This window comes from Bufo gargarizans, chromosome 3 (assembly GCF_014858855.1).
Source record: "Bufo gargarizans isolate SCDJY-AF-19 chromosome 3, ASM1485885v1, whole genome shotgun sequence".
Classification (NCBI taxonomy): Eukaryota; Metazoa; Chordata; class Amphibia; order Anura; family Bufonidae; genus Bufo; species Bufo gargarizans.
The window spans coordinates 209,404,151-209,529,764 of NC_058082.1; the positions used below are offsets into that span (position 1 = coordinate 209,404,151).

The 125,614-nt window shown below is 40.8% G+C and overlaps 1 protein-coding gene across 4 annotated transcripts; it reads left to right on the forward strand.

The window, feature by feature from the left end:
• The first annotated feature begins 3,076 nt into the window (after positions 1-3,076).
• EDAR (ectodysplasin A receptor) lies at positions 3,077-114,907 on the forward strand. Of its 4 annotated transcripts, none has more exons than XM_044284807.1 (13): positions 3,077-3,294; positions 69,474-69,547; positions 71,415-71,537; positions 74,006-74,187; positions 75,440-75,525; positions 95,594-95,680; positions 96,011-96,139; positions 96,655-96,726; positions 98,356-98,431; positions 99,950-100,109; positions 104,894-104,974; positions 110,807-110,867; positions 112,096-114,907. In XM_044284807.1, exons 2-13 carry the CDS (start codon positions 69,497-69,499, stop codon positions 112,428-112,430), a joined length of 1,443 nt encoding a protein of 480 aa, XP_044140742.1. In that variant the 5' UTR covers positions 3,077-3,294; positions 69,474-69,496; the 3' UTR covers positions 112,431-114,907. The 4 variants fall into 4 exon arrangements, with proteins under 4 accessions (XP_044140742.1, XP_044140739.1, XP_044140741.1 ...); XM_044284804.1 differs by lacking the exon at positions 3,077-3,294 and adding an exon at positions 64,083-64,237; XM_044284805.1 differs by lacking the exon at positions 3,077-3,294 and adding an exon at positions 64,623-64,741.
• The last annotated feature ends 10,707 nt before the right edge of the window (positions 114,908-125,614 follow it).

Below are 125,614 nucleotides of genomic sequence, written 5' to 3' on the forward strand. Positions count from 1 at the left end.
CTTCTTCCTCCTTGCGCTGCGATCACTGAAGACAGGGGCCTGCTGCCGGACACCGATGCGACTGCAGCAGCCCCGTTCCTCCCGTCGTCCTGCCCACGCTGGGGGGTCTCAGCCTCCGATCCTGGGCTGGAGACCCCCGCTCCTGGTCCCTCTCCCACGCCGTCCATCACAGCAGAACAAGGTGACCGGGCCCGGCCACCTCGCAGGCTCCGCCTACCAGCCAGATTCCTCCCACGCCGGGGAGTACTGGAGGAAGCGTTCCCCGCCGACCCCCGGCGTGGAGGGTCCCTTGAGGGGCTCCGTTTGCGGCGCTGAGCCTTGGAAGGGGGCTGGGCAGACTGAGAAGCCTGCGGGCTGTAGCGCGCCGGCGGCCTGGCCCGCCGCAGCTGGTTTAAAACTGGCTGAGGCCCGGCCGGGGCCTCAGCCACCCCCTGTAGCATCTGCTGCACCTGCGCCTGTATCCATTCGGCGCCGCAGACCTCCGCTGCCGCCCTCAACCGAGCGATGGTCTCTTCAAGCTGCTCCATTACAGTCACCAGCTCACAGCAAAGGTACCAGCTCTTTTCAGGATCTGACAAAATGGCCCCCGGTCTCCCCTCAGCTTCCCTATTTAACCCCTTAACCACACCCCTACGCTTAAACCACCCAATCACCCCTTATCACCAATTACTCCTCCCATCCCCTCTAAAACTCCACCTAACCTACTAACTGGGGTCTCCCTAAACCAAACCCCCGTCATGATGCCCTCCCCTAAGGCTACGCCCCTCAGTCCGGCCATAACTTTTACTGCTCTGTGGTGCAGTGATTTATTGTTAAGTCTTTTGTGACGTGTATTAGCAAAAAATTGAAAAAATGTATATGCCGCTCAGCGGTGTAGTTATTTTTTGTAAAGCCTTTTGTGACGTGTATTAGCGCAAAAAGAAAAAATACATATACCCCTCTGCGGTGCACTTACTGATGATTCAAGCGGACAGGAGTACTCCCCTGTGTAACTTCGATGTCAGCCAGTGGCAGCTCATGCATGACACCTGCCATTTGCTCAGACCTTTTGAGGATGCAATGTTACTTGTCAGTCGCCAGAACTACGGGATGAACAACATCATTCCACTGCTTCATGCTGTTACATATGGCTGGTCAATAGACTGGAGACGTGGCGCCTAGATCTCACGGCCACATGAGCCCTGTGGAGGCTGAATTGGAGGAGGAGGAGGACATTGGAGTACATGCAATGTGTAGTGAAATGGGTGGTTTTTCCACACAGGTGATAGGAGCGGAGGAGCAAGAGGGAGATGAGGAAGACGAGGCAGATTACCCAGGCAGTCAATGGGACCGCAAAAAAACGCAGAGGCACACAAGATTGTCATCCGCGTCTGTGCGTCCACGTCCGTTTTTCCCCTATCATTTGCATGGTAAACCTGACTTAGAGTTTTTTTTACTTTCCTTTATGTCTGGTGGTCCTCCAAAAATAAAGGAAGACACACGGAAACAAAAACGGAAACGGATCACGGAACAACGGAACCCCATTTTGCGGAACGGAACACAACAACGGTCGTGTGCATGAGGCCTTAGGGGGACATTTATCAAGTCTCTCACCACTTTTAAAGAAATGGAGTGAAAATGAGGTAAGGATTTCAGAGTAGTACACTTTTAAGTCTCATTTATGATATCTGAACTGTTTAAAAAGTTGCCTCTCCTTGCCTGGCAACCCCCTGTTGTACTTTGGCAGACGTAGGCTTGCACCACATTGCACTTGCACCAAATATATTATTACTGTTCGGCATTTCAAAAAATTTGTCTCAGTCTCACAAAGCAAAGACAGACTTAAAGAGGACCTGTCACCACTCCTGACATGCCTGTTTTAATAGCTTCATGTATCCCCCATGTAATAACAATTCTGGAACATCTATTCTTATGTCTGTATGTTGTGCTATTCCTTTATTATTTTCACTAGAAGTTATGAATGAATTGCTATTAGCCTTCAGTAAGGGTACAGAGGGGAGGTAACAAGTTGGGGGTGTGTACCTGCACAGTCTGAAAATGGCAGCACTGATTCGATACAGTGAGTTTGTGCAGGGACACACCCCCAACTTGTTACATCCCTCTGTACCCTTACTGCAGACTGCTAGCAATTCATTCATAACTTCTAGTAGAAATAATAAAGGACTGGAGCAACATAAAGACATAAGACTAAATGCTTCAGAACTGTTATTACATGGGGAACGCATGTAGCAATTAAAATGAGCATGTCAGGAGTGGTGAAAGGTCCTCTTTAAAATTAGCACCTAAACCAAAATGATGAACCATGGATGATGCATGGCATGCCTCTTCTGTTTGTGGTGACAATTTCTGTACAGCGCTGTGGACTATATTTGTGCTATATAAGCAACAGGAACAAAATATTATTGTCCAAAATATCTTACATCTATCAGGTGACTTTTGATGGTATAATTTTGATTTCTAGCCCCTATGTAGTCCTGGTCAATCCGTTCTATCATATAGACTCAATCAGCGTTGTTTGGTCTCACATCATACCTGACTACTTACAGGTTTTGCAGTCTTTTGCCATGAGATTGACTGCTCATTTAAAGGGAAGAAATTTAGTATCCGAAACCTCATACAATCCAAAGCACGTTTCCCGCATACTGCGTAAGACACCCACCTGTGTCCAGTCATTTCTGCACAAAACAGTTTTTATTCATGACAAAACTAGTGTTCATAGCTGATGGCGGCGCAGATGAATGCGTCCTCAAGGTGCTCTTCTTATGAATGTCATATGTTAATGTCTTTAGAAAGTGGGCATACTTAAAAGTAAAGCCGCATGATCACTTGTGGAAACCCCCTTCAGATTGTGCCAAAAGCTTCTTAACTCTCTAGGCTACAATTATACAGACAGCTATTAATGATACAGTACATCCCTCGAAGCAAACCGGTATTTCTTTTCTTTTTTTTTTTCTGAAAGTAAACTGGAAGACGAAGCATTAGGTATGCCTCTAGGTTGTGACAGAGAGTCAACATATATACATTAAAAGGGAGGGGGAGCACCCTGCGCTCACTGAGCTAACTAGAGTCTCTCCTCTACTTTCTCTAAAGCATGTGCTCTGCAGAGAGAGGGAGACAGCACTTACTAGGTTGCCGAAACATTTCACAGAGCTCTAAAGCTGGACTGTCACTGCCCCTCAGATGTCAAGGGTGTCACGAGGACTTGGAGTAAGCTTGGCTGCTGGCAAGAGGCATCCTCTAGGAAAACTCTGGATGCTCAAGACATTTTATGAGCTACACTGAAGAACACAACAGGTATGTCAATAGCCTGCACTGTGTACCTGCTATGGGACTAAGTAATGCATGGCAAAGGGTCACCTAAACATTATATTTGGCATCAGAATAATACGCCAATTTTACTGGTGGGACACAGAAGACCCTTCATGTTTGCATTGGAGGTCTCAGCACCTGGAATCCCACATGTGAATATTTTGTAGATTTATGTATCCGTTTTGGTGGAAATTATTGTCCAATTTCTTATCGGATTGTTATATTTGGAAATTGCACAGTTCATTATTAGCCAAGGTAAAGAAAGAGGACAGGTTACAGTATCAGTATAAATGAGGCTGTGTTCATGCTTAACATATACATATGATATATACTTTAAAAGGATGCCTCTGACGATGCCATACAGTAACGTCCATCACCATAAGATTCCATTAGAAAAAACTTTTTTATTTTTTGCATGAATCTGCAGGATGGAAATGCCTAGTGTACTTTTATATGCTTTTTTTCATCTCTGATGAATATCTTAAACGTAGGGCAAAAATCGTGATGTGAACAGCCCCTAAGCTATATGGTCTGCCAGTCAGTAGAGCATCACCTGTGGATTTCTTACCAATTAGTAGGATTATCATTTTACCAATTTTTGTATTAGTTTTTAATACTTTATAAGTTTAGAAACTTTTGTTTACTCTCAGTCGAATTGTTGTTTTCTTGAGAAAGAAGCCAGATCCACTTCACAGTTTAGTTTCCTATCCAGGTAAGGAAGTGCTGATCAGTACTTTGGCCGAGGTTGAATGAATGTGGGGAATTACAGCATGCAAATACAAGCCCTCAAGCAGTTGCTTCAATGATTTTGGAACTACTGTGTTTATAGACAGCTTATATATTCTGTGCATACAGATAAAGCCCTCGTGTAATCCTCTTTCATATACAAATACAGCTTAACTAAATAGATAGCACACGTCTCATCTTATATCTGTTGCCGTGTACGCTGTACGCTCTCAAAAAAACAAAAAGAGGACTGAAGGGTAAATCTTGATGCTGACATATGTATACCGATATATATAACATAAAGTAAGCAAGTCGAACAGGCGAGTGCAGATGTGAGGTAACTTTGTAAACATACGCACATGCCTCTTATATGTGCATTGGAGACTGAAGAAGGGTGTTATAAATAAAGTTGATTGAAATGAACAAATAAGTGCATATTCCTCGATGTGTTAGATGTAAATAAACCGCACTGGGCCGGTAGATGCGGCCTGTGAGAGTGGCATATACAATACCCTAGGAAGCCATTATCAGGCATTTTTGGCAGACAACATATACATTTAGTGAAGCCTAAGTCCATCTTGTTGTAAGGGACACTTTAACACCTTGTGTTGTCTTTGTGTAGAGTCATGTAGCCAGTTTTGTTTTTTAGCTTTTCCTCTTTGAGTCAGACACACATTCTTATCAAGGCTACCAGAGCCTTGTGCTAAAGGCGAGATAAACGGCAAGACAGCCAGAGGAGAAAGTCCATAATGACGTCATACTTTTTGGCAGGTCGCATCACTTGCCTCCTTCCACAACAGTGTGGCTAGGATAAGTCAGAGAAGAAAGCTGCAATCGCCATGCAAAAGCCTTGTTTCACATAAAATCTCATAAAAGTTCATAAATTTGTAATACTATATCTAAAACAGGTTTGGCAAAGTGACATCAAAGGAAAGCACTGACACATGATATGAGTTTATGCAGTGTGGAGATGTGAGGTCTAACTCGATTGTATTACTCCCTTTCATGTGTTATTGCTGTACCACAGAATTAACTTGGCTATACAGTTATTAGAGTCAATGGCAAATTGACCAGGCCAGCAGTAATATGGGCACAGATAGCTGGTCAATTGCGAATACGTTAGTATGGGCATGTTTATAAAAGTGTTATTTTCACCCCAATTTTGTGTCAGCAGGTGGACACCATATTATTTGTTTTAGTACCTAAACCTGAAAATACATTACAATATACAGATATTAAAACTTATTTTTACCCACTCCCCCCCCCCCCCCAAATAAAAAAACCCTCAAACTTAATATTCCTACCCCTCTGCCCCTCCATTAGTCATCATCATCAACAACATTTCTTCACAATATAATGTCGGCCCGGCTCTCCATATCTGTACAAAGGATGCTTGCTATTGCTTTCACTGTACTAAGCCCATTTATATTGTTACATTCAGTTTGTATAAGGCCTCCTGCACACGACCGTAGGTGTCCCGTTGCCGTATTGCGGACCGTATTTGCGGATCCGCAATACACGGGCACCGTTCCGTGTGCATTCCGCATCACGGATGCGGACTTATTCACTTCAATGGGTCCGCAAATCTGGAGATGCGGGGTGGTGCAGAACGGAAGCACGGAACGGAACCCTACGGAAGCACTACAGAGTGCTTCCGTGAGGTTTCGTCCCGTACTTCCGTTCCGCAAAAAGATAGAACGTGTACTATCTTTTTGCAGAACGGCCGGATCGCGGACCCATTAAAGTGAATAGGTCCACGATTCACTGCAGCCCCACGGTCAGTGTTTGTGCATTGTGGACCGCAGCACAGCCACAGGGCACACAAGTTCGTGTGCAGGAGGCCTTAGTCACAGTGTTGTGACAGGATTTGAACTCACAGCCCAGAACTTTAACCACTACACTATATAGCTGGTCACACAAAAAATAAATAAATATGAGACTTCTACTATATAGGAATACTTACTAGTAGTTTATTTATATTTTTTAAGTGAATGGATATGCAGCTATATAGTGTAGTGGTTAAAGTTCTGGGCTGTGATGCAGAAGCTGTGAGTTCAAATAATTTTTCAAAAATAGAGGTTAAATTAGATTTATATACCATATTTTTCGCCATATAAGACGCACCATAAGATGCACCTAGGTTTTTTAGGAGAAAAATAAGAAAACAAATATTTTAAACCAAAAGGTGTGCTTTTGGTGGGTTTTGAACTAATGGTGGTCTGTGGATGACACTATTATGGGGGATCTGTGGATGACGCACTGTTATGGAGGTCTGTGGCTGACACTGTTATGGGGGATCTGTGGATGACACTGTTATGGGGATCTGTGGATGACACTGTTATGGGGATCTGTGGATGGCACTGTTATGGGGGCATCTGTGGATGGCATGACACTGCTATGGGGGGATCTGTGGATAACACATATATAGCATCTTATGCTATGTGTCATCCACAGATCCCCCCCATAACAGTGTCCCTGTGTAGTGAATGACCCCCAATACAGTGGGTGAGGGTCGGCATCTAGTTTTGTAATGGCAGCGGGGGCCCGGTGCAGTCACTGTCAGGTGGCGGCAGCCTAACTCAATACATCACGTGTCTGCGCCGCCTGCTTCATTTATAACGTGGGAGGAGCAGGCACGTGATGTAGCGAGTAACGCTCCTGCCTGTCCGGCCTCCTGCCTTCTATGGAAGATTGTAGTAGGTACTACAGGCTGGATTGCACATGATTTCTATAGTTTAACATTGCCTACAGGTTAGATATGATTACTACAGTGAGCGGGGCCCAGTGTAATAGAATACAGTGACTGCACCGGGCCCCTGTTGCCATTACAAAACCAGATCCGGCCCCCAGCCCCTCCTCCCTCCTCGCTGATACACCTGCTTGCCGGCCGTACAGCATCGCTGCAGCGGTGTATCAGTGTTAATTGCAGCATTCGCCCCATAAGACGCATTGCCATTTTGCCCCCACTTTTGGGGAGAAAAAAATGCATCTTATAGGGTGAAAAATACGGTATTTCACCTTTCATTTTTCACAGCTCCTTTGGAAAATGAAAGGTGGAATCCGATTGGTTGCTATGGGCAACTAAGCCAGTTCTAATTTACACTAGTTTGATAAATTTCCCAATTTTCTTTCCCCTTGATTTATATGGAATCTGTGAGAGATGAAAAAGCTGTGAACTGTTCAGATGCCATATTATGGAGGCACGTAACCTATGCATTGGTGGCTATGGAGCCAGTGGCACTCTATGTCCCATAGTATGGTTCTCCAGATGACACCACTTTTCACAGAGATTTTGCCCCGGAGGCAATCATTATATGACAATACCAGGTGTTATCGCCAAAGTACTCAGTTGAAATAACCATGGGCTATCTGTAAGGTAGGGGTGAGTTTGGTCCTCCAGTTATAGCTGCCCTTTGTAGCCCTAGGTAATACAGGGGATTTCCAAGTTGGGAACTTTCCTCTACTACATTCCTATGTCCAAAAATATTTAAAGTGGCTCCTTAATGCATACAACCCATTTGATCTGTAGAATAAGAACATCCTAGACTAAAAGTTCCCTGGCACAAGTGTCCACCTAATTTAAAAACACAAAAATTCCCTTTTGCCATTTTTTAAGTGTAGTGCCACTGTTGTTTCGCCAATGACTGTCCATCGGAAAATCCACCATAAGCCTTGTAGATAAATGCCATACAGTTTTGGTGCAGTCGCTGAATTTGTTTTTCCCCTTAAAAAAAGAGAAATACAAGTTTTATCTTCATGTTATGCTTGTGTTTAGGATCTAAAATGCACGAAAATGCATAAAATGCACAAACTTCAGAAAGCGAAAAATGGCAGAAGACTTCATTCGCTTGCTGAGAAAACAACAGATGATAATGTCAGATACAGAAGGAAGGCGGCATAATGTAAATAAGCAGTGACAGCTGGCACAAAGAGGCCTTGTTTGAGTGGGCATAAGATGCTATAAAAGCAGCTACAAAACAACATTTTATAAAATGTGAGAAATGAACATAATGTAATTTTTGAAACAACAGAATGTATTTTTATTAAGTGGTTGTAAATTAGCTTGGCAGTTAAACGTCTAAGCCAAAATTAACTAATTCACATACTTTTTTTGTCATAGAACTAATTCTATCTTGTATCAATCAGATTTTATTTTAAAGGGGTTCTGCACTTTGTTTAAACTGATGATCTATTGTCTGAATAGATCATCAGATTCTGATCAGCGAGGTCTGACACCCGGGACCCCCGCCGATCAGCTGTTTGAGAAGGCAGCGGCACTCCAGCAGCACCGCGGCCTTCTCACTGTTTACCGTAGGCCCAGTGACGTCACGACTAGTATTACTGGCCTGTGCGGGGCTAAGCTCCATTCAAGTGAACAGAGCTTAGCCCCGCCCAGGCAAGTTGATACTAGTAGTGACGTCACTGGGCCTGCGGTTAACAGTGAGAAGGAAGCAGCGCTGCTGGAGGGTCCAGGGTGTCGGACCTCGCTAATCAGAAGCTGATGATCTATCCAGAGGATAAATCATCAGTTTAAACAAAGTGCAGAACCCCTTTAAACATTTTCAGGCTAGACATGTGATAAGGATTTCCTGTTATGTCTATGAGGCCATATGCACCCAAAGATTAATATGCATTGATGGAATCATTCTGGGGAGTTTCCATTCTCATCTACTGCGATGCCTTGTTATGAGACACTTGTCCGATGCTCAAAGATATCATGTACAGAGACTATGGTCACCAGGGGTGGACTGGGAACTTAAAGTAGCCATGAAAAAAAATACTAAAAGTGGCCTCATTTTGTAGTTGGGTCCAAACTGATGGAAGGCAGGGCCAGCAATACCATATTGTGGCATAATATACCACCCCAAGAGAAGCAAATACCACAGTCCATCACAAAACACAGGCAGCAGCACAAAATACATCCCCAAAATACATCCCCACTTGAGGGCCCAGGCAGCCACCTGGGCATCGGTCCACCGGGAATATTCCCAGTAAGGTCTATGGCCAATCCACCCCTGATGGTGGTATACAGAACATTATTAATAACTGTGGGGACAGAGGCATAACAATGTACATAACTAGGGTTTTGGGGTGTAATGCCAAGCAGCACAAATTTAGCTGTTATCTTATTATAGCAAAGATGAACTAGGCTTTAAAGGAATTATCTATCTATAGGCTCTGATTGTTAAATACCACACGAGTGCCAGTACCAATCTCTTTCCTGGACTGCAGGCTCTTTGCCCACCTATATTACATCATTTATGGTAGGAAATACTCTTCAGCTGGAAATTAGCAACCAAAGCTGTGTTTTGTATTTGAGTGCAGGCGCTCCTGCTGCCGACTTTCTCACTGCGCCTGCGCCGAAGGAAGGAAGCCAGTAGCAGGAGCGCGTCCTTCACTCACTGCGCCAGCGCCGAATACTAAACGGGATGGCGCAGGCGCGGGATTAATGGGACACTGAGGAGAACTCGGACGTCAATCAACTGTACATGCGCGTGCCAAAATGTGAGAAGACGGAGCCTCTAGGTTCTGCAGCAGCGCCATACTAGCACCTAGAGGCTCATTAGCATAAAAGTATTTATTTTATTAGAACGGCAGCAGGTGGGGAGTTATAAAGCATACTGTTATGTACTGCTGACATTAGCACATCGCTAATGTCAGTCAGCTACATAACGTAATATCTTGTAATATCTCCTTTAAAGGAAATCTGTCACCAGGATAATCGCTATTAAAGTAAATACATGGCCTAATAGCACCTAGTACCTCATTTCTAGATGTGCCTTTGTTTTAGCAATAGATGTTTTATATCTTCTGAAAATCCAGTTTATTTAGTATGCAAGTGAGCCGGTAAGGTGCCCAGAGCGGCGTCACTCTTGCAGAAAGGAGGCCAGGCACGCCTCCTGCTAGTGCCCAAGCCCGCCCTCATGCTGGGAGCAGGGAAAAGGGGGGCAGAGTTATGGCTTGAATGTGATGTAGGAGGGGTGGGTGGACACATTGGGTAAGGAGGCTTGCCTGGGCTCCTTCCTGCAAGAGTGACGCCCATCTGGGCACCTTACTGGCTCATGACAAAAATGGACGCATTCAATTATATGGGGGCAGTCTGTCAGTGACAAGATAGAACATGCTCTATTTTTGGACGTCCGTTTTTCAAAAAACTGCCTTGTGAATAACCCTATAGACTACCATTGGTCTTAAAGCAGTTATATGATTTCGTGTGCATGTAGCCTAACAGTTGTATGGTGACAAGAGTATATACACCATAGTAGCTTCATTTTTACAATATTCGGTATAATAATTAAATATAATTGTCTAAACTGCTACAATAATATTTTATTAGTATATTATTCTTACCGCACTGTGCTTTACAGCTTAAAGTGCTTCACCCTGGAAGAATGCCACAGACAATGAAACAAATACCACCTGGCATTTAAGGAACTATATGGCATCATTTATTATGTTACTCATTCATTAGACAGGTTCTTGCCTATATTTAGGAAGAAGCATTTGCTCAAAATTATAGTCTTCAATCAGGAAATTCTGCCTTCCAAAGGCTATAAAAAAAACTTAACTGTACAGAAATATTATGTCAAATATTCAAAGAAAGTACCAAAATACAGTTAGTACAACATAATAAAATATTATTGTAGCAGTTTAGAGAAGTTTGTTTAATTACTATGAAATATTGCAAAAATGAAGCTGCGTTTGTATATATACTTCTGCTCATTTAGCAAGGAATAAAACTAGTAGCTGACAAAAACAATTCCCAGACAGACCATCAATAGGAATTAATGGCAGTCTTAAAAGAGTTGTCCGAGATAATTAAAAATCAAACCTCATTTGAAATAAGTTACAATGTACCTTCAGCTTATCTAAGCTTCAGGAAACGTTGCTGCTTTATTCTAGCGTGGCCCACTCCTGGTTTTAGTAAGAATATTGAGACAAAACTGTGACCACATAAAGATGTATATTTCTAAACCATTATTATTGCTTTTTGAGTTTTTGATGGTTTCCAGACCATGGCAGTTCTCCCCCAACTAAATATCCGATTAGGTTAAAAACAGACAAACCTATGTTTCATAGGTCAATGTAAAATCTGAGCAGGAACAAAAGATTAGCCATGTGATGCATGTCTTTGAAACAGGAGATGGAATAGTTCATGAAAGATTTTTTATTGCATTGATAGGTAACAGTAATGTGATGCACTTCTCCAGAGTTGCTCTGGGTTTCCTGGGGTTGTAGTAGTAAAGATGCTGTAAAATTGAGAGATGCTGAACTTTTTTAAATGTTCTGTATACTCACAAACTTTATGAAACAAACCGTTTGGTGTCCATAAACGGTAGTATCTTAGCAGGATTTCCATAATGTTCAGTCTTCAAGGGGTTGTCTCACTTTATCAAATCACATTTATTATGTAGACAATGTTACACTTACTAATGTATTGCGATGGTCCATATTGTCTCCTTTGCTGGCTTGATTCATTTTCCCATTGCAGTATACACAGCTTGTATTCAGGGGTTTTGGCCACTGCTGCAGAGCAGCTACGAGGTGGCCGTATAGGTTCTGCTGTGCATGCTCGCCTATGCATACTCCCATGGTCCTAGCCACCAGAGAGACAGATGCTTTTTCCTATAGTGTGCAAGCACAACCACCACTGCTGGATTACGGGGTGGTTGTAACCATGGAAACAAGCAGTGTATAATGTAATGGAAAAATGAATCCAGACAGCAAAGGAGGCAATCACAATACATTAGTAAGTGCCTTGTCTACATGATTAATGCCATTTGCTGAAGTGACACAACTCAGGTACTTATATATTGATGACCTATTCTCAGGATGGGTCATCAATATCTGATCAGTGGGGGGTCTGCACTGATAAGCTTGTATGAAGAGACCACTGCTGTGCTAGTCCAGTGACGTCATATTTATCGGTCACATGGCCTGCCTGCAGCCCAGTCCCATTCAATAGGTCATTAATATATAAGTCCCGGAAAACCCCTGTAAAGGACTATAAGATTGATTGTCAATTTTTGGGATAGGCAGTTTGTGCCTAGCACCCCGACCAGGTACCTCCGTCAATAGATGCTCCTAGTGCTTCCCGAGGACTCCAAGCACTCCACTTGACACCGTAAGCGCCGCAGACCCCACGAACTGCCGAAGCTTGGTTGAGGTCTCACCGTCTCCTACCCCCCCCCCCCCCCCCGGACCTACGACAAGGCTCTAGGCTCCAGTGGGTGAACCTCTCCTAAATCCAGAGAGCAGGAACAGCTCTTACAAGAGCTAATAGTATAGCCCGGGGAGTATAGCAAATCTTCAGCGTATAGCAATCCCCAGTGTCGATCAGTTACCCAAACACCAGCCTCAACATGATGAAGGGTAAAAACAGGAACCTCTTTATTGAACACACAGCATTGACTTATATACATAAGTCAATGTCATATACTGTCATATACTGAGGACATGACAATGTCATATATATGTCATATACTGAGGACATGACATAGCAGCCAATCCTGTACAGTTTAAACACAAAACTAACCCTATTCAACAAACACAATGGCATTGTCTGTGAGGCAATTAACTAACACACTGGAATTGTCTTTGACGCAATCAACAAAATACAATTACCAACATAATGGGCTAACTTAATCACTCACAGACAGAAACCACACATTTTTCCCAAAACACAGAAAACACCTCAAAACCCTACATATCCCCATAATGTATACATCCATGGATAGCTCTGATCTGGGTGAACAACATATCCAAAAATCACCCAGATCCAAGCAGGGGTTCCCAAATTACATGGAAGTCACGGTCTGTCTTCTCCTTCAAAGTTAGTATGGGCCATAATCCTGGGGCAAGAGGCTGGTAGCCAGGCTTCTCCACCACCCACGGGCGAGGTTGGTTTTGTCACACAGTTAGTATCAGATTGGTGGGGGTTTCAACCCCCAGCACCCCTACGATCAGTTAACCCAAGGAGCTGTTGAACTCCAGAGAGCAATGCATGCCCTTCATTGTTTACCAAACACAGCTCAATGCACTTTATAGTGGTTGTTCTCGGTATAGCAGCTCAGTCCCATAGACTTGAATAGGAGCAAAGCTGCATTAAGCTGCATTTCCAAGCAAAGCCACTAGCGATTAAATTTCCTTTGGACACACTAAGAGCATGGAAGTTACATCAGTGTGCCCAGCAAAATGTTAATGGTCTTAGTTCTGGAAAACGAATTCGGAATCTGTATTATGAATAAGAAAAGTGATTTCGGAAATGATACAGCTACCATTACTGAAGGATTAATGGAGACTTAGGGTACTTTCATACTTGCGTTAGAGGAATCCGGCAGGCAGTTCTGTTGCCGGAACTGCCTGCCGGATCCGGAAATCCGTGTGGAATCGGATACCATTTGTTTCCGGATCCGGATCTTGACAAATGCATTAAAATACCGGATCCGTCAAGGTCTGCGCATGGTTTTTAGTAATCCATAGATGACTCCTGAACTCTGATAAGGAACCAGCGGCTGTGTGGTAGCAACATATAGGACTAGTACTCATTGTTTTAACAATACTTTAACAATCTACAAGGACTTCAATGCATGTGTTATAGATAATACTGGTGTCCTTCTGAGTGGCAGAGGGATTTTTGGGTCACCTTAAAGTCAAACCTATCTGCTATTTTCAGTTTCCATTTTGGTTTTGTGACTTTAAAAGGGTTTTCTAGGATTTGACATGATGACTGTCCTTAGGGTAAGGCCTCATGCACACAAAAGTTGTTTTTCTCGGCCTCCATTCCGTTTTTTTTTTTTTGCGGATAGGATGGGGACCCATTCATTTCAATGGGTCAGCAAAAAAATGCTGATAGTTCATCCGTTTGTGTTCCGCGTCCATTGTCCGCGTTTCCCTTCAGCAAAAGTTCATCCGTTTGTGTTCCGCGTCCGTTGTCCGGATCTGTGGAAAAAAACAGATCCTCCCAAAAAAACGGATGCCGCATTTTGCGGACCCAAAAAACAACTGTCGTGTGCATGAGGCCTTAGCCTAAGGACAGTCATCATGTCATATCCTAGAAAACCCATTTAAAGTCACAAAAGCAAAATGGAAACAAAAAATAGCAGATATCAGGGCTATAGCAGGGACCCCCACCGATCACAAGAACTGGGGCCCCCGTACTCTGAAATAAATGGAGTGGCAGGCTAAGCGTACTCTGTGCAGCTTCATTTATTTTCTATGGGACTGCCAGAAACAGCCGAGTGCTGTGGAGTGTAGAGTACTGAGTGCTATGGCACTTGTACGCTCACTCTGCCATTCCATTCATTTCGGGTTACAGTGTTCTCATTCTTGTGATCAGTGGTGGTCACAAAAGTAGGACTCTCGCCGATGTAATGGTTATCCCCTATTCTGTTAATAGGGTATAAACCCTTTAATTCCTTTATTAAATAATCAGTAATAATCCGCTCATAATTAAACCAGGTTCCCATAGCTTACAGAATGTCATCTAAATCACTGCCCGGTAGTCTCTGACTTCCAAAATGCATGTTCCATCATCGGTACTACTGTGACTGGGACCAGGGACTCTATTAGGCACATGTAGTACCCACCAATTTAACCCTTCATGGATGTTTCTCAGCTGCATTAACAATCCGCAGGTATTTTCCTAGCACAATGTGGTATTCCCAGATGGTCAAGTTTGAGGGAAGACGGATGAACATTGAAATGGAGACATTATATTACTAAGTTCGTATGCATGTTTTACCATTGGTTAAATAAACAAAACTGATATAATATGAGATTTTTTTTTTTTACTCAATAGTGAAATGGTTATGTAAACTTTAACATATAAAATTCTGTTTAAACACTCAATACATTCACATTTATTGTATTTTAATGTCAAAACAATATCTACATAAACAGTAGTGTTATATTGTCATACCCTTATAGGTTTCCTTTTTAAACATTTGCCTCAATAGAATGTACACAATTCAACTTCACAGCTACTGATTCAATGACTGTGAAAATTCTGGCAGGTTTATTCTTGAAAAAGAACAAAGACAAAGGCTGCAGGGACCTCCTTTGTCAAGCTTCCTTGCATTATTATATGTTTTATCCATCACCGTAAAAAAGTGATCCCTTGATTGAAGCTTAACCATGTCCTTTATGAACTGCATACAATTATTCGCTTAAATTCCAGTCTAAGTCTCTCCATGGGATGATACACTTGAATGCATTTCCTATAAATAAGCTAGCATGTAGGCACATGCTGTCCTACAATGTACAGTAAAACATCATTAATCGAGCAGGAAGAAATTAAGACCAACATCTTGGAAGCCAAGGTGCAGCAGGAAGGAACAGTAATGAGGCAAGGTGTTCAGCAAACATAATAGTGGGCCAGGATTAAATGGGTTCTCCAGCGCAAAAAAGAAATTGTTGGGAGAGGGCTCTGAGTAGCTCAAAAACATAAAATAACTGATACTCATCTCATGGGTAATACTGATTTCTTACGGGTGCCACTCCGATGCTGCCTGTATCCCCACCCGTGGCCTCCTGCTCCCGTCTTGACACCCAGGAAATCACTGACAGAGGCGGATGACTGCAGTAAGAAGATTGCAGCAGGGTTCTGGGCTGTGGCAGAACTGCAGTAATGGGTGATTGGTTTGGTGAGTATTGGTTCTTTTTTTTTTTTTTTACATTTTATTAGTTTTTTTGTATAACTTATAAAACCAAAGTAATATAACATCATAAAATATGACATTATCATTTATCATCCAGTGGCCAGAAACACAAACAACTGACAAGCTCTTGAAGTAACTTGCAATATCCTTAAGTGACGCAAATATACCATTCCCAAATTTTTCAGTGAAATCAAACTAAGACTTAGGGCTCATGCACGCGAACATATTTTCTTTCCATGTCCGCTCCATTTTTTTACAGACCATATGAGGAACTATTCATTTCAATGGGTCTGCAAATAATACTCAATGTGCCTTACGTTTCCGTATGTCCGTATTTCCGTTCCACAAAAAAATAGGACATGTCGGACAAGGATAGTACTGCTCTATTAGGGGCCAGCTGTTCCGTTCCGCAACATACGGAATGCACACGGACGTCATCCGTATTTTTTGTGGATCCGTTTTTTGCAGACCACAAAATACATACAGTCGTGTGCATGAGCCCTTAGACGTAAGACCTGAGGGGCCCAGGTATAGTCCCCGCCGACCTCTCCACCCATCCCCTACTAAATGCCAACTGTCCGAGGATTCACTTCAAGTTCTTTGTCACATACCATGATGTAAACTGAAACAAACTCATTAATCAATCAATCTCATCACTTGACAAATGTGAAACTATAAATGGTTTCCACCTATCAAAGAATTTCAGAGAATCGGATTACTTGTGCCTCTCAACCCCAATTCTCCCCAGGTTCATCAGCTTATATAAGTGGTCAACCAGTTCCTTAACAGATGTATCTGAGGGTCCAGCCAATGGAGAAACAGAAGCCACAGGGCGGTCAAAAGTATTGCATGAAACATTAAGGGGACAGGCCCTAATTCCAGGATTCTGTAAATTTTCTATCTTTTGTGAGTGAAAAAGCAAAAGAAATGGATCTTTATGTAGAGTAACATTCCAAAAGGAAGATATATATTATATGACCATGTCTAGTATCTATCAAACTTTGGGCATTGCCAAATCCCATGCCATAGTCTATCTGGGTTGGTTGGCAATGGAGGGAAATTAAAACATAAACCGCCCTGTGAATTAAATTAATTAAAATTTATTTCTCTCCAACTCTCTCCAATCACACTTTTCTTCACCTTTATCCTTCAACACAGTGGAGTATTTTACACCCCATCTCAGTTGGGATTATCAAGTATGCAACAAGGTGCAAAGGTCCCATGGTTACTCTAACTCCTGTTTTACTGAAAGAGTCGAATAGTGGGAGGAGGAATTTAGCCAATCAATACCATTGCGAAATGGGCAGACTATATTATAACCTCGGATATTTGTTGCATTTATCCCTCCTTCTGGCCTGCAGCGCTTTTGTTTTTCTAAAGCTATTTTGGGTTTTCCACCTGCCAATATGAAATTAGTTACTAACGTGTTCCACGTCCGTGTGTCTTTATGCTTAAGTAGTAACGATCGGGTCTGCAAAGGGTATAAGAGCTTAGGGAAGGTAATCATTTTGACTAAATTACATCTGCTCAAAAAAGATAAGGGGAGACGCCTCCATCTGGTCAAGTCCTTCAAAAGTTGTGCAAAAATAGGGAAATAGCTCCAGGTATACAAGCAATCTGATGACCTCCCAATTTTAATACCTAAGTAGGTCAGGGATGGCTTGGGAAAAAGTGTCTCCCCCAATCCCCTGAAGAAGGAAAACGGTTTGTACTGCCTATCTCCAGTACTTCACTTTTCGACACATTATTCCAATAACCTGAAAAGGTTCCAAATTGTTTTATGGCCTTGAAAACCTTGGTCAGATTAACCTGGCGTTCGTAAATAGCCCCACATAATGGACAAATAATGTTATTTTCATTTCCTAATCCCTGATTTTTATTCCCTTATAGAGTAAGGAATCCTCCAGGTATCGTGCCAGTGGCTCCAAAGCAACATTGAACAATAATTGTGATTCAAGGCATCCCTGCCTGGTGCCCTTGGCTGGTGTAAAAAGCTGTGACAGGAATCCCAATGTGTGACTACAGACTGAAGGCTTGCCATATAATACTGCCAATAATGTTCTAAAACGTTATTCCTATCTTGTCCAATACATCCCCACCCAGCCCCCCTTAACATTATCAAAGGCTTTCTCTGCATCTAAAGCCAGTAACACAGAAAACTCATCTCGGTGGGGATTGAATCGTATGTTTATTACTGCTGCGTATGTTTATTACTGCTGCCCTGCCATTTACAAAACTCAACTGTGAAGGGTCAATTATCCCTGGAAGCAACAATGCCAATCTGTTAGCCATAATCTTAGATAAAAAACTTTCTATCTACATCAATCAAGGATATTGATCGATATACCCCAGGGTCCCTCGGGTCCTCTGCCGGATTCAGCAGAAGTCTGATGTAAGAATTTTTTGGGCAGGCGCCGGAAGCAAGATCATACGGCACATGCGCAAAATCTCAGGATGTTATTGCACCTGAAAGAATTCAAAAGGCTATCAATCAAATGCAAAGGGGCAGGAAGGGGATGTGACAGCCGCTGCCCCCTTGACTTCAAGAACCTTATTGGCATATGACCTGTGGGGGAATAAAAGTTGTTTTGACAGCGATCATGTGCCTCGGACATCTTACACAAGAACAACATTAGAAAACTGATGTTAACAGCTGTAAGGTACTGCTGGCGGTTTATGGTCCATTTTGGTGCTGACAGGTTCCCTTTAACAATACAAAGTAACAACATATCCCAAACAAATACCCCCCCCCCCCCCCTTCCTGGTCCCATGCACTGGAAGCTACTAGTCCAACTGGTATTTAAGGATTATTCAAGTCAGATATAGGTATTCTACAATGAATAACCTCTAGTAAATACCCTGAAGTATGTTCTAGTGGGATTTCAGCTACAATTTTGTGTCTCTAAGTAAATGTGCAATTAACAAAGGTTATTGTACCTTAGATTATTCTTAGAAGTGATGAAAAATATTTGAGTTTGACTCCCCACATTGACTTGGGCCAAGATAGGTTTATTTGCCTACTTAGGCATCTGTAAATAAAGTTTATTATTAACCTTGCCCTAGTCTGGTCCTTTAGTTAAAGACTCCCCACATTTTGCACAACAGAAATATTCTTCCGGATATATTTTACTTTGTATAAATGGAATAATATAAGCCCTATGAAAAATTTACAAAGCCATATCAGAATAACTGCTAGCCTGGTTATGTTTTTGGATTTTCAAGGTAGCATAGGTATGGAAGTATAGGGGCCCGTACGTTCCGCATCCCAAGATCATGATGGTCTAAGAAAACATTAAATGTTACTTGTTGAGGTGGAGTGTGATCGTGCTTGTTTAAGAAAGACATTCGTAATTGTTCCTACTGACTCCCTGCCTACAATTAGTTTTGTGATGGAAAACCTTTTTAGACAAACATTAAAGGGGTTGTCCAGGATTTTACTATTGATGGCCTATCCTCAAAATAGCCCATCAATATCTGATCAGGACAGTCTGACACCCTGCACTCCTAGTGATCAACTGTTATCATGTAGCTCTGGCACTGGAAATCAGCACCAAAACTATGCAGCGCCATTCACTGTGCAGTGAATGGAGCTGGAAACTGAAGTGTTGCTACCATTCACTTCAGTGGGAGTACTGCTGCAGTTACCAGCTCCGTCCACTACACAATAGATGCCGGAGCTACAACCAAACAGCTGATTAGCAGGGCTGCAGGGTGGTGGACCCACTCGGTTTTAATATTAATAGCCTATCCCGAGGGTAGGTCATAAATATTAAAATCCTGGCCAACTCCTTTAATATATGGCTCACAGTGCCAGTACCTCAAATTCAACACTCATGCCCTTCCAAGAAGACCCAGTGCCACCTCTGTTACGCTCAGTTCCTTATAATGCCAGGGACCACAGAAATTGTTACGTTATTTTAAATATATATATAGGAAAGCCCAGGATTTGTTCTAACCTCAATCACAATATAAGGCCTCATGGACACAACCGTTGTTGTGTCCCGTGTCCGTTGTTCCGTTTTCTGTGATTTTCTGCGGACCCATTGACTTTCAATGGGTCCGTGGAAAACTTGGCTAATGCACAGTTTGTCATCCGCGTCCGTGATCCGTGTTTCCAGTCCGTGAAAAAAATAGGACCTGTCCTATTTTTTTCACGGACAACGTTTCGTGGACCGATTCAAGTCAATGGGTCCGTGAAAAAACACGGATGCACACAAGATTGTCATCCGCGTCCGCATCCGTTTTTTTCCTATCATTTGCATGGGAAACTAAACTTAGATTTTTTTTTTACTTTCCTTCATGTTTGGAGATCCTAAAAAATAAAGGAAGACACAAGGAAACAAAAACGGACACGGATCACGGAACAACGGAACCCCTTCTTGCGGACCGCAAAAATATACTGTCGTGTGCATGAGGTCTAACACTTACAAAGAAAGCCTGAATTAGGGGGAACAGTAGATAATTGAAGCTCACCAACAAAGTTTAGCAGCTAAACTGTTTGAATTCACACCAAAGTATGGGTGTGAATTGGGACCTAAACAGTAGTAGATGAGAATTTCTGTTCTCTGGGGAATTCCACTAATTAAACACAATTACTCACCAGGACTGATAATGAACTGTCTACACTACATTATCAGCTGCATGTCCTTCCAAAAGTAATATAGCCATTCCCATATTACTATTTCCTTACACCTCAGATTAGCAACAGCATACAGCTGAAAAGTTACAGAAATAGAAGAGATGCTTACTCTATTACAACTATTATATGTACTAAAAACTGTTGTGTAGTAATATTCATGTGAACTGGTAACACAGTATTGCAGTATCATATATTCGGTATCAGCTCACCTCACAAGGTGCACAAATCCTGACATCTCCTGAAACACAAGTTATAAAAATAAACGTAAAAAATAGGGCTCAGCTCTTTTTACCTATTTTTTCCACGTATATAACAGTAGTCTAAGGTTCCATATCAATGAATCATAATTTTTTTGCAATCAATTTTTACAACAAACTTTATATATTGTTGATCTTTTTATACATGTGGATTGGGAGATGACTGCAGAGAGTTCACTGAACCGTTACTGTATAAACAGGCTTATAGCAATATGGTTAAGAAGATTTACACCTAAAATCTTAAAATTGGCCAGTAGTTTTTTTTGCACTTACTAATAATGTGGGCAGCACCTAGGGCAACAACCTAGGGCAACATCTTGATGGAGTTTGGATGTTCTCCCCATGTTTGTATGGGTTTCCTCTCCCACTCCAAAACATAGTAATAGGATAATTTACATTGTGAGCCCCAATGGGGAGTGATGATAATATTTATATAGCCCTGTGCAATTTGCTATTGATAGATAAATGAGTGAAACTAACACTAGTAGTTAGTTTCATAGTTGTGGCTTTTTTACGTACATTTTGCTATTTTCTTGTAACCGCAACAGTGAGACTTCATGGAGTTCAGGCATATTGATTGTCACGTTTTAAAGGGTACCTAAATCTTGACCCACAATTGGGAGGTGCAGTGGCACATCTCAGAGCGATCTGCACCTTCTGCTTGCATCGACTCTGCGCTGCTTTTGGAGATTGCGGAGTATGGATTCATAGAAAGTAGATTGGATCCATACTCTGCATTCTTCAAATCAGAGCTGATAGAAGTGGAAGTATAGAAATGAGAAGCGCTGCTGCACCTTCCATGATCTGTGTGAAGGTTTAGGTCTCCTTTAAGTAGTATCTGAGAAACTGTTGGTTACTTAGTTATTGATGGAACATTTTGACAGAATGACAGAAGCTAATTCAAAGGTGACATATGACGGCACTTACTGTAACAAAACCAACGTTGGACTGGCCCACCTGAGGATCCTCTCATAGGACCTGGCTCTGATACCATAGTGAACCAGGTCCAGGAGAAAAAGAACGCTTGGAGATAATAAATTGCCACCTGGGTCTATTTATTTGAGTCAAACTCTAATAGACTTTATTGATGATATGGGGGCTGAGTTCAGAAAATTATTTCCTCTGGTGGGCCCAAAGAACCTCAGTCAAAGCCTGAACAGAACAGAAAAACATACATGGAGCATTACCTTCAAAATAAGTCTTCGTGCACCCACTGTGTCTCTTCAATGACAATAGGACCAACAGAAAATGACAGTTTGTCAAATTTTAGCTGCTACCTTCACTTCTGATTTAGGCAAAGTTAACATAGCAGTATTTTGGTGAATATTTGATTCACCAGGTTTGAAGACAAACCTAAAAATTGAATCCAAAATCCAGAAGAGGAGCAGATATTCACTTTAATTCCTAGTACCTGGTTTCTAGCTTAAAAATATTTACAGCTAATTTTAACTCTTCCCTCAAGCATGTTATTTCAGGAGAGATGCCTCTGCAACTGATTGTGGTTCAGATGAGCCAGTGACTCATAGCAGAGAATAAAATATATGTACCGGTATTCCCTCTACAAGATCCCAGTAAGATTTTGGGGTATGGGAAATAGTCCAAGATGGAGGGAATTCACCTTTATATAGAAAGATTCTTTGTATGTGAGCTCCTCTATATATTGTTCATTAAACATATTCCTTTTATTTTAAATGGCTATTCTTAAGAATATCAAAGCAGAGGAAGTTAATGCTAGTGGAAAAACTCCTGAACAATTGGAACTATTGATTGCCTTGGCAGACATCTTATAAGGCTCACTTGGATTACTAAACCATCGATATATAGCACTATCAATAGTCTGGAGAACTGCCAAGCATCTGTACACTTTGTGATTTCACTGATGCAGTCACATTTTATGAAACTTTTGCAATCACTGTAAAATATAGCTTTATTGCTTTCTGGAAAGTTGGTTATTAACAAAGTAGATTTATCCATTGCCCTAAAAAGGCCTTATAAAGATGACTTCATTGTGAACATCATTAAAATTGATTGTATGATTTATTTGATTCAAAAAATGTAAATCGAATGTTAGTTCTAGGCCAACTTTTAATCGTGCCAAAAATATTTCATTTTTTGGCAGATCATATAATATGACAGATTATATACTGATGAAATCCATTCTAGTGTGATATCAGGTGTACGCATGTAAAGTGAGTGTACAGAACACAAGTGAACTGACACTGAGACAGGTGTCGAAAAGAAGGCAATCTAAAACACTGGCAAGATGTATAATGCAATAAAGTTCACATACATGGTGTTCATGGAGAGAAAATGGTTACAAGATTTCCTTACGATTTGCTATCCATGCACATTTGCACTTACAAATGGGGTGCAATACATTTAAGGAGTTAGTTTCAAGTCAACCAACCCTTCCTCTAAAGCAACAAAGATATTGTAGGCTACAGGGTCTTTAGTAGGACTGACCACTACTTATTGGGTGCCTACGAAGCGGAATATTAGTGGCACATTTTGCAGCCTTCCAATTGTCCCTCACTGGGTGTCTTATTTCCACTCTATCTAGTGCACTGACCACAGCAATGTTTTGGAATATATAGAAAGATGAGATATTATAGGTAGATTAGTGTAACTAGGGGCCAGCAACGCGCGCTTCCTTCGCAGCACCGCCGGCACCCTGCACAAGGAGAGGGACAGGGACGTAGCCTGCGTCTTCATCTCCATGACAGCAGGCGAGCTGCAGGAGAGCCGAGCACCGATAATGATGATCGGTGCTCGGCTGAGTTGGGCTGCTGTGAGTCACGTGACACCGGCCACGTCATGTGACTCACCAGCCAGGATTATTTAAACAAGCAGCCTGGTGGCCACAGGTTCCTTGTGAATAAGGTTTTTTCCTTTACCAAGTTCTCTGTATTGGTTTGCATTGTACCTTGACCTCGGCTCTGTTCCCTTGACCCTGCTTCTGCTGTTTCCTCTGAATTGACGTGACCTCCTGGTACTGACCTCGTTTTGACCTTGCTTACTCTTTTATATGTATCTTTCGTCCTGTATTTTGACCGCTGCTTACATTTGCATTGTTTGTGTATTTACCCCTCCGTGCCTACCCGTCACTTTGTTTTATTATTTTATCCAGTTTCACTGTTCGCTTTAAGGCCCAGCACGTACTCAGTTTAGGGAACGTCGTCCAGGGCGGATCGTGCAAGTAGGCAGGGACAGAGGTGTGGGTTGAGCTCAGGGCTGTGCATAATCTCCCCTTCCATGACAGATAGATAGATAGACAGATAAGAGATAGATACATAGATACATAGATAGAAAAGATATTAGATAGATAGATAATATATTAGATGCTAGGTAGATAGATAATATATGAGATAGATAGAGAGATAGATAGATAGATAACATATGAGATAGATAGATAAGGTATAAGAGAGAGAGAGAGAGAGATAGATAGATAGAATATTAGATAAATAGATAATATATTTGATATATAGATAAATATTACATGATAAGAGAACTGGCTGATATAACTTGGTTTCCATGTGCATGTTTTCTACAACGATGACAATAAGATCATACCAGGGGAAACATTGAAGATCTTTAAATATAATAAGAATTATCTTTACAGCCCCCATCCCCTCCCATTTACATTGTGTTAGTTGAATATTCTGGAGTTGTAATGCATTGTAAAACTGAGAAGCAAGTTCTGCCATCTCTGTAGCATGCGGACGTCTGTAGCATCACGTTGAGCACACTAACCCCTGTAATATTCTGACTTTCATGCTGTTTCTTACTGGTCTTGAAAATAATATTCCTTTTTCTTACCATAAATTATTTTGACAATATAGAAAACCGGATAGTGCTTCTCCACAAGTCACTGGTGAATGTTTTGAATAGATACAATTTACAAGGTTAGGGCTCATGCACACAAATGTATTTTTTTTCTCCGCATCCAATCCACTTTTCTTTCAATGGGGCTGCAAAAGATGTGAACTGTACACAGTTTGCTGTCCAGATCCGTGTGTCTGTTACGTGGCTCCCGCACAAATATACATAGAACATGTCCTATTCTTATTCGCATTGCAGGACTGTTCTATTATGGGCCGGATGTTCCGTTTTGCAAAATGCAGAACACACACAGCCAGTATCCCTGTTTTCTGAATCCGCAATTTGCAGACCACAAAAACGGCTATGGCCGTGGGCATGGGCCCTTAATGGGGTTCTGGCCTGAATTACTTGTTTAAGTATTAAAATAGGCTCCACATTCTGCAAGCCTCATCCCAGAGATCCAAGTACATTGTTGAGAATATTGGTTTGCAATTATTAGTATAGAAAAATCTTTTATGAGCTATATAATGTCTACCATACACTGCACTTCAAGAAAACAGGAGATTCTGCTCTCTAACTCTCTCTCACTAAGTTACTCACTCACAAGAAGCAGCACCACCATATAGCACATTATAGAGATGTAAAAAACAGTATTGATGTAAATAAAATACTTTGGGCATTGGTGTAACTACCAGGGTAGTAGGCATTACAGCTACTATGAGGCCCAATAACTAAGAGGGCCCACCTCTACTCTGTGCAGTTAAGGATGTATATGGACAATGGAAGAGTGCATTTATTTTTGCATTATTTCTGTGTTGTGATATCACCGATTTATTTCTCTGCATTGCCATGTGTGTGAGCCTTATTACTGTACTGTGACATCACTTTGTGCATTATCCATATGCATTAGGGAAACTAACATAATCATAAGCTTCTCATGTTGGGAACTTTGCTTGAAGGTGGTTGTGGGGGAATGGGCCCCCTCCCTCATTCCAAGTTCTGCTATGGAGCCCCTTGAGTCCTTGTCACACCCCAGACCTGGGGTGAGCTGTAATACTCACTATTAGCTGCTGCAGCCTCTGTGTCTGCGTCTCTTACTGCAGCTCACTCCTCCCCCTCCCATCTCCATAGACTTCTATGGGCAGCTGCATTTGATCCTTCAGTGAGTTGGCAGTCTGTCCTTGGTCTCACAAGACTAATTCAGAGTGAAAGTTAGAAAAGAGAGGGAGCAGGAAGAGAGCTTAATGTTGCAGCATGCAGAACTATTCTTGCTATCAAAACCCCAGAACTCAGATGTACCATATTAAAGCTCAATGTTGTCCATCGGACGACGTTTGGATCTGTCATACAATGGTTTCAGCAGAGTATCATGACATCCACTATGGATGGAAGCCACAATGTAGATGTGAACAGAGCCTTACTTAAACTTTGGACACCACTGTACCTATAGTATATTATACTAATAATGAGTTATAAACTATATTATAGTCCAAGGCTGCATTTACTATTTTTCTGGTTGCCATTGGAAAGATTCAGCAAACCTGTTGAGACCCACACCCATACATACATAGCTGAGTTCCCATAAGGATATATTCACAAACAACATATTTGCTGCAGACCTTTTTGAGACTGTCCCATTCATTTTAATGGAGCTTGCAGTAATTCATATGCTTGCAGCCAAAACAACCCCTTTCACATGAATGGAACTGATTTTGAGTCACAGTGATTTGTGCAACAAATACATGTCTGGATGCACCATTATTCAGAGGGGGGGTTATTCCAACATCAAATGACTGTATAATTGCCAAAGATTAAGTTTTCATAAATGTTCATCACCAGAAAAAGCTCTCTACAGAATAAGCAACACATTCTAGGAGATTTCAGCTCTGAAGCTTGTAGAGTTTTAAATGCAGATAATATTTTAATGCAAGAAAAATAATGTATTTTCCGCATCATTTGTGGAATCAAAATGCAGACTGAAAATGATGTTCATAGGTGGACTTAGGCCTCTTTCACACTACCGTTTTTTGTTTCCGTTTTGCGGGCCGTTTTTTGCGTCCCGTATACGGTCTGTATATGGAACTATTCATTTCAATGGTTCCACCAAAAAAACGGAATGTACTCCGTATGCATTCCGTTTCCATTTTTCCGTTTTTCCGTTCCGTTGAAAGATAGAACATGTCCTATTATTGCCCGCAAATCATGTTCCGTGGCTTCATTCAAGTCAATAGGTTCGCAAAAAAAACGGAACACATACGATAATGCATCCGTATGTCTTCTGTATCCGTTCCGTTTTTTCTGAACCATCTATTAAAAAATGTTATGCCCAGCCCAATTTTTTCTATGTAATTACTGTATACTGTATATGCCATACGGAACAACAGAAGGGAAATGGAAACACAACGGAAACAAAAAAAGGAACAACGGATTTGTGAAAAACAGACCACAAAACACTGAAATAGCCATACGGTAGTGTGAAAGAGGCCTTACACTGAGGTTTCCAGCTGTGCCCTGGGGCATTCTCATTACCCCTTGTTATTATGTCTCATCCCTCACACTTGTTATTTCAGAGTGTTCTGATGGCCTAAATTACACAGACAATATTATATTGAGCTGTCTTATAAAATGTTATGCATGCTGAAACCTTAACAACTGTATAAGGCATGCCATTGTAAAGACCAGGCTGCACTAATGAAGCATGTCCATAGTTGTTCTACAAGTTCCCCGGTGGAATTTTCATTCCACAACTTTGATTTTCTTTCACAATGACATTCAGCAGGTGTTGTGTCCTAGGCTGCATTTATCCAGCCCTCTCCTTTCTAGATGATGACTTGTGATAAATTCATCTTATTCCTTGTTAACCCCTTCTGACATGAGCATCTGAAATGACTCCATTAATGATTTCCATTGAGGGTGTCATATATTATATGTTAAAAAATCATCACAAATATACTTATTAACAGTAGGTCGGCTTTGTTTGTATTTTGTTTTGTTTTCTTTTTTTTCTTTTTTTTCCCCCCACTAAATGGTGTGTTTTTAAGCCCATGAAAGTGTATTTACTTGTAAGACCTAAGAGCAGTGGCGTACATAGAAAAGTAAGGGCCCCATAGCAAGGATCAAACCAGGCCCCCCACACAGGACAGAAGGGTTTACGCCTAAACCCCTTTCAATGAATTTTTCCACTGCCTCGTTTGTTAAATGTTTCTTTAGAGGGTAGAGTCCTGACCAAGTTTTCACCCCCCAGTAGAAGAGGGGATCATCCCAACTGGGCCCTGGGTCCCATAGCAGTCACACGGTCTGCCACTATGGCAGTTATGCCCCTGCCTAAGGGGATAGATTTAAAGCTGTTGTAAGGCTTAGTTGCTCAAAGCAACCAATCAGATTCCACCGTTCATTTTTCAGAGCTCCTCTTGGAAATGAAAGGTGACATCTGACATCTGGTCTCTATGGGCAGCTAGGCCAGCTGTCCTTTACACCAAGTTGAAAAATCCCTGCCTAAATTCCCACATTTAGGGTGACATTTTGGTATATTTGTGTTTAGAAAATCTAGCATGCCATAGAATTACAGAATACATACAGTATGTCAATGAGAGAGTCAATGGCAGATGTAGACATCTGTATGAGCATACAGTAGCATACTTCTGGGGCACATGTAATACTCAAACATGATGAGAACCTGGCTTGTTGGCAGTTGGGATATCTCAGTGTGAAGTCTAAGATGCAGACATCATGAATGAGAATTCCTAATTGTTCACTGTGGTGTAACATCAGGCTGGCATTATTCCCTTCTTTTATGTATCTGTTACATTCAGATTCTACATAAGGAATCTTCTATGGCTCTGATATACTGTATCCTGCACTCTCTTAGCATTCCTTTTGATCAGCCAGCCAAACATCTTTCTAGACAACATTTGGAACAATCCCCACAGGCTATAATAAATTGTGCTCCACAGCAGTTTTATATATGCTTTGAGTGATAGAAATAAAAATACATAAATAAGCAGTTTTTTTCCTCAATGAAATAAGGGCCCATTCACGTGTAGTTTTTGGTGCTCATTTTGGCGCATTTTCTGAATCAAAATCAGCCCTAAAAAAAAACTTCCAAATCGCCTTTGAATCATTGCAGTGTCCACCTTTTCTGTGTTTTTGACCTGCACCTCCTGGTTTCGGCTCACTATTAGGGCTCATCCACACAATTGTGGGTCGCATATGCATTTTTTGCAGATCAGATGCAGACATTCATTTCAATGGGGCCGAACAAAAAGGTGCGGACAGCACACCGTGCACTCTCTGCATCCGTATTTGCGTTCTGCGGTCTCACATAAAAGATAGAACATGTCCTATTCTTGTCCAGGCAGTTCTAACAGAGGATAGGACGTACCATTCTTCAAAATGCGGAACGCACACAGCCGGTATCCGTGTTTTGCCGATCCACAATTTAGGCCCATTGCAGACGAGCGTGTCCGGATTGGGAAACGTATGTGTTGCGTCTGCGATTAGGGAAAATTGTGCGAGTAGGTACGCAGTTCCAGTCAGTTTTGATGGCGATTGCGTTCCGGTGTTCAGTTTTTATCGCGCGGGTGCACACGCGTGATAAATAACTGACTGCGGAAAATAATAAAGTAAATGGGGTCCCAGGTAACTCATCCCTCGTCTCCTTAGCAACAATGGATGAAAATCGCATTGCGTCCGCACTTGCTTGCGGATGCTTATGATTTTAACGCATCCCAATTCATTTTTTTATGGCCTGCGTTGCGTGAAAAACGCTGAATATAGAACATGCTGCGATTTTCACGCAACGCACAAGTGATGCGTGAAAATCACTGCTCATCTGAACAGCCCCATTTAAGTGAATGGGTCCAGATTCAGTGCGGGTGCAATGCGTTCACCTCACGCATTGTACCCGCACGGAATTCTCGCCCGTGTGAAAGGGGCCTAACTGATGGAAATCACTGATCAAACATTGTGTGAAAGCAGCCTAAAGCCACCTGCACAGGGGGGTGGATGAAGGCACGTTTATGTGCATTTCTGCAGCATATCCGAACCAAAATCTGCAATTTCTAACAAGGGTCTTTTGCACAGATTTGATGTGGTTTTGACGCAGATTTCACCCTTCCATTGAAAAGGGTGAAATCCGCAGCTAAAACCGCTAACATAATTGAGGTGCTGCAGCCTTTCTTGTGAGGCAGGAAGCAGATGGATGGCATTCCTAATTAATGATTGCATTCCCAGTCTGACTAAATCTTGTGGAGGAGAATTTGATGCAGTATTTAGGATTGTGTAAACAGGACATAGTGATCTTGAACTCTTGTACACAAGCTTATCAGGTCCATAATATAGTCGAGAAGTCCTTTTTCTAAATCCCACGCACGTCTCAACTCCATTAATAAGACAAATTCTAGTTGTATTAAGGGCCCTTTCACAAAGGCCAATGATCGGGAGAATACCACCATCCGAACGTTCAGTCACCCGATCATTGCCACATGGAAACATTCCACCGATCACCCCTTGTGAACGTGGACGTTCTGCTGAGGTATGAAAACTGTATGGGGGTGAATGGTTGTAGGTATGACACCAGTTGCAGTTCTGTGAAGGTTTACAGGCCCTCTTTAAATTATACTTACAAGATGGCTTCTGTTATTGTATGCTCGCTTTCAGCTGACAATATGCACTGTGAAAAGTAGAATAATACAGTATGTGCGCTAGGCCTGAGACTATTACATACGCACTCCAGATGATGCGGTTTGGGATGTCTTATCACCTACTCAGTCATAGTGAAAAAGTAATGTCTTTGTTTGTTACTAGGTGTCAAATAATGGAATAAGTTTATACATGTATGATATAAATATATATATATATATATTATTTTTATATATATATATATATATATATATATATATATATAGCAGAAAAAGAGATTTGGCGGCACCAGTCTGTTGGCTCAGGTGCTATGTCCAAAGGAATGAGCTTTTCACCTTCTTATATATGTAGAGAATCGGACAGCACTCCAAGACTTGAAAAAAGTAGAAATCTTTATTCACCCATGTGAAAAATAATTGCAACGTTTCAGCTCACAATCGAGCCTTTCTCAAGCCAAGGGTTTCAGAGTATCCTTGAACCTTACCTTACTTACTTACTATATACGGTATATATAGAAATACTATTTGTGGAAGGAGAACCCTTTGCGACTTCTATGGAGAGATCTCCGGATATGGTTCTAGAAAAGAAAATGTAAATATAGGGTACTTTCACACTGGCGTTGCTGGATTCCGGCAGGCAGTAGTGTTGAGAGTGAATATTCAATTAACGAATTTTAATCGCAAATATCGGCACTTCGAGAATTCACGATTATTTAGAATATAGTGCTATAATTTTTTATATTGAATGTTTATCATTTTTTCCATCTCAACACGATTCCTCTCTGCTTCTTGCTTGTGGGCCAATGACATCATTGGCCCACAAGCAAGAAGCAGGTAGGAATCATGTTTTCATGATGACTATTCTAAAAAACGAATATATAGCACTATATTGAATATAGTGCCATATATTCGTTTTTTAGAATATTCGTCATTTTTTTCCATGTGAAGTCATGATTCCTTACTGCTTAAGTTGCTTGTGGGCCAATGACCCATTGGCCCACCAGCAAGAAGCAGGGAGGAATAATGCGTTCAGATGGAAAAAATGCAGAATATTCATAAAAATTAATTTATAGAACTATATTCTATAGTGCTATATATTCGTTTTTGACCCACGCCTGTATTGAGCACGTAATATGCAGATTTTCGTGTAAAAAAAAAAGAATGTAGAATGTAACGAATATACGAATTCGCAAATATATGACGAATATTCTACAAAATATTCGCTAAATATCACGAATTTGAATATGACCGCTGCCGTTCATCACTAGCAGGCAGTTCCATCGCAATCTATATGCAAACGGATACAATTTGTAGACAGATGCGGATGCAGATCTGTCTCACAAAAGTATTGCAATATCGGATCCCTCTCTCCGGTTGTCATCCGAAAAAACAGATTTATCTTTTTCACATTTTTAAAGGTCTACGCACGCAAACGGCAAGTGTTCCAGAATTTTGGACAGAGAAAACTGTACAGTGACTGAACTGAAGACATCCTGATGCATACTGAATGGATTACTCTCCATTCAGAATGCATTAGGATAAAACTGATCAGTTTTTTTCTGGTATTGAGCCCCTAGGACGGAACTCAGCGCCGGAAAAGAATAACGCTAGTGTGAAAGTAGCCTGTTGTAGATGCTATATGAGCTTGCAAAAGGACAACTAGTTTTACCCTGGGTTCACACCTAAGCGTTCGCGATGGAGCGCTCTGTATGCGCGATTGTACGGGCGTTTGCAATCGCGCATACAGAGACAAGCGAACGCCCATTGTCGCGCGTTCCCACTGAAGTCTATGTACGGGAACGCGCGACAAGACGCCCCAAAGAAGCTCATGTACTTCTTGGGGCGTCGGGCGTTTTACAGCACGATCGTACGCGCTGTAAAGCGCTCAGGTGTGAACCATTCCCATAGGGAATCATTGGTTCTTGCCTGTTGAGCGCTTTACAGCGCGTAGGAACGCGCTCTAAAACGCTCAGGTGTGAACCCAGCCTTAGAGTCAGTACTAATCAACACACAGCAGCTGTAAAACTGATCCCATCATTGAGTTTTTATGCAGTTGCATAAAAAACTGATGCAAACTGAAGCAAAAGTAGCAGAAACATCTAATCAGATGTTCAACAAGTTCTGTATCACTTGTCTGAATGAAGGGTAACTGGGTTGTCTTGTTAGGTTATGTTCCTATCTACAGCAGAGGCTCAGTTAGAAGCAGCAATATTTTTTCCAACAAAACTAGAGACTTCTTGGCATAGACCTTTGGTCCACTGTATGGCAAATACGGCACTGCATCATGGTTTCCATTTATAGCGATGTGAACAGAGCAATTGCTTATTTGACGAAACTGATGGAATAGAGACATGTCCCCCCTTCCAGACCCCTCATCTGCCAGCTAGGTGAGTCTCTCGTCCTGGAGGACCCAGCATGTCCATGCAGAACACAGAGAGCGTAATTCATCATTTCTCCTGTGGTGGCACTGTAGGGATTTCTGCAGGATTTCTCTGCGGTTACAGCTCATTGCTTACTATATAGATACAACTGAAAATGGCACTATCCAAACTATTTAAATAAGCAAACCGTTACCTCTGTTTGACTTGTTTCAGGTAATAAATGTGATTAAATATATCATTTTTCAAATTTAGGGTGTCAGATGTAGGCCTCATGCACCAATTGTGCCCGTACTGTGGTCCAAAAACCACATATCCACAAAATATGTATACCTTTCATGTGAAGTCTGCATTTATCTCACTCCCATCTCTAGAATTCTGCAATAGGGACAAGAATAGGACATATTCTATCTCTACAGACCCATAGAAATGAATGGATCCGTGGGCAATCCACAAAAAATACGGGTCAGGCGCAAATGCAAAATGTGGTTGTGTGCATGAGCCCTTACTATTATTCAAGGAGCTCGTCTCAGCTTCTACCTCTGGATGTTAGCAAGCATGTCCTCATTCAGTGATAGCAAGCAGAGATCTTGAAAATAGCGAGGAAACACAAAGCATATTATACAGTTGTATTCTTATTATGCAGTAATTATGATTCATATACTGTGCATGCTGGAAAAACAGAGAGATGTTATAATCCTATATATTACCCAATTGATGTCAGTAGCAGATGTGCAGATAACCTTTACTGTCCGCCATTACGTTATATAATACTGCTGAAAGCTGGGTGGTGGAATTCAGTGGAAAGCTTGTGTCTTTTGGCGCTTAAACTAGAGACACAGTGAAATGGAGAGTGTGCTCACTAGAAGATTAGATAGTCCTTATGTAGTTATAAAGGGGGTCATGACTCCAGCGCTTCCCAGAGCTCCTTGAGTGTTCATCTGTCACTCATCAAACCCACACAGCCAAGCAAACAGGCAGATGGATAAGTAATTGCTGTAATTGCCATTTCACAGCTCGAACGCCCCAATACTGCGATATTTCCGGATGCTAACGTCCTTGTTTAATCGGAGCTGCCAGAATTCTAGGTTCACAAGTTTGGTATGTGTTCTCTGACAGGTTCTTATTTTAAGGCATTTTGCTTAAAACGGATGCAGCTCAGTAAAGTTTAATGAACTGTTGACCTGAGTCCTTGAACCTTACTTAATTGTTGCTCTGCAGTCATATCAGTTGTCGACAAGTTTAAGATTCCCTTTCCCCGTCTTCTATTGCATAATAGTTATTTTAGTTCTTTCATGGAGCTGACAGTGGAGCTCCCACTAGCCACAATGCAGATCATTGAGCTGTCACTGCCCGGGAAGCTAAGCGAGTGAGATTTCTGCACAACAAGACATAACTGGCACCGCTGACTCTTATAATTAAGATTAAGTCGATGTATACGGGAACATTATGGTAAAATGAGAAGAAGCTTTGAATTATCCAAGAGTTAGAAAGATATGGGAACTCTGTAATCCCCACAATTAAAGTGAGAGACATTTCTCCATTGGGTAAACAGATTAAATTTAACCTAATGCACTTAAATGTACTAAAATGTACTAGCAAGCCTTCTACACACTTCTGTATTCTGTCTCTGTGCTGTACAGAGTCGTAATAGCACCCCCAAAAAGGTGAATAAGAGGCATAACTGTGCTTCTGTATCCCCCTCCTAGGGGTGGATTTGCTGTAGACCTTACAGAGAAATTTCCCGGGGGCCGGTGCCCAGGGGGCCGTCTGGGCCCTCTTCATGGCCGGCCAGTGGAAGTTTTAGGGAATGTATTTTGTGTTGGTGGCAGTATTTTGTGATGGCATTTGGCTCTGTTGGGGTGGTATAATGTGACACAATATGTTATTTCTGGCCCTTTTAGTATTTTTTCCAGGGCCACTTTAAGTTTCCAGTCCGTCCCTGCCCCTTCCCCCCAAATTCACTGGGAGCCATATGAAAAAATTGTGGCATGCTCCATTGCATGTTGTATTTAGCAACTCTTCTTCGAGGGAGAATATCTCCAACATATGGAACCCAACGGTCCCTGGAGTCCCTACAGCTCTATACTCTGCTGTGTTCCTGAAGCCTTAGGCTGTTTACTACAATGTTGTGCATGATAGAAAGGTTTGTAAATCGTATTCCTCTAACCAAATATCTGTTTATTAATAATTGGATGGAAAAATGTAATATTCCTCCAATTGAGAGCACTCTAATAATATAACCCTTGACCAGGCATGCTCAACCTGCGGCCAGCTGTTGTAAAACTACAACTCCCAGCCTGCCCAAACAGCCTACAGCTATCAGCCTACAGCAGGGCATTGTGGGAGTTGTCGTTTTACAACAGCTGGAGGGCCGCAGGTTGAGCATGCCTGCCCTAGACCATACCTCCCAACTTGTTGGATGGTGAAAGAGGGACATTTATGGTTCATTGTGTGAAAGATCCATTTTTCCTGCATATCTATACACTTAAACAGTTTTCTCTTAAAAAATAGCGCCAAAATAATCTGAATATTGAAATTTCTAAAATCCCAACTGCATCAAATAATGAAATAATATATGAGATGGTGCTCAAATATACATGGAAGAACCAAACACTTTCTGGGTCAAAATTGTAAATGTAGCAATGCAAATCAATACTTCAGATCAAAAAGAGGGACATTTAAAGATCAAAGAGGGAAATAGAGACATTTTTGGAACATTTTTGTTTTTATTGAAGTTTTTTAAGGGTCAAAAAGGGGCATATAAAAGTATATATAGCAGTATAGATTTTCTCTACAATATACATGAAATAAAAAGTTTAATATACAAATAATTAATAATCATGCGTAAAGTACATAAAGCAAATCTAATACACAGTTGTGTTGTTAAATTGCAAAAGTAATGTGTCATCAAAAGGTCTTTATTACATAACTGAAAAAGACCGTTGTCTTTATTGACAAAATCAAAACTCTTTTATAAAGTAAATGTTAGGGGTAAAACATAAAAGCATTCTATACCTTAGCTCAGTGATGGTGAACCTTTTACAGACCGAGTGCCCAAAGTGCAACCGAAAACTCACTTATTTATCGCAAAGTGCCAACCTAGAAATTTACCCTGAATACCAATACAGTAGTATATCTTCCATGTACTTTATCATTTAACTATAATAGCCTGCCTATATCCAATGCCCTGCCTGTGCTGTTCATAGTGCGCTCTACTCTGATGAATGGCAGGAAAAGTCTAAGGCATATTGGTACACCATAGACTTTTTCCAGGGCGTCGGTGCCCACAGAGAGAGCTCTGAGTGCCGCCTCTGGCACCCGTGCCATAGGTTCGCCACCACTGCCTTAGCTCATTCTGCCCTAGACATTTTAGTGGCATTTCTATACTATATAGGAATATTATCATGTATATTTAGTATATTTGGATTGTGCCAAAAATCGATTTACCCTAAAAAGAATATAACTCTCTTAAATAATACTGTTCCTGAAATCTCTTAGGATGATGACAATGGACTAATCAGGAGAGCTCCATCTGAGGCAGTTCTTCTCAACTCCAGTCTTTAAACTCACCCAACAGGTCATGTTTTTAGGTTTCCCTCAGTATTACACATGTGGTTTATTACCAGTGCACCAAGGAATTGCCACAACATAGTAACATAGTTTGCAAGGTTGAAAAAAAGACATATGTTCATCCAATTCAGCCTTTAATCTTGCAAATTAGATACAGAGGAAGGCAAAATACCCTCATGAGGTAGAACCAATTCTCCTCATCCTAGGGGGGAAAAATCCTTCCTAAGTCCAAAGCTGGTAATGAGAATAACTCCTTGGATCAACATCTAATATGTATAACTTCTAATATTGTTACTCTCTAGAAATGCATCAGGCCCCTCTTGAATACTACTAGTTAGTTCACCATCACCACCTCCTCAGGCAGAGCGTTCCATAGTCTCACTGCTCTTACCGTAAAGAATCCTCTTCTATGGTTTGTGTACAAACCTTTTTTCCTCCAGACGCAGAGAATGTCCCCTCGTCACAGTCACAGTCCTGGGGATAAATAGATCATGAGAGAGATTACTCTGACCCCTGATATACTTATACATGGTTAAACTCAACAAACATAATTTTGATCATCTTTCTGGGTACTGTAACCACCTATTCTATTTATTACTTTTATAACCACCTATTCTATTTATTACTAGCGATTTTTTAAGGGAGTACTTAAAGGGTACCAAAAACATGGCTGAAACCACTAAAGTGCAGCAGTGCTTCTCCTTTGGGTTTCATCGGCTCTGCTAGGATTTTCCGGCATGTGGAGTACAGATCCCATGATGGCCAACCTGCGGCTCTCCAGCTGTTGCAAAACTACAACTCCCAGCATTCCCAGACTATCAGCCTACAGCAGGGCATGGTGGAAATTGTAGTTTTACAACATCTGGAGAGTTGTAGGTTGACCATCCCTGCCATATACTTTCTGTGGATCCTTAGTCCACATGGTGGAAGACCCAACCAGCGTTGATGAATCTTCAAGGTGCAGAGAAATGCTGCTGCATTTGTGGTTTCAGCAAGGGTTTAGGTCTCCTTTTAAGAAATGAAGTTAACAGGGTTTTCCAGACTCCTGATGTCAATGACCTGTCCTCAGGATAGGTCATTAATAGGTTGTTAATATCTGTTTGGTCAGGGTCTAACACCCCACACCGCTTTGATCAGTCGTTCCCTGCAGCTTCCATTGCTGGAACTGGCATGCCCACAGGAATCCTCACTATTATGTTTGCATGGCAGTCTGGACTATGTATTTCAGCTTTAAACATCGAAAGCGGGGGAACAGAAAAAAAAAAAGGTAATCTGGACTCTGTATCTGCAGTACTACTCAAGTAGTAGTGCAGATAAAAGTACAAGATTGTGGTGACATAGTCCCTTCAAAGGCCCTCTTCTCCCAAAGCAGTGTGCTCTAGAAATGCTAAATTAAACATTCCCCTCCCTGCAGACTGGTGTAGCCCGGCAATGGTATCCTCATGTGGATTACCGCTGATTGCCCGCCTGCACCTGTACTGCTCACAGTTTCAAACTGCAAATATAGGCGCTGCTCTCAGAAGTAATTTGCTTGTAAATCCACCGGGTACAGGCACCTTTATCGAGTTTATTGGCCTCATTAGCGTGTTGTTTTAACTCTTTCATTTCCAGAGCACACACAGCTTAGATGGAACCATACAAATACATTAAAATATTAGTCAGTCTAATGCAGGCCATGGCAACTCGCCTGCATGTTATACATTGACGGTACTTCATCTGGAAATTCAAATAACTGACTCAAATAAAAGCTCCTAGATAGAACATTGCTTTTCCTTTGTTCACGTCGGGAACTGGTTTCCTTTTCAGATTGGTATCTTACATATAAAGTTGTTTAATAAAGCAAGTGAGTGGAACATTTGCTTATAGGTTTTGAAGGAAGTTTAAGTTTTCACAGATGATGGCATCCCAAATAATAGCATACAAAAGTTTTGATTCACTCTTGCTGGCTGAACCCTGTTGTCTTTAGAAATACACTAGCCAGGTGTTCATATACCTACATGTACATTACAGGATCTAAAAAGTGTTAGCATTAGGGTCCATTCACACGTCCGTTGTTTGTTTCCTGATCTGTTCCGTTTTTTGCTGAACAGATCTGGACCAGATCTGGACCCATTCATTTTCAATGGGTCCTGAAAAAAAATCTGACATTGTGCTGTCCGTTTTTTTTCAGGACCCATTGAAAATGAATGGGTCCAGATCTGGTCCAGATCTGTTCAGCAAAAAACGGAACAGATCAGGAAACAAACAACGGACGTGTGAATGGACCCTTACAGTAAAGTCTAATTTTCAGTCCTTGAAGCTTCAGTTTACAGCCACTAATCGAATCATAACTTACCAAAGGGCATCATGATAGTCCCTGAGATAATTCAATTTACAGAGTACAGGCTGCTACATGTAAAAACCAAAATACTGCATTTGGCGAAGTAAGTTTAGAGCTTGTATATGAGCAGGTTATTGTCTGTGTGAATTAACTTTAAAAAAAATCCTCTTGAGGAGCTGGAGCAGAGGATGGGAGTGGTAGTGGCTCTGATTGTGTCACAGTGGTTGTTCACTAGGGCTGGTGCTATGATGGCCATTGCTCCTTAGTGCCAATGCAGTGAGATACGCGTGCACCCTTTTTTCCTTTAGGGCACTCGGAGTTGTAGTACATCCAACAATAATCTGTTCACAGTGCAAATCCTTTCTCCAGATAGCAAGGTATAGAAGCTGTCAAAGTGGCAAATAATGTTACTCTTTGTATGCTATCGTACTTAAGTCTCTCTCTCTAGAATCTCTGTTTAACAACTGTAATCTGGCAATTGTGTCCACTGCGGGATACAGATTTTTGAGGCACGTCTGGCCAGGTTGTGGCTAAGTGTGATGGGTGTGTTAACTGTAGTCCCTTACAAGCAGCAGAGTCTGTATAACTATAGTCACAAGTTACCTTGCTGACTCCTGTACTTTAGCCAGGCAGATTCTAAGTTCTAGTCTTTTCTTCTTTATTTTTCTTGCTGTAGCATAAGCAGTAAATCTCACAGAGATCTGTTAGTCTCTGGATTCTGAGGCCTAAGGAGTAGGAGCACATAGACTTGCTTCCTCCTTCCACCAGCCTCTCCCTCCTCTAGACAGTAATTCAAACCAACCACTTTTGCCAAGAGTGGACAAACAGTATGGTTAACCCTTTCCCTGCCAACCACACAAGGTCATGCTGGGTGTATATAACATTATAGTAGGAACAAAAACCATTTGCAGATACCCTTTGTACTAGGGTACTGCACATGTGACAGATGAACGTGATGTGACTGCCTAGGAAAAAGCTGCAGAGCTCACAAGAGCACTGAGGCCTCTTCAAACAGCTGATCGGGGTGGGGTGGAGATATTGGGATATTTATGGCATATCCTGAGGATGTCATCAATATTCTACTAATGGAAAAACACTTTAATTATTAAGTTAGTCAATTTCCTAGGGCTGGCAACTTTATATCGTCTGATTAGATTTGTTCTGTGCTCCAAAAAGAATGACTGGAGAGAAAAAGAGAGCTTTAGAGCTTGAATGAATTTTAACTTTGATTTTATAACTTGAAAAATATAGATCATAGGATAATAAGAAATTGCAATAACTTCAATATTATCAAGGAAAAATGTAGATGATGAAGGTCGTTATATACAGCCGCCTTAGGCATAAAGTCTGCGGTTAATGATAGGCGAGTCTCAACAGTGTAAAGTTGGTGACAGGTCTTTCTTGCCTTCAAACAGTCAGATGCATTCCAGAACTAAAAGATGAGGCTTTGTGTTAAGCTTCTTGTCTGTTTTTCCTTCTTTCAGTCTAGGTTTGGATAAAAGTGTCGGGGTGCACATGCCTCCATCAGATAAGGAGGAGGACTTCCAAGGTACTAATCACCGGCTCCCCCACTTCCTTTTTACTATGACATAGTGTTTACAGATACATCATGTATCTTCCATAAAACTGCGGGTGGGTTGTCATGTGTGTGAGACCCTCTTCATTCTCATGTAAACAGGAACTCACTGTAAAACTAAAGCAACACTGCTGGTAAAGGTGATTAAAACAAGAATGTTATGATTATGTAATTATATGTTCTGTCAGCAGACTGAGACAAACCTTATAGTGAAGTCTACACTCATCATTTCTATTTGAAGACTTAAAAGGTTTGTCTCACTTTAGACATTGGTAGTAAGCCATTTACAGGCACACTTATCTCCAGATCAGTACCCTCAAAGTGAGCAGATAGCAGCGCACACGCACAGCAGCCCTCCATTTATTTTTATGGGACTACCGAAAATAACAGAGCGCTGGAGCGGCTATCCCTTGTAGTCCCATAGAAGTGACTGGAGTGGTGGCTGTGCTCTCTTTTGGAACTCCCATAGAAATAAATGGAGAGCACACCGTGCATGAGTGTTGAGCTATCATTCACTTTTGGGTTCCTGTTCTGGAGATAGGCGCAGGTCTCAGAGGTGTGACACAACACTTTTAATTAATAGTGGGATTATTTCTCTTTATAAATGGATTTTCCCAGCGGTAATGTGCTTGGAGCAAAGAAAATCTAATTATTGGTCCCATGACTTTGATTGATTTCTTCTCACTGTAGTAGTCAGTGCACTCTGCATTCAGCATGTGATAGACCAGGAGGAGCTGAGCAGAAGACTTAAAGGTGGGAAGACAATGTAATAAAGCAGCACGAAATGCAAGCAGAATGCTTGGATGTATAGGGAGAGGTATAAGCAGTAGAAAGAGTGAAGTGCTTATGCCGCTGTACAGAACACTGGTGAGACCTCACTTGGAGTATTGTGCGCAGTACTGGAGGCCATATCTCCAGAAGGATATAGATACTCTAGAGAGAGTTCAGAGAAGAGCTACTAAACTGGTCCATGGATTGCAGGATAAAACTTACCAGGAAAGGTTAAAATACCTTAATATGTATAGCTTGGAAGAAAGAAGAGACCGAGGGGATATGATAGAAACTTTTAAATACATAAAGGGAATCAACTCGGTAAAGGAGGAGAGCATATTTAAAAGAAGAAAAACTACCACAAGAGGACACAGTTTTAAATTAGAGGGGCAAAGGTTTAAAAGTAATATAAGGAAGTATTACTTTACTGAGAGGGTAGTGGATGCATGGAATAGCCTTCCTGCAGAAGTGGTAGCTGCAAATACAGTGAAGGAGTTTAAGCATGCATGGGATAGGCATAAGGCCATCCTTCATATAAGATAGGGCCGGGGCTATTCATAGGATTCAGATATATTGGGCAGACTAGATGGGCCAAATGGTTCTTATCTGCCGACACATTCTATGTTTCTATGTTTCTAGATTGATATATAGGTTTGTAGGAAATGATTTAGTATAATTTGTCATTTACACATTTAAACCTCTGCTCTCTCTATGCTTAGGAGTCGTGTGGGCGGTGCCACTCAGTGATTGACATGCAACTCAACGTGGCTGCTCATAAAGAGAATACTGTCAATTAGTAAGTAGGACCACCTACATGACTCCTAAGCATACAAACCGCAGAAAGGAAAGGACAAAGCGACACAAAATATTCATAAACCTCTCCTGGATACCGGCCTCTATTCTAAGTTTTGTTATTGGGCCCAAGGACATAAGTACTGTAGAAGCAGACCATGTGACAGAGAGGGAGCCCAGGTCTGGTTTCTCCCTTTGCCATTTCAGTGGTGAAAAAAGTCACACACTCCAACTATAAAAAAGTTATGGGGGTCAGAAAATGGTGATGTAAAAAATACATTTTGACACTATTTAAACATAAAAAAACTATAAATATGGGTTATCATTGTAATCGTAATGAGCCAGAAAATATAGGGCATGGGTCAGTTTTTTCCGCAAACAGAAAGCAGTGGGAACAAAACCCGTAAAACGGTTGAGGAATTATGTTTTTTTTTCTAATTCCACCCCATTTTGATTTTTTTTTTTTGACCGCTTCCCACTACATTGTATGGCATAATTAATGGTGGCATTAGAAAGTACAACTTGTCCCGCACAAAAATAAGCCCTAATACAGCTATGTTAACGGAAAAATACAGTATGTAGCAATCTCCTACATGTTCTCTACAGGTGACTGCTACCAGCCAGAATTTTATCGAAGAGGACCTGACAAATGGAGGCTTAACACCCTGTTGTCAATTTATAACCAAAGCTCTAGGAGGAATAACTCCAGCATGTAATTTGGCAGGGGGGTTTGGTGTTATGTATCAGAAAAACACAAGTTTGACCCCTATAAAGATAGTTATGAAATTAACCAACAGAGAATTTTGAAGCTGTTTATATTAAAACCAATATGGTGATTGCAAATCTTGCCCTGTATGAAATGCAGATGGTTGCACGCATTTCATGTGCATGTGATTAGGACCTTGTGAGCTATATTTTCATGTCATGAATGTACTGTAAGTTAATGCTAACTATTGTTCTTCAAGATATGCATGTCTTGTTTAATGCAAAACATGTGTCCATTAATAAATCTTCTTGTAAATGTGGACACAGTCAGACTACTGACCTCAGTTATATTCACCATAAAAGGAAACAGACCCCGGCTGAGTAGGATGTTCTAGCTATGGTTTCCACCATGATAAGCTCCATCCTGAAGCTTACTAAGGGTACTTTCACAATAGCGTTTTTGTTTTCCATTATCGAGTTCCGTCACAGGAGCTCAATACCGGAAAAAAACTGATCAGTTTTATCCCAATGCATTCTGAATGGAGAGCAATCAGTTCAGGATGCATCAGTTCAGTCCCTGTTACGTTTTTTGGCCAGAGAAAACACCGCAGCATGCTGCAGTATTCTCTCCGGCCAAAAATCCTGAACACTTGCTGGAATTCTGGATCCAGCATTAATTTACATTGAAGTGTATTAGTGCCGGATCCGGCATTAAGTGTTTTGGCAAAACAGATCCGGCTTTCCGGTCTGCGCATGTTTAGACCTTTGAAAATGCAAAAAAAATTAATACCGGATCCGTTTTTCCGGATCCGTCTCACAAATGCCATCCGTTTTGCTTCCGGATTGCCAGATCCGGCAGGCAGTTCCGGTGACGGAACTGCCTGCCGGAATCCTCTGCCGCAAGTGTGAAAGTACCCTAACACAGTGATTTCACCTCCATTAATAGACATTACTACATAATCTGGTACAAGTATTTCAAATACATCTAAAAGGATTGTACAGGATTAGGAAATCGTGTCTGCTTCCTTCTAGAAACAGCGCTATACTGTACCTCTCCATTGCCTGTGTCTGATATTACAGCACAGCTTTATTGAAGTGAATTGAGAAAGAGATGCAGTACCACAGATAAACTATATGAACAGGTGTGGTGCTGTTTTAGGAGGTAAAAAAGTAGCAAAATATAGATATTCTTATTTCAAAGAATTGTGGACTTTGTGGAAATGCCTAAATGGATTGTCAGGCTTATAAAAAAAAATTGAAAAAGCTTGACTCACCTGCTAAATATCCCTCTATTCTAGACGGCTGTGGGTCTGGTCTCCGGGCAACATCCATTATTCACATGACTGCTCAGCCAATCACTAGCCTCAGCGGTCACGTGTGCATGAATGGCATGCACATCTATTTCACATCTATGTCACATGAGCAGGGCCGTCTTTAACGCAGGGCAAAAGGGGCAGCTGCTCTAGGCCCAGTTGCTCCTGGGGGGCCCAAGGCAGCTGCCTCTTGAGCCCCGCTGGTCGCTGGAGGACCTTTCATGGGTCTATACTTTATTAACTAAGTAACAGGACATGTAGGGCATACATGGTGGATGTCCCTGCACTTACTATTATTTCTGGGCGCCACTTCATTGCGCCGCTGTGGCCCCCGTTACATTCTCCCGCGCTGTATGCTAAGTAACAGCATCAGAACACCAGGGAGGAGACATCAGCTTTTCTCCTTGTACGTTCCTTCTCTTTGGCTGTAGCGCTGTCTAGGGAGAAGCTGAGTTTTTTTCTCCCTGGCTGTGATGTTCTGCGGAGAAGGAACGCCCACAGAGAAAAGCTGATGTCTCCTCCCTGGTGTTCCGATGCTGTTACTTAGCATACAGCGCGGCAGAATACAAAGGGGGCCACAGGGGCACAACGGAACGGCGCCCAGAAATAATAGTAAATGCAGGAAGATCCCTTATGTTTGTCCTACATGTCCTGCTACTTAGTTAAAGGGGTTATCTCATCTTAGACAATGGGGGCATATCGCTAGGCTATGCCCCCATTGTCTAATAGGTGCGGGTCCCACCTCTGGGACCCACACCTACAAGGAGAACGGAGCCAGGGAGAGTTGTGGCTGGAGGACCCCAGGTTTCCCGGGGTCCGTCCACCACCAGCCGCAGCTCTCCACCTCTCCCATTGAAGTTAATGGGAGTGCACCGCACATGCGCGGCCACCACTTCCATTCATTTCTATGGGGCTGACAGAAATAGCCCAACCAGCGGCTCCATTTTCGGCGGCTCCATAGAAATGAATGGAGGGCGTGCGCAGTGCACCCTCCTCAACTTTCTCAGCTCCGTTCTCCTTGTAGGTGCGGGTCCCAGAGGTAGGACCCGCACCTATCAGACAATGGGGGCATATCCTAGTGATATGCCCCCATTGTCTAAGATGGGATAACCCCTTTAATAAAGTATGGACCCATGAATGCGGCAGCGGCACTTGTGTTCTCCCTCTTGCCCAGGGTCCAATCAATATTAAAGACAGCCCTGGACATGACATGGAGAGCACACATCTGATAACCCTGAAATAGTTGCAGGAATAAAATGACAGATTTCTTAGTGGCTTTTCTAAGGGAGGGCTCACATCGTGTTTTATGTCTCCTTTTGACATATACTTTAGAGGGGAAAAAAAGATACAAAAATTCAGCAAACCACATTTTTGTATCCTGCAGAGTCCGGTAAAAAAAAAAAACATATACATAACCTTTGCGTAGCAATCTGCGACAAATATACACCAGAAAACTGTCGTATATCAATTAGTTAATGACCCCCAATATTCTTCACAGTGGTAATTGCTCTAGATTTTTACAAGTCAAGTAATGGATACAAAGTAAAATGTTACTACTGACAAGTTTGAGAAACTGTAAGTAATAAAACAGTTATATAGAGAAGTGCATATTTTCTTATTCATTTATTGTTAGATTTTTAATATGATTTTTATGCGTTACGTTAGATCAGCTGGCTCTAAGTATTGCTTCAGAGTTGTCTATATCTTTTGTCCTCTTCTTTGCAATATGACAAATGTTTATACAATCATAACTGTGACTAAACACCTCTTTTTCGGGCTTCCCTAATGTCTTCCTCAGCCATATTATTCCCTGTTTCAGCTGTACAGCTAGATGCATTTCTCTCACAAGCAGTGGGTATCTCCATTCTGTTGGCTCTGCCAGTACAGTATACAGTGGCCTCCCTTTCCTTACTTCCTGCTAAATTTATTTTCTTCTAGGGAGCTCAGAAAACTGATATGGAGGGAGAGATCAAACTTACAGACAGACAGGAGCTTCTCTGCTCTTCAAAAGCTGTGTAGGCAGTGCTTCTACAAAGTTCAGGAACTCATCTAGCTCTGACATGCCTGTGAACAGTCTCTGTTGCTAGAGATGGACCTAGCCTAGCAACAGGCAGGGGACGCCAATTTAGGTGGAAGTGAGACTCCTAGTGACCATGATACAGCTTTTTTCAGTTGGATGTTTTTTAAATGAAGTGATTTAGAAATTTACTAATTACATCATTCTCTATTAAATTTAATTGTGTGAAAGCACAGCGACTGTTTAAACTAAAGAGTTCTAGCAATCTATATTTAATTTTACACAAGTTAAAAAAGCACATCTGTGTTTCAAACCTCACACAACTCCTTTACTAAATGTGTGCTGGAAAAATCAAAACTGTTATTGAATTAGTTGTTCTAGGCAACTGCTTAAAGGTGGTACCTGGATCTGAAAACTTGGGTAATTACATGTAATTAAACATTTTGTATAGTCATAGTTATCCAATAAAATCTATATAGTAAAACCTGATGTTTATTCTTTTTCTTACTTCTCTGTCCACCTTGCTGAGGTGGTCGCACATGCTCAGTTGCATCCTTCAACTGCCACCAGCTATATCTACTGTTAGAATCTGTGGCACAAAAGAAACACCCCTGAGAAAGGACACATCCCTGAGCGGGCAGCCTGAAACAGATCAATTGGAGCAATGAAGGGAGAAAGCTCTGGATCCATGTGGGGTATAGGGCTGGTTCTAGCTTTGTTAGAGTTTGACATGTACTATATGATGTCTGATTTCCATTATGGTATAACCCCTTTTCCTCTTCGTTTTGAGTTGGTGGCATGTGTACATGCTAATCACCAAGAGCTTTGTAGTAGAGGAAATTATTTTATATTGTAGTGTTCACTGTAATGGCAGCAATTTGAACATATAGTATATCCAAAGGTATTTTTATGGTGTAATTGCAGTCTTTTTATTGAGAACATTTCGGCCATTTCACAAAAAGGAATATCTAATATTCTTGTGATGTAAAGTATTGTTTTATGGTTCACTGGTAACAATAAGTTTTGAGGATGTATTTATCAGAGGGCTCTACATGCTCTAATAAAAATAGCATTGCACTCTTGATTAATACATTTCCCATGACTTTCATGCACATAATTGAAGATACTTAAGCACTTTATACTAGTATACATATGTAAAAGATATAATTTTGGAAACTGTACACTATAAAATATAGGGTTTTTGAGTCTACACTGTTTTATTATGGAAATTGATCGGAAATTGTCCAAATGCCTATAATTGTGCTAATTTAGTTGTCTTTCCAATTCCATTGCGTTAATAGAGGATGTACATTTATATAGTAGTTAAAAGCAACCTGGCTTCTTCCATTTATCAAATACGACCCTTATAATTTGATGCAGTGACTTCACATACACAGGAGCAGAAGTATAAAAGCTATCTATTACAGGCAGATAATGTATGTACCCATAGTTTATTCTTAAGGGACTGTGGGAGAGTAATGAAACTGTCTAAAAGACCATAACAACTACCGTATTTTTCTCTTTATAAGACGCACTTTTCCCCCCGTCTTATAAAGCGAATACTAGTGAGCGCTTCCATATGGAAATGCTCACTAGTATCCATTAGGTGCTGGAAGCAGGGAACGAAGAGCCGCAAGCGCTTGTAATACTTAGACCCTGCTGGTCTTCATTCCTGGGGCCGGCACTTCACTGTCCTGATAGCGTACAGCAGGTGACAGAGCTGCACAGGCCAGGAAGACGAGGAGCGCGACTTCTGCCGGAGGTGGAAAGGAGCCATGGCGCAGGATAGGTAAGAGGAGTTTTTTATTTTAATCTGATTCAAAGTCTGATTGGGGTCTGACAAGGTGGACTGATCGGAGGTCTGAAGGGGTCTTACAAGGTGGGATAATCTGAGGTCTGAAGAGGGTCTGACAAGGTGGGCTAATCTGAGGTCTGATGGGGGTCTGGCAAGGTGGGCTAATCTGAGGTCTGATGGGGGTCTGACAAGGTGGGCTGATCTGAGGTCTGATGGGGGTCTGACAAGGTGGGCTGATCTGAGGTCTGATGGGGGTCTGACAAGATGGGCTGATGTGATGTCCTGATAAGAGTGTCAAATGCGATGTCCTGATATGGGGGCCTGATCTGATGTCCTGATATTTATGGGGGTCTGATCTGAGGATTTGATATGAGGTCTGATGAAAAATATTTTTTCTTATTTTCCTACTCTTAAACCTGGGGTGCGTCTTATCATGGGGTGTGTCTTATCATGGGGTGCGTCTTATAAAGCGAAAAATACGGTAATCACAGCACAGCTTTCATTTCAAATTCCGGTCTTGAAAAATGAAATCTGAGCTGTAGTTGAGAACAAAGACTTTTTTTGTTCTTTTAGACAGTTTTCCTAAATCTGCTCCTAACTCTAAACAATTGCAACACAGTTAGACTGGCCCCCGAGGATCCTACCTTATAGGCATTTTCTGGCCCATGAGGCCCCATCAATAGATCACTTTGGGGTGCATGACTTGGGTCCTCTCAGTCTGTTTTTTTAAGTCATGATCAGCCTAATAATCTTAATTGATAATATGGCCTGTGTTTGCTTCTATAAGCAGAATTTAGCATGTAATTAAAAATGTACATGTTCCACGTGCTGGAGGGTAGGCCCAGAACTATATCATCTACTGAACTCATGGTCAACAGTGAGCAGAATAGCGCTGTATTTGACTGAAAGGGGTTTTCCCATGATTAATTAAAAATGAAAATGAGAGACCTTTAAAGGAACAATTTAACAGTCCCTTGTTTCAGTACAGTCTCTTCATTGACAACATGGGGTCCCTTCCAAATAATGGTCAGACCCATTCATCAGTGTCCTCCATTGAATGACTCTGCACATGGTACTGTGTATACACTAGTCTCTAATGTTGTGTGCAGTGTTATTATCTGCAGTAAATTAAGAGACTGCACTGAAAAAAAAGAGTGGAACGTCAGGACATCACGAGAAATTCTACTGTATCATCATATGAGTAAATGACTTGTAGTGCTGTTTACAACACTTTTTAGAAAAATTCTAAGAAAGTGGCCAAACCCTTTAAGGTGTTAAGTGCATCCACTCTTACATCTTGCAAACCGTTTGAATCCACTTCCTACTATGTGCAGTACTGCCTTGTAGTATACTGTTGGGTCCATGCATGGCTAGGAGAAATAGACCTGGCAATACTCCCTGATAATACATGCAGCCCACGGTTTGTGATAAGCAATCACACATCTCTGTTACTTTCATTACAGCAAACTAATGAAGATTTGTATGCTTCATTTATCACTGAGCTCTGTTGGTAATTTACCCCCCTTTGCCAGTGCTTTGCCATTTAAGCAAAATAGCAGAAGATGCAGTGTGAACTATGGACACATGTATCCATACCTGCCTATGCACTAACACTGCCACCTAGTGGAGGAAACACATTCTCATCTTGTGTGGTAAGGCATTTTGTAACAAAGTAACAAGTTTAAATACATATATTAATTTGCAGCCTCCACTGCATTTCTCTTTCATTCACCTTTTGAGCAGGTCCACTTCCCATCCATTCTTCTAAAGTTAGTTTTGCATCATTAATGCAGTAGAAAAGAATTGTCTAGAGGAAATCTAGGAAAGGAAGCATATTTTCTACAAAACATAAAGACAACTATAAAGCAATACTTAGAGCCAGCTGATCTAATGTAAAGCATAAAAATCATATAAAAAATCTAACAATAAATGAATAAGAAAATATGCACTTCTCTATATAACTGTCTTATTACTTATCTCAAACTTGTCAGTAGTAACATTTTACCTTGTATCCATTACTTGACTTGTAAAAATCTAGAGCAATTACCACTGTGAAGAATATTGGGGGTCATTTACTAAGTGATATACGACAGTTTACTGGAGTATATCTGTCGCAGATTGCGACGCAAAGGTTATGTATATGGTTTGTTTTAGCGGACTCTGCAGGATACTAAAACGTGGTTTGCTGCATTTTTGGATCATTTTTTTTTCTCTAAAGTATATGTCAAATGGAGATATAAAACGCGATGTGAACCCTCCCTTAGAAAATCCACTAAGAAATCTGACATTTTATTCCTGAAACAATTTCAGTGTTATCAGATGTGTGCTCTCCATGTCATGTCACATAGATGTGAAATTGTGAATGATACTTCAGACTTGGGATTGAAGCCGTAATTGATTAAATCTGCTTTTTAACACGTCCCATTATCTGATCAGAAGTCTTTGAACCGTGTTTCTGTTGTGACATTAGAGGATTCACTGTTGGGAAGCTTATTTTGGTGCAGTTGCATGCTTTCCCACTAGAAGTCACTGACACACGTCCTAAGGTAGGGCATGGCATAACAATGCTGATGAAAGACGTGTTCCTACTTGAGGTACATTACGGGGTTTTACCTTTGAAGTCTGAAAAAACACAATATCTGTTTCCCTTCAGTAAAGGATGAATGTACCGTGAATATACACACATTCTTAGCACCTCATTTTAATTGTGAACAGATGTTGGTCAACAGAAAACTAATAACCAAGAATAATTCTTGGATATATGGAAACATCTAAAGAAATAGAGAGAGAGAGAAAGAAAAAAAGGAACATTAGATAGATTAGATAGAAATCCTTTCTGTATAACAAAGTTGAAAATTGGGCAAATCCGCTTGTATCAGTAGGACCAGTCACCTATTGGACTACCGGCATGCTGGTGTACTGCAGCTCAGCTTACATAGCAGATAGAGCCATCTGCTTCCACTCTGTCCACTGTTAAGCCTCAGTCCGTGCTTAAATCCGTGAAAAGGTGGTCAGTGATGCCTCCGTGAAGATGTCTATAATAGATCGTTGTTGGGTCTGTGTGTTCGTTTTTTGCTGATCGTGTGTCATCCGTGTTTCACTGACACTGCACAGCTGAAAAATTATTTTCAAAGCATCTCTTCCTAATGATCCGTTAAACATGTCATCCATGTTGTATCTGTGGTTTTCACGGACCCATGGACTATAGATTATAATGGGTGGGATGTATCTGTGAAGTTTTTTTCAGGTCGGCTTATCTGTTGGGGCACTGTGCCCCTCATTTTCTTTTGCCACTTTGTATGCTAATTAATAGCATCGGTACAGGGAGGCGGAGACATCCATGTTTCTCAAGGGGCGTCTCCTTGTCCCTGGCTGTGGAAGGAGGTACCAATCATAAACAAGGGTGTCTCCTCCTCCCTGTACCAATGCTATTAATTAGCATACAGGGTGTCAAAAGAGAACGGGGCACTGCGCCCCAACGGAGCAGCCAATCAGAAAAAAAAATAGTGCACGGACATCTACTGATTATGCCCTACACTGCCAGGTACTAATATTGTGTCAGGACCAGTGAAAGGTCCTCTTTCAGTATACCCCTTATCAAACTAAAGAAAACTGTAGTGGCAAGTCAGCATCTGAAAGAGACTATACATTATTTATAGATACTGTACTATTCCGCTACATGAGTTGCACTTCTGCTTCAAACAATGGTTTTCATTAATTTCAGTAAAATATCTTCAGATGTCACTTTTAATCTCCTCTCTCCACTTTTATGACTCCTTGTTATTTAGCTTACCTTCTTTTTGTAAAAAAAAAAATATCTTGTAAGAACCATAAAATCACAACTCCTATGTTTTTTTTTTCCAGTCTTTCAAATAGATATTAAAGGAAGTCTGTCACCTCCATATGGCCATATACAGTGCTTACATGGCTCTGTAGCACACCTATACAGGATTGTAACGGTACCTTTGTTCTTTTCTTTAGACTTGCACCAGCAGGAAAAACTAACTTTTATTCATATGCAAATGAGCACTCGCAAGTGCCCAGGGAGGAGTTCATTGTGTAGGAGCCCAGACTGCTCTGCCTTCTTTTCACTTTACTCCTCCCCAGCCTCTTCCTTTGCCCGCCCTCCAAGTCTCTTGCCTCATCGATAGGTCCGTGACTTGGAGGGCGGGCAAAGGCAGAGGCTGGGGAGGCGTAAAGTGAAAAGAAGGCAGAGCAGCCTGGGCACTTACACACTGAACTCCTCCCCTGGGCACTTGCGAGTGCGCATTTGTATATGAATTAAACTTCGTTTTTCCTGCTTGTGCAAGTCTAAAGACAAAGACAAAGGTACCGTTACACTCCTGTATAGGTGTGCTACAGAGCCATGTAAGCACTGTATATGGCCATATGGAGGTGACAGACTCCCTTTAAACCTCTTTTACTAATAATAGATGCTTAGTTTATACAGAAATTCACATCTTTATTTTCAGTTACTGTATTCTGTCCATATACCTTTGTCTTCCCCAAGAAGAGTTTCTCCCCTTCCTGTGCATATGGAAACTACAAGCAGAGTCTGAAGGAACATTGTCATCTGCTGTATCTCCGCCCCTCAGAGGCTCTTCATCCCTCCCACTAGAGCCCCCACCTCCTCCTTCACACCAGCATGGAATGCTTAGAATCACTGAGCTTCAAGGACGTTTTCACATCACATGGTTACGTGACCAGATCAAGTCACATGGGTTACACTTAGCAGAAAAATGAAATAACCAGCAAATGCAGAGATCTATGTTGGTTGTTCTATAAGCCCCTTTATATTAGGAAATTAACTGTAATAATTTAATCAAAATTAATTTGATGTTTGGAAGTCTAGAAACAGGGGTCACATTACAAAGTGACATCGTAAGGTCCTGTCAGGACAATGAGAATACAGACTGCCAGGAGGAGGATCAGTGGGTGGAAACAACATTATGGAGGAAACGTCCACCCTCACCCTCTTAGGACAGCAGTATTCTTGGAATTGTAGGAAAGACTGCAGTAAAATGGGAAGGAATTTTGAAAGAGCAGCAGCCATTCTTAATGGATATCGTAGGAGGATAAACATGGCGAAGCAGCACAGGAAAACCTCCTCATGGCTGGCCAGTTGAAGTTTTTGGGGATGTATATTGTGCTGCTGGTGGCAGTATTTTGTGATTGACTGTGGTATTTGGCTCTGTTGGAGTGGTATAATGTGCAACAATATGGTATTGCTGGCCCTGCCTACTTGTGTTACTCAGCCCTGCCTTTCATAAATTTGGACCCGACTACAAAACTGGGCCAATTTTAGTTTTTTTTTCAGGGCTACTTTAAGTTCCCAGTCCACCCCTGGAAGCAACAATAAGAACTGTTTTGAAATACTTGTAGATATATCTTAGGAGAAAAAAAAGTGATGGGATTGCTTCTTTTCCTGCTGGAAATGGAAAGTGCAGGACAGGATTGGGCATCGTGAAAATATGGCATGGCAATGGAAACATACTTTAATAGACTACAATAGAAATTTCACAGATTTACCTGTTCACAAACTGGAATGAGTGTAGTAGTCCTTTGTCAAAGACCTCCATGACCAATCATAACCACTTTCTGTCTTCTTAGATCAATCTATAAGATACCACAATCAGTATTACACAATGTACTTTCAATGCAGATGGCCCAAAGATGGACAATAGTTTATACCAAGGTTCCTGTCACTGTGATACATTTTGTGACAGTGCGGTTCACCGTGATGTGGTTTGCCGTGCAGGCTGGCTGCACGCCTTTTGCATACTGGCTGCGGGTGATTCATTGTAGGCTGGTTGCTTTTGGCTGCGTGCTGGCTGCAGTATCTAGTGTGAACCTGCCTGTGTGTGTGTACCCCCTTTGACTGTATCGTCTCCCTGTGGATATGTCAGGTTGGTTGCGCTCTTGCGGTGTTCCTTGCATGCTGGTTTGGTTCTGATGGGGTTAACCTCCCCTGGTCGGTTCCTGGTCGTGTACTTTCAGGTGCGCTTGTTAGGCTGCTATTTCTGCCTTTGAGCGTTGAGTGTTGAAGTCAGTCTTGGTCAGTCTGTTCTGTCTGTTCTGTCTTGTTTTGTGGGTGTTTCACTCTTCTGCTCTGTGTAGTCTGACTACCTTTGTCTGGTTTTGCCCTTTGCTGCTGACCCAAGGGGTTCTACCATCTACACCTCGGTGTATTCCACCTGGTTCTGTATTGTCTTCTGGCCCTGTACCTTGCCTTGTACTGTCCTGTATCTGTATAGCCTAGCAGTGCTTATCTGCGTCTGATCTCTGTATATGTATAGCCTAGCAGAGCTTATCTGCGTCTGATCTATGTTCCTGTTATTGTCTGTCTGGCTTACTGCTTCTGGTGTTCCGTTCATGTCTGTTCATGTCCGCCTTCGGAAGAGGGTTCCTGTGTTCCCTGGAGGGGGAATGTCCATTCTCTGTCTCTCTGCAGCTCTTCCTGGGGCCGCCTTGCTTCTGTTGCTTGGGGCGCAGGTACTTGCTTCTGCCTCTGTTCTGTTCTGCCTGCCTATCTGTGGACTCAATGTACTGTTGGTATCTTGTCTGGTATCTCCGTGCCGCCTGATGGTGCTGCCACTGACTCTGTTTACGCTCTGGAGTAGCCTCTGGTAACTACCCTAACAGCCCAAGCCTATTCTCACCATCTGAGGCTCTAGTGAAGACCAGGTAGCTGCTTAGTTATGCCCCTCCAGAGTATTGCTAGTCAGTGGCACAGTGGGTTCCTTTGTATTTAGTCATCTGTTCCCTGGTCCTTGGCCTGTTTGCCTTGTCCTGCTCGTATGACGTCCTGGAGCCGGTGCAGAGGACTGGAATAATAGTGGCCCTGATGAGATGTTGTGTCATGGTGTGCTCTCTCAGGCTGTTGCTCCCTGGTGATTGGTTCAGTGGAAAGGTGGTTTGAAGACTCAGACCAGAAGTAAAAAATGTAATCTCGTTGATGGGTGTCTGAGCTACAGTCCCTCCCCTGCAGCAGTGTCTTTAAAACTATAGCTTTCTGGTCACTAAGCTGACTATAGCTGCTGTAGCTTTTCAGGAAAAAAAACATTGTGGTTCTGTTAATCTCTCCTGGTCTCAAAGACTCTTGGAACGGGAGCAATTGCATGTGCTTCCTTCCTCCTCACCATCTAGACTATAACTTTTTCCCCCTGGAAGGAAGCAGGATCAGCCCACTCCTACCGAGAGGGGTGCATTAGGGTGGTTAACCCTTTCCCTGCCAACCATACCATGTCATGCTGTACATACACAGCATAATAATTGTAACAAAACAAACAGTTGCAGATACCCTGCACATTTCCCTGGGGTAATATCGGGTACATACCTTAATTTGTTTAAGCAATGGATTTGGATTGGTTTCCAGGCTCTTGTAAAGTTTGTACTATTCTGGAATATTCTGGGTGATATTTTTTTCTTTAGAGATTTATTCAAAAGTGTAATCACTTCACATGTTTTCATCTACACCCAGTGCTTGTGTGTATGCATATGAGTGCCCCTCTTTGTTGGACCTTTGCAGAAGCAGGATCTAATCTGAGAAACTGTGTTTCTGTTGGCAAGGCAAGAGGTCCAAAATCAAAATCAACGCCAGCATTTATGTATGGCAACGCTTTATGGAGGGGAATGTTTCCATGAATAATTAGGCAATTTACTTAAGTTAGTGTAGACTAGACTTGCAGATGAATCAACACATGGAGACAACAAAAAAAAAAAAAATTTTAGTCTTTTATTACAGTATAAAAAAATGTTGTTTTATTATATCATATTTTTCCTGTAAACATTGAGAGGTTTAGAGCATGTAATGAATGAGATGGAAAAATGCTGTCAGCAGGACCAGATTATAGCACAGGCAAAAGGGATCCATGGCCTCCACCATGTATACTGTGGCACTGTCTTGTGGACACTGTAGGCCACTGAATTGTAGAAATATTTGAGCACAGAGTAGACTATTTGTTAGTCTGCTAAATATAAAACAATATCAAAGATACTACGCACTACCTTCCCGATACCTCTCTGGTTCCCCTGCTAGAATTAACCACAGATTAGTACCAATTAAAAGCCCAAATTACCTTGTTACTGATTCTATTTCCGCGGCCTGTACTTTTTCCTTCATGCAGTGTTGAATCCAGGGTATATTGGGTCTTGTATGTATGCTATGGAGCGCGCTCTTGTGGAACAACTAGTGATGTCACTGTTAGAGCTAGGGATTGTTGCGAGCGCCAAACTTCCAATGTGTTTTGGACAGTTAGCTGTCCTTCTCAAGGAATCAATCTGGCTTTCATAGATATGGTACTTATATATTCTCTCAATCTCCCTGCTTTAACTCTTAACTAGCCACCTCATGGTCATGTGTTGAGATACTAAGTTTTTTTATCTTCTTGCTGTTGTCTCTTTTCTGCAAATAATTCTATTTCAGCATTTAGACCCATAGGTGCCAATGTATTTATATTAAATTATTTTCACTATTTCCAACCCACAGAATATTGAACCTACAGAATTCCCTATATGTCTCTGTAATGCCGTGATAGCAGATGTCCCTTAAACTTTCTTTGAATATTATACACATGCTCTCTCATTCTTTTCTTTAATTGACTTTTTGTATGGCCAATATAGACTTTATCACAGGGGTATGTAATTGCATATATTACCCCCCGACTATGACATGTAATATTTGCCTTTGATTAGTGGTGCAGAAAAGAAAGAACAGCAAGAAGATGAAGAACAATGTTATTAGTATCTCAACACACGACCTTATGAGGAGGATAGTTAAGAGTTAAAGCAGGGAGATTGAGAGAGTATATAAGTATGGTATCTAAGAGAGTCAGATTGATCCCCTGATGAAGAACAGCGAACTGTCCGAAATGCGTTGGAGGTTTGGCACTCGCAACCATCCGTAGCTGTAACAGTGACATCACTAGTTGCTCCAAAAGATTGCGAGTTTTTAAAGATACAGGAACGGAGAAGCACCACCAGCCGGGGCGCGCTCCACAACGTAGATACTAGACCCAATATACCCTGGATTCAACTCTGCATAAAGGAAAAAGTACAGGCCGCGGAAATAGAATCAGTAACAAGGTAATCTTGGCTTTTAATTGGTACTAATTTGTGGTTATTTCTAGCAGAGGAACCAGAGAGGTATCGTGGAAGGTAGTGCGTGGTAACTGTGATATTGTTTTATATTTAGGAGTTTTTCACCAGCAGTGAGCGCAGCACTACCGTGATACAGCAGCACAACGTAGAGGAGTACAGCACAAGCGCCAGTGGGCTATTAAAGTATAATCAGCTATTTGATAGACTGACAGTATTATAGTATCATGCTTCAAATCTCTTCATACACATACCAACCAACGGTTAGTTGCAATCTGCGACTTTTCCCCGCTCACGCCAGGACTGTTTTAGGCATAGAAAATGATCTAAATGTAAGACAGCTAGGAAGCTGGCTTACAGTTAGAAGCAGTGCTGCATGCGCCTCCACAAACTTTTGGCAATCCACCGCCAGCACAGGGGCTTTATTAATGCCGGTCTTACAAACCGGATTCCCAAAAAGTTGGGACACTAAACAAATTGTGAATAAAAACTGAATGCAATGATGTAGAGATGGCAAATGTCAATATTTTATTTGTAATAGAACGTAGATGACAGATCAAATGTTTAATCCGAGTAAATGTATCATTTTAAAGGAAAAATACGTTGATTCAAATTTTCACGGTGTCAACAAATCCCCAAAAAGTTGGGACAAGTAGCAATAAGAGGCTGGAAAAAGTAAATTTGAGCATAATGAAGAGCTGGAAGACCAATTAACACTAATTAGGTCAATTGGCAACATGATTGGGTATAAAAAGAGCTTCTCAGAGTGGCAGTGTCTCTCAGAAGCCAAGATGGGTAGAGGATCACCAATTCCCACAATCTTGCGCAGAAAGATAGTGGAGCAATATCAGAAAGGTGTTACCCAGCGAAAAATTGCAAAGACTTTGCATCTATCATCATCAACTGTGCATAACCTCATCCGAAGATTCAGAGAATCTGGAACAATCTCTGTGCGTAAGGGTCAAGGCCGTAAAACCATACTGGATGCCCGTGATCTCCGGGCCCTTAAACGACACTGCACCACAAACAGGAATGCTACTGTAAAGGAAATCACAGAATGGGCTCAGGAATACTTCCAGACACCATTGTCAGTGAACACAATCCACCGTGCCATCCGCCGTTGCCAGCTGAAACTCTACAGTGCAAAGAAGAAGCCATTTCTAAGCAAGATCCACAAGCTCAGGCGTTTTCACTGGGCCAGGGATCATTTAAAATGGAGTGTGGCAAAATGGAAGACTGTTCTGTGGTCAGACGAGTCACGATTCAAAGTTCTTTTTGGAAATCTGGGACGCCATGTCATCCGGACCAAAGAGGACAAGGACAACCCAAGTTGTTATCAACGCTCAGTTCAGAAGCCTGCATCTCTGATGGTATGGGTTTGCATGAGTGTGTGTGGCATGGGCAGCTTGTATGTCTGGAAAGGCACCATCAATGCAGAAAAATATATTCAGGTTCTAGAACAACATATGCTCCCATCCAGACATCATCTCTTTCAGGGAAGACCCTGCATTTTTCAACAAGATAAAGCCAGACCACATTCTGCATCATTCACAACATCATGGCTGCGTAGGAGAAGGATCCGGGTACTGAAATGGCCAGTCTGCAGTCCAGATCTTTCACCTATAGAGAACATTTGGCGCATCATAAAGAGGAAGGTGCAACAAAGAAGGCCCAAGACGATTGAACAGTTAGAGGCCTGTATTAGACAAGAATGGGAGAGCATTCCTATTTCTACACTTGAGAAACTGGTCTCCTCGGTCCCCAGTCGTCTGTTGAGTGTTGTAAGAAGAAGGGGAGATGCCACACATTGGTGAAAATGGCCTTGTCCCAACTTTTTGGGGATTTCTTGACACCATGAAATTCTGATTCAACATATTTTTCCCTTTAAAATGGTACATTTTCTCAGTTTAAACTTTTGTTCCGTGATTTATGTTCTATTCTGAATAAAATATTTGAAGTTGGCACCTCCACATCATTGCATTCAGTTTTTATTCACGATTTGTATTGTGTCCCAACTTTTTGGGAATCCGGTTTGTAATAAATGACCCCCATAATGCCTACCAGAGACACATGAAAAGAAAATATCTTGTCAATCAGTTTTGATGAAGATGAAATAATTCCCATGGCATCTGGGATAAAAACGTTACTTTAAAAAAGCCTTTTATTCGCATATTTTAATAAGATATGGCAATAGTATTCAGCAACAGAAACTCTTTATTATATTGTCATTTAATAGAAATGTATTGGAAGATAAATTTGCAACACTGCCTAAATGATACAACTGGCATGAATGTGTTTTATTAACTGAAAACATATAGAAAAAAATCAAACTATGCAACCTTTGTTCTGAATGATGTTCCATGAATGCCATGCGGAGCAGCAGATAAGGCGGGCAGCTGCCGCAGTGAGAGTGGGTTGACAAGCACCCTCTTTTAAGTTATACGTTTACAGTTAAAGCATTTCCAGACATGCCCACCTGGGTGACAGTAGTAATGTTCACATCTGCAGTGACTCCTACGAAGGTGAACAAAGGCTCATTTTACAGGGGAAGTAATTGACACAGAATCATTTATAGCGTGATATGGAAATTGCACATCCGTACATCTGTTCACATAATGAGTTTTATTCATTTTTTTTTATAAACCTAATCCACACACTCCATTAATTCCTGCAATTAACCGCTGCCATTTCTTGGGTTAACAGTTTTCAACTGTAGAAGCTTTGACTTTTGCTCAGTCACGAATTATCCATGATAGCCTGAAAATTTACGGAGCAGTTAAAATGCGGTGTCTGCTGTTGTAGTCAGCACTGTTCACATGTGTGTTCATCTGCACTACTGCACATTGTATACTGTAGGTTTGTAACATAAAAGCCTATGTTCATTGATAACACATGACTTCAGCCTCGAGAAAGAATGGGAGAACCTGTTCAGTTATGCTACCCTTGAGAGATGTATTTACAGGAATATATCCAATATGCTATAGGTAAAAGGTGAATATTCTCCTGCAGTTTGGTGACAAGTGGCCTATATGTTGGGTATTAATGAGATGATATGAGGATACAGAGCACTTGAAAGTATCCCTACAGATAACGCACTAGCTCGTGAGTTATCACTTTTACTTAACGCGTTATGCATGTGACTGTTAACTTGGTTGCACTGTACCTCCTATGCACGCTTGGTGTACTTATCTGCTCCCCACTGCTGGGTCCTAGCTCTTTTGCACCCCTGCCTCGACTGCCTCGCTCGAGTCTTCCTCTTCCATTGTCAACATCTACTTTGGCACCGCTGCCGCCAACTGCTGGTGGCAGCGGTGCTCTACTACTCTTGCATCATATGAACAACTGACATGACGCTAGAGGAGCAGGTCACTGCAGCAGCCAGCAGCTGGCTGCAGTGGCGTTAAGGCAGATGTTAACAGCAAGCGGCACAAGCAAGGCAGCCAAGGTTGGGCAGCAAAGGAGCAGGGACCCAGCAGCTAGGAGCAGGTAAGCATGTTGCAGGACTGCCCAGGTAGGGAGTTTGCCAACCCCCTCAAAAAGGTGTCCAACCCCTTTAATGCCCAGGCTCTGGCTCTGGCGCGGATCATAGCTGCTTAGCAGTAGATCGCCTACATTTCTCAAATCTGAAATTGATATGCAATTCGCCTTCATTGGCTTGTGTGGAAAGACTTCGAATGAGTTTAGATATTTTCATGTTAATTCTACTTATACAAAAAGACAAAACTAATTTCTTCAACTCTGTTAATGACATTTGATCGAGCTCGTCCCTTGTTGCTTGCTCTAAGGAAAATTCAATTATTAGAATTCAGCAAATGAGTAATGACAATGGCTTAACATCCTAAGGCCCCTGGTGCATCCTAACATCTGGCATGTGTGCATTTTATAGGATGTGAGTAGAGCATTTCAATTTATAAGCCTGCTTTAGCTGATCATAAAATCTCATATTCATCCAGATATAATATGCCTCCCAGGCCAGCAACATCATTCACACAACATCCCCACTCGTGGAATTCTCCGTTTTTATCACACTATTGACCTTTACTAGATGCAGACAAAACCCATTGTTCTATTTTCTGTGATGATGACTTCACACTAAAATTGCAACAATATATTCCAAAGTGTGAAAAATAGATAAATGTGAAGTTGGTACAATATAGTAAAATTATGACACATTGCTCACTTCCAGTCACAGAACAGTCTGTAGGGATAGCCCTTTTTCTCAAGGGACTTTCCATCCTTAAAGCCCTCATACACATTAATTTATTTTCAGCTGAATCTACCAAGAACGAGAGGTTCGGCCAACAGTCTAATGTGTATAGGGTGCTCCCAACTCTCCTGTGACAGATGATGTCGGAGTGAGAATGATTGAGCAAACTAAATATTTTTGCCCCATCCTTTCGTACTCCCAGGAGATAAGCCGCCACCAGAAGTGTCCTTCAGCGGTTTCCACCTCTCTTCCCATTGACTTCACATACACACTCGGCTGACTTGAGCATGTATGTGTATGAGGGAGTTGGGAGATATAACTGTCGGACAGACATTTGTTCATCCGAGAGCTACTAAATGTGTATGGCCAACTTTAGACAGAGTTTAAGGAACATCTTGGGTGAAATTATCATATAATTCACATTTAGCCTCCAGCCTTCCACATTCCCAAAGTCATATTCACAGGGGTCTAGGAAGCTGAAATCTGGTCTGTTGTATGGAATCCTTCATACTGAAGACACACTACATTGACAGTTAGGGAAATAAATTCATTAGTGACTTATTTTACATTCTTTATTTAAACAATTTTAACATATAAAAGAAAAACAGGAAAGATACTCATTAGTGACTTTTAGTTCATTCCATGTGACTTCTACTGAATTGAGGACAGCGCAGGTCACCTTCTGGTGCAATAACCCTGCAAACAGCAGCTGTTATCACAACTTCCAGGCCAGTTCAAAGAGGTTCGGCAGTACCCTTTTCAAGCAGCCCGCAATCTAAAAAGTCAAGGAACTAGAGTTTAATGATATTTAAAGGAGTATCTCCCATGGCCATAAAATGGTTTAAAAAAAAACTAAGCCTGCTTGTTCTCACCTCGCTGCTGCTGCCACATCTTCATGCCACGTCTCCACTGTGCTCCAATTCCTGCTCCTGTCCCATGCAGGAAATGGCTGGAATATAGCCTAGCCAATCACTAGCTGCAGAAATGACCCACCTCAGCCAGGATTTCCTGCCGTATTGAGAAGCAGGAGATGGAGCACTACATGGACCTTGCATTGTTGGAGCAGCACTGTTGAGGTGTCAGCAAGTTTATTTTATTACCAATATAGACATGGAAAGATTTTTTTTTGTAGTAGAATAAGCCTTTAAGACCAATAAACTCTACAATTCCTTTCCTTCCTGGGTTGTATCCATTATGATTGCTTGAGATGGGTAGCGCTAATTCTGTGCCTTTTTCTTCTTGACCTATCTGTGTGGTTTTGGGCCACCTGTATATCTTTAGAGACCCAAGCACAGGTGGCTGCACGCTCAGTGATTATGCAAGATGCATATGCTGGTTGTTGTGTCTACCATTCACATAGGTGAGCAAGGTTACACCTGGCTTTTTCACCTGTCTTTGTATGTTTGCACCATTGTTGCTACACACGGTCTTAAGAGGTTTTCTCTCTCTCTCTCTCTCTCTCTCTCTCTCTCTCTGTATTTTTAAGTTTCCCTCTAAATATCACATTTCTGGACACTTGTAGTTATGATTTTTTGCACTGAAAGGAAATTATGCGGTTAGAAGAAAGGGTCTTCTTTATCCAGAAACAGTACCTTGTTTGTTCATAGGTTGTGTCTGATGTTACAGATCAGATCCATTCAAGTGAATGAGACTGGGAAGCACTACAAGACACCGCTCATGACAGTCGTGCCACTGTTTCTTATCTCATGCAACTTCTTTCAAACCATTTTGGTGGTCCTTCACTTTACAATGCCCCTACTTTATAATTATTTATTTTTACATTAGTCTTTACCAGACCACCGTAAAGGATAATAAAGAAAAATACATCAGCAATTTACCATTTTATTGGTACTGTGGAGGTTGTGCATCCGCAATTCCCTTGGGGGGTTTCAGAGATGGGTGGCTTAATATTGCATTTTAATGTAATTTTTCATGTGTCTCAAAGGCTGGACTAGATTTTGCAACTTGAATTGAGAGGCATTCATAAGAATGTCTTCAGCCATATATTGCATGCAGGAGATGTACAGTTGTTGCAGCGTGACACTTTTTGACTTGACATAGTTGCTCTCCAATAGAACTAAGGGGTCCTAACGTAATCATGGGATTAATGTACACCTTTCCCCATACACTTCTATTAGGCTGCGATTCAAGCAGATAAATGTTGTGCTGGGAATGCTAAGTAGAAATCTAGCCCTAGTCATGGTTATCAACACTTTTGGTCTTTGGAGCAATGGTTTGGAAGAAAAAACATGGTTATTCCACAACACACACCACCTATCCACAAGGGGGTGATATCTATAATGTATGATCACCAGGAGTCCATCTGCTACCACTAGAGAGTGCCACTGTCTTCAGGATGCATGCCTGATCTCCACTCTATTCAAATACATCTGGAATGGAGATAAGCAAAATTCAATTCTCTTAAAATTCAATTTGGGTTAAAATAGACCAAATAAATTTGATCTAAGACTCTCTCTCTCTCTCTCTCTCTCTCTCTCTCTCTCTCTTCCCAAAGAACTTCACAAAACATTTGAATCATTCAAACCTAAACTTATTGGAAAATTTGGGCCAATTTCTAAAATTTTAGAACCAATTTGCTCATCAGGACACCTTGTAGAGATCATCTGGGTCCAAGTTGTCAGACCTTTAGACCCAGGGGCGTAGCTAAAAGCTCATGGGCCCTGGTGCAAGAGTTCAGCTTGGGCCCCCTTCCCTCAAACCTTCGTGCTGCATGAGGCAAAAATTGAAACTGCACCCCCCCTCCTCCATACCAAATTCTTAACCTAACCCCTTCCCTCCAGCCAGAGGTGTAACTTGCATGCACCTTCTATAATACCAGTGTCTTCTTATGCGGCACAAGGGTCTTTGGGCCCCCTCAGGCCCCTGGGCCCGGTAGCAACTGCTACCTCTGCACCCCCTATAGCTACGCCCCTGTTTAGACCTCTAGTGATCATACACTTATCACTTATCCTGTGGGATCGTTCCTTTAATAGACCACTATATTACTACAAGGTTAGTAACAAGTTTAGGTCAGATGAATGCTTCATGAAGCTTGTGGTTTTATTAAAAGGTGAATGGCGTCATAATAAATAGATGAGGGAAGTTGTGACTATAGTATACCTGGAGATTCTTGTACAGAGATGATGTATTCTCTGGGTGGAGTTACACTATAGAGATGTAAAATGATATCTCATAATAGATTTGCTTGTAACTTCGGACCCTTGAAAAGGTATTTCAGTCATATGCTAAAAGTGGCCTTCATTTCAGTAGACAGATGTTGTACCCTGGGATAGATCATTTTCATGTTGTCATTTGTCAGTGCTACTTCACTATAGAATGAAATAAAGTTCTTAAAGTGTCATCCCCCATGTCTTCACTTCTATCTCACACCGTCTCCAGTTGCTGTCATGTATTAAACTCCTTGGACCATATGTTCTTTTTGTGGTGCTATAAACTGATTGGCTTGTCCGGAAAGTCGTTTTGTGCAATGATAATGAATGACTGACTATAAATGGAGTGGTTTCGGCTCACTTTACTGAACTTACTCTAATACTTTTCTGAGGAAGAGCAGTGCCAGAATGTTACTCGCCTCAGATCTTGCCACAACTTCTGCTACTTGGGCACTGTCCTTTATTCTACTGCAGAGTAAGTACTCACCTGACTGGTGCTTATTCTACTCTATAGGATAAAATATTTGTACAATGTGGCATATTTGTGGCAATTTTATTCTCCCTGCTAGTAATCTATCTTGACATTGCAGACATGTCTATCATTGTGTTCATTTGAGTATCATTTACTAGTGAAATCACAAATGGTCCAGAAGCTGTAGTGATGGTGCCACTATGCCTAGAGCAATGCTTACCAACAGTGTAAGACATTAAAGGACATATGGTTTCCTAAACACCAGGTTAATTGCAGGTTCGCTTAGTTAAGTAACAGTTGCTCAAAGACCTTTGTGTTTTTCAATTGCTAAGTTTTTATGTGGGTGGAAAAGAGGCAGAGCTGCCAGATCCCTCACCTCACCAGTCAGAGACAATAAAAGGAAATAAATGCTTATGTTCAAACCCCAAAATTCTATTGACTTGAGTGGATAAATGCCTGCACTGCCTTCTATCCAGGATTTGTATCTTCTTTCTGTAAATTGCTGGTGTAAGTATTTTTGAGCAGCAGGTCATGGGGATGTTGCATTTATGTCAGTTATTATATGTATAATATATATTCTAAGTATTTCTATGGGATAGTAATAATGCAAAATATGATTAGATAAATATATAATGGGACTAGATTTAGTAGTATTGCTTTCTATAAAGACATAAGCCTTTATGGCTGACAGGTTGGCACTGGGAGGAGGGCACATTTGTTCTTTATAGAGAAAGTTAGTGAAATCTGTCTTCACTCCCTTTATTGCAAAAGCATTTATACTGGAACTCAAGACAGTGTATATGTTTGGGGGGAAATTTTTATTACTTTATTCTACATATTTTAGGCTAAAAATCATTTTTAGTTGGTCTTTATTTAAAAAGCTCAACAGTTTTTCTTCTGCAGCTTTCAGTTTCAGTGCATTTGTAGACCAGCAGGCTCTCTGCTTTTCACGGAATCCATCAGAGAACTTCTCTTTCGGCTCAATCTGTAGCTGTTATCTCTGAACTCCTGACAGGTCCTATACACTCATTTGAGGTAAATTATCATGAAACTGATAAGAATTTAACTGAAATGAGTGTTTATGAGCTGTCAGTTCTGAGATAAGGGCAAGATAGCAAGCCTTCAGAATTCTTGATAGATTCAGATTGAAGCTGAGAGCCTGTAGGTCTACAAATGCACTGAAACGGAAGGCTGTAAAACAAAATTTTTTAATAAGGACCAATTAAATGAATATTTTTAAACCCAAAATGAGTAGAATGAAATAATAAAAAAAATCCCTCAAGGTGTCCAAAGCCTTGAATTCTTAAGCTGCAGATTGAATGCAGATAACTCAATATATATGTTTTATCATGTGTGCCTAAAGGAATACGTTTTCTTAATTTTAAATGTTGACCAATGAGCATATTGTAGTTTTATGATGTAAAAATATTTTATGCCTATTGTTTGCAACTGTATTATTTGACTTATAGTCTAAGATCTGAAGATGAACACAAAATGAAGAGAGTTTAGTAGCTACAGTTGTCATATTCACATAAAAAGGGCATATATTATATACTTTTCTTGTGAAAAAATGAAATAGCAAATTATTAATATTATTGTCCATGTATTGTACTGCAAATACAGGCATCCCTAATCAGGAGACAACTTTGCCTACACTGGCGTTTTGGCTTTACTTTTGTGAGATCCGTTCAGGGCTCTCACAAGCGGTCCAAAATTGATCCGTTTTTCCCTAATGCATTCTGAATGGAAAAGGATCCGCTCAAAATGCATCAGTTTGCCTCCGTTTCATCTCCATTCCGCTTTGGAGGCGGACACCAAAACGCTGCTTGCAGCGTTTTGGTGTCCGTCTGACAAAACTGACCCAAACGTATCCCTTCTGACACAATGGGGACGAATCCGTTTTCGATTACACAATCTGGCGCAATAGAAAACAGATCCGTTCTCCATTGAATTTCAATGGTGTTCAATGGTAAAGATAATACACACAGATCCATTCTGAACGGATGCAGACATTTTTTTTATCCGAACTGATCCGTCTGTTCATATCCATGACGGATCCGCACCAAACGCAAGTGTGAAAGTAGTCTTAGAAAGAGGCCTTCATCCATGAATTTCTTCTGCAGGGAAAGCAAGGAGGTTTTTAAATTCCTGCAACTTCTAATTGTATAGACAGCAATTCCCAGAATAAGATTATGTTATGTGATTGCCCTAACGATCTCCAAAGAGCTTCATATAATATGTAGGAATATGTTAATTCATTCACATATGTTACCTTTATTGTCGAGGTTTATTCTTACATATCTATAAAAGCTCTTAATACTGAGCTACACAAGTGATTTCAGGTCTTAGGTCGTATTTATTAAAGCATTACCTAAGGTAAAAAGCCAGTATTCTTCAAAGGAATCAAGAAAAATATTCCCACTGCCAAATCAATTTATTGGCAGTGAATATTCTCTGATCTCTTATTATTCTTGACATTTGTGTTGAACGTTCTGAGAAAGCTAACCCAAGGCACAAAGGAGGGTGCACCTAGGCACAGGGCAATGTTTCTTCTGCACATACACCCTGCTGGGCACAGACTTACACAGTCATGAAACAGGTAAACCCACTGCGCACTTTTAGTAAGTTTGGTGCAGATCACTCCAGTGATATTTTTTTATTTTGACTGACCTAACTAGACTAGACTAGCTGATTGGAGGGGGTCTGACACCCTGCACGCCCAATGATCAGCTGTTTGGCAATGGTTCTGGTGCCAGAAACAGACAACTCCATCTACTTTGTAGTAAACTGGGGTTGTCAATGCAGCACAAATAATAGGCTTTACAATTTGAGAGATGATAAAATGTAATCGAGTGCGTAGAGTTTTTGTGGTCATCAAGCTACTGTGTGAGTTTAGGCTAATAAAGGCACACATATTGCTTCGTCCTAGGCAATAAAGGAACATGGAGAGAGGAGCTTGGCGTATTTCGGTGCAACTGTAAGGGTGCAAACACTTCGTCAGGTTTACTGATGCAGTTTTGGAAGCCAAAACCAGAAGTGAGTTCAAAAAAGAGGGGAAGTCATACCTGTCCCCTCCTGATTTTGGCTTACAAACCTGGCCATGTGGCTGTACCCTTATAGATGCAGAGAAGAATACCCTTATGCTGAGTCCTAGGCAACAGTTTATCATGCAGATGTGACTTTCAGCTTTAGTAGTAAACTCAACAAATTTTGCTAATTGGTGGTGATGACTGGTGACATGAGACAAATCAGGGTCCTGTCTTGTAAGTGACCCATCTATTAATACTTGTTCATGACTTTCCTACACTGCTTTTCCTTACCCAAGCTTGTCCTCAAACAGCACTATTGTATCAGTGGTGCCTATCACCAACTAGTAAGAAGCTGATTGGTAGCATTAAAAAAAGTAATTTTGCAGGGTAAAAATTAGATGGTGGGTAAAAGTAGAGCATTTATGTCAACATCAATGTCATGTGAGAAGATGTCAGTGGCTACAAAGCTACATGTAAACAATTAGTGTAATTACTTTCAGAGTCAGGAAACAGGCAGACAGATTATGCAGGTACCCTGTCAGTGATGGCATGATGAGAAGTATCTTCGTTACAATGTTCTATTCTTTAAAAAGCGGTAGTCTTATCAGAACGTAGAACGCCTGCAGGCACGCTGAGCAGTCGTGGCTAGACGCGTGGGTTGCACTTGCCTCTTAGCTATTACTGATACGCACCTGGAATTTAGCTTATGCCTCAAGGGTGTTCTTTTTTGTTACCACAACTTCCTGCCTTGGTGCTTTGGTCCTAATCCAAAAATCTGGCTATTAGTGTAGATATACATGGTATAGGTTTACATAGTAGTTAGTTACCCCCCACACTGCCTACATAAATCAGATATTGCTAAGGCTCATTATCTGTGTATCACTGCAGGCTACTATATAAGCAATGCCGGATGTGAGTGGTGTGTGAGTTCCATAGGTAACAGTAGCGCCCAGGAAGTGCTGTATATTCTCAGATCCATTGACTTTTTGTATATAACCAGATTTCTAGCACTGTTAGGACTTGTTGAGGGTAGATCAGAAGCACACAGGCAGTTAGCAGGGTTACATAACACTACAGCCCAAATTTATTCTCTTTTGTCTTTTTGTAGTGCATGTGTTAAGCAAATATCTGTTAATTACACACCTTTGGCTCTCTCTCAATATAATCAACCTTAGGTGGGTACAGACATTAGCCTGATTAAACACCCTTCGCAGCGTCTGTCAAATAAGTGCACAATTTACATTTTGATGAAGGGAAGACTAAAAAAAAAGGGAGAAAAAATTGATAGGAAGCTTGGAATTGGCTTCTCTTGCCCTTTGTCAATCCAAGAGTAATTTCTTTTCAACAAGTTGGCTTACTGAACTGTTTAATGTTACCTTATCTACCTGTCGTAACTAGTTTTATAGCTCGAAGCAAGATGGAAGGAAAAGTATATGAATTAAGAGCTAACCTCCAATCATTGTAGCAAAGTGTCGGTTGAAGTCAAGCTATAGTCAGAATGCAAATTGATCCCACATGAAAGGCAGCTCGGAAGGATAATGTCAGTAAATGTTTGATTAGATCCATTACGGCCATCATCATACAAACTGCTAAATAAGGCTACTTTCACACTCGCGTTTTGGGCGGATCCATTATGGATCTGCAAAAATGAATCCGTTACAATAATACAGCCGCATGCATCCGTCATGAACGGATCCGTTTGTATTTTCTGTAACATAGCCAAGACGGATCCGTCATGAACTCCATTGAAAGTCAATGGGAGACGGATCCGTTTTCTATTGTGCTAGAGAAAACGAATCCATCCTCATTGACTTACATTGTATGCCAGGACGGATCCGTTTGGCTCAGTTTCGTCAAGTGGACATCAGAACGCTGCAGGCATCGTTATGGTGTCTGCCTCCAGAGCGGAATGGAGACTGATCGGAGGCAAACTGATGCATTCTGATCCGTTTTGGATCGCTTGTGAGAACCCATGACGGATCTCACAAACAGAAAGACAAAACGCCAGTGTGAAAGTAGCCTAAATCATTTCTGGTGCAGCGTCGCAGTTCCCTTTCCTTCAACAGAAATAGACAAATGTATGTAAGAGGCACAATATGCTAATTGACAAATGCTTTCAAATGTAAAATTTTAGATACAAATTGGAAAATTTTATCATCACCAAGAAATTGTTCCTTATTAGATAATAAAATTGAGTTTTTCTTTTACAGGTGTGACACATCATAGCTGTAATATGAACAAACAAGGTGACAGAAAATTGAACCGTATATTCCCATTTCTGATGGTATGTATAACATGCTTATATAACACAATGAAATCTTAAAGGGGTTGTCTCATGACATATAATGGGGGCATATCCTATATCGAGAACGGAGCCCCAAAAGTGACTCGGCTATGTCTACCAAGCACAAAGAAGTGAATGGGAGCGGTGGCCAGTCATGCGCGGTGCGCTCCCTTTCACTTCTATGTGGAGCCGGCTTGGTGGTGGCCGGACCGGTGTCCTCCAGCCACCACATCACAGGGATTCATTCTCGATATAGCGGTAGGACCGGCACCTATAAGACAATGGGGGCATATCTTAGCGTAATGCCCCCATTGTCTATGATAAGACAACCACTTTAAATCGGCTGAGATTTACAGGGCAAATGTGCTTGTCCCTAGCAGTGAATGGAAAGAGACCCGGGGATGGATGTTCCTGAGGTACTCGTGGGTCCCAGAGGTATAGCATATGCAAACAATACATGTCTCTATCAGTGTATTCTGCAGGTGTGAGTTTTAGTTGCCTAGAAACCACTTGACTTCCTTCTCTCGGTGACCACAGTTGGGATCCGTGTAAACACATGTGTAAAGGTGGTCACGGAAGTGTTATCTGCTACAGTACTTCAATTCAGCTTTATGATAATCAAGTCTGTATAGATCCTTCTCACACATTAAACATGAGGATGTAGTATATATTAGGGAATATGAAGAAGATGAAAGGGTTTATGCTATACGTCTATGCTTGATTAACAGAAGTAGATGCCACCAGGGGCGTCGTTAGGTCAAAACATTCAGGGCTTGAGCCCCGGATGTTTTGTCCAATGCCCCGAATGTTATGCTGGCCCCACCCCCCTTGTATTTGTTCCGCAACTTGCGTGCTGAGCAGGCATGAGTTCAGTCACTTTGGTGTGCAATCCCGTCCTGCAGTACGTGATCCCGCGAGACCCACCGCTGTAGGTCACTGGTCTTGCGGGATCACGCGCCTCAGGACGAGATTGCGCATTGAAGTGACTGAAGTTGAACTCATGCCCATGCAGCCAGCGGAACAAGTTCAAGGGGGATGAGTGGATGATCCCCCCTGGACGGCTAGGCCCTTCACAGTAGTCATTAAGCCCTTTCAGCAGTCCCCCAATTGCTGAAGAGGGACTGCTGAAAGGGGTTAATAACTACTGTGAAGGGGGGACTGCTGAAAGGGGTTATTGTGTGGGGGCGTGGATTCACAGGGGAGTGATACAGTGAGCTTGAGCCCCGGATGTTTTGTCCAATGCCCCGAATGTTATGCTGGCCCCACCCCCCTTGTATTTGTTCCGCAACTTGCGTGCTGAGCAGGCATGAGTTCAGTCACTTTGGTGTGCAATCCCGTCCTGCAGTACGCGATCCCGCGAGACCCACCGCTGTAGGTCACTGGTCTTGCGGGATCACGCGCCTCAGGACGAGATTGCGCATTGAAGTGACTGAAGTTGAACTCATGCCCATGCAGCCAGCGGAACAAGTTCAAGGGGGATGAGTGGATGATCCCCCCTGGACGGCTAGGCCCTTCACAGTAGTCATTAAGCCCTTTCAGCAGTCCCCCAATTGCTGAAGAGGGACTGCTGAAAGGGGTTAATAACTACTGTGAAGGGGGGACTGCTGAAAGGGGTTATTGTGTGGGGGCGTGGATTCACAGGGGAGTGATACAGTGAGCTTGTGCCCCGGATGTTTTCAGACCCTAGCAACGCCCCTGGGTGCCACAATTCTGTTATAAGATTCTCTGGATTAAAGAAGTTTAACATTTGTTAGAAAAGATCGATATGTAATGGAATAAACATGTCTGAGACTGCACAGATGTCAGTGGTAGAATCTAGAAAATCTTAATCTACGTACAAGCTGATTACTTCCTCTTACTACTGCAGGCGTCCTTGGTGTATTCAGCTCTAGCTGAGTACTCGAACTGTGGTGAAAATGAGTATTATAACCAGACAACAGGTCTGTGCCATAGCTGTCCAGAGTGTGAACCGGGGGAAGAGCCATATAATGTAAGTAATTGGGCCAGTCAGAACAATGCCTCTCTCTTATAATGCCATCAAACATCATATACCATCTAAGTGGGCGAGGTTTGCTTATTTTAAAGATCCTAGATTTATTGTCCTCATTATTTTGTTTTAGAGATCTTATATATGATTCCGTTTACCGCAGGGTGAATACTAATATATGTACAGGTTACACAGGTGTGGGCACATGCCCCTGTCTGTAGGCTGTAGCTGTTTAACTGCTGCACGGATTTATGCCGAAAGCCTAGATAGGTCTCCATACAGCATTAAAATGTATGGGCTCCGGCGAGGTGAACGGATTTATCACTGAAGTCTCGGTGAATAACTTTGTCATTTGACTTTTAAACTTTAAAACCATTTTAAAGGATGGATCCGAAGATGTATTGTTACCAACAAAGCTGACTTCGGATCCATGTTTTAAAATGACTTTAAAGTTGAAAATCAAATCCCGAAGTTATTCACCAAAGTCCCGCGAGACTTTGGTGATAACAAATTTGACTCACCAGAGCCCATACACTTCAAAGCATTCAAACGACATTTTGAACGAATCAACTTCGGATCTAGGATCCGAAGCTCGATTTGCTTAGCCCTACTCATTCGTTTTCACTTCAGTGCAGTAAATATTAATGAAGCCGTGCTGGATGAGGGTTGGGGAAGGGCCTTCTCGCAGCAGATAGATTTTTTAATAAAGAAATGATTTTACAGGTCTTCGTTGGGATTTAAACCCCAGACCTTCAATACAACAGGCAGAAGATTTTCTATGACATCTGCCCCTCGACTGTAAATTCTTCCGGGGATGCTCTTCCAGCAGAGGAACATCCTGCTGGAAGACATTGTATTCGGCATAACCCCATTGGAGCCCATTGACTATAATGGGACCCGACGGAGATCCGGCCTGTTTCCGGCATTAGTGCCGGGAATGGACCAGAAAAAAAAGCGCTGCTTGCAGCGGTATCTGTCCAGCCGATTCCCAACCCTAATGCAGGAAACAGGCCAGATCCCCGCCAAGTCCCATTATAGTCAATGTGGCCTATCAGTGATCCGGCCTTTTCCCGCTTCGCTGGATACGATTCCTTTCCTCTGACAGAACAGCCTGCCAGAAGAATTTGAAATGAAGGGAAAAAGAGCCATTTACCAATAACCATAAATAATGTGTCCACCATATTGTACAGCTCATTATGTTTACAGGGTTACTAAATATTGTTTTGTTATATTTAATAGTAAATGTGCTACAAAACAAATTTATTGTAATGATTTTAGTAGAAAAAAAGCTGGAAAATAAGAATTATATTTTTCTGCCATAACCTTTACTAAAAAGAGTTATATTTGAACCCCAAACCTTCTGTATAGTAGGCAGCAGCATTACTCACTTCTCTATAGAAAAGCTCTGTATTAGGGTTTGTTCACAAGACCATGACGTGTTTTGTGGTCCGCAAATTGCGGATCTGCAAAACACGGATGCCGTCCGTGTGCCTTCCCCAATTTGCGAAACAAAACAGACGGCCCTTTATTAAAATGCCTATTCTTGTCCGCAAAACAGACAAAATAGGACATGACTCATAACTTTTGCGGGGCCACGGAAAGGAGCAACGGATGCGGACAGCACACGGAGTGCTGTCTGCATCTTTTGCTGTCCCAGTGAAGTGAATGGGTCTGCACCCGAGCCGCTAAAAATGCGGCTCAGATGCGGACCAAAACCACGATTGCGTAAATTAAAGATAGGATTTTCTATGCCTAGTGCTAATGCTTTTTCTTCACCAGCACAATATAGAGTAAATAGCTACACTGAGAAATTTGTTTTCTTACTAGTTACTTACTAGTTACTTTCCAGCTTTTTTTCTTGCATGGTAAAAGTTTTTTTTTCTGCAAAAGTTAAAGTTACAAAAAAAAAATAAAGGAGCAAAAGCCATTACAATAAGTATGGTTTTTGTTACATACTATTAGATATCACAAAACAGTATTTGGCATTCCTGTACTCATAATAACCTGTACAATAGAGTGAACAGATTATTTATGGTGATCGGTAACCAGCAGAAATCAAAATAGCACAATTTTTTCCCTCTTCATTTAACCCATAATAAAAGTTGATAGAAATTAAAAATCTTACCAATGTGAATGGCAGAATAGCTAGACACAAAAAAAGTTATAGCTTTTATGGTTATGAATGTGAGAATGGCTGGAGGTGGGGAAGGTTGCTCTTAACACAGTTTTCCAGAAATTCATGATGGTAACCCCGGCAGCAGTTAAAAGCTTTTTACACAAAAATACCTAATCAAATCATTGGAACCTGTGTAGCATTTTCCTCTCTATCCTGTGCTGCCCTGAAATAAGAAGTTTAAGAAACCTTTTTGAAAACTTCTTTGAAACAGAGACTGTATATCCCATGGAGCCAGCAAATGAAATATTGTTTTGCTGCTTTTCTCCTTTTATATCATTTTTCTATGTCATTTTAGTCTTGTGGATATGGAATGAAAGATGAAGATTATGGTTGTATTTCCTGTCCAACTGGCAAATATTCTAAAGGAGGCTACCAAATATGCAGGAGACACAAGGATTGCGATGGATTTTTCCGAGCAACAGTTTTGACTCCAGGAGATTCTAAGAATGATGCTGAATGTGGACCCTGCCTTCCAGGGTAAGGTTAAATGCACAAAATACTGTCTATAGGAAACATTCTAGAAATGTCATAAAATTAGAGTCAATAGAATACACCAAAAATATGGTATTAGCAACGTTTGTTTGACTAATGTTTGGTTGAAAAGGGGTTGTTTTTTTCCAAATGGAAATGGTTATTTTAAATGGGGCTGAGCTGCAATAACAGACAACTCGTCAACTACAGAGGCGCTGTTTGTGAAAAACAACAGACCTTTTCTAGAACAGTACCGTAGGCCATATTTACTAATGTGAGTCCACTTAGATTTTGGTGCAAAATGTGGTACAATTTGGGACATTTAGCTTTCAAGAAAACATCTGCACAGTGTGAAAAGGCATGTGGCTTAGCAGAAAGGGGCATGGTTTTGAGGAAAATATGGCATTGCACCAGATTTTCTAGCCCTGCACCACATTTATTATCCAGCCTGAACTGTAATACTTCTGGTGCACCTTGTAGACTGGCATCTATAGGATTAGTAAATCTTCCCTAATATGTATCTTCCGATCAGATAGTCTCTTTCCTTATCTATGGGCACATTTTAATTGTGAGCAGAGCATGATTTTAGATCTGTTCACAAAAAGATTGATATAGTACATTAAGTAGGATATTTGTGTCCTACAATGGATGAAGGGAGTTCTACACCACTTCCAAATTAATGTCTTGTGCTAAGTATAGACCAATGTTTAATTGATGACCTCTAGGACTCCGGCTGATAAGTACAATGAAGGTTCTACATTGCTCTTCATCTTCTGCTTAAACGCATTTAGTATTATTCACCTCTTAGATGAATTGGAACATTAATAAAGGTGTTGTCCAACTTAAGAAATGTCTGTAAAAGGCAGGAAAGGCATTATAATAATAAAAAAAAGAAATGTCTGCCTACCATTCTGAACGCCCTCTGCTCCAGCGCCATTGCTCCAATCCTTCCTACTACTTCAGCAAAAAACATGACGTCTTGGCTACAGCTGCCATCACTGGTATACAGCAGGAGACTGTTGAAGAGGGAATGACCAGAGCAGTGGCTGTGAAACAGAGAACTTTGAAATAGTGAATATATATTTTGTTTTACTATTTTACTACCTTGCCATGTTTTTTACAATTTATGTTTTAACCTGGACAACCCCTTTATACAAGCCTTGGAAGATTACCCTAATATTCCACGTACCGTATGTTATATGTATATAATCTTTATTGACATACATTATAAATATTAACATTTTGATCCTCAAACCAGATTCTACATGTTAGAGAGCCGCCCCAAAAGCATTTATGGAATGGTTTGTCACTCTTGCTCCCTAGCACCTCCCAACGTCAAGGAGTGTAAGTAAACCGACATTCTCTTACATATTCTATAATGTAATGTTATTTCCCAAATTCATCACTAATCAAAGGACATAACATAAAAGCATGCTGTGTAGTAAGGAGCCAATCAAACTAATTTGATTTTTTAAGGGTGTTTGAGGGTTTTGTATAAAGAAAATATATCTTGACTTTAGGGTTTATTATTTAAGTCCCATTGATGGTTTATCATAAGCACTGAAAATGTCCAATAATTTAGATCCAATTTAGAACATTGAAAGCTGTGCTGTTTGATGATGGCACATGCAGTAGTAAGAGCATATCCGAGCATTATCGCACATGGGCTGCTCTCTCCATACCTTTATAGTCATTAATGCCCAGAAGAGGACTTACTAAAATGCACACATATCCACAATTAATTTAAAGAGGAGCTGTCACCTCTCCTGACATGTCTGTTTTAGTAAGTACTTACATTTCTCATGTAATAACAATTCTGGAGCATCTATTCTTATAACTTAGGTATAAGTTATGAATGAATTACTAGCAGTTTGAAGGTCCAGATGGGTGTTACCAATTGGGAGGTTGTCCCTGCACAGTCTGACACTGGCAACACTGATTGGCTAGTTTCAGACTGTGCAAGGACATACCTCCAACTGGTAACACAGGTCCTCTTTAAATATGTATTACGGATGTATAATATAAGCATTTATATCGGCTGTAATGCACCCAGTCCATACATGAAACACAGGATTGATTTTATATGTGAAACAGGTACATATATACAGTTAACCATGTAGTATATTTTAATAAAGAACATTGTCCACAAGGTAAGAAGTTCAGAATATTCTACGATGTGTATTATATATGTTCATTATCATTACGAAGACAATTCTTTTCATTTCATTGTATTCACATGTCTTTAGTGTTATCTACAAAACAATTCCTTTACTCAATATATGTGCATTGCTTTTAGCACACACGATAATTTTATGCGGCATCTTACACGCGTGGTTAACGTTGCACGCTGTGATATGTACTTATTTCTTCTGGAATGTGACGTTGCTCCAATACTGATGTGAGCAACAATGCCAGGGGGTAACTAAATGGTATGGGAATAGAATGGCTCTTTTATTGTTTTATGCGCTAGAAGAAGATGATTAGTTTGGTTCACTAGGAACTTATACCAAGATTTTCAAGAAGTAAAAAATTGTAACTTCCATGATTCATTCCATTTTTCTAGAAAATATAACATATATTATTTGCATGGATATTACCACACACCGGTGTGTGCCCAGTTTATAAAATGTTATTATAAAGCTTATTACCCCATGCTCGATACCACCTCTGAGAAGCGCATAAAAAGGTATGAGTGGATTAGATTCTATACGTAATTACGGCAATCTCGACCACAATTACATTAAGAATGCACAGTGACCTGTGAATGTCTTAAGTGTCCATTCTGTAACATGTCCACGAAGAAGTACAGGGTTTATGCTTTGCATGTGATGATTATACGTTCAGTGTACTAGAGAAATTTAAAAGCACTTTAAAAAGATACTTAGAAGTACGGTATAGCAATTTAGCAGTTTTAAATAAAAACAAAGACACTTGAATAAAATGTTGGCGGAGTAGATAGTGGTGTTAAGCATGTGTGTAACATTGCTATAGACAAGAGTTTATTTTAAGTAGATCAGAGTAGGATCCCTATAAACCATGGACATTCAACAGCACGTAAGCCATAAAGGACAATACAGCTGATAATCGGAGAGGATCTGCATGCCATTCATCAGTGTATGAACCCCAAAACTTCTTCTGGTAAGCGTGTAGCTAACGTTATGGTCTTCATTGTTGATGAGATACAGACATCAAGAGTTCAATATAAGAAATGCTATTATATTGCCCAATTTTATAATTCTTGCACGTACTCCACCAGTGATTCATGCAATATGGGCTGTCGTCAGATGGAAGGACAGCGCTCATTTTAATCTGGATGTCATTAGGTTGTTTAACACAACGTTTTGAGGCAGCAGTGCATAACTCTCAAGTGTTTCATTTGTTCGCCTGGCACAAGACAACTAGGTCAATCCTTGGTCAAATTAAATTTTTCTTTGTAGCTTGGAGATTAAATTTAATGGTCTAAGGTCACACTGTTATTGCAGCACAATATATATCCATACAGCATCGGTGGGGTCGGTCACTATCTAGCAGGTTGTCTGGACATCCTTCAGTTTTTAGCTTATTGCATGCACAAACCAATTAAAAATCTTAGCATAGCCTAAGGTCATCTTATGTATTTTAAAGTTAATACAGTTTTTTAATTAGCTGACCAAAATTTTGCAACCTATTGTCATTTAGAAATGGTATACCTCTGAAACATGACTGTATATTCAAATGCAGGTCCAAAAGTTTCTTCCAAGATTAAGTTTAATCTCGGACAGATAAACTTCTACTTCTTTCCATCCAAAACAGATAAAATATCCAAAAGACAATGAATATAATGTGCACAGGCTGAATGTGGGCAAAATGTAAGGTCTCATATCACATGATATATAAAATGAAAATCAGATATCATCTTGTACACGACAATCTCTTTCTGACAAAGCTAGGACCAGCCCTGAACCTCACATGGATCCAGAGCTCTCTCCAATCATTACTCCAATTACTTTGCTGGAATTATTTCAGGCTATCTGTTCTAGGGCATGTCTGTTCTTAGGGGGCAGGTCTTTTCTCAGGGGTCATCTCCTTTCTCATGGGTCATCTCCTTTCTCAGGGGTCAACTCCTTTCTCAGGGAACATCTCCTTTCTCAGGGGACATACCCTTGGTGCTGCAGCTCTCTTCTTGTAAATATCACAACTTCTAACAGAGGATATGGCTGGTGGCAGTTAAAGGATGGAGCTGAGTTTGAATGTCCACCTAAGCGAGATGGATAGATTTTTATTAAATATTCAGCAGCTAAACAAGCAATTATAAAAGTATTTAGGTCCAGGTGCTGGTTTCAAAAGTGTATAATGGGACAGCCCCTTTATCATATGAATGGAAAGTCCAACTAACCTTGGTGCTCCAAGGAGGCTGTACATGACAGTTATAATTTTTTTCTTTTTAGTATGCTCTTTAAAAGAATTCAGTAGAACATAAAATATGAAAATTTGTAATTACATCAATTGGTAACCGTGTCAAGCAACATATGACCTTGCATGCCTGGAATGAGTGTTTTCTAATCATGACTCACTTTTTGCATCATAACTTTCACCGGTTCTTCCCTACTTTCTTAAACGTTCCACGCATCTTTACTCTGAAAATACAACAAAGCATGTGAAAGTCTTTCAGGTGCACATAGTCACCTCCGGAGATAACCCACTTCTTAACAGACCCCACACTTCCTCACTGCATGTGTTTTGTTTTCTTCTCAGGTTCCAAGAAGAAAAAAAGAGCACACAAACGTCTAAAGTGTCTTGAAAGCGACTGAAAATCTGATCATCATTGTTGTTTGTCTTTGTCTCACATTCCATATTTCATAGACTGCCCGACACATCTTGTACTATGTTATAACATTAATAATACTAACCCATAACAGCTAATCAACTCTGAATCTTTCATCCGCTATATATATTATATATATTGTAAGCAATAAATAAATATGCATCTTTTCATGACAATTCACAGCGCAGTGTCTTAAGAGACTAGAGAGGTAATTAGTATATCATTACAATGTTCTCCGTACGGGCTACAAGCATAAATATCCATTCTGTATAAAATCAATAAAGAACATTTATTCTTACAATATTACAATGCTAGACTTTCAAATCATTAAAATGCAAACATCAAATAAATACATTTACAAGTGAAACATTGCACATACAATGACCACATACCAACGTGACAAAATTTAAAGGGGCCGTAACAAATTAGAAAAGGATGGCTGCTTTTTCCCCCCCAAAACAGTGCCACTCTTTGGCTGTGTCTGGCTCTTTCCAAAAATCAAAAGCAAGCTGTACCTCTGGTGCCACCCCTTGAAAGGCAGCTATCCTATAAGACAGTGTTTCACCTTTAAAACCTGGCCTGGGTCAGAGGCTAGTTTGCGATGCTCTGCATTGATGAGGGGCAATCACCCTGAAGCAGCTATCTGCAGACAAAGTACTAATCCTAAATTATGACTCAAGGCCCATTTAAAAGGGTCAAATATTGATGTATAAGACAGATGCCTTCCTACAGGGGGCACCAGAGGAACAGCTTTCCTTTTTGTAAGGGATCCAGGGAGTACTGTTTCTCCTTGTGGAAAACGCCTAGTATACATAAAGAGTCTTATGAGCTATGCAATTCTAGAGAAAAGGTCTCCAAAATGAAAAGAAAGCTATAATATACTCACACATGCTAGGCCATCCTCCCAAGGAGAAATAGTACCCCTCCTGGATCCACAACAAAGGCCTCTCATCAATTTCAATTATGCCTCAAGGCCTGTTTTAAAAAGTTGAAAATTGACTTATAGGATAGCTGCCTTCCAACGGGTGGCACCAGAGGTGGAGTTTTCTTTTCATTTTTGGAAAGGCAGTTAATTTGTCCATTTCATGGCCAATAAGATTCCTTAAGCTACTTGGTGTTCTCCATAAGGATACTATACATGATCAACATTGGAGTCAACAAGGGCAGAATTCAAAGTTAGTTAAATTGCTTTTCTGGTCCCTTTTTTTAAAATCCTAATATAGTATGTGCAATTTCCTTCAGTTCCTAGTCTGTAAAGTAATCTTTAGTTGGTTACAGCTTCATAATTAGAAATCGGTAACAATACAAGTTGCATTGGGTTAGAGCATTCCACATCAGCATAGCTACATTTCCGTCATTTAGGCTTTTTACTATCTGTCTCTGAACGATACCAGATATAAAGGATCCCACTCAGCTCTAGGTAATCCAGCTAAGAATGTGTGACGGACCTTTTTGTTGGGATGATTATTGGCCTAAAAAAATGCTTGTTCCCGATCATTGGATAAGAAATCCTAGCACTCTCCAGGATGATGCTAGTAATACGAAAATATTATTCTAAATCCATTTTCAAACTTGGTCTCAAAATATCATTTTTTTTGCCATTTAGTAGTGCCAAGTAAATAACAGTACAATATAGTGAGAGCCAGTGTTACAAATTAATTTACAATAAAAATGTCATATTATTGGCATCATCCTGGAGAGTGCTTTGACTTCTTATCTTTTGGAAGTGGGACGCTCCTATCATTCAGTACCTCCTATATCCAGAGTGTTTCTTTGTTCCCAGTCATTGCCCCCTGTAAAATGCCACTTAATCTGCAGACAAAAAAAGCATGCACTTGTTTGTCAGCAGATCAGATCTTTTATGCTGAATTTTCCTTTGAAATCAGCACATCGCCCCATATAAACTGGAGATATGTTGCTGAGCAGGTGCACAAGCAGTCCAATCATTCATGCCATCATTCATTCAAACAATTATTGGCCCACATGAAGATCCTTTAACGATCGTTGATCAATGTACTATATCGTCAATTGCCACTTGTTACCAGGGAGAAATCTGCCTATGTAAAAGGGACTATAACAGTCAAGTTCTTCTATGAAAAATCAGCAGCTGAACATGTCATGACCATACAGCTGACCATACCCATAACATAGCCTCAGGTCCACTATGTTACCCCATAGAGACACTGATCAGTCAAGTAAACATGTTTGTTTCAATCGGGAGAGGGTGACAATTCACATAATTTAGACATTGGCAACGCTTATCTCCCAGAAGATTATGTATATTAAAAACCAGCAGGTAGACAACATAAGAAGTACATTTAAGGCCCCCATGGCATACCATTTCAATATGGTTTTATGTTTAATCATAAAGACTGCTCAGTTAGATGTGATGCGTCTTGGACCACGAGTGTTTCCACACAAAAGCAGTGCAAATATTGACTATACACAAATTGAGTGCTGATATCTAGGAGGTCCATGGTGGCACATATTGTGACCACTATCCTTCTGTCTGTAGGCTTAACATTACACAATATATTAATCTAAAACTGGACTGTTTAAAAACATGAGGCCCTTTACCAGTGGTCTCCAACCTTTAGCTCTCCAGGGAGTGTGCGGCTACAACACCGATCATGCCCAGACATTGTGTGGCTGTCCGAGCATGTTGAGACTCAGGAGTTATAGTTTTGCAAAAGCTGGAGAGTTACAAGTGGGACGGCACTTTCCTACACAATGTTATCACCTCATTGTACAGGGTGGGCCATTTATATGGATACACCTTAATAAAATGGGAATGGTTGGTGATATTAACTTCCTGTTTATGGCACATTAGTATATGTGAGGGGGGAAACTTTTCAAGATGGGTGGTAACCATGGCGGACATTTTGAAGTCAGCCATTTTGAATCCAACTTTTGTTTTTTCAATAGAAGGAGGGTCATGTGACACATCAAACTTATTGGAAATTTCACAAGAAAAACAATGGTGTGCTTGGTTTTAACGTAACTTTATTCTTTCATGAGTTATTTACAAGTTTCTGACCACTTATAAAATGTGTTCAATGTGCTGCCCATTGTGTTGGATTGTCAATGCAACCCTCCTCTCCCACTCTTCACACACTGATAGCAACACCGCAGGAGAAATGCTAGCACAGGCTTCCAGTATCCGTAGTTTCAGGTGCTGTACATCTCGTATCTTCACAGCATAGACAATAGTCTTCAGATGACCCCAAAGATAAAAGTCTAAGGGGGTCAGATCGGGAGACCTTGGGGGCCATTCAACTGGCCCACGACGACCAATCCACTTTCCAGGAAACTGTTTATCTAGGAATGCTCGGACCTGACACCCATATTGTGGTGGTGCACTATCTTGCTGGAAAAATTATGGGTGTCAGGTCCGAGCATTCCTAGATGAACAGTTTCCTGGAAAGTGGATTGGTCGTCGTAGGCCAGTTGAATGGCCCCCAAGATCTCCCGATGTGACCCCCTTAGACTTTTATCTTTGGGGTCATCTGAAGGCAATTGTCTATGCTGTGAAGATACGAGATGTGCAGCACCTGAAACTACGGATACTGGAAGCCTGTGCTAGCATTTCTCCTGCGGTATTGCTATCAGTGTGTGAAGAATGGGAGAAGAGGGTTGCATTGACACTCCAACACAATGGGCAGCACATTGAACACATTTTATAAGTGGTCAGAAACTTGTAAATAACTCATGAAAGAATAAAGTTACGTTGAAACTAAGCACACCATTGTTTTTCTTGTGAAACTCCCAATAAGTTTGATGTGTCACATGACCCTCTTCCTATTGAAAAACAAAAGTTGGATTCAAAATGGCCGCCATGGTCACCACCCATCTTGAAAAGTTTCCCCCCTCACATATACTAATGTGCCACAAACAGGAAGTTAATATCACCAACCATTCCCATTTTATTAGGATGTATCCATATAAATGGCCCACCCTGTACTTTAATAAACTGGCCGCACTGACTAAAATAATGATTATGGTCCCACAGGTCATAGGGGTAGAGAATCATTACGTTGTTTTCTCTTAAATATAAATACATTACACCAAAGATAACTTGCATACTACAGTCCAGAAGCATATTATGCGCTAGCTAATAAATAGGGTGTCATTGCAACCTGCTATATATTTGCTTTGGGCAAAAAGAAACATCAACATTTCCTATCTAGAATATCTTCATCTTTTGTTTGGAATCTGCCTGTACTTTACCACACAACAAATTCTGCCCCCACATAATATTCCTGGAACCTGTAATTAGTATGCACATACGGTGTGGAATTTATTGAGGCGTGACCCCTCCTCCCATCTTCAAGGCACACATTGTTCTGTGAAGAATGCAGTCACACATCTTAACTTATTTTCTGCATCCCTTAAAACCTTGGGTTTTGTTGTTATTCACATGTGAGGAACACAGGACCATTCACAAAAGAATTTTAGGGGGTAGCAGCTGTGTGTTTGCCTCCTAATGCAGGTGCTTTGCTTGGCAGCTAGTGCAAAACCGCACACACAGTCAGGACCTGTATAGAAATGCCTAAAACCAAAGCTCTGCGTGTAATTAATTAGAACAGGGACCTAGATTTAAAGCGGACCTGTCACCACACAATGCAATGTAATCTGAAAACACCATGTTGTTGAGCAGGAGAAGCTGAGCAGATTAATATATATATGTTTGTGGGGAAAGATTCAATAAAACCTGTAATTTATACATTTATATCTTAGCTTTTTCCACCTCCTGTGAAGAGCTATCGGTACAAGGATGAGGTGTTATCAGTGACTGACAGCTATCTCTTATGCTCACATATAGACACAATGTTATCCATCACTGATAACCCCTCACTCCTGTCCTGATAGCTGTTCACAGGAGGTGGAAAATGCAAAAATAATGTCTAAATTACAAGTTTTACTGAATCTTTTCCCACAAAAATATATATCAATCTGCGCAGCTCCTCCTGCTCTATAACATGGCGCTTTCAGATTGCACTAGAATTTGGATGGTCAGCTTTAAAAATAAATTGGAGACATAGAAATTTCATTGGAAATCATTCTGTCATAAAGGAAGGAGCTCAGCCTCCATCGTCAAGGCTTCATAACAAAATGTATACGATATAGAAAAATTGGATTAACAAAAAATGTTCAGGCGTTAAGTGTCAATAAGTGTGGTAGATTTCAGCAACCCCATTTCCAGTGTTGATCTAGAAGAAGGCAAAAATGTATATGAGGCACTTGCTAACTACCCAAAAGTAAGGTGGAAAATGACTTCCTGGCAACAAATGTATCAATTAGAGGGAATTTATGAAAAAAGATTACTACACTGCTTTGTGTACTGGCCTTTGATATAACTAGCAGTAATTAGCAGACCTAGAAGTACTTAAAGTGGTTATCCAGCATCAACCCCAATTTTTTGTAGGCCCTGGACTGTGCTGTACCTAACATAAAAAGGCACTGCTCCCCACCACTTTGTTCCAGTGCAGGAGGGTCCTGTCTGGCTCCTTCCAGTCTCTGGCGTATAAACTTCTGTACAAGGTCACATGCGCTGATGTAGCCAATCACTGTCCTCAGTGTCGACATGTCCCCAAGTGGCACATGACCTAAGCAGTATCATGCCTTTCGGGAACACATCATCACTGGCATGAGAAATCATTGGTTATCAGCAGCACATTGCCCCATATAAACAGTGATGTGTTGCTGACAATAATGAAATTGTACGTCCATAAACGACCGTTCAGTCACCTACAGAGAAAATAATTGCTCCATGTAAATGGAGTTAAACGAGCACCAATTGACATACTACATTATCAATCAGCGCTCGCTCTGGGCAAAATATCTGCACATGTAAAAGGACCTTTAATTGTACACAGTATTTAAATCAAATCACCCCTAACCTGTTTCTTTTCCAAACTGACTAACGTCAACTTTTATAATCTTTTTGGTTACTTCAACTCCACCAAGTCCATCTTGGTCTCCTTTCCGCTCTAGTTCAGCTCTGTTCTACATATAAATAGGTGCTCAAAACTGTACACAATATACTATGTGTGGTCTGGCTACTGATTTGTTCAAAGAAAGAAATGTGTTCTTGTCGAATATGTCTATGCCTCTTTTGATGCATCCCATGATTTAATTTACCTTGGCAGCAGTTGTCTGGCAATGGTTGCTTAAAGAGGACTTTTCCCCAATCCTGAATTTACAAAATTAGCACCTGGCACTGTAGGGTATGTTGAGGAGATGTCCTTGGTCTTATTTTTTTTTCCAAATGATCTGCTCCGCTCCCCCGTTGTGCCCCTCATTTTGGTTTCCTGCCCAGTATGCTATTCCATACCATCGGTACAAGGAGGCGGAGACGGACGCGTTTCTCAGTAGGCGTCTCCTTCTCCCTGGCTTATAGATTGTTTCTCATCTCAAGTGCATAACCTTACATTCATCTAGATTGAACATTACACTTTTCGATTACTACTAACGTCTTATGTACAGTATATGAGTGGTGTGCCCAGGATCTGCATGGTGCACACTAATTTCCTATGGTTCCATAGTACTGAGGTCAGGGATTCCAGGTGCTGCTTGCAGGAAAATTCTACATTGCATGGGAAATCTCTTTTAAGATAGTTGTCCCTTTTACAAAAGCCAACATACCGTATATAAGTGGAGCCTTTAGTGGCGCTGTCAATTTCCAAGTGGAGGTGAAAGATTGTGAAGCAGACGGCCAGTTGTGCCAGAACTACAACATGACATTTAGATAGATGCTATATATATTAAGATCTACGAATCATAGCACGTCCATGAATTTTTTTCATTTTTACTAACTGAACATTTTTGGTTGTTTCTTTACATTTAACCAATATAAAGAGTATACCCTTTATATTCAATAGCATTTATTGCTGCTGGAGCTCACACTGTACCTCAGCTGAAAAGAAGCCTTACTATCAGCTATATATTTTTCTGACCATATGAAGACTTTTCTTTGCTAATTCTTAAGAAGCGAGGACCTAGTCCCGGCCATTGGCTTTCTTTGTAGGCATATGTTTTCCGTTCTTTCTTGTCTTTCATTTCCTCTTTTCTGGCCAGTTGCTTTCATCTGGAACAGGAGGCGAGGAAGGCTAGAATTGCTGTATAGGTTTGTAGCTCTGTTCTATAAAGAAACCTACTGATTATTTAAATATTAAGTAATTTTCCTCAGTTCTTTATTCACTAATGATGAGATCAGATCTATAGAATCTGGAAGTGTTTTTGCTGCTATAGCTCCAGGAACATACAAGTGTAACATTTCCTCCACTTGTTCCTTCTTCATGTTTTACATGTGTTTCACGTGGACTTTATTACAGTTTCATAAATTCTTCCTCCACTTGCTTTGATCGCAAGTTATTTTGTCCTTGCTTTGAAACTCATTGTTCATTTAATGCCATGATTTTATGATATTTGCCAGATTTGGCAACAAAATCTATTCTGGTGTGATAGTAAACCAAACAACGTGAGACAACATGTCATAGAAATGCCCCAACCATACAACTCTGGTAAAATTCTCAGGATTTTAATATCTCCTGACAATGAAAAGCATAATCCCTTATAGTATATGGAATATCCATAGATGCTAGTACCAAAGATGTAACTATAATTTATAGGGCCCCATAGCAAAATAATATGGGGTCTTCACCACCTAGTGTAAGAAAATTTAAACAACAGCATAAATAGCAAAAATTATAGTTATTTATAATAGCACCATATATAAGAAAACCTACATTATGGCAAAAAATCATTATATTGTTATAAGGTACAATGTTCTAGCACCTGATTGGTGCTCTCTACCTCTGGGCCCCATAGCAAGTACTGTTGCAGCTATGGCTATAGTTACGCCCATGACTAGTACCCAGCCTGCTTCCCAATGTAGATGGCTAGGACCATCGTTCTTTCCATTTCTTTTTTTCATCATTCTCTTTTTATTTATCAAAAACAAAAAGCAAATGGATATATGAACAGATGATCTTCAGGAAAAAGGACCAGTGCAACTGGTCAAAAGGCAATTACATCGAGATTCACAAATATGAAAGGTAGTAATTACTGGTTTAGGGGTCAACAGACCTTACTTATCACCCATCATGAATCATACGTTCTTTCCATTTCTGATGATCCTTTCCCTCATTACACTACTGTTTATGATGAAATTACTCCCGTTTTGCTAATGAATGAGTTTTGTGGTTTGGGCAAATGCTTGCTAATACCAGTGGGTGCCAACAATGAATACTGGGAGCCTTATGTAAGTTATTGACCAAGTCATGGATAGATGCCAGAGCATATTGTGATGGTATTTAAATGCCGCTCAGGGGCCAAATACCTCCTTAACTACATCGTGCAATCCGTTCTCTCTAATTTGTGTAACAGAAGTATTTGTTTTTGGCCCTTGTTGCCTATTTTTGTTAGCACCTGGATTGGATTGGTGTCTAAATAATATTTGCAGTAATAGTTACTGAATTTGGGTATCTGCTGTGAAAACTTTTCTAAAAGACCATCTCGTTGAGAAGACCACCCCTTTACCTGGATCTGAATTTCTCTTATTTACTATAGATACTTGAGCTCCCTTTTAAGATGACACAATGCAGTTGCAGATGAACAGAATAACTTTATTTTTACAACAGTGGCAGGACCTTTCCGAGTTGAGGACCTCACTTTATACTGGACATGACACCAAATCAGGTTGACAACTGGCTATCATCTCATCCTACTATGCAACCGTGGGTCTCTGCTACAGCCTGCCCCGCAGGTACCCCACTTGCAGAGTTTCACCAGTCCCTTAGTATGGGAATTGCTGCAACAACACTAACTTTTGTGGGTTTCCAGTTACCCACTGCAGCTTATAAAAAACCCTCGCAGCACAGGGTCACAGTGTGGCTAAACATTCCCAGTCCTTAGAAAGGGGCAACATCTCCTTCAAGGGTCACTCAACTTATAACAATACATCTGAAATTTTAACACAGGATATCATTTGCTTGCATAACACTGTGCAACACGTTAACCTTGATGTGGAAGGAGGGATAACACACTTCTACATAATCTTATCTTCCAGTAACACACTTAGCTTGTTATGGTCCCTCTTTGCCCACTCATCAACTCCCTTTACTAGGCATGGATGAACAGACCCTCAGTAGTCTCAAGGGCAGCCAGTCCCACTATCTGCTGGTCACCCTAATCTGGGATGGTGCACTCACAGCCCACATAGACTGAGCAATGGCCCCTAAAGTCTCCTTCTCCCCCAGATTAATGTTTGTCTCAACCCTTGTTGCTCAGCACCTCCCAGGCTCTCTAAGTCTCCTGGTCTTGTCTACAAATTGTCCAAAATATATTTATTGTATACAAAATACAATTTCTATGCCTGACATATTTTTTTTTTTACAATATCATAGACAGTAACCACAATCCACCCTGTTCAGCAAAGTGCGTATTTCAGGAAACCAAATGTTCTTTCTCCATCTCTGCACAGTGTTCCTAGTACTGTAGCTGGAGGGCACAGTTTTTAATAACTTGTAAAATATTGACTGCCGTTTTTGTAACAGGGATCTGATAGATTTCCAGTACATGTGGTTTTCTTTATGGACACATTGAACAGATTACTGTGTTTTCCATTTTGAATATTACATAAAAATGACTATTTTTACAGAAAGGAAGCACATGAGAAGGTTGATAAACTGTATATAGCTGCAGTTAGTCGTGTTACCTATCTCAAGAGATAGCAGGGTCTATCTTGGCTGTCGAATAGACTTGGCTGGTTTAAAGGTGTTGTCTCACTTCAGCAAATGGCACTTATCATGTAGAGAAAGTTAATACAAGCCACTTACTAATGTATTGTGATGGTCCATATTGCTTCCTTTGCTGTCTGGACTCATTTTTCCATCACATTATATACTGCTCGTTTCCTTGGTTACGAAAAAAGCTCCGGCCTCTATGGTGGCTGGGACTGTGGGAGTGCACATAGGCTGGTGCTTTTTCCTATAGTGTTGGATTGCAGGGTGGCCCTAACCATGGAAACGATCAGTGTATAATGTAATGGAAATATGAATCCAGCCAGCAGAGGAAGCAATATGGATAATAACAATACATTAGCAAGCAGCTTGTATTAACTTAATCTACATAATAAATGCTATTTGCTAAAGTGAGACAAATACATGGTTGCTGGTGGTAACATCCTATTTTAAAACAATTTTTTAAGCAGTCTGAAAATTTTCACTTTTTGGCACAGATTGCTTGCTTGTGTATATGCACAGAGACCTCCTGCTTCAGGTGATCCATCTTCTTCATCTTTCTTGTCTTCGCATCTGACAAATAACACCATTTTAAGAAACTTGCCCAAATCAATTCCCCAAAAATTTTTATTTGCAAAATTTGTGTCAAATTCAATTTAAACTAAATTCGCTCATCTCTGGTAGCCTCTTTTATATGAGCTTCAGTTCACGTATATGGTAGCATGTTACGGATCCCAGTTGTATGGACACAAAACCCGAAAGACCATATTGTACTGCCACAGGTCTTCGATTTCAGACACAGACAAGATTGCTGTATGAGCTTGTGAGGAAAAAAGTGGCATGTTCAACTACTGTACATAGCATAGTATGGAAGTGTCACATGGTGTGTCTACGGCTTTGTAACATGGATTCATAGGTTCTCCAAGTGCCATAGTGTAGAGGGTCTGTGCTTGAGACACTGCACCTAATAACAAAATAAAAGTATAGTAGTTATTTTATTCCACAAGTTGATTATTTCTTTTTGATTTTGTCCATTCTCTGGTATTAACTTATCTGTATCCAGGCATAACTTGAAGCTTCTTCTGTTCCACTGCAAAATTTGTAACTAGGTCTCCAACAGAACATTTATAATCCTAGTGTCTTATGTGGCCTGGGTGCATCTGCTACCTCTATACCCCTTATGGCTATGCTTCTGCCTGCAGTGTGATCTCATCTTGCTGCTTTTAAAATGAGCCTTGAATATTGTAGTACTTTGAATGAACAATATGTGCTGTTGGACTGTGGCTCATTTATATAATACAAGAAGCAAATTTTGATTAACTGGGGAACAAACAGAACACTTGGTGACCTCCTTTTCATCAACTTAGTTGTGGATCTGCTATTACCTGGAATCCTCTTCTTCTTCCTCTTCTTCCATCCAAGATGACCTCACCGCTTCACAGAACAGATGCTCACTGTACATTGGTGGCCCAAGATAATTCCTACTCGTCCAGCCCTGCCCTTTGATTGGCCAGCACTGTGAGCAGTGATGGTCAGTCCAAAACCAGCGGAATGTCTTGGGCTACCAAACGCACAGTGTGTATCAGGCAGTCTGAGAAGTGGTGCAGCCATCTTGAATAGCAGAAACGAAGGACGGGGATTGATGGAACTGCAGCTAAAAGATGTAAAGGTTCTGTTTATTCCCCAGTTAATGTGATTTATTTTTTTCGTAAATCAGAGCGTCACTTTAAATACATAGCTCACAAATAAATATCCAAATACCGTTTGTCTCATTATCACATGAACAGCCATATGTCTAGTAGACATCTAAGACCATGCTAGCATTTCAAGTCAGCATATTCTTTCTGCCTTTTTACTAGTTGACTACATTACCAATGTTTATCAAAGGTGAAGACTTGATCATTTCCACTAATGTTACCGACAGCCTAGCGTAATAAAAACCCAAGGCTCTACTTTCTCCATGAAATGTATGTTCTGCTGCATATTGACCATGTTTAAACAAAAATCCAGCTGGGAATTTCTCAATAAAAACATTTTATATAATCTTATAAAAACAGTAATTCTAGTGGGAAATCTGTTTCCTTAGAATAAAACATATCATGCAGCGTAATCTCACCATAAAAACAATGGAACCTGGCACCATTATGTGCCCACAATTTATTATTTATTTTCATTTACTGCATATTATTATTTTCCATGACGAATATATGTGTGTATATATATATATATATATATATATATATATATATTTATACATCTCACTATTTGCCATTCAGTATTAAGGGTTGTCCTCTGCGAACAATCCTTTTTTGATTATAGGTTCCCCAGGGATAAGCTCACCTGCTGGGACCTCCAGTGATCGCTGTAATCTAGGAGGCAACTCTGCTGTACGTGTTCATTGTCCTGCGGTTCCACTATAGGGGAAAAATAAGCATTATACAGTTCTTTTCAAATTCAAGTCGCTCTTCTCTTTGACTAATAGATGAATGTCTTCAGTGGCAAACTTCATGGGTTCCAATTATTACTTATACCTTGTTTTTAACCTTATATGGAGGTATTGTTTGTAAACTTTGTGGTACTTTTTGCTGTGCAAAATTTGTCAGTAGGTGCATAGTTTTTATGCCTCATTCTTACCTTTCCCCATATTAGCCCTGTGCTAAACCTGGGTCAGCAGTGGTCTGCCCTTCCCCTGATGACCAGAGTACCAGCTCTCTGACTGATCAGCTCATTGTTTTAACATTTTATAAGGAAGCCAGGTAAAGTAAAACTTTGGCTTTCAGCCGCCATTGCACTCTCCACAAAAATGTTACTAGGTGATACATGCCAAGTCTTAGAAATCTAAAATTGCCAACCAAGTCTTTCAGGCCACAGCAAGCCGTCGCTATCTCCTCATATTTCCTTTAATTATCAGACTCAAATGAATTGATGTTTTGTCTGATTCTCATGTTACGAGCGTGCTTTGACTTGCTATCACATTTAACAGGCTGCACAGAGCAGTTCACCAGTGTTCCGGCTGAGATCAAACGTACATTACATTACATTATTAGGTCTGATGACTCTGTCTTCCCGCTGATCTCATCAACAGCATGATCACATACTACATAGCACCTGCTGAACATAATACACTTTTCCTGTGAACCATGAGCAATGGTAGACCCACATGACTGAAGGAAATTGATGCTTTTCTTCCTTTGTACAGGGAATTCCTTTTCATTTCAGCATTATTTCTTTTTCTTGATGATTTTAGGCTCATTGTTTCAGAGACTTATGTTTTCTTAATATTCTAAATTAATTCTACTCTGAATATTTCAATAAGTATTTGGCTAATGACTATTTTCCCTGACTCCCCCATAAATACGATGGAGGACATCAGAGGACATTTAGCCACCATATGCATTAGCTTGTTGTTCTCTTGGCAAATATCTGAATACCCGGAATGGGCCTCAATTCTTATGTCATTTTAGGGCACTCTGAATAAAAGTATTCCTAGGTGTCCCCTTTATTGCATTTTGTAGCTTTGAGTATTGCAGTTGTTGATGGGACTGTTATCTAGGAGCCATAGGACAAAATGTGCTCCATTAATGTATTGACTGGTTCACTCTCCTTTCAACCGCAAAATGTACAACTATTTATCCCTACAATTTCATGCTGATCTTTTAAATCCTTGAAACTGAAGGTCCTTTTACACAGACCAATAATGAATCAGGCCCACTACTGGGAATAAACATTTGTATAAATACTTATTCCTGATAATTGGCCCGTGTAAAAGATGCCGGCTATCACCCGATGAACGAGCAACCGCTCATTCATTGGGTGAGTATGTCACCAAAACTCATGATTGCTGTTCAGCAGATTGAGCAATCTAAAGAGGGGTTTTAGGGGGACAAGCATCTCTTTAGCAATCATGTGTCCCCTTACAGCAGAGGTGATTGCTGCCTTCATCTCTACTGACAATCAGACAATTATCGGTAACATCTGGTTGGTTCCCAATAACTACCTAACAACTACATAACAAACCACTCCATGTAAAAAGACCTTAAAGGAAATGTGTCACCACACAAAAAAAACTTATAGTAACACATCTTTTTTCTAATCTGTTTTTATTTTCCGATTGAACATTTTTATTTATTTTTTATTTACTGAACATTATTATGGAGGCGGCCATCTTGCCTGAATTGTTCTTAACAGCATTTACATAGCATTAAAAATTGCTTTACGGCAGCCTCATGAGCCATAGACACAATGGACAGGAGGCGACCTCATTGACTTATAAGGGAGAATTTTCTAGGCATGCTCTGTGACCTGTGCAGAGGTCATTGTACAAGGAAAGAATAGATACGCTTTGACTATTACCCATTGTGAATGGAGGATCCTGTCTTATCTGTACACAGAGGCGATATCATTACAGGCAGGGTTAGAATGAGTTAACTGCAGTAGAGAGATCTGTACAAACCAAGAAGTGGCGCCAATTAGACAAAGTGTCCAGTGTGAAAACTGCAGGTTTTTTCTTGATAGTTTAAATATAAAAAATGACATGAAAAATTTAAAACAACAAATGTTAAACATAAAAAAGTGATTTAAATAGCAGGTCACATTCCCTTTAAGCTTCACCATGTATGTAACCTTGCCATAAATGCTAATCAACCACCACAGGGTTTTTAAATGAGCACCATGTAAACCTAAATCAAGATAAAAAGGGTAAATAGTTGTGAAAATAGATTTATCCGAATAGTTTATAAATGCAGAGACATAATCAATCAGTAGTGTAACTCCAAACAGAAGATTTCTAACAATTATGCATTTTTTAAGAAGTGGCATACATGCAGTATTTTCCAAGTACACAAGTAATCCTGGAAGTTACACGACTTCCTCAGTTCAAGTGGAGTTTACTTCAATTGGAAAATCAGACTTTGGAAGGAATTTATCAAGCCCCACACTCCAGAATTTTGGCTTAAAAAAAAAAATCACAAAACAGGGCTTAGTGACTTTTTGGGCTTACCTGCACAACAATACTATTTTGTAACTACTCACTCCAGTTTTAAAAACTTGGTGGGAAAGTGGATGTGGTTAGCAATGTGCAAAGTTTGATAAATGAGGCATAAGGTACACCAATGTAGACTCAAACAAAACTGACTTCATATATTCCCCTCATGATAAATCCCCCCCTCCTATGTCTGTAAGCTAAAGGATAAATGAAAGCTAAAAGATAAATTAGTAATACAGCAAGATAATTATCAAAATGCAAAAACAAGTCTACATCTGAATGGCTAAGGGTAATTTCGCACTTGTGTTAGAGGATTCCGGAAGGCAGTTCCGTTGCTGGAACTGTTTGCCGCATCCGGAAATCTGTATGCAAACAGACAGCATTTGTTTATGGTTCCGGATTCGTCTGACGGTGTCATCCGGAAAACGGATCCGGTATTTATGTATTTATTTTTTTCACATTTTTAAAGGTCTGCTCATGCGCAGACCGGGAAACCAGAACCGGTTTTCCAGAACACTTGCCACCGGATCCGGCTTTAATACATTTAAATGGAAATTAATGCCGGATCCGGCATTCCGGCAAGTGTTCCAGAATTTTGGCCGGAGAAAATACTGCAGCATGCTGCAGTATTTTCTCCGGTCAAATACCGTAAGAGGGACTGAACTGAAGAAATCCTGATGCATACTGAACGGATTGCTTTCCATTCAGAATGCATTAGGATAAAACTGATCAGTTTTTTTTCCAGTATTGAGCCCCTGTGATGAAAAACTTTAACGCTAAAATTCTCCAAAAGACTAATACCAAATTACCAATACATCTATTGGTGCTAGCGATGGAGCAATCTGTTATTAAGTTTAAGGTGCCAATTCTTTTTTCCTATGGATTATACTGGATTATACATGGATTATACATACTGGATTATTTATTATAGTGTCATATTAATATACTACTCTAATTTATGGCCACATATTATAAATATAGGTTCCCTGAGCCTGCTGACAAATCTTAAAGAATAATAGGGCTGTTCTTGTAAAATAGTAATAAAAGTAATACAGGGGACTCATAAATAGAGCCCAGTTTTCCTCAACCCCATCCCACCGTATGATGGCAGCCTCTATACAAGCATGTGTAGATACACAAAAAACCCGGAGGCAGGAGCAGGATTTGATGAATTTGCACCAGTAATAATTAAAGAAATGTTAGGTTCTGTTCACAAAACTGCAATCACTGCCGATGCAGGCTGCGAATAGGACCTTGGAAATTTCATATTTAAAAAAAAAAATGTATTACATTTTTACAAAGATCATAAACAATTATTTTTACAGATATGCAATCACTGGGGATATATTTACAACATGTCAGACCACCCATTCTCACACAATGTTACTGTCAGATTCTATTTGTAATTTCGTAAGCTGAACATGTATAGTAAAATGATGCATTGTCTCCAAAATAAAGACATTAGATTACAGGATTTTTTTAAAAAAAATAAGGGATATAGATATCACAGCTTATAGAATTCAGTCTCTGGATGGAATGATATCCACAGGAACCCATAGGCGATGAGTGTAGTCTATCTCCGCTTGGGTCAGTGTTGATGGAAGTGTCCCTTTAATTTGGTCTATGGTCTATTTTGCTATTTTTAGCTGTAGATTGCTTTGTGTTACATGAATGCAGGCCCTTCCTATTTTGGTCAGTCAATAATTCTCAATGTGCATATGAAAAATGAATTCATGCTGACCTACTAGACAGGTGGTGAATACTTTGTGATGTAATGAATTCGATAACTGCACAGTATAATACATTATATTTAGCTTTATTTAGGGCTTATGTGTATATGTACGAAAGCAGAGTGTTAAAGTAGTTTATTTTTTTTCTCAGGTATTGGAACTCCTCATTACGTACTTGGGAGCTCAACCAAAGTCATGGGCTCCAGCACTACCTCTCCTTTCCAGCATGCCCATAAAGGTAAGATAGGAAAGTGACCAGGGCCATGGTGTTTACTCATCGTCCCATTTATATACTTTCTGGAATGTATTACAGGTCTCTCTGCTTTAGTATAACAAAGTCCTTACATTATCTGGTCAGTTGTGTATCATACTGTTCTAGTAATTCTCACTGGATATAGCTTATAGGGAGAATGTACTTTTTACAGCTAATGGATCAGGTTCATCTCATACAGCCATTTTGTTAACAGTAGGGTAGTGAACTTGTTCTATTGATCATCTTGGTTTAACAGGGAATAAAGATGCACCTACTGTACCATGTGAAATAAAAATGATTTCTCTTTTTTTTTAGTGGACGTGCAAGGGCAGGGACATTTGGCAACTGCTCTTATTATCGCAATGTCGACAATATTCATCATGGCCATTGCTATTGTCCTCATCATCATGTTCTACATGGTCAAGACCAAGCCTTCCGTTCGAGGTAATGGCAATAGGTGAAGAAAAGAACAAGATATTATGTTGGAGATATAGTTGTGTCACTTGAGTATTGATAAAAATTCTAAAGCTGGTTGCATTGTGGCTTCTGTTTGTAAGTCAAACAATGGACACCAATGATGCTCAGCTGACCGCACTGGCTTGTAATGTGGTCTGTCAGGTTCCACAGAGGTGTCCACCACTTTCCTCTGAAAATTACAGAATGTGCAATGGAGGAGATCCGATGCAGATGTGAACAGAGCCTAATAGATACAAATATAGAGTATTCTTTGGTGGTTGTTTGTATTTTGTTTATATTTTACCTAAAAATGCACATATTGGAAGTGATTAGTATAAAAAGGTAATAAGTAGCCTGGTCTCTGGAGGAACATAATATGTTTTAAGATACAAACCAAACAGTAATCATTTGGAGGCTTTCGGTACTATACTATTCTATAACCTTTCATGTTCTGGACAGCAAATAGTCAGCTCTTTTTAATGATCACTTTGTCTGTTCATTAGCATGCTGTACAATAAATTCAAAGAACGTAGAAGCTCAAGCCATTCCACAAGAAGAAAAAAAAGAAGTGCCACGTAAGTATTTGTATATGCATGACAGTAAAACATCATTTTCACAGACCTATAATATGGTATATATTTTACGGTTCCCCTGTAGTGGTGGCAGAAGGCAGGGTTATATGATCTGTGCAGGGGAGGTTTGCAGCCCTGCATCAGAATCATGAAACTTTGAAAGGTTTAGATAAATATATATTAAAAAATGAATCAACATCATGTTTTGGACCAAATGGATTTCGAGGTTGGGCATACACCTTAACGGCTATGTCTACCTTTGCAATCATGCATCTATAAAAAGAAATGAAGCAACTTTATTAAAAATTCATTATAATTAAAAATGTCCTATGTTGTTTCTAAAGCATCTATACAGACCTATACGTCTCCATGGTCACAGACACCAAACAAGCCCTATACAGTCGGGTCTTTCAGTCATACTCAATTCTATTTGACCTCTACTTCTTGCTAACCTACTAAATGTTAGCATAAAGTAGGGGACAAATGGAGGGAACTCTGACTACAGGATCAGACTATAGAAGGTGTGTTTGTTGTCTGTTACCATGGAGACATGTTGTCTGCACAGGAGCTGGCAAAACAAAATGCTAGTGATTGTTTTTTTTTATTAACACTTATTACAAAGGTGAGTCATTTTTAATTTTTAATGAAAAATTTGAACAATAAAAAAAATGGTTGTGAAGGTGAACATATCCTTTAAGGGGAAAAAAAAGACTCCTTTAAAAAGAAGCATTTTCACTTGTATCGTCCATTAGGGTAAGTAGCCAGTTGAAACAATAAGAAACTTTAGTGATTTAGGCTAGTTTCACACTAGCGGTAAATTCTTCCGGCAGGCTGTTCTGAAATAGGTGACTACTACCTGACCAAGCCGGAAAGCATTTACTATAATGGGACTCAGCGGTTATCAGGCCTGTTTCCAGAGCATTCGTTCTGGGATTAGGGTGGACAAAAAACACTGCTTGCAATAGCATTTGTCCGTACAAATCCCAACACTAATGCTGGAAACAGGCCGGAACCCCATCAAGTCCCATTATAGTCAATGGGGCAGGGGTTGTGCTCCAGGCTTAAGCGGCAAAGCCGAATACAATGCCTTCCTACAGGCTGTATCTCCGCCGGAAGAATGTGTCTCTAGTGTGAACTAGCCTTAATCAGAAAGGTCATACACACAGCTGGATGTCACCCATTGACTTTAATGGAAAGTGCCTGCACCTGTGCACTTCTCTGCCAACACCCGGGATTTGGCACAGCACCCCCACACTTGTTAGGCCTGTCAAGGTAATGTGGGGGTAATGTGAGTGCAAAGTAAATTTTTTAGTAACAGCTGTGATGTGCGAACGGAGCTGTAGACATAGAACTTACAATCTATATGGTTCATTTGGGGTTTTCCAATTTGTCCGAAACAATTCTGACTGTCCGTGAAATTTGGTTACGTTTTCTATTATGGGAAAACTCCTGTGAGCTTATTGATTGAGTAACCTCAGTACCTGCCATGGAAACTGTATAGCAAGCATATGAATACTGCCAAGTGTCTAATATGATCCATGCGTTACTGAGATATGTGCTCATATAATAACTACATTTGTAAGAAAACAGCTGTAATCTTTTTGAGTCTCAACAGTGAATAATATTTTACAGCTGAAAATGTTGTCATCTATGCTGAAAAAGATGAGTTTGAAAAACTCTCAGAAACACAGACAAAAACTGAAAAAAAGTGAGTACATGGACAAGTCAATAAAAGTGATGATGGTATGCCTTGTATACTGCCCTCTGCCCCTGCCAATCTTTAACATATCTATCTATCTAGCTATCTAGACAAGGAAAAGAGAGTTGAGCAGCACAGCTATATCCAAAGTACAGGCGGAGTGCCAGCGGCTGAGGAGGCGATCCCCCTCCAAATAATAGGCTGAAGAAATTCCACGGCACATTTCGATCCGCTTCCTAGGATCTTTCCTGAGAAAGATCCCAGGAAGCGGATCGAAACGTTGCGTGTCTGGTGAATAAAGTCTTCTACTTATTTTTACGCCTTGGATGTGCAGTGGAATTTCTTCAGCCTATCTATCTATCTACGGTATCTATCTCATATCTATCATCTATCTATCTATCTATCTCTATTTTCTATCTATAATAAATCAGAGAATGGTAGCACAAGAACAAAAAGTATATGGAAAAAAGAGAGGTGCAAGCCCCTAGGTCTGACAACGGCCCATCAATGCAAACAATTAGAAATCAGGCAGCACACTCACATGAAAAAATTGAGGTGTTTATTCACTCAAACCGGAAGGAAGCCTTTCTAAAGGCTCCAGTATAGAGCCGAAACGTTGCGCTTCCAGCATGGGTGAATAAACACCTCCATTTTTTCATGTGAGTGTGCTGCCTATTTTCTATCTATCTATCATCTATCTATCTATTATCTATCTATTATCTATCTATCTGTCTGTATATCTCTTTTTTCTATCTATCTCTATTTCCTATCTATCTATCTATCTATCTATCTATCTATCTGTATATCTCTATTTGATATCGATCTATTATCTATCTATCTATCTATCTATCTATCTGTATATCTCTATTTGATATCGATCTATTATCTATCTATCTATCTATCTCTATTTCATATCTGTCTATCTGTATATCTCTATTTCATATCTATCTATCTATCTATCTATCTATCTCTATTTCATATCTATCTATCTGTATATCTCTATTTCATATCTATCTATCTGTATATCTCTATTTCATATCTATCTATCTGTATATCTCTATTTCATATCTATCTATCTATCTATCTATCTCTATTTCATATCTATCTATCTGTATATCTCTATTTCATATCGATCTATTATCTATCTATCAATCTCTATTTCATATCTATCTATCTATCTCTATTTCATATCGATCTATTATCTATCTATCAATCTCTATTTCATATCTATCTATCTATCTCTATTTCATATCGATCTATTATCTATCTATCAATCTCTATTTCATATCTATCTATCTATCTATCTATCTATCTATCTCTATTTCATATCTGTCTATCTATCTAGGTGCAAAGGTTAGTCTTGTTTTTTCACCCATACATTCGGATACAATGTGTCGGCCGACCATCTTCTCGAATATCTGTTGCCTCTTTTCTAACTCTCATTTCCACATATGGGACAATGGGTGACATTGGGAAGTAATAGTGGTATGCAAAGTAAAAGTAAATCTCCTTTTCATCTTTGATCAGTGAAAATGATGCCTCCTCTGAGAATGAACATCTTCTGAGTCGGAGCATGGATAGTGATGAGGAAGCAGCTCTTGACAAACAAGGGACACCCGAACTCTGTCTCCTGTCCTTAGTTCACTTGGCAAAGGATAAATCAGCTGCAAATAATAAACTGACTGGGGTAAGGATCTCTGCACATATGAAAAAGATCAGCATATGTTATTCTCTGGAGTTTATCTACAGTAGTCACTGCTTCAGACTAGTACTGCCAAGATCCATACCATTTAGGGCAAAGGCCTTTCAAGAGCGTCAGGCGGGCAGTTGCCCTGAAGATCAGTCTTGCTTTTAAAGATATGGGAATGCAGCTGTGTATTGTTGTGTATCATGGGGACCCTGTCACTGGGAAATGCAGTGCAATCTGCAGGCAGCTTGTTACATAGCAGGAGGGGCTGAGCAGACGGAATATATTTATTTTTTCAAGGTTTGTCCAACCTAGGAGCTGACCGACTCAATCCCCACTGTCTGTGCCCAATAAAAGAAACGCAACAGTTCTTAACATTAGAATATCTAATAGTCAGTGTTGGGTGAATTCCTTGCCAGTTATACTACAACGTTTAAAGGGGTAGTCTGACTTCAGTAAATTACATTTATCATGTAGAGAAAGTTAATACATGGCACTTACTAATGTATTGTGATTGTCCATATTGCCTCCTTTGCTGGCTAGATACATTTTTTCATCACATTTCACACTGCTTGTTTCCATGGTTACAAAAAAAGCATCTGCCTCTCTGGTGGCTGGGACTGTGGGAGTGTGCATAGGGTGGTGCTTTTTCCTTTAGTGTGCAAGCATGGTCACTGCTGTTGGATTGCAGGGTGACCCTAACCATTGAAACGAGCAGTGCATAACGTGATGGAAACATTATACACTGCTCTTATGGACCACCCTGTAATCCAGCAGTGTTGGTCGTGCTTGCACACAATAGGAAAAAAGCTCCAGCCTCTCTGGTGGACGGGACCATGGGAGTATGCATAGGCACGCATGCACAGAAGCTCCCATACAGGCCACCTCGTATCTGAGCTGCAGCAGTGGCCCTAACCCCTGGATACAAGCCGTGTATAATGTGATGGAAAAATCAATCAATCCAGCAAAGGAGGCAATATGGACAATCACAATACATTAGTGAGTGCCTGTGATACTGTGGTATCAATGCATGCAATGCATCCAAAGGCTCATCAACATTGATATTATTTATCTGTACATAGGTGAATAAAGTATATTATATTACAGTCATAATAATCCGCATAGGTCTGTGGACTCTTGTAGTATTATAGGGCAGTGCTGTCATCTCCGCATTTCATCCATGAGCCACCGGCCTGCAGGAAGCAACGAGAAGGCCATGGCGCTACTGTGAGCACAGCTAATTCTCAAACAGCTAATGGCAGAAGGTCCTAGGTGCCGGACCCCCGCTGATGACTTCTCAAAAGGATAGATCATCAGTAAGAATGACCCCTTTAAGTCAGATTCTTTTCATTATTGGCATGCATTTTGGACAGAAGTATCTTAACCACAGTTTAATAGACTATACCATTTATTATATTTTACGCTTCACAGTTTTTACCAAGACTATCCAGAACACATTTCTCTTTGTTGGTGCTTTGCAATTGGAAGTTGCCCAAACCCATAACACTCAGAAAAGCCTGCGTACATGCCTGCCTTGTTTTCCTAAGCAAAGTAAATTCTTATTATAACAATCACCTATTTGTACTGCGCTTCTGAAATGATTTAGCTACCAGATATTACAAGAAAAAGAAGACAGTGTTCAAGGGCTAGACACGGGCCTTAGAGTTCTTTTTTTTTTTTTTCAAATGTGATTTATTTCTTAACTGTAGAGAGAACAATATATTTCTGTGGAGATGGTACTCCTTCAAAACCTATAAAGACTGAGCCGTAAGTGGTTGTCTCAACATGTCTAGCACCAATGGAATTTGTAGACAGCTGAATACTTTACTGTAGCGTCTACCGCAGGGGAAATGTAGTATTACATGGTGATGTCGACACCTCCTGGCTAGTCTTCCTAAATCTCCTGCGACACCCCCCACGCCAACCCCCCAGACAAACATATGCTCTGTTTACATGGATTTCCTATAGCATATCTGTCAGTATAATACGTGGTTTGAGGGCAGTGTTACAGGCAACATGGGAAATGAATATATTATATAGAATGCCTATCATTTTTTGGCAAGGTATAAAATAGGGTGAGGGTTAGGGTTAACTCTAATTCTATATAATAACAAGATATTCTGTACAGTTTGGTCGTTTTTCACTTGCCTGCCACAAATTTAGTAATCTACAGAATACCTCGGAAATGTGTACAGATTTATTTATTTGATACATTACATTCCAGTTTCGGGCATTCTATTTAACACCTTCATTTCAAACATTGTCTGTATTAGCGGCATATTCTGAGGTCAGGCCAATGGTATTAGACCAAATGGCAGAAGAAAATAGCACCTTACTAAGAAAACAGTGGATTCATAATCATGAGTTGTCTCTATTGATAAGAGGGGCACCACCTTGCTTCAACTTACCTTCTCCCGTCCTCCCGCACCAGGTTTGATGGCCATTATGTCATTTTACAAGAGGTCTTTTTGAGCTTTTTTTTTTTTTTTAGAACAAGGGTCGTGCCACTTTGACTCCTAGGTACGTGCCTGTCCTACTGTGCAGACAGGAGTCTCTGACAGGCTGCTTTGTACACAGTCTGCACCATATTTGCACCTCTTGCGAGATTATAGCAGACACTTGTTATGAGAAGTGCTCCACGCCTCTGCAGGTCCTCATGACCACTATGCCACAACTTTTTGTCAAATCCCAACTACCCTCGGCTGCATAATTCTCAGATCAACTAAGAAATTTGGTCCCCAGGATACAGTGTGCGTAACACAGTCCCAATCAAGTCCACATTGGAAAGGGGTAACTGTCTTCCAAGTTATCTTCTAAAAACAAGTGTACCTTTCACACACTTAATTATTTGCTTTCAGACCACAGTGCAACACTTGAACCTTCATTTCATACAATTGAGGAACGTTGATTAACTAATATATAAAAGCTAAAGACATATTTGGACTGAATATTTTTTTTTTAGTTCATTTGATTCCTAAATGAAAAATTATGCAAATGTCTAAATAGTATTCAGTAAACATCTCTTACCACTTTCCTACTGCAGAGAGTGTGTAAATCCTTCACCTAGCAGCTTCTCCTGCAGAATTGGATTTAAATCTGTCGGAGCACTGTTCCTGTTTCTAACAGCTCTCTCCGCTATACTGCTCCATTCTCTCGGAGATACAGTAGCATTAGGGACAGGGAAGAGATTGCACACACCAGATGTGTATGGAGAAGGCAAATAATTTAAGCAGGACAGCTAGACTGTAGATAAGGAGGAAATCACACACAAGGCAGTTTGTAGGGAGAAGACAGCAGAATTCTGGGCACACAAAGTCTAAAACTAGGAGCAGGTTGCAAACTGAATTATCTGGGTGTCTGAAAATAAATGAAGGGTTCAAAATTGTACACTGGAACTGCAACTTCTTACTTGTGGTGACCACTAACATATTTAAAAATCATTTTTTCCACATTAAAGGTGTCCAATGCCTTCAAACTTGTATTTCAGTAAGGCACTTGGTTTGCTCCTGTCCCTCTTAGCCCATTATTCAACTCACTCTGCTAGAATGAGATGGACTAACCTCCCTGTATGCCTCAGGACAGCCAGTCTATTGCCCTCTGCTGGGTTCTCCAACTCTAGCAAAGTGTGCACATAGTCCCCACCAACCCTACAATGGCTCCCAAAGTCTCAGGGGCTGTACAGAGGCCATACTCTATGGCACCACTCAGGCTACCACAATATCCTGGTCTCTGCCTTCAGCCCACTGGCTTACCTAACTGCTGCCATACTCTGGCCTTTTCACTCTGCTCCATTCAGGCTCTTAAGTTCTGCATCAAGCCTAACTCACTGTGGCTGTACTTAGGCCAGCTTGCTCTGCACACCCACAGCAGGTCCCCCAGGCACCATGCGTGGTCAATGCTGAACTCCCTCCTCTGGTGCCAAATACTCCCCATTAAGACTTTTACTGTTCCCTTCTCTCAATGTCAGGGTGCAGCAATTATGCCACAATGTTTGCAAGCTCTGTGTGGGCCTATGCTGATAATCGGCACATCCTCCTCCTACAGGGTCAGCACAACATCACACTAGCCATTATCTATACAAGAAAAGACAGCATACAGTACAACTTGGCACTTATACGGGGGCAGCGAATACAAGCGAAGCAAAGCTTTTCACTTCTGGAAACAGAAAACTGTTCGAAAATGTTGAAAAATGTTGTTCTTTAAAGAGAACCTGCGACCATTTTGAAAAATAAAAAACATGAAAAACATGGCCTTACCTGAATTCTTGTTCATATCCATAAATCCTCTGGTACTGGTTTGATGTTTATACCACCAGTATTTTTTTCTGGGGCCCCAACATGTAAGTTGCCATTGGTTTGACAAGGGCACATACCTTGAGTTCTTTCCTGAGTCTTCTTCGTCGTTCTTCAGCCACATCACGCTGCTGAAGCTGCCACTGTGACACGCTTCAAGAAGACTCCACCTCTGGAGAGAACTCTTAGTATCCTTCCCCCTAGCAAACCAATGCAAATTTACATATAGGGTGCCAGAAGAAAAAACTATGAGGGGAGAAAAACATCAAACCGTCTCTAGAGGATTCACACATGCATGGTTTTCTTTTTTGAAATGGCATCATGTCCTCTCCTCTTGAAATCAGTTAAATATATTGAAATTCTGCAGTTGTGTGCCCATTCTGATGATATACAATATTAAAATGAAACATCAGTTAATCTTGTACTAGATCAACTGAATACATTAGAAAGGAATGCCTAAATCTGAATGCTTTTATATGTCCTTTCTGAAAGTTGGTGACCAGAATTACACCATGTATCCCCGAAGAAGTCTTACCATGGACTTTTATAGAGGCAAGACTGTACTTTACGCACGTGAGTCTTATCCTCTGCTTAGTTTGTTGGCTTTGGCTGCCAATGACTGATGTTGCATGCTGCTGGGCAGATTATGAACCACAGTTACACTTATAGACTTTGTCATGAATTATCTGTGCAGACACGATAAAAAATAAATAAAATTATATGTAGCTTTTATCCACCCCAACTAACAATCTGATTATTCACTATATATCCTGCTACAGACCTACAGTTGCATGTGCAAGTATGTAAACCCTTTGGAATGATATGGATTTCTGCACAAATTGGTCATAAAATGTGATTTGATCTTCATCCAAGTCACAACAATAGACAATCACAGTCTGCTTAAACTAATAACACACAAAGAATTAAATGTTACCATGTTTTTATTGAACACACCATGTAAACATTCACAGTGCAGGTGGAAAAAGTATGTGAACCCTTGGATTTAATAACTGGTTGAACCTCCTTCGGCAGCAATAACTTCAACCAAACGTTTCCTGTAGTTGCAGATGAGACGTGCACAATGGTCAGGAGTAATTCTTGACCATTCCTCTTTACAGAACTGTTTCAGTTCAGCAATATTCTTGGGATGTCTGGTGTGAATCGCTTTCTTGAGGTCATGCCACAGCATCTCAATCGGGTTGAGGTCAGCACTCTGACTGGGCCACTCCAGAAGGCGTATTTTCTTCTGTTTAAGCCATTCTGTTGTTGATTTACTTCTATGCTTTGGGTCGTTGTCCTGTTGCAACACCCATCTTCTGTTGAGCTTCAGCTGGTGGACAGATGGCCTTAAGTTCTCCTGCAAAATGTCTTGATAAACTTGGGAATTCAATTTTCCTTCGATGATAGCAATCTGTCCAGGCCCTGACGCAGCAAAGCAGCCCCAAACCATGATGCCCCCACCACCATACTTCACAGTTGGGATGAGGTTTTGATGTTGGTCTGCTGTGCCTCTTTTTCTCCACACATAGTGTTGTGTGTTTCTTCCAAACAACTCAACTTTGGTTTCATCTGTCCACAGAATATTTTGCCAGTACTGCTGTGGAACATCCAGGTGCTCTTGTGCAATCTGTAAAGGTGCAGCAATGTTTTTTTTTGGACAACAGTGGCTTCCTCTGTGGTATCTTCCCATGAAATCCATTCTTGTTTAGTGTTTTACGTATCGTAGATTCACTAACAGGGATGTTCACATATGCCAGAGACTTTTGTAAGTCTTTAGCTGACTCTAGGATTCTTCTTCACCTCATTGAGCAGTCTGCGCTGTGCTCTTGCAGTCATCTTTACAGGACAGCCACTCCTAGGGAGAGTAGCAGCAGTGTTGAACTTTCTCCATTTATAGACAATTTGTCTTACCGTGGACTGATGAACAGCAAGGCTTTTGGAGATACTTTTATAACCCTTTCCAGCTTTATGCAAGTCAACAATTCTTAATCGTGGTCTTCTGAGAGCTCTTTTGTGCGAGGCATCATTCACATCAGGCAATGCTTCTTGTGAAAAGCAAACCCAGAACTGGTGTGTGTTTTTCATAGGGCAGGGCAGATGTAACAAACACCTCCAATCTCATCTCATTAATTGGACTCCAGTTGGCTGACACCTCACTCCAATTAGCTCTTGGAGATGTCATTAGTCTAGGGGTTCACATACTTTTCCACCTGCACTGTGAATGTTTACATGGTGTGTTCAATAAAAACATGGTAACATTTAATAATTTGTGTGTTATTAGTTTAAGCAGAGTGTGATTGTCTATTGTTGTGACTTAGATGAAGATCAGATCACATTTCATGACCAATTTGTGCAGAAATCAATATCATTCCAAAGGGTTCATATACTTTTTCTTGCAACTGTATATAGTTAATGATATAATACTCCATAACATCAACCAGTCTCTTAGAGCCTCTGTTACTGTTTGATAAGTATTGTCAGCCTATGATATGTGTCATTGTCTATCGAATATAAAGATGTTTCCTACTGAGCTTTAAGGAATGAAAGAGGTTTTCCAGGACTGACCGGTGGGGGTTCAACACTTGGCACCACCATTTATTAGCTGTTTGATGAGGCTGTGGTGCTCTGGTGAGCGCTGCGGCCTCCTCACTACATACCAAACACAGTGCTGTATATTGTATAGAGGCTGTGCTTGGTATTGTAACCCAGGCCCATTCACTTGAGCAATACATAGGCCATGTGATGTCACTGGCCTAGAAAGAGGCTGCAGGGCTCAGTGAAGTGCCGTGGCCCTATTCAACCAGCTGATCAATGGGAGTCTGACCCCCATCGATCAGATATTAATAAACTGTTCTGAGAATAGGCCATCAATATTCTTCTCTCGGAAAACCTTTTAATGAATAATAAAAAAATAAAAATAAAAGTAGCATAGCAGCAGCGATGTAATTTCCTATATCAGATTGTAGATCAATCAGATTTTTCAGAAAAAATAAATGTAGTGTTGACTGCTTGTAAAAGACTGAAATAGAGGATGTAAATCTGAAGGGGTCCCTGCTTTATATGGTCTATAGTCACTTGTCTAACTCCTGAGTTGGACATTTTTGTTACACACAGCATATGGATAGCCAAGCCAATCGCTCTCACTAATTGTCCTTTAAAGTATCAGCATGTATTGATCTCATTAACAATATCTATTTCTGAGCAACTGTAAATAATAATAATTCATTATAATTATTATTATTATTATTAATAATAATAATAATTAAATAGTTTAAATCCCTGGACCATTATAATCTACTCATTCCTATGGCAGCTTATTGGTTGATTATACCAATATCCATAGAAAACTTTGATATTGTTATATTGCGTAAAGTCATTGTAGTAGTGGGGCGCACTGGGGACTTTCAAATAATAATAAAAAGGTAGTGAACATTGTGACCAAACCATGTTACAGTGCAAGCGCTACAGTAACCATCAGATATACATTACTGGTCCTTAAAGGGAGCCTGTCACCAGGAAAGTGCAGTGCAGTCTCCAGGCAGCATGTTATAGAGCAGGAGGAGCTGAACAGATTGATATATAGTTTTGTGGGGAAAAAACCTCAGCTTAGATACTTGTATTTATTCATTTAAACAATTGCTCTTTTTATGCATCAGAGTCATGTGGGTGGAGCCACTCTGTGATTGACAGCCTTCTCTGTATGCTTAGTCATGCAGTGACGCCACCCACATGACTCTGTTGCATAAAAAAGAGCAATTGTTTAAATGAATAAATTACAAGTTTTACAGATTATTTTTCAACAAAACTATATATCAATCTGCTCAGCTTCTCCTGCTCGATTACATGCTGCCTGCAGATTGCACGGCATTTTGTGGCGACAAGTTCTCTTTAAGACCCTAATCACTTTATGGCAGATTTTTATCTTTGATAATGAAATCTCACCTTTTAGGTACTCTAAAATAAGTTATTCTTGATTCATTCAGAGTGACTAATGCACTGGACCATATAAAAAGAGGCCCCCTATCACAAATATGGGACCTGCGTCCCACCTGACCCCCAAAAGCAGTGACACAGGAGACTTAACTGCTGCCTGTAGCCGTATCCACTGTAGTCTATTGATGACAGATGACTACTTCTAGAATTAAAGCCCAAAATTCATAAAGATTATTACAGGAGTTCTCATTGTGTAAGAATAAAGCAGTCTCCCAATGGTACACAACTCCTGAATTTCGGCATATTCTCAGATTTCTGACGCCGCTGCTGGAAGTGTTTTGAGCAGGTAGCCACTACACGTAGACGCATTACATGGTTTGACATTTTGCATGAACCACTCTGCTGCACCCTTTCCATTACTGTCAGGAATAAACTGTAAAACATATTTCAGCCATATCTGTTTAATAGAATATATGTGTTCATATGGTTAGAATAAATGTTATGATGCATGACGGACTTTACAGTCAAGTGTTCCAAACTTTCCTTTATCCAATGCTCTGCGATGACTAAGTTCATGACAGATCTTTATGGTCTTCAGCTCCAAATCCTGCTTTCCTTCCCAATGTCTTTTAGAGAGTGAGCACTCTTTGATTGCCTGCCGTCACCATGAGGTGTTGGAAAGTAAAGACATATCATGCTTCCCTGATGAAATTTAAAGGGGTTGTCCTGGATTACAAAAACATGGCTGCCTTCTTCCAAAAACAGCATCACACCTGTCCACAGGTTGTGTGTCTCGGATCCCCAGCCTCTGGGAAGTCTAGGACAGGCATGTGTAGGCTGTGCGGAGTTGTTAGGAATTTTATAGGATTTTATTTTCATTGTTAATATCATAACATTATGTTGTGTGGTAAGGTTTTATTGAGTTATCAAATGCTTCACTCTAGCACTTTTCACATGTACCTTCATTTCATCATTGTATTGTCTCTTGGTGGTTACTTGCATGCCACGTATCTCTGCATTCCTGCGGTCATCTATATATAGTAGTAGTAGATAGGATTGAAGGAGAGCTTGCTCCAGACTGGATCTTAACACTGCACTTTGTATATCGGTTCAATATACATTTGGTGAACACATCTTTTCTTTTTAAGTAGACATTACCCCAATAACCTGATTTACAAAATAATGGTATTGTTCAGGATAACTTATATTGAATGGAACATGTCAAACCCATCTGTACATTTTGTAACATCTGTTATACAGTATATGATACCCTTGTTGTAGCAGACATGTGTGAGTTTGCTAATACAGATGAAAGTATACTGTATACTGACAATATACCAGAATGTAGTAGTTACCCTTCCCATGTTTCAACCCCATGATAGGCATTAAATGACAGATCTTTATGACCTTCAGCTCCAAATCCTGCTTTCCTTCACAATGCCAGCTGTTAATATGTAATGTCACAGGACATCTGTCAATTATCCAATACACAAACAGGGTATTTAGGAACGTATAATTAAAATATAACGCATATTATTATCAAAAATATAACATTCTAAGTAAATAGTATAAATACATTTTAATGATTAGAAAGCTCAAAATACAAGGGGTGGAACGGTCTTACCATGCTTCAGACAATCATGGTTGCAGTTGGTTGCTATCTAAACCCAGTATTCCCTATAGATGATCCCTATTCAGCCTTTCTTGTTGTATTTTGATTTATTTAAGTGTGTATTTTATGGGTATTGTTTGGTATGTATGCTAAAGTGACCGGGAATTAATTTCCCTTTGGGAATAATAAAGTTGCATTGTATTGATGAACAGGAATAGGATATTTACACCAAAAATGGCAATCCTTTACTGGAATCTTGCCCTAATATTCCCTATTATGCTCCTTTACTCCTTTATATCACCTAGGATCCCTCAGGGTAGATAGAGATCGAAGCACTGAAACTCATAATGGCTCCACTATAGCAGATATATGAGGAGAGCGGAGATATGATCGCCCATTTCCTCCTGGGGTCAGCAGACAAGTACTATGGGTATCGTGTAATGTAGCAGGAATTGTGTGAGCATGCATTTCTGCTTTGGATGCAAGGTCCGAGTTCAGTATATTCCCACTGTGCCATCCTGGGTAATATACAGAAGAGACATAAAAGGGAGTAATAGGGCAAGGTTCCAGCATAGGATCACCCTTTTTCCGGTCAATGATCCTATCCAAGAATGGCTAAATAAGGATCATCTATAGGGAAAGCTGTATAATTGATACAAGGACCTTCACCTTGTTAGATATAATTAGATGCCCTATCAAGGTGAAATATATGGATGCATTTGTCCCTACCAACTTATTCCTCCAAAAGCATGACTTTCAGAATAAAAAGTAACAGTAGCATATCTTACAGTAGCATCAACAAGATAATGATTGCTTTTGTGAATCATTAATAACAACAACTCTGTTTCCCTCCTTCACAGATTCAAAGTCGAAGGAAAAAGATTCTAGACCTTTATGCAAATGTGTGCAATGTTGCAGAGGGTAAGTACTCAATAACGCTACAGAAGATTATAAAGTTATTTAGCTGGTATTGGCACACAGTGAATGGGAACCCAGAAGTACTTCGTCCCTCCTGTATTACAGCAAATGAAGGTCTCAAAAGGGAGAATATTCCCATTTGGAGTGTCCTCTATGATCCAGAAAGTAGAGCCAGTCTGTTGGACCTGGTATTGTCCATGTGTTTAAGGGACTCCATCCATTTGAATAGCAGCATTTGATGCTACATGCATAGCAAGACGAAGCTTCCCAGCTGATCGCCAAGGGATGATCTTCGAGAAACAAAAAATGTTTATCAGCAATTCTTTTAATTGACTTGCTTACTTTTGTAAAGATATGAGTTGGGGCAACCCTATACGTTTTGAGATGGAATCCACTCATGATTACTACATTTGATCATTGCTGTGTGTGCAGGCTTTCGTTTTTATGAAGACAAATTATCGTCTAGGTTACATTTTATTACAATAATTGTGTTCCGTTCTAGACCTCACCTACAAAATTACATCAATGAGGCCAAGTTCACACTTTAGTCAGTTTTGTCCTCACAATAACTGATAAAAATAACTGACCAAATAACTGAAGTGTGAACTCAGGCTAAGATAATATTCCATTTCGAGGGGGAAAGCGCTTGATACCTTAAAATATTTCAATATTTCAATTGCCTGCCTTTAAAAAAAAGACAAACTAAAATGAAGATACCCTGTTAGGGTATATGGACAACCTAGAGGGGGTTCCTCAATTGGAACCCCCATCTGCACACCAGAATGGAAACATGCTCTATAGGAATGACTCCCATTCTGGCAGACTTGGGCCATCCTTCTATTTCAGGGATTGCCATATACCTCCAGCTGCAGGGCAAATGACTGTCTGGTCGCAGCTTCTCCTGGGAACATTTAACTGTTTGCAGGAGGTCCCAAGATCAGGACCAGAGGGAATCAGCTGATCATCCAGGGGGCTGCATTCCACAGTCTCTGATGAGACAACCCCTTTAAGAATAAGGGCCTGAATACATAATAAAAAGGAAAGGAGTAACTTTGCAAGCATTTTGTAGCTGTCAAAGTAATAGTACCTTGAGACAGGTTCTCTACTGATGCAGTGGAACCATCTCCAGGAGAGAATACTACAAAAATCCATCAAAGGAAAGATAACAAGATTAGGTCTATATTGCTTAAATGATATCACATTAAATTAATAGATATGTCTTATCCTTCAGGACTGAGCCCTACAGAACTGCCATTTGACTGTCTGGAGAAGACGAGCAGGATGCTAAGTTCTACTTATAATACAGAAAAGGCAATCGTTAAAACGTGGCGCCACCTTGCTGAGAGTTTTGGTTTAAAGAGAGATGAAATTGGAGGAATGACAGATGGACTTCAGCTTTTTGATCGGATCAGTACAGCTGGATATAGCATCCCAGACCTGCTCACTAAGTTGGTACAGATTGAAAGACTAGATGCAGTGGAATCTCTATGCACAGATATTGTGGAATGGGCACAAGCTACTCCTACTATCACACCACCTACAGTGCCTAATAATGAAAGTTTATGAAGAGTTATTGAACGCATGATAGACGCTTATTATGGAATACAGGAGGACAGATCTCTCCTGATGATGAGCCACCAGACATATTGTCTTGGTTAGGTACTACAGAGGGTCAAGAAAGGGCACTTAAGCCATGATATGTAGCATCAGGAAGCATATATCGCTTTGTAGGAGACAAAGGAACATATAAAACTCTTTGTATTGGAGAGTGAGGACATGTGAGGACAGTGACCACTGAATAACATTATTTAATACTTATGTTCTTTAAATTAAACCTGACTTCAGAAGGACTTCTTCTCTGGGATTTCTAGTTTCTGATGAACCAAAGACTTACATTTCTGAAACACATCACCTGCCTTTTATACAGGTTTACTCAGCTGGAACTCAAGCTAAATGTGGTTTATTTCCAAGTAAGGTGATATTTCTGCACACAGGCTGCAATCACACATTTCAGAATCTTTCATCAGTTATTTAAAGCTAAAGATTATTTTATTTCTGGCTTAATCCAAAGCATTTTGGAATGGGGCATTACCAATGGGGGCAATTACCACAACCAGTGAGTTGGACCTCCAGTGATTTTTGGAATAACCAAAGAATGATATATTTAACCAGTGTGGGACCGAGCTGCAGGTTTTCCAAGCAGGGGCCTAGCATATAGTTTTTAATAAAGATGTATTGGTAAGTTATACCAGTTCAATAAAGCAGCTCATTTATAAGGGCCAAGGGTCGGCAACCTGCGGGACTCCAGCTGGTCCTCCAAACTACAACTTTCAGCATGCTCACCTCCGCAACTATGCCCTGACCTCCCATAGAAATAAATGGAACATGCTGAAAATTGTAGTTTCAACAGCTGGAGTGCCAAAGGTTGCTGACCCCAGATATAAGCTATGAAAATGTTCTATTCTTAGAAATCCCCTTTAAAAGGGTTGTCAAGCCTTATCTTAAGTGATGGCCTGTCCTCACTAGCTGATCGGTGAGGTTCACACCCTGCATCCCCATTGATCAGCTGTTCTGTGTAGCTCCGTCACTAGAAGTCAGCGCCAGAGCTACACAGTACCGCCAACATCGTAGCGTACAGTGTTCCTCACTGCAGCGCTGCTGCCACTGACTTCCTATCAACCCCCACTAATCAGGTAATGATGGCCTATCCTGAGGGTGGGACATCACTTAAAAAGGCTGGACAAGTCCTTTAAGGATTAGTTTTCTATTGAGGTTGCAGTATTTTTGACAGCATGAATAGTGCTTCAGATGGAACTATTCTTGCCATTAAATATACTTGAAACTAGGAGAGAAAAAGCATAACACAACTAATAGAGCCTGAACCAAATGTAACTTACTTTTCTCACACACAATGACAGCTAGGGAAAGAATGAGTTTAGATAAAAAATGAAGTGTTATTTTATTACACATTTATTGATGCCATTTAAACTGAAATGTATTATGGTTGTGTCCTAATGGTCATACTGCAGGATACTTGTCACTTTGCTCTTGAATTTTGTACTTACCATTACTCTATTACATACCCCAAGGTTTTCTGTGTTAGTGCCCTATTGAATGCAGTCATTTTCCATTTTATTAATTATAGATGGGAACACGCTTAAAGGCTATGTACACCTTTGGGAGCTTTCTTTTATTATTGCATTATACTTATTTTGAGCTAAAATCATTCTTTCAATTGGTCTTATTAAAAATATAGAATCCTTTTTTTTTGTACATAGCTGAGATGCTGTGGTAGCAGCCTTTGGCTTCTCTGTCTTTTCAGTCATTTGGGGAGCTGTGGGGCTCCTTATCTCTGACATTATAAACACTCATTATAGCTCAGTTCTTGTCTTACTGTTGAAAATGTGGCTTAAATAAGTATGTATGACCTCTTAGTAGTTTAGAGATAAGGGTTAGTAGATGACCACAAAGTGAAGGTGAAAGTACCCGTCACAGTTAGAAAAACAGTTAACCCTTTGTGACAGAATGGCTCAATATTTTTAATAAAGGCCAATTGAAAATATGATTTTTGCCAAATAAAAAATAAACAAAAATTGCCTCCAAAAGGTGTACATAGCTTTTAAGCCTTGGAAAAATGTTGGCATACCTACTATTTAATGGTGCAGTCTCATGAAGCTGATTGCCATGTATCCAGCTTCAGAAACCCAGCAACAAGCCGTATATTTCCCATGCAGAAACCACTGTGGAATATAGTATTAGATGTCGGTCATGTCAAATGAATGGCTAACCATGAAATACAGGGATGGGCCACATCCGCAATAGAGTGAGTCTCTCTTTCTTAGTGGCTCTGTGCTATAGTTATGGACAGGAGGTTCTTAAGAGAATGACCTTCAATAATGTCTATATGTCCCATGTCAGCATTTAAAAGTATCTGATTGCCGTAATGATTATCCTATTCAAAAATACTGGGTGGCGTTCAGTAATCTCAACCTACACTGAACAAATATATAAATTTGCATGAGCTGAACTCAAAGATCTGAAACATTTTCTACATACACAAAAGACCCATTACTCTCAAATATTGTTCACAAATCTGTCTAAATCTGTGTTAGTGAGCACTTCTCCTTTGCCGACATAATCCAGAAAACCAGTCCGTATCTGGAGTGGCCACCATTTGCCTCACTCAGTGCAACACATCTCCGTCGCATAGAGTTGATCAGGTTGTTGATTGTGGCCTGTGGAATGTTGGTCCACTCCTCTTCAATAGCTGTGCGAAGTTGCAGAATATTGGCAGGAACTGGATCACTCTGTCATATACGCCGATCCAGAGCATCCCAAACATGCTCAATGGGTGACATGTCCGGTGAGTATGCTGGCCATGCAAGAACTGGGATGTTTTCAGCTTCCAGGAATTGTGTACAGATCCTTGCAATATGGGGCCGTACATTATCATGCTGCAACATGAGGTGATGGTCGTGGATGAATGGCACAACAATGGGCCTCAGGATCTCGTCACGGTATCTCTGTGCATTCAAAATGCCATTAATAAAATGCACCTGTGTTCATTGTCCATAACATACGCCTGCCCATACCATAACCCCACCGCCACCATGGGTCACTCAATCGACAATGTTGAAGTCAGCAAACCGCTCTCCCACACGACGCCACACACTCATCCGTGAACAGAACGCCTCTCCAACGTGCCAGACACCATCGTTTTATGAGCATTTGCCCACTCAGGTCGGTTACAACGATGAACTGCAGTCAGGTCCAGACCCTAATGAGGACAACGAGCATGCAGATGAGCTTCCCTGAAATGGTTTCTGACAGTTTGTGCAGAAAGTCTTTGGTTATGCCAACCGATTGTTGCTGCAGCTGTCCAGCTGGTTGGTCTCAGACGATCATGGTGGATGTGAAGGTCCTGGGCTGGTGTAGTTGCATGTGGTCTGCGGTTGTGAGGACGGTTGGATGTTCTGCCAAATTCTCTGAAACACCTTTAAGAAGGCTTATGGTAGAGAAATGAACATTCATTGTACGGGCAACAGCTCTGGTAGACATTCCTGCAGTCAGCATGCCAATTGCACGCTCCCTTAAACATTACAACATCTGTGGCATTGTGCTGTGTGATCCAACTGCACATTTCAGAGTGGCCTTTTATTGTGGGCAGTCTAAGGCACACCTGTGCAATATTCATGCTGTGTAATCAGCACCTTGATATGCCACACCTGTGAGGTGGGATGGATTATCTCGGCAAAGGAGAAGTGCTCACTAACACAGATTTAGACAGATTTGTGAACAATATTTGAGAGTAATGGGTCTTTTGTGTATGTAGAAAATGTTTCAGATCTTTGAGTTCAGCTGATGCAAAATGGGAGCAAAACCGAAAGTGTTGTGTTTATATTTTTGTTCAGTGTATGTGAGGTCAGGATTTATGGAGATCTAGTTTCAGCTAAGCTGTGAGTTGTTACTGTGAATCAATGCAGACCTTCAATAATTATCTCATGCTGTATAACAGTGTCTCTGAAGTTTTCTAAGCCATCTACCTTTAACTAAAAGAAAAAAAACATGAAATTGCTCCACTGACATTACACTGCCTTTCACTTAGGGCTCATAAAGATGAACGTAAGGGCTCCATGCCCGTATTGCGGATCTTAAACGGCCGGTCTGTAATATACTGGAACCAGGCATGTGCACTCTGAGGCGCGGATGTGGACCTATTGACTTGAATGGGTCCGCAATCCATAAGATACCACTAAAGATAGCACTTCATCTATCTTTTGCGGAGCAGAGGCACAGATCAGAAGCCCACAGAAACACTACATGGGATATGGGGTCTATGCCTCTGCATCGCAAAAGATAAGATGTCCTATATTTTGTGATATTTTGTCAATGGGTTCTCCATCCGCACTAGGAGTGCAGACGGCCAGTGCCCATGCATTGCGGACCACAATTTGGGGTGTGCGGCATGGGCACGGAGCCCTTAGATTTATCAAAACTAAAGTAAAGAAAAACTGGCTTAGTTGCTCATAGCCAACAATTCGATTCTTCTATTCATTTTCCAAAGGAGCTCTAAAAAAAAGTAAGGTGGGATTTGATTGGCTGCTATGGACAACTAAGAAAGTTTCCCTTTACAACAGTTTTGATAAATCTTCCCCTAGAGGTTTTTTTTTTCCTTAATTACTGATTTTTTTCACTTTAATTCATGTTTGAGTAGCAGAGGGTAGCTGCATCTTTACTTTATAGCACCTTTAGTTGCTAAGAGAAGCTCTCCAGATGGCACAGTGCCTTGAAAAAACAGCACTAGCCACGGCCACAATGAATTTATAGGGACAGCACATGGACACATTCCTGTGGTTTTCACCATCTCAAGGACTTTAGTTGCATACTGTCCCTGATGGCATTTCAGTGATCCCATCCAAGCTCTCTCTTTTGATGTCTAATGGAGTTGTTGGCTTGACATTCTCCCATAGACCCCAGTGAAGACAGCCATATACAGGTGTAGTAACCGCTCTTATCTGTGTGAGCTTGGATCCAGGTCCCAGAGGTGGAATGATGGGCCTCCACTAAACATAAGCTAGTCATGACCACATTTATACAAACCTACTCCATTCCGTTGTGCTGCTTTTTCAACCTTGCCATCAGTAGAAAATCACATATAAACCAGTAACTGTTCACATGTATCTTTCAGAATACATCATTGAGAGAGAGAACTGCCCAGTACATACCATCTAGGGCAGTGGTGGCGAACCTATGGCACGGGTGCCAGAGACGGCACTCGGAGCCCTCTCTTTGGGCACCCACGTCCTGGAAAAAGTCTATAGTGTACCAATATGCCTTAGACTTTTCCTGCCATTCATCAGCACAGGGCACTCTATGAACAAGACAGGCAGGCTATTATAGCTAAATGATGATAAAGTACATGGAAGATATACTATATTGGAATGTAGTATTCAGGTTAAATTGCCGTGTTGGCAATTTGTGATAAAAAAAAAGTGGGTTTTGGGTTGCAGTTTGGGCACTTGGTCTCTAAAAGGTTCACCATCACTGATCTAGGGCAATCTGCCTCTGTGGTTAGAATTCTGGATAGTGCCATAAATACAGTATGCCGTAAGCATTTAGTAAGTGAAGATTGGAAAATGTTGCAGCCGTACATGATCATTACAGTTCCAGCATAAATATGGAACGAGCCCTACCTGCTTCTGTAGATCACAAATGAAAATAACAGATGCCAAGGATGATAATATACATTGGGACGGATAAAAAGGCCTTCATCAATTAAATGAGAATGTGCTTTGGGTTTATTCACATAAAAAAAAAAATTTGATACATTTTTACTTTAATGTCAGTAGAACACATGATACATAAGGCTGACTGTATTGATGAATAGGCATTTTCTCCCTAGTCATGGTTGACTAGGTAACATTGTATCATGTGCATCCACCAAATGAGCTGTTTGGCTTGACCAAGTAATGTTCAGATTTACAGTTCTGATATCCTGACTTAAAAGAACTGAATCATTTTTATATGAATTTGCCAATGATTTCCTTTCCACTTGCAATAAAATGTAGAATTAATGTGATATTAATGCGGTCATTTTTCCTGAGTTTCAAACGCAAAGTAGTCTTGTTGCGATGGTCTATCATCATCTTCATCACCAACACCAATCATGGTTACTCCCACAATAACCTGACATACTGATTCATAGATCCTATCATATACTTGCCTGCTGAATGTTAATTAAAATGTAGAACATGCAAGGATACAGATGGCAGGTTCAACTCCTCTCCAATTCGAAATGTTATGTTCTTAGGCCTCTTTCACGCTTGCGTTGTCCGGATCCGGCGTGTACTCCACTTGCCGGAATTACACGCCGGATCCGGAAAAACGCAAGTGTACTGAAAGCATTTGAAGACGGATCCGTCTTCAAAATGCTTTCAGTGTTACTATGGCAGCCAGGACGCTATTAAAGTCCTGGTTGCCATAGTAGGAGCGGGGAGCGGTATACTTACAGTCCGCGCGGCTCCTGGGGAGCTCCAGAGTGCCCCATGCGCATGGATGACGTGCCAGAGTGACGTCTGGAGCGCCCCGGGAGCCGCACGGACGGTAAGTATGCTGCTCCCCCGCTCCCCGCTACACTTTATCATGGCTGCCAGGACTTTAGCGTCCCGGCAGCCATGGTAACCATTCAGAAAAAGCTAAACATCGGATCCGGCAATGCGCCGAAACGACGTTTAGCTTAAGGCCGGATCCGGATCAATGCCTTTCAATAGGCATTAATTCCGAATCCGGCCTTGCGGCAAGTCTTCAGGATTTTTGGCCGGAGCAAAAAGCGCAGCATGCTGCGGTATTTTCTCCGGCCAAAAAACGTTCCGTTCCGGAACTGAAGACATCCTGATGCATCCTGAACGGATTTCACTCCATTCAGAATGCATTAGGATAATCCTGATCAGGATTCTTCCAGCATAGAGCCCCGACGACGGAACTCTATGCCGGAAGAAAAGAACGCAAGTGTGAAAGAGCCCTTACCTGGAGAGGTGGATCCACCAAGTCGCTTTTTTGGAAGAGCCGTTCTTGAGCCATACGGTTAGGCAGCGCAGGTGCGGCAGAACAGAAAGACAGATGTAACAGAGCTACTGTAGACCTAATGCAGTGTGGCTGGAAATCTGATGCAGTAGCACTGAACAGAGGGCTGGTGTAACAAAACTTGAGGTAACAACGTTGACTAAAGACTGCTGAAGAAGAGGTCTCTTGAACTCCACTGCAGCAGTTATAGCTGTGTACTGGAGACCAGTATCGTAGAGTGATGTACCACAGTTATAGTTGCATACTAGAGACCAATGTAGGTAAGTGACGTAGGTGCTGGAGCCTGGAGTGGCCAGAGGAGGGGAGTGGGGGAGTTCATGGTGCTGGATCTGAGACAGGTAACAGAAGAAGAGAGAGGATGTTTGGCCTGAATCTTCTAAAGAAAAATAAGAGCAATAAAGGCTTTATCCTATTAAGGCTACTTTCACACTAGTGGCAGGACGGATCTGACAGGCTGTTCGCCCTGTCGGATCCGTCCTGCCACTATTTCGCCGTGCCGCCGCTCTGTCCCCATTGACTATAATGGGGACGGGGGCGGAGCTCTGGCGCAGCACGGCGAGAGGCCGCCGAACTAAAAGTACTGCATCTATGACTTTTTAGTCCGGCGGCCTCTCACCGCACACTGCCGTGCTGCACCGGAGCTCCGCCCCCGTCCCCATTATAGTCAATAGGGACAGAGCGGCAGTCCGGTGGCACGGCGAAATAGCAGGCGCATGTATTCGACAGGGTGAACAGCCCGTCTGATCCATCCTGCCGCTAGTGTGAATGTAAAAAAATTTGAATCAGACATCATATAGTACTTGACTCACAATGTTAGAACCAGCCCTGTACTTCACATGGATCCAGAGATGGGACAGCTCTAAGGGCTCTTTCACACGAGCGGTTCCCGTGCGGGTAATCTGCTGCGTGAAAGACAGCCAAGCCCCGTTCCGGACAGCAGAGACACGGAGCAGTAACATGATTGATAATGCTCTGTGCCTCTCTGTGATCTTTTTACTACAAAATCACAGTGAGATAAAGTTGTCACCGTGATTTTGTAGTAAAAAGATCACAGAGAGGCACGGAGCATTATCAATCATGTTACTGCTCTGTGTCTCTGCTGTCCGGAGCAGGCCTTGGCTCTCTTTCACACAGCATATTACCCGCACGGCACCCGCTCGTGTGAAAGAGCCATAAGAGTCACAACTGCTAATAAGATATGGCTGGTGACAGATGGAACTGAGCATGTGCGTCCACCTCAGGGATGTTACTAAGGTGAAAGACTTAAGGAAAAGAACAAACAGCAAGTGGCACTATAAAGACGCATTTTGTTGAATAACTCAATGGCTATACAATTTTTTTTATTACATGTAAGTACTAAAGTATTCAGATCCAGGTACTGGAATATTTTTGTAGGACAACCCCTTTAATGTCCTTTTAAAAACCTAACTTCTCTCTGAACTGTATTCCTTCCAGGCAATCAAGTAGAACAGCATACCACGAACCTTTCTGCAGTTTAGGGTTTGGTTGATTTAATTTTCAGTGTTAGAATCCTGGACAGAGACGACTTTGGTGAAGATTTATTGATGATTAAAGAACAGAGAAAACAGACATGAAAATTGTTCAGAATCATGATAGTATAAGGTAGTTTAAAGGGCCCTTTACACAGGCCAAAAATCTTAAAGATAATCGCTAATGGGTCTTCATAAAAACGCTTGTTAGCGATTATGTGGTGGTGTACATGCACTGCCTATTACCCGATGAACGAGCAAAACGCTCATTCATCGGTTAATCAGATCATTTGTGCATACACAAAAATCATAATTTGCAGTATGTATAGGGTCAGTATGAGGAAGAGCGATGGCATTAGCGATCGCTCCTTCCCATACTCTGGAGGAGATTGTTGCATGTAAATGCAGAGGTCTCGTCCACCAGCAAGCAGCAGATTTTCAGGAAGGAATGCTTTTTTACCGATAATCTGCTGCTCTGTCGTCCCATCTAAAAGGGACCTTTAAACAAAAGACTATCACTTCGAAGGGGCTGATAAATATTGGAGAAAGTTTCTTGCAGGCAACTTGATGTCTTTTTGTGGAGATCGAAACTTTATCTTGGGAGAGATGCTGGGAGTAGGGCATCTATGTTTGTAAGCACTCATCTTCGGCCATACCACAGCTTTCGACAGATTCACTTGAACCTCAGTCCAAATGTCAAAGATGGCAAGGCAGTCCTTCTCCATGGTGAAAGACAACACTCAGTATAGATGGGCAGAGGCCTATAAGGCTCTTGTCCAAAGACTGTATACAAAGGAGATTTTCAGTGGACTGAAGTGCTGTTTATGTGCAAATTCATCCCAAGGAAGAAAGCCTGGCCAGTTATCTTGGTGGGCATTAAAATGAATCCAAAGATACTGCTACGTGGATAATAATCATGGTTCAAGAGAATTAAAAAAGGTTCTCAGATAAATTTTGTTCCATCAGTGAAAATTGAGTTGGGCAGAGTCACAATTTACCATGTGCCAATCTTTCATTGGAACTCACAACTCCATTATACATTGCTCTACTACTGTATACCAGCCTTCAATATGCTGCTACAACTTTGCTACACTGGTGTCAAAGATAACTTGTTAAGATGTTATATCAACTCTGCCAAACTGGTCTCCAAGATTACCTTGCCTCAGCAGATTTCAGTCAACTTTGCTACCTCAACTCTGCTAGTTTGCAACCAGCGTTCTGTTCAGTTGTGCTGCATTGGTTTTCCAGCTATGCTGCATTAGGCCTATAGCTCCACTACACCAGCTTGCCGGCTCTGCTTTTGCAACTGCCCATTCAAGTATGTAGCTCAGGATCTGCTCTTCTGGACAAGCAGTTTGGTGGATCCAAGTCTCCTGGTGAGGACATAAAATTATCAGGCCATAAAAACCCAAAGGAGCAGTGGCATCTGTCCCACTACCATTTTATTCCAATGAGCAAGTTAAACTAGTAGAACATCTTGCTTCAAGTGAATGGGAAATAGTCCAGGTCATACTTGACCTCTCTGTTCAGATGGATGCCCAGGGACTACAGAGATTCCCACTTCCTTGTATCATGACTTGTAACCCGTCTCTGCCCTAGAGTACATATCCTGGTCACCCTCTCCGCATCTGCCAACCACTGCTCATCTCGACATGAACCGCAAGGCTGACCAAGGTTTCATTATTGTATGGTACACTTTGAGCCAAGTGGCATATATATTTTGGAAACAGAATGAATGACCCTATTGTGTATTGTCTGGCGTCCTTCCGCAAAGTATTTAAGCAACCTAGTTGTGTTCACTCTGCTGCTGACGACTTTATTCAATAACAGTCCAACTCTGTGTGACAGTATGCCATTCAGTTTTGCATCCCTGCCTCTTAACTTTCGAGGAACGATGCAAGTAGATAGCTATTAATTAGATGGGGTTATTTTTTAAAGGGAGTCTGTCACCTACTGGCCATGATTTAAACTGATTATAAAGTTGTGTTGGACACAAGTACACAACACTAATGTTACTTTTGTTTCATTTCTGAGAGTCTCCAAAGCGCCAAAAATCAAGTTTTAAAGATACACAAATGAGCCACCGCAAGTGCCCAGGCCCCCCCAGTCTTGCTCGCGCCTAACTCCTCATCCACTGTGTATCCTCCGGCTAGCCCTGTATGCTTGTGATTCTATTTCTTCCAAAATCTGGCACCTGCGCCGTACACTGCCCATAGTGGGCAGAGGCATAGTGATATGCAGTGCGCAGGCACCAGTTAAGTAACCTCCAGGCCCAAAGGTGATGCACGCAGGCACCGGATTTCGGCTGCAGAAAGTGAATGTTTTCACAAGCATACAGGCCTGGCCGGAGAATACACAGGGGAGGAGTTAGGCGCAAGTAAGACCGGGGTGGGCCTGGGCACTTTCAGCAAACGAGCAGCCCCTGGGCACCTGTGGTGGCTCATTTGCATATCTTTAAAACTTTGGAGACTCTCACAAATGAAAAAAAGGTAACATTAGTGTTGTGTACTTGTGTCCAACACAGCTTTATAAATCAGTTTAAATCGTGGCCAGTAGGTGACAGACTCCCTTTAATTATTTATTTGGCAGGGAACAATACAGAGTTTTAAATTGTAACTACCCTTTTACATTGAATGGTGGACCCACGTGATATAAAGAATGTTTTAAAACTGGACCAGATGTGTCCTTACATTATCAAAAAAGCCAGGAACTTTCCTATATTTAATATAACTGGCCTTTCAGTACAGAATATAATAAAAGTAGATTATGCATGCATCTACACCGGTTTTCTCTTTGTGATGTTTAACTGTGGTTTTCTTTCATCTTTATGTTCAATCAACTCATCGCATGATATGAGCTGAGTGAGGACAAACACTGGCAACAGGACGAAGCTTAGATTAATCATGTCATATGTTAGGAGGCAGAACATCTACTCATTCTATCTGGAAGATTAAGGCAATGTGAAAATGTGTCATAGACGACACAACGGGATCATTTCCATATTATGTGCGCTGTTTATAAAGACTTCATATTTTTTACTATTATTGCATTACCTTATTTTATTGAAGCAAGAGGAATATCCACTACAAGTGTTCTGTACATTATGGAGTAAACGTTTTCTGTAAGATTTAAAAATCTCTGCACATAGTCTCAAAAACTGAAAAATTATACACTGTCTTCTGCTATTGCTAATCCCTGGCCACAGCAGTGATCAACAGGAGTGGGAACCGTATAGTGCACAAGTTATTCATTTTTACTTTTGAGCCCATATGCACAGATTCTTAAATCATATACTATTTACCCTTAGGTGAACAGACAAGTTTTTCTATGTGTTAACATGTATAAGGAGAGGCAGATGAATGGTCAGAACATACCGGACAGCTATCCAGCCGCACACAAGGAAAGCGCACACACACACACACACACACACCCTTATATCCATTTACAGATCTGATATTGATGAAATATCCTGAGGATACGTCATAAATATAAATGTAAAAAAGTGGACAACCCGTTTAAAACGGTTTTCTTTCAAACACCAGAGTGTCTCAGAGCACAACATAGCTCCCTCTAATCAGTGAGCCTGTCGAGATTGTCATTGATCAAATTCTTTGTATATAGTCACAACCAAAGCTAGGGACCTGTGCCCCCTAGTGGACATAGGTGTCCATGGGATTTAATAATTAGAACTATAAATCATCTGTGCAATCTTATGAGAAGCATTTCAATAATGATTTTCAAATAGTTTGTGCAGCGTGAGTAAATGACTGGGACACAGCAATGTGTATGGAAAAAACAATTTCTGGTTAACAGTAACATAAAAACCAGTCTTAAAATTATAATAAAACTAAATATATGGAGGTATACATCACTAAACCAATCAATATAGAGATCACTGTGTGGTGCTATTTTTCATAGTTCATTTGCTTTCTAAAGAAAAAAATTAAATTACTTATCTGACATAATCATGTTTCTGATGGCAGACCAGAGTGTGGAGAAGAGGGAAAGAACACAAGCTGGGCAGCTCACACAGGCTGTAGATAGGTAGGAAAGCACACACAAGGCAGGCTGAAAATCACATTGGCTGTTTACATGTACAGACAGAAAGAACAGGACCCATGGCAAATTCTACAGCAGGGGAGAGGGAAAAATTCACTGAAAGGTATCACCAAAGTGAGAAGAGATCTCTCATTGGTTGTAGAAAGTAAAAATGAGTCCAGAAATAAAAGCTGTGAAGACAAATGAGAGCTAGTGAAGACAGCAGCATCCTGGACACAAACATCGAGGATGAAAAACTGGAACGGGCACACCAACAGGAGAAAAGTTTAAAAGTAGGATCATGCTCCTCTAAGTTAGAGAGGACCTTTCATCACTCCTGACATTCCGGTTTTAATAGCTCCATACATTTCCCATGTAATAATTCTGGAGCGTCTATTTTTATGTCTGTATGTTGTGCCATCCCTTTATTATTTGCACTAAAAGTTATGAAATAATTGCCATTAGCCTTCATTAAGGGTACAGAGGGGAGGTAACCAGTTGGGGGTGTGGGGGGTGTACCTGCACAAACTGACTCTATCCAATCAGTGCTGCCATTTTCAGTCTGTGCAGGTACACACCCAACTGGTTACCTCCCCTCTGTACCCTTACTGAGGCTAATAGCAATTATTTCATAATTTT

Excerpts from the sequence above, each read along its gene's own strand:
- EDAR (XM_044284804.1), top strand. The coding sequence starts at position 64,171 with ATGTTACTCGCCTCAGATCTTGCCACAACTTCTGCTACTTGGGCACTG. Across the intron at positions 69,548-71,414 it reads GTATATTCCCATTTCTGATG|GCGTCCTTGGTGTATTCAGC; the intron begins GTATGTATAACA and ends TTACTACTGCAG. Across the intron at positions 95,681-96,010 it reads TTTCCAGCATGCCCATAAAG|TGGACGTGCAAGGGCAGGGA; the intron begins GTAAGATAGGAA and ends CTTTTTTTTTAG.